Source organism: Oppia nitens, unplaced genomic scaffold (genome assembly GCF_028296485.1).
Source record: "Oppia nitens isolate AA-2021 unplaced genomic scaffold, nextdenovo-longstitch-racon4-pilon3 scaffold8_pilon_pilon_pilon, whole genome shotgun sequence".
Classification (NCBI taxonomy): domain Eukaryota; kingdom Metazoa; phylum Arthropoda; class Arachnida; order Sarcoptiformes; family Oppiidae; genus Oppia; species Oppia nitens.
This window is the reverse complement of record NW_026533252.1, coordinates 2,042,220-2,176,542: the sequence shown is the minus strand read 5'-3', so window position 1 is coordinate 2,176,542 and position 134,323 is coordinate 2,042,220. Positions and strand designations below refer to the sequence as shown.

The window sequence follows — 134,323 nt, the reverse complement described above, 5'->3', positions numbered from 1 at the left end:
ATTACCATTTTTACTATCCATAGCTTGATATCTGTCATAAAAATAGCCAATTTTTTATAAACAGATATTCAATAGGAAAAAACGTCAGAAATAGAAACACAGATTACATAATACTGTATATAAAACAATTGACTTAAATTACATTTCAGTGTTCAGACATTTTTTAAGGGGTCAAACATGAAAATATTTGACATATATTATAGCATATAGTTTTATATCAATACGATATATAAAAAAAGTTAAATAAAATTTTATATTTTGTATATGAAATCTGTATTTTTATTTCAATCACCCACCTACTCACTCACTTACTTACTCACTCACTCACTCACTCACTCACTCACTCACTCACTCACTCACTCACTCACTCACTCACTCACTCACTCACTCACTCACTCACTCACTCACTCACTCACTCACTCACTCACTCACTCACTCACTCACTCACTCACTCACTCACTCACTCACTCACTCACTCACTCACTCACTCACTCACTCACTCACTCACTCACTCACTCACTCACTAACTTATGTGAAAATATATACTTTCTGTATTATTATTATATATATATAACAAGTATATTGTATATACTGTACTTAGAGAGTAATCCTTAAACATTACAATAGTTTTCTATTACAAAAAAGCATTGAACCAAATATGATAAGTATTATAAATAAAAAAAGTTCACAAACACCACTACAACATTATAACAACTCCTAACTTAATATAATCATATATTATATAATCACCACTCAGTCACAAATCATTGGTACAGAATATTCTGTGTCTGTGTGTATGTATTATCAATATTTTCTCGCTTTTGTCATTACATATCTATGTATTAAGACCTATGTGTGTATATTTATGTTAGATATATTGATGATATATGTCATACTATGCACACAAATATAAGTAAAATGGTTATTATTATTATTAATTAAGTAAAAGCGTAATCCATTAAAGCTGTAGACAAACAACAGTTTATTAAAAATAAGTGATAAAAAAATCAATTATAAAAATAATTTGTAAAATGTGAGCAACACATCAAAATTATTGATTCATGTAAATTTAGATATTTACTAAATCTAACATTATTAAATATTTTTATTATAAAGTTATTTTTTCTAAATAATCTAATAATTAATAATTTAATAGTGCAACATGTTAAAGGTCATATAGAAAATTAATTTAATCACTGAAACTTTTATTATTATTAAATCATATTAATAATAATATATAATAATAAAGTAGAGAACATATTGTGTTTGCTTTAGTATTGGTACTATAAAAGTACATTAATTTTATATGACTTTTCATTTAAAAAAAAGGGATGTCAAGTGCATATGTATAAGCATATAAACATAAACACACACACACACACACACACACACACACACACACACACACACATACATACATACACACACACAACCACTTACTCACTAACACACACTCACTCACTAGATTACAGATCTCTCTCTCTCTCTCTCTCTCTCTCTCTCTCTCTCTCTCTCTCTCTCTGAGTGTGTGTGTTATAATATTATCAAACAAAATATTATAGTTATTATTATTTTGTTTAACTTTTATTTTTATCTATAGTTAATGTTAAAAGAAGATTCCATATTATCAGATATGCTATTAAACAAAACAAAAAATATTTTAATTAAAAACCTTTCCAACGTTATTAGCTAAATATAATAAGACAGTTATTGTGGCAGAAATATATAGTATATAATAGTAATAAATGATGGATAAAAAATACACGTCAGTTATAAACTAAATGTATCATTTTATACTGTATTTATAAATGATTTTTATTTTTGTAATAAAATATTTTTGCACTAAAATAAAATAAATGTCTAAAACATAAGTCTTACTTAATATACTTATGGTTTATAAAAATAATTTAATTATTAGTCTATTGTTTATCGATTCATTTCGCTATTAATTTGTGTTAAACTTTATGATTATATAACACACTTTAAATTTAAAATAAAATTTATATACAGTACTATAGTAATTATAATTTTTATTATCTAAAATTAGGCCAATGTTTGAACAAAATATATATAATATATTATATATATAAATCTACATTTATATGTAATTTTATCATCTGGTTATGACATGTGGAAAATAATTTAAATTGACAAAAACATATACAACTATAATAACATAATAATTATATACTTTTAACAAATAGTTATACAACTACGACAGTACATGTATTCAATTATAATAAAATAATAGGTTATTAAACATTAGATTACTTAATCATAAATTGTTTTCAATTTGGTTGGTTTTTGAGTTAAAATTTCCGGTTTTAAATTAATTTTTTATTTGATTGAAAATGTTAAGTTTTAGATTTATAATAATTTTAATCCTAAAATACTAATAATATTATTTATAAAATAAAAAAATTAATAAAATGTCCAATGAAAATTATTGTTTTAAATCTTAAATTTCGGTTTGGATTTTTATAGATTACCCGATTTCTATCTCTATTACTCATAAACACAAATATATAGTTAGACTAAATTGACAGTAATATACAAATTGTATAAAAGTATAGTTTGTATAACATATACAGTATCTTTAATTTTTAAGTCAGTTAAAGCTTTTTAAAGTTTATTTTATTTTTTCAAGAGATAGTAACTGTTAAATAAAGCATTAATATTGTAAATATATTATCTACTCATATATTTATAACAATTTATGGTTTATATTATATTTTTATATAAATTGTTTATAAGAATAATAATAATAAAAATATATAAAATTGCAATCATTTGGCAGTTGTAATATTTGACAATAAATTTTATCACACATTTAAGTAAAATATATTTAAAACTCATTTTTAGCTGTCAGTCAATGACAATGAATATTATTATTTGACAACAAATGTACTGTACTTTAATTTCTATGTATTATATGTTATGTGTATTTCAAAAAATGCATTATCAATGAAAATGTTTGAAATAAAAATTGACATTCATGACAATATTATACATTAAAATTAACATTATTTAGGAAAATGTTACAAAATATTACAATAACAACAACAAAAACAACATATTATTATTAATAATAATTTAGATTAATAATTCAATTAATATTATAATAAAATATTTAAAATAAATACAAACAAGAAATATATTTATAATTCGTAAATACTGTATTTATATTCATCTAATTGACAAATATATAACAAAAATATAAATAAATTATATAAATAAATATATATATATTAGTATAATATAAGCCTTACTGTAACCATAATTATACTGTACATGTTTTTAATAAAATATACAAAATAAATAATATGTTTATAGCAATGAGGAAAAAATGTTATCATTATATATCCTAACAAAATCTAAAATAATAGTATTATAATAAAAATGCAGCTGTTTATAGTTATATAATAGCAAATTTAAAAATAAAATATGTAATGATTTTTTTTGTGTCTTATATAATATAATATTAGAATAACAATAAAATAATAATAAAATAATAATTATTTTTCAATACTCATATTTCTTATTACAAAAATAATAACTTTTGCTTAGAAATTGGTTTAATAACGAAATTATTTAATAATAAATATATAAGAAAAAAATGAAATTTTCATTTTAACAATAATTATTTTATCAATTATCATGAATTTATTGAAACAATATACGGACTAATAATTAACAATTTATAATAATATATTGTAATATAAATAAATATTAATTAAACAAAATAAGACTTTTATTAAGCAATACAATACATATTAAAATTATTTAGTAATTTTATAAATTATAAAATTACTAAAATTAGTTGTTATATTAACTCAATTTTAAATTTTCTGTTATATAAAATTATAAATTATATTAAAACTAACCATAATTATTGATAATCAATAATATTAAAGTCTAATAGTTTACACTATTGATATTTACTAATGATGCGCTATTAGCTTATAAACCATATATGAAATGTCTATAATTTTGTACTGTATATTATCATATATATATGTAGTACAATATGTGTTTAAGTTTATTATACAAGTAAAAGCCAGTGTTAAATAAAAGTGGATATAAGGATATAAATATAAAATCAATAAAATATCACTGCATTAAAGCATGGATATAAAGTGTATATGTGTTATGTAATATAAATTTGACATTAAAGTTGACTGCCATTTAAGTATTGTTTGGTATATATATATTTTTTAGACAACAATTCACTTAACAGTTTACCCATTATATCTTATATACTGTATATATACCGTATATGTATGATAGCAAGCTTTCAAAATATTTTTAATTAACATTTTCATCCATAAAAACTCATAAAAAATAAAATCACACAATTTATTTATAAATCATAGATAGTATAAAAGCTCTTTTCCCAGTTTAATTTAATCTATCAAATATAATGTACTTATTATATACACTATGATTAATAAATATATGCATATTTGGTTTCAAATTATTTGTATTATCATAAATATTAATGTATTATTATTATTAAAAGTAGTTGTAGTAATAGTAGTAGTATTATAGTACTAACTTAAACGGATTATTACATAATAATATATGTATTACTAAAATAAAATTAATTTATTTTGATTCCATAAATATACACAAAAAATACATTCATAAAAATGGTATTAATATTGTCCACAATAACTATAAAAATTTTAAATAAATAAAGTTTATATTTATTATTATATATAATTTATATTGAATATTTATAACAATATTGTAAAATATCATATAATTTTTTTAAAAAATAATACAGTATGAGTTTATACAATATATTTATTATTAAATAAATAAACATTTTTCATGGGAAAATTCAATGATTAATTTTTAGAAAAATTTCATAAATTAAAAGCAAAATTAAATGTAGCGGTAAGTATTATTTACACAATAATACTATGGTATTATATACAGTAATAGTTATACAAACAAAAAATATACCTTAATATAAATTATTAACAAAATGTTATAAAAGTGTATCATAAACGTCATGAATATCATAAAATTAATGTATGATATTATTTATTACTTTATAATTTTTATGTAATATAACTTTATGTATGAATTATATCATTAATACATTATAATATGCATTTACAAAGTATTATTATATTTCGATTTAATTTATTAGACACTAATTTTTATAAACATATAGTAAGTTATTTTAATAATCAAATACAGTGCATAGTTTTGAGTGAGTTTATAATTTTTGAACACAAAATAGTTTACTAATCTTACAAATTTTATAATATTATATTATATCATTAATATATATATATATTTGAAAGTTATTTCTAAAAATTTACTAAAATAGTTTTAAAAGTATTTTATTTTTATTTTTAGATTTAAAAAGATAACATTATTTGTATAAGATTATTAATAATGTGTATAATTATATAGTATATGTATTTGCATAAATTTTAGTTTACTTAAAATGCTTATCATTATAACAAAACAATATACTGTATAACACAGTTGATTGACGCTAATACCAAATTTAAAATAATATGATAGTATTTTTTTAATCAAAAGATTTTAATATTAAATATATGAAAACAATAAAAATGATGTTTAAAACTTAGTATTGTTATACATAGTGGGATATTAACATATTTTATGTGCATCTATGATATGTGTAATAATTATAATTATAGGAAATTTTTATTTATACAGTAGATAACAATAATGAAATATTTATTATTATAAATTCAATCCATTATAATAAAAATATTGTAAATATCACTTTTTAATATATATAAATACATAAAATACAATACGTGTTTATATATTGTTTTAAATAGTGTCTTCAACTGATTTAATAATAATATAGACTAATATATGAAATTTATAATATAGTAATGTTTTACTTAAATATTAATAATAATAATTTGAAATTTAAAGTTAAATCAATATAAAATTAATTTTTAATTAATTTATTAAGTTTTTTGTAGTTATCAACAATCATTTTAAGTTAAATATAAGTTTTGTTTGTGACCAATAAAGTAAGCAAAACTTACATTTAATATAATTTTTTATTTCATTTTCATTAATACATTAATCTATTGAAACTATTGTACCAATATTTTATATATTGTGAAAATAATTTAACAAAATCGTTGTATTTTAAATCCCAAAAGAAAATCTTTATTTGTACAAAAAATATTTATGTGAATCCTATTTAATTAAATAACTTTTGAAATATGTTTTCAAATATTTAACGATTTATCTCAATTTATTTATAAAATAATATATACACTATATAAGGTTTATATATATATATATATCAGGGTTAAGTAAGGGGGGGGGGGGGGGGGGGTAAGGCCAAAATACCCCCCCTAAGATCGAGAAATTGGGATTTTACCCCCCCCAGACTTTTTGACCAAATTGAAAAAATTGTCGCTTAAAAACGAGGAGAAATGACCCCCCCCTAAATTTTCGGCGCCGAAGGCGCCGAAAATTTTTTTGAAATTTAAAAAAATTTTAATTTTAGTTGATACTATTTTAGTAAGTGTTTTTATGTTTTTAATATTTATAAAAATCTAATTATTGATTAAAAATAGTTAAAATAACGTTAAGTCATCAAAAAATAACATTATTTTAATTAAAATAAACTAAAAAATTAAAAATTACCTATTTGTTGAAAAGAGTAATCATATTACAATTTAAATATAAGTTTAAGAAGTTAATAAAACAATAAATACTTATGTTTTTATTAATAATTTTTAAATTTTAAATAAAAAATTTAAAAATATTTTCAATTTTGTACTTAATATAATTAAACTTTAACGAAATTTGAGTTAAATAAGTAGTATTCAGTCAGTATTTGTATAAAAATAAAAATATATAACAAACTATAAACATTAAGTATTGTTTAAAAAATTAATTATGTTAAAAGTTAAAAATTATTAAAATACTAAAAATAACTCATAGTGTATCATTAATGCTTTTATCAACTATTTTTAAATCTTAAATACATTATTTTATTTTTTTTGTTAAAATTTAAGTTTTTATTAATTTTAAAAAAATTTTTTAAAAAATATTTATTTTTTGTTAAAATTTAAATTTTTGTTAATTTTTAAGTTTTTTAAGTTTTTTTTTATATTTTTGGAAATTTTACCTATTTTCCCGGGAATTTATACGGGAACTTTATTGAATTTACATGGGAATATTCGGGAACTTAAGGAATTTTTAGGGAATTTTCTCTAGACCCCCCCCCCCTTGATTTTGGATTTTTGAAAAAATTGCCGTTTAAAAATGCAATAAAAATCTTACCCCACCCAATACCCCCCCCAAGATTTTTTGAGAATTTTCTAAATTTTACCGCGGTCCCCCCCCTAAAATCCAAAACCTTGCTTAACCCTGATATATATATATATCATATTAATATACTATATTTTTACTGTTTACATAATATAGAATATTATATCAAAAAATATTAAATTTTATATTTATATAAGATTTTTTTAATAATAAACAAAAAAAACTATTGCTATAAATTTATTTTATTTTTATTAGTCTATTAAATATTATAAGTAGAAATATAATACTCATAGAAATAGTCAATATTATTATTTTTGATAATCAACGTATATTACTGTAAAATAAATATTTAAACATAACTTTAGAGACAATATAATATTACCCCTTTGGTACTATTAGTTGCAAAAATAAAATTAGTTTATCCACAATCATATGTCTAGAAAATAATTTTTTTTAATAATAGATACACAATTTCTATGGCTTTTAATTAGAATATAAAAATAATTATTAATATTACTTGTATTTTTTATACTATTCATAAATAAAATAGTAATATTTGGTTATATATATATATATTATTCGTATATATATTGTACTATTTGTTTTTATAAAAAATAAATATAATGATAATAAATAATTATTGGTTTTGTCTAAATTTATATGTTTTCCAACACATAATTTTTTCTTTGAACAATTACTTTATCTAATACAATATATTAATGTTAACTATTATGAGATATATATATTATACTGTATTTGCCTTTTTATATACAGTATATACAATACAATACATTGTAGTATATTGTGAATGAAATATTCATTTGTGAATATAAAATACTAGAAAATAAAATAGAAAAAAGTAATTGATTTTTGTTAAGTTTAATTTATTTTGTAATCATTTAAATTAAATGTGACTTTTAATAGTATTATTTTTAGGGCTTAAAATATTGTATTATAATACTCTCTCTCTCTCTCTCTCTCTCTCTCTCTCTCTCTCTCTCTCTCTCTCTCTCTCTCTCTCTCTCTCTCTCTCTATGTGTGTGTGTGTTGTGAAGTGATTCAAACATTAAGAGATTGGATTCAGACATTAGTTTCATTCACTTGTAATTTAGCTAATCCTAAGATACAAATGCAATACACAGTCCAACAAAACACACAAAAATAATATCATCAGTTTGTTTGCAATTTTCATTTCATCTTATAATTCAAACAATAAGTATTATCATAGAATAGTTGTAATAATAATAATAATAATAATAATAATAATAATAATAATAATAAAAACACAATAAATAGATCTTTCATTTTGTTGAGAAATAAAACAAACAAATGATAAGATAAAGAAATTACAAAAATTATTGATATTTTTGTTGTTGTTTTGTATTCATTTGGCTTAATCTAAATAATTGAGACAATTGTGTATACAATTTGATAATTAAAAAAAACTAGTAATTATTTTTATGGTCATTTAATTAATTAAATTATATAAAATTAGCATTTATTACTATTTTGTTCATTAATAATTTATAGAAATTGACAATATTTTAAAAACTTTTCTAAGCGATCATCATCTAAATATAGTACAATATATATATTTAATATAATAAACAAATATAATAATGTTATTTTCTTGATTAAATTTTTATTATATAATAAATTATTTAAATTATGTGCATTAAAAGTTTTTATTCATCCATATATATTCATAAAAGACATTTATCTCATTATTATTGTATCATAAAAATACCAATTATTTGCATTATCAGTATTATTTGAAAATATAGAAATAGAAAAAATATTTTACAATAAACTTATCTATTATTAATATAACATTTGTTTCATATGTTAAAGCAAAAAAAAAGAGGTATCGATATAATCTTAAATATTTTTCGGTTATTATAAGCATATTTTTTACTTAAATAAAACTTATAATAATATTTTTACTTATTTTTTTCATAATTTTTTTTCAAACATTATATTTTAAACTACAAATGATATTGAACTAATAATATACTGTATTTTCTAATTTTTATGTTAATTATAAATCGTTTTAATGATTTTCAATATTATTAATTACTTGACATTAATTTCTGATTAAACACAACATACAAATTGCTTTAATAATTAGTAATATTAAGTAACAGTTTATAATTAATTACGTGAACGACATATCAGTTGTTGTTGTCATTTGTATTGAAGAGATAATCTGAGAAACGGCTCATTACTGGTCTTCAAAACGTTTTTCATATAATATCTTAATTTTAGTGTCAATTGTCGGCACAGTCTTAGCCAGCAGTCTATGAGACCCTTATTTTGCCAGTAATTGCAACTTAAAACTGATTTAATTGGAGTCGGCATAAGGTTTAGGTCTTCCCAAAAACCCAACAGCGCTACTAATCATTATCAACACATACAGTACACCAACAAAAATATCTTAGTAATCATTATTATTGTCTAGAGTTCGAACAACTTTCCCAGAGAGGGAAGTTCCCAAATATAATCCCTCCAAATTTATCTGAAAATATTTTTTTCCCCTTTCTTTATAGTTTGAAAATAAAAATATATTTTATATTATTATTATTACAAGAGATAACAAAAAAACTTAAATATTTTGCAAAAAAATATATTGAAAAATTTCAAATTAATAGACTTAGTGATAGTATTTATAAATATCACTCAAAAATAAAGTTTAAAATAATATTTGTTTTTCAAATATTGGTAATAAAATGTGTTGTTTAGGATTCAATAGGTGGTAGTACAAGGAAATAGATTCCCTGGGAATTCCCAGGGAAACATAAGGAAAATAAGGAACTTTTGGTTATAAAACAAGGGAAGGAATTTGATCGAACTCTACTGTATTATGACTTCAAATATTATATTATAACAAATGACATCAAATATCATATATTATATATACTGTATAACTGTTTGATGTCTAATATTAAAGATCGTACTGTAGTTTACATATAGATTTTATAATACTGTATACATTGTATATAAAATATTCAAATATAATCAATATTAATTAATTCATAAATTTTAATAAATAACAAAAATTGATTTTGTTTTATACAGTATATAAATTATTTTTTGAGAAATACTAGAATTTTTAGTATTAATATACAGTATATCTAAAATATAGTAAAAATTACTATTTATTTATATGCTTGTATTAATTTTTCAAATAAAATAATATTTTTATAATTATTTAATTTGACATTTAATGTCTACACTGGAAAAGTAGAAATAAAATATTTATGAAATTAACTCTTGTTTTACATTAGCTTTAATTACATTTGAATCGATGTGTTGTTAATCAATAATTAATTATAGACTCATATCATTTAATTAACTTTATTAAGACAAACACTAAAAACATAATTAGTTTAAATATTTTAATAAAAGTTAAATAAAAATATAGAAATTGTTATTAGTAGTCATATACTATTATAAAAAGATAACGTAAATAAATATTATTATAAACTATAATAAAATTAACGATTAAATATGTTTTAAAATTTATGTATTAGATTATAAAATTAAAATTTATAATATTATTATATTATAATAAATATTCATACACCATTTAGTAATTAATATGTTATTAAAAAAAATATTTTCTATAATTTAAAATAATATTATAATATGACTGTTGACTTGACAGTGAAAACTTATTTTTGAAACAGGATTTTATTTTACAATCAATTGGTTTTCAAGACATAAAAAACAACTTTTAAAACTATATAATTTAATTTGATGTCCAATTTTTTTTCAAGCATCACTTGAGTTTTGATATTATCAAACAATTTGCTTTTACTAAAATTGAATACAACGTAATAATGCAATACTGTATCTACACAAACACACACTCAAACATAGAGAGAGAGAGAGAGAGAGAGAGAGAGAGAGAGAGAGAGATTTCTATCAATATTATGATTTATTTACTTAAATAAATATTAAATATAATATTATTTTGCAAATACAGATCTTATAGCAAAACAAATACATAATAGATGTAATAATATTATGATTCATTTACGTAAATAAAGTTATTTTTAAATTATCTTTATAAATATTTTTCAAAAATGTTTCTTGTAAAAATTTTTTTATTAATAAATTTAAAATTAATAATAAAAGATATTATTTTTTATAGCATTTACAATAAAATTGATGCGAAGTAAACTAATGATATCCATGTTATTTATAATTAATAATATAAAAAATAATTTATTTTCTAATATAGTATTTTATTAATAATAAATATATGTTATGATGCTATAGTCAACAAATACACAAATATAATAGTAAACAACACAATAGTAATATATTATTAATAAATAATTAAAAGTTTTATAGAAGATAAAAGTAATAAATGTTGTTTTTCAATTGAATTTTGGTATTATTAAATAAACTGGCTGTATTTTTATTTGTATTATTATTATTATTATTGCAGTTTTTTTTCAACAAAATTGATTTTATCTGTTTTCACTTAATGTAATGGTTAGATGTTTGGTAACAATTTTCTTGTTATTTAAAAAAAATTATATATAAAGTTTATGATAAAACTCGAAATAAAAACTAAAAAAATAATAATAGACTTTAAAATATAATAAAGATATACTACTACTTAACAATTGACTAAATCAATAAAACAAATTTTAATATATAAAAAAAATTTAAACACAAACACATACACACTTAGACATTGACAGAAAATAAAAGATTATAGTAATAATAAAAACATGAAATAGTATTTGTCATCTGATAATAAAATAAGTAAAACTTTGTATTTATAATAATCTCAATACATATACTCGTTGTTTATAATGTCAATGATTGAAGTGTTGCTGTTTGTTGTTGTCTCAGTCAATGTTTATTTAAGAGTAGAGTTTATATACATATTATATTATATATAGTGTAATACTATACTAAACACAAACACTAACTAACATTTTATTTTATTTTCACTTGACTTTCCTCAAGAATTTTTAGACGGAATTTGAGATTAATTTCTTAAGTCATTCATTAGGAATGGTTGTCATCAGTTGTCTTCACGTTTGCCTTAAAGGTAAGACAAATGAAAAATAAAATAAAAATTTGTCATTACATCTGTGTTATGATATTATCGATGCAGTTATATATATAGGCCTTAGGAATCAAAGATATATTAAATGGTAAATCACTGAACAAAACTTATAAACTATAATAATAATAATCTTTATTTAGCAAAATTGCAATAAATACATAACAAAGTTGTATTTATAATAAAATTATAAATTGTTAATAAATTTTTTATAATTATAATTATAAATTTATACAATAATTAAAATAAAAATTATCAAACATTTCAATTCTCTTATTATGTTTTCTAATATATAAACCATTTCGAGAAGTTTCATAAAATTCAAAATAACTAAACCAATGGTTTGGTATAGTTTTACATTTTGTGTTACAAATATAATATAAGATACAGTACTTATTCCTTACAACAACAAAATATAATTTAATGACAATTATTTACTTTTCTTAAGTTAAACATTTATTAATTTACCAATTGTTAAAAATAAATAAATATTAATTTTTAATTGAAATATATATAACAAAACTAAAGTTTCAAAATCAAAAGCATATTTATTATAACATTTTTTTGTAAATTTATTGACAAATATAAATATGGCATAAAAATTATTAGTCTTCAAAATAGTATAAGTTTCTTTTATTAAATGCTAAAAATAATATATATATATAATTTTGTAACTTAGTAAATAGCAATAAGTAAATATAAAATAAAAATAAATTGATTAATTTAAATTGCCATTGACATAATAATAATAGACAACAATAATTGATAACAAGCATGTAATTGTAATTCATTGTTAAAAATAAATGTAAATAAATTGCAGTGATTATCCATATCTGGAAAATACAATAAACTAAATTATAGAAAATAAGTCAATAAAATAAAAGTCAGTGAAATTTCCTCTCAATAGTCATTAACTGTTTAATTGTCTCATTTAAAATATAATAACCGTTTTATTGAATCACCCGATTATAGTTTTATTTGGACTTTCATTTTGCTTTAACCCATAATAATACGAATGACTGGTTGATATAAAAATTATATAAATAAATATTATATACCGTATATAATACAGTATAGTGTATATAAATTATATACTATAACTTACATTATATGACATAGAAAAAGATAGAGCACTGGTATATAATGTTTTGACAATTTCTATGCTTATGTAGACTCATAACTCCCGATGCAATCCATTTCCTCAGTTATCTCTCTAATATCATTCACATACAGTAGTTATGTATAGGAAAAATGCACTTTTGTTTGTATAGAAATTAGACGAATAAAACAATTGAAATAATCAGGAGATGAAAAACAATTATTTATTATTATTATTATTAAATTTAGTATTAATAATGATTACAAATATAAAGTATGTTATAGTTTCTAAAAACAAAAGCATACAAACAATCTCTAATAAACAATAAAATGTAAATCAATAATTTTAATATTATAAAAAAAATTGTAGTTCAAGTTATATGTTATCTGACATATCATACAAATTAGTATAATTTTATTTATTTTTTTATAAGTGATTGCATGAAATGAAGGCAATTATTATTAATCTATTGCCAATAGGCTATGGGGTATAAATACAATACAAATATCATGTTTTGATTTATTTAAGGGAAAATTAAATTTATGTTATTGATATATCTTTAGGCCATTTTTTGTTATAAACAATTATTTTGTAAACACTATAATTGGGTCATAATTTATTAAAAATTTGTTAAAAATTAATAGTAGATATTTAAAATTTATACAGTATATATATATATATATTTAATTCAAAATATTGTAAAAAGTTGAAATTTCTAAATAAAATTTCTCATTGAACATGATAAAATATAGAGCATAAATATCATTAAGATAGAGCATGGTGATTTAAGTAAATGTCGGATACATCTAAGATTATTGAGCCATTAGATAATAAAACAAAGTCCAAGATAAACGAGCCTTAATATAATATATATAACTCCTATATTATATAATATTCACACTTATATATATACTGTATATTGTATTATATATATATATAATTTGTGTGACACTCACTTAATTATAATCTCAAATTACAAACACTCCATTGTATGACAAAACCTATCATTACTTTTATTATTATTGTTATTATAATAAATAAAGGAAAGACTTATCTTTCTTACAGTGAAACGAGTGATTCATTAGCTGTTTATTTCATTACATTAGATTGTCTTATAATTTTTAATTGATAAACAAAACTATAGTTTAAATTTTCTAACTTACTATTCATTAATAATTTTGTTAATTAAAAACTAAATATACTTTCTGTTCAAAACATGCATAAAATTTACAAAAATATATAACCAATACTAATGATATGTTAATAAAAATTTATGTAACTATTTTTAATTTAATTTAATATGAAAATATAATTTATTGTGTATCTAAAATATTTAATTTCCAAAGTGTAGTGCAAAAGAGTTATCATAACTATCTACTGTATAATAACATTTAAAATATAAATATAATAATAATAATATAAAATTAATTATTTTGCAAAAATTCAAATCATTTTTAATTTCAAGATTTTTTTATATATTCATATTTGATGAAAATAACATTTTTTAAATATATTAATATACATACATTACAGTATCTGACATAAACTGTAAAAATATTTTATCATTTTATTATTTCTTTTACTAAAAATAACAAAAAAAAATCTAAACTTATGTTTAATACATAGAATTAATTTTTAACTTTGAACACACACACACTACACAATACATACATAAATACATACATAAATACATTCACACACACACATACTGTACATACATACATATTTAAATGTATTGAAAATGTTTGCGACAGCAAAAATAATATGAGAAAAAATTTCATTTATTTTTATAGATATTATCTTTTATTTATTAAAGTATTTTATTGTATATTATAAAATTTTAATATAAAATACATGAATAAAATAAACATTAGATGTTATTAGAAATGTTTTGATCCTAATTTAAATTAAACTCATTTTCAGTGAATATATTATTATTTCTAATGAAACACTAAGAGGAGTGGTAGACAAATATACTGTACTTATCCAACAAGACATTGAAGTTTCAATAAAATATTTAGTCATAATATAAAATAAATTTAACGTATTTGTGATTTTACTGTATAAGTTATATATCTATATAAATTCAAAATGAATATATCTATATTTATATAAAAAAAGTATTAAAAATTCAAATTTTTTGTCAATTTCAGCACTCACTCCAAATGTTTGTAAATTTATTTTGAATTTAATAAGTTTTTTGTGTTGACTTTTATATTTAATAATAATAGATAGAAAGTGTATTGAATGAATACATCTATTTCTACATTTTTTACTGTATATGAAAAATATCATATTTATGTTTTTTTTCTTTATATATATATATATATATAAAGATATATTTTATAATAAATTTTCTTTATTAAATATTATAGGAAAATAAATAAATAAATATATATATATATATTTCATTTGCAAAGAATTGAGTTAAATTTTTAAATATTTTTGTCAATGACTTTACTAGTAATAGATATCAATTTATTATATTTATATACTCACTATATTAGAGTAAATAATAGCATAAATTTTTATGACTTTACTATTGCCACCAAAATGAATATGTTATTCACCACTGACTTGACTATCCATTTCACTGTTTGGTATCCAATATATCTAAAGCTTATAAACCATACAATATTTTTGATTAAATAAATGATTTAATACCATAAATACATGAAATACCATTAAATATTGAATTAAAAATATGGTTTTTTTGTGTTGTATTGCTATTTGTCTACAAAAAAATCTCAAACATCCATCTCTTAGTGTAATAAAAAATATTTTTATAATATTTTATAATATATTATACAGTTTATAGTATATATAAATTTATGTTGAATATAAAGAAACCATTACATTATAGAGTCATTCATTTCATTTAATCAACAAAATATACTTTTGGGCGACTAATCATTAAAATTAGTCTTTTTATTTATATTATATGTAAAAAATGTTTTATAGTTATACATAAAATTACCATATTATAGCACTATTATTATTTTAAATCTTAATGTAATGTCTATTTCTATCCTATGTAATAATTTGTATTAATTTTATATATTTTAACAAATTATAATAGACAATAGTAAAATTTTACCAAATTTATTAAAAAAATAAAAGAAGTTATAAATTATTATTTTGTTCATTACATATAAGATAAAGTGCATATTTATTAGGTTTTAAATTATTCATATATCAATTAAGTTTAATAATATTTTGACTTAATTTTTCTTATTGTTAAATATATATATTAAATGTAAGGCATATTTTTCAAATGGAGTTGCAATCATTTATTATATTATATTATATATATATATATATATTTATAAATATCTACGGTATATAAAAATATATAATATAATTCGTAAAACTATGCTTTTATAGTGTTTTTTAAAAAGCACTTCAATCTAAGTGATTGCAAATATAAATAAATAAATAAAAAATTGGGTAAAAGAAAATTTGTTTAGTACAGTATTTTTCACTTTCTAATCTAAAAAAATATAAAATACTTTAGTAAACAAAAACAAAACAAAATTCAGTAAAAAATAAAAGATTATTTCCATGAAATTCAAAAGCGGAACCAAATTTTAATGTATTATATAATTTATAAACAGTATATACTGTATTTTTTATACTATTATATACAGTATATATCAATACCGGTATATAATAGAAATCAGATTAATAACTAAATATTTACCTCTAAATACTATTATTTATTAATGATTGCACTTAATTTTTGTTTTGTTATAAAAATATTAAACATAAATCAATTAATATATATATTTATTTATTTGTAAGAGTTATTTCTTAATAATTATATAATAATGAATAAAGATTTATATATAGTGTAGACATATAATTTATATATTATGATATATTTAATAACTACTTCAAAGTTTACATATAATATTTACCAAAAATATTCAGAAAAATAACATTTTGAGTACCAATATCTTGGATAAAAATATATAATCAATTATTTTTATAAAATACTAACCTTTTATTTAGTATTAAGTACTTGTTGTGTATGTGAATGAATTGATATATTTCTATGCATTCAATAATGTACTCAAAAATATTGTAAACCATTATTATATTGAATTAGTTGAATATGTGTTTCATATATGTCTACAACAATCCTACTTAAGATAAACTTTTAGTAAAATGAAAATTTTATTTTATTTATAAATATAATATATATATATATATATATATATATATATATATATATATATATATATATATATATATATATATATATATATATATTTAAGTAATTTATAATAGAATAATCCATTCATTTACCAGAAATGATTTCAAGTGTTTTTATGTACTGAATATATGTTTGTAATGTATTGTATGTAGAGTTGACAAAAAAGGAGAAATAATAGATAAATTTCTAGAAAGTTTGTAAAATAAATTTCTGCCCCTATGTGATCCCATGTTAATTGTGTTATTTCCATATTTTCTAACAATATTTTAAAATTTAAAAATAATAACTAAATATTATTATTAGTATTTTAATTAATTTTTAAAATTATAATAAATCTATTTAAATACATTAAACATAAATATAATTGAATAATCAATAAAATTTTACAAATCTAATTATAATTAGATAACTATATTAATTTTATATACAGGTATACAGAGATAGCATTTTTTTTATTGTAGTGTAGTGTATACTATACAATGTATAGTATTCCTTGTATTATAATAGGTATAGATATTGAGATCCCATAGTATAATAATAAAGTAAAATTTCTATATAAATTTATTATTGATAAGTTTACTAGAAATATTCTGGCAAAAATTTATTAGAAATTTCTATTTGCCTCTAAATCTCTAATTGTATGTTATTGTTTGTGTGTGTGTTTAATACTGTGTAACTATTTTTGATATGACTTATATATGTTTACTAGAACTACAATATATTATATATATTTATCTTTATATATATTTGGCTTACAATATATTTAATGTACAAATAGAGAGAAACATTTTTAATGTGAATCTTATTTTCTAAATATAAATACAATAGTGAATTAAAATAAAAAAAAGTTCAGTAAATAGAGTTATATTGATATTTATCTTTTTAAAGTAAAAATTTATCTGAGCTAATATTTTTTACAGTTAAAACAATTAAATAAATAGTCAATAATTATTAATGAACAAAAATAAATTTCAACTCCTTTTATACTCTATTACTGTATTTGATTTATTATTGTCAGATATATATCTCATCAAATTTATTGTGTGTAATGTTTGTATACCTTTTGATAGTTAACACTAAAATATAGTACAAAATTTAATGATTTTCTTTTGTTATTATTTTTGTTAGTTGTTTGCGATTATCAGCAAATAAATATTATCTCATATATCATATATAACTTTTTCTTATTTTTTATTTAATGATTATATATCATCAATAATAATAATCATAATAAAATTTTGACGATGATATAATATCTGTAATTTATATATTTTTTAAGCGATTACAAGCAATAATTTTTTTTGTTTAGAAAATCATATTTTTAAATAATAAAAATTTACACCATTTTTTAATTAATTAATTTATTTATTTGACTTGATTTAATTTAATTAAATTTTAATTAAACATTATTTAACAATATCTTGTTGATTAAAAATTTTACTGTTTAATTAAATTAATAAATGTTTATTATGATTATGTATTTTCTCTTTAAAATGCCAATTTTTCAAATATTAATCTATATTTAATACATAAAAATTTAACTTTTTTTTTATTTAATAAATATTAACTCAAAAAGTTTAATATTAAAATAAAATTATAATAATAATATATGTAATGATATTTATTAAACTTATAAAAACAATATTAACTTATGGCAAAGTTGTGATAAAATATAGAAAAATAATATTTATTTATTTATATAAAAAAAAAGTTTTTGTTGCATAAGATGTACTTTTATTCACCAATGTTTTGCATTTAATTAAATTAAATACTCCCAAAAAAACGCTTAATTTTATTATAGAAAAGTCAAAACATGGTTTATTAATAAAATGTTTTATAAAACCATTAGATATCGTATGGTATAAATTTAAAAAACCAAACTAAACTCAAATATAATAAAATAGAGTATTTTATTATAAATCTATTGAATTAATGGATGAATGGTTTAGTAATATTAAAAGAATAATTAATTTTTTAAAAACAAAATTTTTATTTAAATTCTTTGTCAAACCAATTGATTGAATCAAATGAGAAATGTCTTTAAATCTTTAATAACACACCTGTTTTCATATTAGATATATTTTTTATATAATGTTATCAATTCAATTAGTTTTTATGTGATGTGAATATTGAAGCACTTATACATCAAACATATTATTTATAAAATGTAGTCAACTATACTATAAACATAATATTATTTTATACATAAAATTCTTGTAATAAATTGTAAATAAAGTCAACTGTAAATTTATTTTTTCTTATTTTAGTATTATATATAAATTTATATATAAGGTAAGATATGAAATATTTTTAACAGTTTACTGTATTAAAAAAATAAATTATTATAAATTAATTTTATTTTATAACTCTCTCTCTCTCTCTATATATATATATATATATATATATATATATATATATATCTCAATCTATCTATCTAATTATCTATCTATATTTTTTTTCTCTCTTTCACATACACACACATACATACCTGTTCATACACATTCAAAATATACCATAAAAGGAAATCAGTAGATAAATTGAAAATATTTTTATATAATAATTATATACAATTTTATTTTATTATAGATTTATATAAAATTGAAAACACATTTTGCCTCTAAACCACAATTTTACAATCCAAATGGCAGAGAAATATGTATGTATTGTATACAAAAAATATAGATTTTTCTATTTTGTAATTTATTTCACTACTATAAAGTAAATATATATATATATAAAGTATTAGAAATATATTTATTGTTGATTTCACATCTCCTTTTATATATATATATAAAGTATATTCAATATATAGGAAATCCTCGCTAAATAATAATACAGTATATAAACATTATCTAGATTTTTGCCAGACATTACTGTAAATTTATACATAAATTATTTAATATACAGTATATACAGATATGTTATTTATATATTGTTTATAAATTTACAAATAATTATAAAGTGATTTTTGTTTAACTTTTAACATTTGTTATTTACATTGTGTTCATTAATCTCTTAATGTATTATAATGTTCTGTATATTCTATATATTATACCTTTTGGCAAATCAGTAGAAATGTATACAAAATATATATGTAAATTATAATTAGTTATAGTATAGTATATTATAATAGTCATATATCGGTATAATACATACATATTGAAATATATGCTTATACTCTATGAATTTATTTACAACTCAGCTCAGGATACAAATTTGAGGCCCAATTGATGTTTATTTTAATCAATATTATAATTATTATTTAGTTATTATACTGTAATATAATGTAAGTGTTTACAACTATCTCATTATTAATGAAAGTACAGTACAATGATTTAGTCCAATCAATAGACATAAATATTCAAATAAAATACTGTATAATATTAACAAAAAATTACAATACATTGACAATTAGTGCAAAATAAGATTCCGGGTTCACGATATACCATGTTTTATGCACTTTCATTTGCACTTACGTGTGTGTGTTTGTGTGTGAGTATATGTATGTGTGTGTATGTGTGAGTGTGAGTGTGTGTGTGTGTGAGTGTGTGTGAGTGTGTGTGTGTGTGTTTTGTGCAGACAATTCAAATGGGAATATGACAGCAAAGTTAAGTATCTCTTATATGTGTTTATATTATATTCTTTCAACAAAAACCCAAACTCTCAAATCATCTGAAGAATGTCTTTGCAAATGTTTTTCTTCAAAAAACATACAACTCTTATATATATTATGTATATATATATATATATATATATATATATATATATCTCACTCTAACTTATATATATAAATACATCAATATATGTATAAAAGCAATAGTTTATTCATTATTTGATCCCAACAAAGAAAACCTTCTTATTATATATTCAATTGTTTTTTCATTGTTTGCAATTTCTTATAATAAACTTTTTATTTTTGGATTTTTTATTTATAAAGTTTTGTATTTCTGTAAATGTAAAAAAAATGAAAAATATATCTTACAATTACTTGAGAGCAAAATTTCAATAAATATATTTATATCTGTTGTGTCATATTTACGTAAATGTGTTAATAATTTCTATTATTGACATAAAAAATGATTATTTTCTAAACCTATTATTATTAAAATAATAATATAATTCAACAAAGTAAAGCAAATTTAGTTAAAATTATAAATAATATAATAAAATATAATTTGCTAATAGTAATGAATTTTTAAAAAATTACTTACTTAACAATGAGTTTAATTTGAATTGATGCTTTAATTAATAATAAATATAATTTACAATGAGATATTGTAAATATATATTATGATGTAATTTAATAATTATTATAATATTAAAAGTAAATTTGTATAATAAGACATTACAAATCACACAAAATAAATCAGTTTATATTCAATGACTATTTCAATAATATTTTATTTAATAAATCTCTATATTAATATGCAACACATACACACACACACATACAATTTATTTAAATTTATAAATTTTATAAAAAATTTATATTTATTAAAATTTCAAAAACTAAGATTTTATTTCACACACAAATTAAGAATCGGTAATATTTTTAATAATTATTTTACAATAATATTTTAGTCAAAAAATATCATAAAAAGCCACAATACAAAAGCCACTTATAAGTTATTGTTCAAACATTGACTTTTTGATAAAACATAAACCACTAAAACATTAGAAAACAATTTTTTCTTATATATCGATATATAGTTAACTTATTATTTTTTTTGTGGATAATATATTACTTTAAACATAAGTGTGTGTATATGTGTTAAAGTCAAAGATATTGATGGACACACCGTTAGCTTATATGTGTGCCACAAGTAGTTGCAAAATATATACTATCAATAAATATAAGAGTATATACAGTGAAAGTGTGATGTGTTGTACTGAACAGTATGTTTGGCCACAACCACCACAAAGAGTTGTGTTCTGTTATTGAGCGATGATATAACCCAACAATACTAAGAACTACCGGTGCTCTTACATAACATACAACACTCGACTCGACAACACAGAGCACATACCATACAAACCAGTGCTCCAAATGTCAGTTCACTGTCTATCGAAAAGTTTTATACTGTTGTTGTTTTTCACTACTGTTTTCCACTCATGTATTCACTGGCAGTCAGTGTTAATACATATGATATAAAGTTATAAACAGTACAGAGAGTGCAGACACATACAGACATACTCTCTAAAAGCAATGAGAAATTTTTTGGTCGATTGTATCGATCGACGAACACATGGATGATATACTTATGAATGTAATGTATGTGTGTGTGAGTGAGTGAGTGAGTGAGTGAGTGAGTGAGTGAGTGAGTGAGTGAGTGAGAGAGAGAGAGAGAGAGAGAGAGAGAGAGAGAGAGAGAGAGAGAGATTGTATTCAATATAAATATACTGTATATTTATATGTGTTATATTGTATATACAACGTACACATATACAGCGATTCTGTTCAGCAATGCTTTCAAATTAATCATAACTGTATAGTCGTGTCTCTCACTTTTATATATATATATAATAAATTTCATATTAATTTATATCACTTTAAAGCAGATATTTAGCCATCATTTATTACACATTTGGTTTTACACATACATAAGCTTTATATAGTATAGCAATATTCCCTTATATGTAAAATAATAAATATGTATAATATGCATTGCATTATCTACAGTTGATGTATTTTCAATTTTTCAAAAATAACTAAACTTTGTGTACAATATTAAATTTTATTGAATTTTAATTTGACTTCACTATAATTTGCATTCACAGCTATAGTAATATTTGCATCATTAAAACTTATAATTTATAATGTTAGTTTACTTATGTCTAACAAGTTAATAATAATTTTTTGAGATGTGTATATTTATATTTTTAAAAATATGTAAATATATGATTGTATATTTTATTTAAAAAAAAATGTTTTTAAATTATATCTAGTTATTATGCAAATTTTGATATTATTTTGAATAAAAATATTATTATAATATATAAAAGATAAATTTAAAAAAAACGATATTGTTGTGAAATTTTATTTAACATTATTTTTTTACATATCGTATATAACTTTACAATATATATTTAAAAATGTATGAGTTTTGCGAACTATTGTGAATATTTTTGCAAAATTATTATATGAGCTAAAAATTTGTGCGCATTTTTGTTTATATTTAAATGAATGTTTATAGATTTTATATAAATTATATTTAAACATAAATAACATTTTAGGTATATTAAAACATACTATAAAATATACAACAAATTTATAATATATACAGTATTATTGTCTACTTCTTTATTTAAAATAAAAACAAATATACAGTGAATGCAAATTTTAGTTTACATTAAAAATTAAATTAAAAAAATATTTTGCAAAATAAGTAAAATATTTATTACATAAAAATATATTTATTTCTATATATATTATATATACATATTTTAATAATTATTTAATTATTTGCTATTAATCTGTAAAAAAGTTTTTTTTAGTTTTTTTTAATTATCAAACATTTTGAAAATATTTTTCCAGACAATTTACTAATTAGTTTTAGATTTTAATTGTATATAATATATAAATATATAGCTTTGTTGTACATAATAACAATATATTAGTGTTTAGATGTAAACAAAAATTTTAAATTTTAAACAATGGATGTAATAAACTAATAAAAAGTACAATTAAATTAATATATGAATTTTTGGAAATTAAAAAAATATTATAAAATATTATTATTTAAATAAATTAATATTATTTTGTTATTTTTTGTCATTTACATTAATAAAAAATTAGGTTTTAAACAGTAATTTTCTTAATTTATTTATTGACAAAAAGCATAACAAGTTTTGTTTGGCAAATAACAATAATTTACATTTATTTAAGTTTCTTATTTAATTAAATTATTATATACTAAAAGTATTTTGTTTTTATATGTTTTTTATGAATTCATTTTTATGTGTAGTGTCTTAATATAGGAAACATTATTTTTGATTTGTCCTTAATTTGTATTTTTTTATATCTATAACTTATATAATATAAGACACAAATCTTTATCTAATTTTATAGACATTTTGACCGCTGATTTGTTTTTTGAGATACAACACAACACACACACAACAAACATTTTATTTGAAACAAACAAAACAACAAAAACCATTAGTTAGTAAAACAAACAAATAATGAAATGTTATCAAAAACTGTTATTTTGTTGTCAAAGACAGTCATATAAAGTATAAACTATTTATATCATAGATTACAATAGAAAAAAAAGAAAAAAAGTTCAAAAAATTTAATCATAACTTTTATTATAGCTTTTTCTCTTATATTTTTATCATAAGTATTGATGATGTTATACCTTATATGAAATAATCTAACTCTTATATATGTCGCTATAATTTTTTTTGTACAATATATATATATATATACAGTATATTGTATATTAAATTTATAAATCATATATATATTTGCTTCTGTATGCGTGTAATCCACACACGAAAAAACAATTGCATTACTGGTTGTCGTGTCTGACATTAACCAACACATTGCTTATGACACATATGATGGACATTATGTTGTTGTCACTAATGGGTGTAACTAATGCTCTAATTAATGATTAATCCAAATATAGTTTTATTTAATATGTTTATCACTTTTTTATTTAAATTATGAACACTGTTGTCAAATATTATATATAAAAAAGGTGTTAACCTTAAATTTTTTTATATAATTTATATTTACTAACAAATTATTTCATTAAAGATAATTTAATATTACATTTTCAAAATTACTATATAAATTATAACATATAAATACAACCCTTTAATAAAAAATTAAATTGTTGTTTAATTTGTTTATATCATTGGTAATGTATATATGTAAATTAAATAATTAAATTAGCTAACCATTATTATTTTATTAGTTTTTACTATTAAAAGTTATTAGTTAATAAAAATATTAATATTATTAAAATATATTTTCTTGTAAACTAATAAAATAAATTATTTTGATTACCTTGACTTCATTACTAGTAATTTATTTTATAATAATAACAATAATAATAAAGATTTAGAAATAAGTTAAAATATATTCAAAAAAAAATTAATTAAATTTTTAATTGAAGATAAATAATGTTATTAAATTATTATCAAAATAATAAACATAATAGAAATTATTATTATGCTTATATTAATTATACAAATTGTAATCTTATAATAGAAATGTTACAAAATTTTGAATATTTAAATATTATTTAAATAATTATTATGTAAAAGTGACCAGGTTTCATCAATTTATCATGTTTTATATTAAAAATTGATAAAATGTCAGATTTTTATATACCAGTAACAATATCTAATACACTAAACTGACAATACTAAACTATTAATAATAATTCAAAAATATGTTACATTTGATTAATTTATAAAATAGTTTGAAATAATTATAATTCATTTTAACTTTATATATTTAAATTAGAGAATAAAACATAAATTGTACTTGATAAATGGATAATCTAAAAAAGTACCAAAAATTCTCATTATAGTGTATTAGACAGTTATATAATATATATTGTAGACCAGTGGTTATCCAAATAGAATTTAATTAATATACGACCCATAATTATAATGCAACAAAAATGTTATATTTTACTTATTTTAAAACTATATACAGTATTATAAAAATAACTGTTTGTTTGTAATTATTTTTAAAAATAATTTTTAATTAAAATAAATAATCTACTTTTTATTATTTGATATGTTATTAATGTATGTTTTTTTAGTTATTTGACTTACAATTTATATAAGTATGTAATTATATTTAAGTTTACAAAACAGCATACTATTAATATATGCATTATTGTATATAAATTAATATAAACACCAATATTTATAATAAAACTTTTTCGATAATTTTTAATAATTATCAAAACTTTAATCAAAACTTGTGTTGTGATTATTATTATTATGTTAGGTTGTGACAACAAAATTGTTATATAAATATTATAGTTTTATTATTATTTGTTTTTAAATTTAAACAATTTATTATTTATTTAAACATTTATTTGATAATTAAATTATGAGAGAAAAACATTACAAAGTTTACAGTAGTATATATATATTATTTATTTAAGTATTATAATTAAATGCTAAACCTTATTTTATAGAAAAATCACTTTTACAAATATTTTACATTTAATGAAAATATTTTTTTATATTTACAATACAAATACTGTGAATTATTATATTATTGACTAAATATTTTATAATACAGTTATTACATAATATACTACTTTATAAATGTTTGTAAATTTATATCTATTATATACAACAACAGCTATTGCATAAAATTTAATTTAATTAGACAAACAATTAATTATTTACTTATTTAAATCAATAATAATTGTTATATACAGTATTTACATTAAGTAGTACCACATATACTGTATTAATATATACACTTATAAATATGAATTTTACTAATAAAATGTTTTATAAAATTGATATAAATTATCAATTTAATAAAAATATAATTTATTTAAATTTTAATGTTTAGACTGTAATGTACTTTAAAAACAACAAACTATTAATTTGTGTTGTCTATAATTAATCTATTAAAATTATTTATTTATTTTTTATTATAGTACTGTACTATATATATATAATATAGTATCTAATTCGTGAAATTAAGTTAGCAAAAAATAGTTTATTAATAATCATTTTTTTGCATTAATAATTTAATTAATTAATGTTAAAATGCATGATAATCAAAATTGTGCTCTCATTAAAAATGATTGCGGACCAATGCATTTATTGTTAACCAAACAATATTGTGTTTGATTGAGTGCACCACAAAGTTATAGATTAATTTATGTGTGTTTGTATGGGTGGGTGAGAGAGAGAGAGAGAGAGAGAGAGAGAGAGAGAGAGAGAGAGAGAGAGAGAGAGTAGGTATTTATTGAATGGGTCTAACAATGTGTATACCCGCGTATTAGACATTTGCGATCTTTGAATGATTGATCAATTTTTTCCTCTCATTCTTCACTTATATATATACCGTATATTGTTTTTTGACATCAACTTTATCTGCTGGCAATAGACCCAGTGTTGCAATAATTATAAACACATTATAACTTATGATAAATGTTATTATAATATATAATAAACACTTTGATAAACATTTATTTATTTATTTATTTCAACTAAGAACCATTAATATTAAGACAAACGTAATATTAATATCCAATCGATTAATTAAAATACATTTTTGACATAAATGTAACCACAAAAATGTATATAATTTATTGGACACATTTTACGTCAATTTTAGTTATAGTATCTGTAATTTTTGTATAACTTGACAACAAAAAATTGAATTGAATGTTAGATTTTATGCCATCAGATTTATTTCGGATCAATTTATATACTATAATATATAGTATATATCACTGATATAGTTAGATACGGTATACTGTAATGTTTGAGTATAATCAATGTATAACTCAAATAGATATTTTAAACAACAAAAAAATGTGTACAAAACTTTTACAATTGATATGAAGCAAATATTATAGATATACAGTATATATACCGGTATATAATATGCTATATATATATATATATATATTAAACAAGATTTTACTGTATATCAAAAATACTTTTTTTATTGGCTTTGATTTCAATGTAGTCTGTGTTGTTGGAGCTAACAAATTGATATGTGCAAGGTAGATTTTTAACATTATTATGCTTTTAATTTTCATAATATATAATAATAAAATAAACAAATTAAAATAAATGGTAAGAAATCTTTATAAGAGTAATTGAATTATTTTTATGTATATTTTTTGTAATTATGTTACTAAATATGTAATAATTTATTTTAAAAATCTAAAATATTGGAACCTTGAATATAAATTTTTTTATTTCATTTTGAAAAAGCAAATATCATTAAAATTTAACAAAATTGATAAAAATATATATATATAAATCGAAAACAATGTTTAATAATCATTAAAAGCAAAATAAAATTTATACGAATCACTCACTATTTACACAATTCATAAATTATTATTAGGTTTATTAAAATTTTTATTTTTTAAAATAGAAATTCAAATAAAAGTATTTTACTTAAAATATAATATTATTAATATTAGTATATACGATATTTTATTTTAAATAGTTTATAATATCTATTTAATAACATTATAAATAATATATATATTTGAGTATAAGTACTTATGTAATAGTGTAAGTAATAATGTATTTAATAATTAGTATCAAATATTTTAGTTACTGCATTTTTACGATTTATTTTTGCTAAAATAAGTATACATGTAAAAACATACAAAAATTAAATATTCATATTGATAACAAATATTATAGCAAAATACTGGTACAGATCTATAGTACTAAAAAAATTTATAAATAATAATAAATGTCGAAAAAGATATCAAATGATAAACTCTAAAGTGATAAATAAATTTTTATTTGTCATTTACAATATATTTTGTTTCAATAGTAATGTTAAAATAAATCAATTTGTCTCAATAAAGTATTGATATATTGATAAAATATAATAAAGATATGTAGACTACAGTATATTATTGTAAAAACTTATAGATTCAGTAAATTCAGTTATTATGCTATCTTTACATTAAATTAGATAAAATAAAATAATATTTTTTTATGATATTTTTATCTACTGTACAATAATATTCTTAAAATATTTTGTTGTTGTAAAAATATATAATTAATTAATTTGTGATTTATTTTAATCTCTATTTAAATTACAAATCATAATAATGTAATATTTTAAATTAATATCATCAAGATTTTAAAAATAATGTAAATATATAAATACATTTTTAATTTTGTATTTTTAACTCAACTAATATAACTGAATAAAATAATTAATTTAATTTCATAATGTTTAACACAAACATATTTTTTTTACAGATTTACATATTATTTATATCAATTTTCATATTATTGTTTTATCTGTATATTTACTGTTTGTTAAAAGCTATGCATAATATAAATTAAATTTACAGCTTTATTTTATTATATTTACTAAAATCTCAAAATATTTAATTAAATATTTTTTATTTATTTATTTATCAAAATATGTATTATATTTAATTAAATATTTTTATTTATTTACTATTCAGTATTCATTACTCTTATTGCAATCATACAACAATAATATATACAGTTATATTTTATCTACATTATATTTACTTAAATGTCAAATATATATATATATAATTTTGAGACTTTTATTGTATTAACTATTTAATAATGTAACAAAATGCTAATATATTATACATACATACATACATACATACATACATACATACATACATACATACATACATACATACATACATACATACATACATACATACATACATACATACATACATACATACATACATACATACATACATACATACATACATACATACATACATACATACATACATACATACATACATACATACATACATACATACATACATACATACATACATACATACATACATACATACATACATACATACATACATACATACATACATACATACATACATACATACATACATACATACATACATACATACATACATACATACATACATACATACATACATACATACATACATACATACATACATACATACATACATACATACATACATACATACATACATACATACATACATACATACATATTAAATAATTTACTAGTTTTGTAATATAGACAAGTAATTAAAGTATTTAATTTTAACAATTTTAATTTAAATAAATAATTTTATTTCAGATCTTTGATAAAAATATATTACATAATAACCTTATATTTTATTTGTAAATATAAAAAGTATTTTCGTAGAAATTTAATTACTATATTCAATAGCAAAACATTGAATTAATTATAAATATATATTTATTTTATTTACAATTATTTCTTATAAATAAATAATTAAGTAATTAATATTTAATATTTATCTGTTTTAATAATATTAGATATTTATAATATTATAAATATAACATATTTGTTAAGTAATTAAATATAAACTATTATTAAAATATTATAACATTAAATATCTATTGTTTTTTTGCAAATATCAATAATATAATAAATATTTTAAATATTTAAACTTTTGTTTATATAAAGTGTCATAAATGTTATTTATTCACATAATTTTGCTTTAAATATCTCCTAACTGTTTAAAAATAATACATTAAACTTATGCTAAGTGTTTAAATTGTTGGCCAGCGGTAATTCGCGCGCATTCATCAGCCAATCAAAATTGATTTCTAATTTCATTGTTATATTAATTAAGTACAGTATGTGCCAAATATATAAACAAATTTCACTTATAAATATATTTATTAATAATATTTATTATAAAGTTATTTGAAATATTATTTAATTAAAGAAAATGTATAAATTATATTTAAAACAATAAGTAATTTACATAATAGTTACATACGAGTTATATTACACATACAGTAATATTTAAATATAATATTGGATAATAAAAAAAAATAATTACAAATATAAATTATCATATTAAGAATATTAAATTTTAATAATTAAAAGTATTAAATAATATTTATATAATTATTAAAATATAATAAAAATCTATTATTTTTTACTATAATATAATTAAGTTATAATCAAATAAAACTTAAAATTAATAAAAAAATTACATTTAATAAAAAAGTAAAAGTATAAATTATTAGTATTACACACAAAAAAGTCTACAAATAATATAAATGTATTAAACAAAAAATGTTATTTAAAAACAATATTTAAACAAAAATTATAATACAATTAAATATAAAGAACAAATAAACACGAAAATCAAGTTTAAAATATACATTTTAAAAACATTTTAATTATTAAATCAATATAATTAATAATTAATTAATTAAAATCAGTCATACAAAGCATTTGAGAAAATCCAATCATAAAGTTGAATAATTTTTATTTTAAAAATATATATTGTTATGGTATCAAAACTATCGCATAATGATATAAATGCCATTTATATAATCTCAACAATATATTTTTTTCAAAATAAAAATTCACAAACTGACCCTTATATATTTTGCATTAATATGAGGTGATGTCTCAAATGAACTGTATCTTTGATTAAAATATCAACAAAATTTGATATATTAAATATTTAATTAAGCAATTATTTTATATCCAAGATGTTTTTGGAAACATGACAGTGATTTGTCCATCGTCTTTGCACATAATGGTTTTTTGCAACTTTCACACATAAATGATGTTTGCTTACGTGGTTTTTGATCTTTGAAACAAATATAACAATCCATAACATTTGATCTGCTGGTAGATTTAATTGATACGAGTTTTGAGTTAACACAACTATTACGAAATACATTGTGATGGATATGTTCAGTATTATTGATTAAACGAATAGCGATTTGCTTTTTGAAAGCTTCTGATGGCATTGGTTTAATAGTTGATGATTTGTAAATAACATAACAGTTATTCATCGACACATTTGTAATTAAATGCCAAACTACTTGGGGCCAAAATGCTACTCGATGGCTACTAGATTTTTATAATCATTATAATTAGTGGGAATATCTATATAAATTTTTGGAAATGATGGGACAATTAACTCAAATTTTTTAAATTTTGTGAAATTTTTTGGATTATTTTTCTGATATTTTTTAAATGTTTTAATATAGTTAAATTTATGATTATTTAAACTATAACATATTGTAAAAAAATTTAATGCTTTTTTTGGGTTTTTATTAATATTTATAGCAAATGATTCTGGGGTATATTTAGACAATCGCTTATATTTATTATTAATTAAAATATGAGCTGTTGTCATAATTTTGAAAAAATTATATTTAAATATTTTTATTTTAAAAATAAATATTGTTATAGTAATAAAACTATTTTATCGCTTTAAATTTAGATCTCAACAATATATTTTTTTCAAAATAAAAATACCCAAACTGAACCTTATAGATATTTAGCACTAATATGAGTCTCAAACATGAATTAAATGCACTGACACACTATGGAAGTTAGCAATGCTATGCAGTAAAGTCATAACAATAGGCGCTGCAACTATTATACATATAAAGTCAATTTGCATGTATAAGTTAGAGGAAATCTATCGGTGCTTATATGTTTGATGTATGGTCTCAAATGTACTGTATATTTTGTGAAACTGTAACTTTTTTTTAAAAATGTTATAAAATTAATATATATAGCGTATCGTACAAACAAAATTTTAAATTTTTTTTATAACTTGGCATTAAAGCCTAATCCATGAAAATATCTTAAATAGTTAAACAATTTTTACAAAATAAACCTTAAATATAATTAAATCGACAGAATATTTGACAAACAATACGGGTGTAATGTCATCCAGTGTTAGTGTCAATGATTGCAATGATTTCGGTAAAACATACGACTTATAGGCAGTTAATATATCAGTCAATTGGATATTAAAATCATAACTATCAGTGATGTTCAATGTCTTTAAGTTTGGCAAACTAGCGATAATGGGTATAATCGGTTTAGTGAACCGCTGGTCACTACTAATTGATCACCGTATGTGAACAAACAATTCACTGATTATTGTCTGAATTTTGTTAATTGTATAAAACAGTCGTTCAATTGTCAATATTGATGTCCGCTTTGATGAATTGTGTCTTCACATGTAATGAAAGTTTCGGTCAGTTGTTTGAAATAAATCGCCGGTAAAATCAGTATCAAAATTAGTTGACAAAATAATATTCAATTGTCTCAATTGTTTCATTTGTTCAAAACCTGTGATTAATGGCTGATAATTATTATTATCGTCAATAGTTATTTATAAATAAGTCCAATGATGTCAATTGATGGCCTTAAGTATCTTCAAACACGACAAACAGTGCGGCCGTAATGTTGTCCAGTGTTAGTGTCAATGATTGCAATGATTTCGGTAAAACATACGACTTATCGGCAGTTAATATATCAGACAATTGGATATTAAAATAGTAACTATCAGTGATGTTCAATGTCTAAGTTTGACAAACTCGGCAATCCGTACAATCGGTTTAGCAAACCGCTGGTGAGTACTAACTTATCGCTGTATGCGAGCAAACAATCCACTGATTATTGCATCAATTGTGGACACAGTCTCTTAAGAAGTTTACTATCAAATACCAGATGTGTTTCAGTATTGAATATCAATGACTGCCACTGATTGTAGACTTAGTCTGTTATCAATTGCCTGATGTGATGGCCGCCACTGTTCAATGTTTGGCTGAAGACACTGATAACACATAAATACAGTAATCAAGTGATTATACAATCAGTCATACAATTGGGTTATTAGTGTATTTTGATAACAAATACAAATATATATAAACAACAAATAAATTGCAAAAATAGTTTTTAGTCAACAAATGAGTCCATCGAGTGATCGGTTAATAGTTTGGCGTTAAATATGCAGTAAAGGTGTCGACAATTGCCATAACAAACACATATAACATATATTTACTGTAAATTTCACTTCAATGCGATTGTGAGTCCAATACACTAAATCACTGATACATTGCATTCAATAGACAACAACAACACTGTCTATAGGTTTCTCATTCAAGTCAATGTAAAAAATTTAATTATATAAAACTATATTAGCAATAATGTGTTTTACTGTACTAAAAATTTAAGCGCTAAAAATATGATTGATTTTGATTGGTCCAAAAGCTTAAAATTAGATCACGTGGTTTTGTGAAAAATTCACAGAATAATCAGTTAGCGATATATGATTTTTTGTGAATTTTTCACAAATACTATCTCACGAGATATAGATTTCGTTTAAACAAATAATATTAAATTTTATGATTTATTTTAAGTTGAAGGTTACTCGTGATTATAAATAAATATTTATTATTTCATGTAAACAACGTTATATAATGTCTAACATTCAAATAAAAAGTAACTAACCTTGGACATTAAAAATTTATTAAATATATTGTATATTATTTTATATTCAAGTTTACTCCCAGACTTAAGTTATCCTCATTACCATCTCTATCAAGTTTTTTATATAACATATTTTTTGTGTATTAGAAATATAAAATACAGGTATACTATATATTGTACTAAATATAAAAAATTTAAATGATAACATTTTATATATTTCATAATTTTTAAGTTTCAATTTTACTATACTCACTCACTCTCTCTCTCTCTCTCTCTCTCTCTCTCTCTCTCTCTCTCTAATTATCTAAATAAGTGAATGTCATACACTTGTTGAGGTCAACAATAATATTATAAAATTTAATATTTTGTAAATATATACAGTATATACGCTATATAACTTTATATAGTGTATGCTATTTTATTACTTTAAAACTAAATTTATAAGATTTTTTTGTTTGTTTTTTAATTTGCTCTCTCTCTCTCTCTCTCTCTCTCTAATTATCTATCTATCTTTTTTATGAGATAAAGAAATAAAGTCCTTAAAAATAAATTTATGTAATTGTGTTTCTTATATAACATTATTGTTATTTATATAAATATATAATATAAATTGTAAATTAATATACAGTATTAATATATTTTATATATAAATTTGTATATTTACTGAACCGTATTGTATGGTAAAATCAATGAGTATTTTTTCAATGTTCACAAAATTAAGATAATTGTATTTGGAGGCGATTTCTTATGTAATTTACTTTAAACATATTTTTTTAAAATAAAGTTTTTTTTCCACTGATTTAAAAAAAAGTTAATTAATGATTCATTTGAATTTTATATAATGAATTGAAATAATCATATTTGTATAGCACTTGAGTTAATCTTTAATTTTGTTGTTGTGTTTGTTATACAAGTTTTACATATTTTTGTTATTATTGTATAAAGTGAAAGAAGTAAAATACATAACAATAATAATAATAATAACAATAAAACAATGAATTTCTTGTTATTATTTATCTCAAGAAATTTATTTTATATAATAAGCAAAATTCATGTAATACTTGTCTGTATCTTATTGTTAGTATTGTTGTATCATATGTTACGAACTCTACATAATTATGAATGTCTGAGAAGAGTCACAACTCTAATACCGGGAATCAATTGCCAGAACCCAGTGCTCGGAAACTTAGATATTATTACCTGTGGTATCAATAAAGATGCCGGAGTTGATGCTTATCAGGGTATGTATGCTTACTGTGTTTAATATATTAGTAGTATATATAATGTAATACAATGTATATATAATAACTATGAAAAAAAAGTATATCATTAAGTTAATCATATTATAAATTGTTACATATGTTTGTATGAAAAAATAATTAGATTTTAGTATACTATTTTATACAGTATATTAGATCATTTATTTTACGTGCTACTTGTTTTAGTTTTGTATTTTTTTTTTGTTAGTAATTTATTTTGTTGTTTTATATTTTAGTTAAATATATAAATATATATCATGTTAATAAAATAAGCAAATATAATAATTGTAAATGAATTAAAATAGGTTTAATATTTAATAATGTTGTATTTACCATAGAGTATAACTGTATAATATTCTTAAGTAGTATTATTTATTAACATAATATTACATAATAAATGAAATATTTAAATTAAACAAAACCATTATATAATTAGTTAACTATAATATTATACAATATATGTAATAGATATAAATATTACAAATATAAAACAAGAAACAAAAATTGAAATAAAATTTTTATTTTTATGTAAGTCAGTTGCAGTAATTATAATATGCAAAAAATTTTATTGATTAATTTAAGACCAATTAAAACATTTTGTGAAATTTATAATAATAATAACAATCATAACATTAGTAAAAAAATCAGTCATTTCCCTAATTATTTTATTTTATATTTGACACAATTAACAAATAATTTTTTAATTAATGAATTCAAAATAATATATATATATATTTTTTAATTATTCAGCCTTTTTTCAAGCACTTTGCGGTTTATGTAAAATATTTGAAAAACAAAGAATATTTCGCTTTTGGATGGCTTTTGAACCAATTGTTGTATTTTATAAGCCGGAGACCGTTGAGGTTAGTCTCAAAAATATAAATATTTATAACAGAATATTCTATAAAAAAATAGTAAATTAATTCATTGTTTAGAAAAAATACTAAATCATGAAAAACTAAATAAATTGGATCCTAAAATTTACTATTATTTTAAGACTATTATAAGATAATTACACCTTAAAGTGCTTTATCAACAAATAAACAATAGATTTAATTTAGTAATTTGTTTTATTTTTATTTCATCAAACATAACAATAAACTTTTTTTAAAGACAGAGAGAAAAAAAAACAATTTATAACATTTATTTGGAAAATGTTGTAATAATAAAATTAGTAACAACAGCAACATAATCATCAACAATAACAAAGTCACTGCAATATAATGATAATATTGTAAAAATTTAAATACAATGACTTTTTAATAAAAAGCCAAAGGTTTTTTTTTCATTTAGAAAACCTATTGAAGTGAATATAATATTATCTCTAAGTTTGTTAAAAGTTTTTTCATTTTAATACTTGCTTTTAATAGCATTTTATCTTTTGATTATTTATTATTATCAAAATAGTATACAATAGATATTAAAAAAGATTTTTGTATTTTATCCTTCAATTACATTCTTATGCAAAGTTAATATATTTATAATAAAATTTTGAGTTAACTTAAGCATTAATAAGCAATATATATTGCAATATACTTTTTTTAAATTACTGTATATATATATATATATATATGTTTAATATATTTTACAATTTTTTAGGTTATATAAAAAATATAATTGAATGTCTATACAGTAATTGTTCACTGTTGTATAATAAATTTTAGCATTTTTATTTGTTGAAAAATTTAATTATCAATAATGTTAATCTTGTTAAAAATTAATTTTAAAAATATTTACGACTTTATTTTTATTATTATTGTTATTATTTTTTTCAGACAATATTATCAAGTAATACAGTTTTAACAAAAGCTCGTCAATATGATTTATTATCACCATGGCTTGGATATGGATTATTAACAAGGTAAATTATATAAATAACTAAAATTTAATATAAAGTATTAAATTAATAAAGCATATTAAGTTTACAACTTGTTTAAAATCAGTTAAAATTTTGTAATTAAAAAATTTTTTACAATCAATTAATTTTATTTCTAATTTTTAAGAACTTCTAAACCAAAAAACATATTTTTATTAAATTTTAATTATTATAGTAATGAAAATCGATATACAGTACCATATATTAAGGTATAATTTACATTAGTTTATGTATTAATTACTTACTATGTTGTGTGGCTGAGTGTTAATGGATATTACATGTTAGTAAAACAAGAAAAAATTTAAAAGTGCAATATTTTTTTAGTATTATCAAAATTAATGTATGATTATAAATTACAATAATATACGACTACAAAAATATTAAGTAAAATAAGTTGTTTGGTTAATCATAGCAGTCAATAACACGAGTAAACTTAAAAATATAATTTATAGATTTTTGTTTGTTTTGGTAATATATTATATTATAAAAACAAATTAATTTCTATATATCATATTATGTTAATTTTAATTTATTACTAGAAATATTATTTATGAATAATTATTGGCAACTTAAATTACATTTTATAATATTTTTTTAGTGTTTATATATAAATACTGGAAATAACTTTAATTTTATCTAAGACACTGTAAAATTGATTCAATTATAACAAACTAAAAATTTACAATTGAAGCAATTTTTTTAAATTTTAATTATTTTTACATATAAGATATAACAACAATATACTTACAAACTTAATATATTCAATAATTTTATGTATCTTTAAAAACAATATTTTAAAATCATTACATAATAAGAAATTTTAATTCAATAAAAAAGACAATCAAAGAGATATTTTCTACTAATTAAATAAAATGATCAAATATTTACTGTCCAAACAAAACCAGTGGCGGAAATAAGTGGCGATTGCGTCGGAAACTACTGACGCCATCATTTCATTTCCGCATTTTGGAGGACTTTCTGCCGATAATGAGTGAACATCTCATCGTATTTGTTGATCTGATGCGGAAACAGACTCTCGTCAACAATGGTATTGTCGACGACATCACTCCATACATCACCAGATGTGCACTCGATATCATTTGCGGTCAGTTATTACATATTAACAAATATTTTATACTTATATACTATACTAGTATTGATAATAAAATAGTATATATATATATATATAATACTCCTTTATATCAAATTATATTTTTTATATATATCAATATATAGCATTGTATATATATCAATATATAGCATTGTATATATATTACTGATATGATATACTTTATATTTGTATTTTTGTTATCATTGTTTAGTTTAGTTATTTTTTATTATCTCAAAATTTATTTTCACTATCATTGATATCACATCACATTTATCGTTATGTCAACTATACAGTAGTAATAAAATACGATAAGCTTTTCAAATCAAAAATATCAAATTTAAAGTTTTATTTCAATATTGATTTTTTGACTATTTGTTCAAAAATTGTACACAATTTAATGTAAATGTTTAGACCATTAGTAAAATGCGAGTTGTCTATTTTTATCAAAATAAATATTAATATTACTTATGTTATATATATATACTATAAATAAACGTTATATTGTATGTATATACTATCAGTGATGTTAAGTTTAGTTTAATTTATTTTTAAGTTGAACTTTATCATAAATATAAATTATTAAAAATTCTGATATTAAATAAATAAGTTTAGAATAATAAAATTAATAGTAACTAAAAAAGTTATATAAAATTTTGATAAAAATACAGTATAATTAGTTGTTTACTATTTAAATATAACTTATTTATTAATACGATATAAGTATACGATTTAAAAGTAATTTTAAAATTGACACAACTGTATGCAATCCTACAGTTTGTTCATTTAACTTATTAGTAAATTATTGTCATATTGAGTACTAATTTTCAGGCACTTTACAACCTTAATTTTTTTTATAAATTTACAACTTTGACAAATATACATTATTTAATAACAGTGTATATATTTATTAATATGTTATTTTCATATACAGTACTGTAACTGTAGTATGCATTCATGGAAATGATATAAACATATTATTGTTTATTTTAGGAGATACTCTCTCTCTCTCTCTCTCTCTCTCTCTCTCTCTCTCACACACACACACACACACACACACACACCGACATATCAAATATGATTTTAATATTAAATAAACAAAAATATTCATTAATATGATTATAGAGACTGCAATGGGAATCAAAATGGATTCACAAATTCATTTGGACAGCCCTTATGTAAAAGCCATTCATCAGTGAGTATATATATACACAGTATTCTTACAGTTAAATCAAATTTATACAGATCTCTATGTGTTTGCCATTATAAATAAATCACATTAAATCAATATGATTTTTTTGTATGGCTTGAAGTGTATATTTCATAAACAATTATTTAGATAATTTTCTACATGATTTAACCTATTTATATTTTTGTTTGACATCTACGAAAAAAACTTATTTTTTATATACTGTATATAATATAACTTTTTTTTTCGTTATAAAATAGCTAAACAAATTATATTGACAATTGTAAATAATAATTTTTTTCTAGGTTTAGATTTATCTGGCTACAATTTAGTATAGAAATAAATAAATAAATATATATATATATATATATATATAGGGCAACAAAATACTGTAGATTAAAAATAAATGAGTAAAAAATTACTAACAAATTAAGCGAAACAGTAATTGTATCTTACGTTTTATTTATATAGTTATACTTAAGATTATTGCAATCAAACAAATTGTTTAATAAAATGTTTTATTAATAAAACAATTGACCAAAATTTTATATTAAATTGAATTATAAAACAATTATAATTTTTATTTAGATTAATTTATCATCAAATTTATCAAATATGAGTTAATATTTTATTTGTGAATTTTAGTTTTATAAACAACAGTAATACAGTATATACAATATATTCATTAAATGATATTAAATTAAAATACTGTATATTAGATATTGTATAATTCATCAAATCTAATAATATTAACAAAAGTTAACTATGAAAATAAAAAGAGATCATCAATAATTATAATTAAAAAATAAAATTATCTAAATGTTTGTTTGTTTCATTTAAATAATTGGTAGTTATAATACAAATAATACAAATTAATAAGTTATTTATTTTTAAAAAACATTTGAAAGTATTACATATTACTAATAAGTATTTTATATTTATAGCTGAATAATAAATTGTTATAATAATCTGGATTTATATATAAAACAGTATTAATATTACATTTAGTAATTTATCAACATTTGACTAAAATATAGAAATAAAAATGATCAATCTTAATTTTCTATATATTACTCCTTTTATATCAATCAAATTCAATTTACATTTGATAAAACACAGTCAATGTATAAACAAATGTAATATCAAATATGATTTTATGATTTGTTTGTAGTATAATACTACATAAGTAAATAGCATTTTCATATTTTTCATTCATTATATTTGAAATATAGAATATTTAAAACAAATAATTTTAGTAATATTTTTAAAAATAAATATTGTATATTAACTTGAAGAAACTATGTTAATATACTGTATATAATCTTATATATATATATATATATATATATATATATATTGAATATAGTTATAATTTATACAGTTATTTAAGTTTCATGACAAGCACGAGATATGGATTTAGAGATGGGCAAATAAAAAGTTTCTAATAAATTCCCCTGAGAAAGTTTCTAGAAAATTTCTCATGATTAAATTTCTATAGAAATTTAACTTTAGTGTCATACTATAGGATCCCCATATCTATAGATATTGTAATACTGTATTAATGAAACATAATACTATACATATACTATTATTCTACACTACTATACAAAATTGGATACCTATATATAAAATTATTATTGTTATTTGATAATCAGTTTTGTAAAATATATATCATAGTTTAATATAATTAAATTAATTATTTTTTACTTTAATTAATAATTAAAATACTAATACTAATATTTAATTATTACCTGTAAAAATAATGTTTTTTACAAGATAAAAATATAGAGAAAACAAAATTAACATCGGGATCGCATAGATAATTTTTTTTAGAAACTTTCTAAAAATTTCTCTTTTTTGTCAACACTATGTGCATTAAATAAATTATTTTTACTAATAATATATCGTATTATTATAGAATATGCTATTATTGTGATGTTTGGTAAAGTTATTAGTTTTTATATCATCATATTATTTATTGACATTTATATTTTAAAATATAATTATATACTCTAGATACTTTACTTTACTTTATTTAGTTTTAATATATTTAATGTAAAAGGTCTTATGTTTTACATACCTGTGCTATCATACACTCGAATTGTTTTATATGTTTTTTAAGTATATTTAACTTTCAATTTTTACTTGACTTACTGTATACCACTGTCTTATTATGTTTTAGTTAAACCCAAGTTATATAATATACAGTACTTGTATATATAAAACATATACAGTATATATTGATTTAGTTTTTGACTTTATTTTAGTTTTTTTTAAATAAAAGTCATTTCTATTGAAGTATATATTATTATATTTTTAGACAATGTTTATCCACTGAAAACATTTATACTGTGTATGTTAAAACAAAATAATACAGGATTTAAACATTTTATATATTTATTTATTTATTTTTTACTTTTTCTATATTTAAACAAATGTTTTGCTTTCTGGGAATTAATTACAAGAGTTAAAAGAGTTTTTCTTAAAAAAATACAATCTTTATATCAAACAGTTATTGTTTGTTTAGATGTGTGTGTAATGTGAATATAATTAAAGACATTTTCTCAGAATATTAATTTTTTCAATTAATTTTTAGACTTAATTTCGAAAACAAAATATTTACTAATCTTTTAAAACTTATATAAATATTAATTGTGTTTTTTTAAAGTATTACAGTACATACAGTATAGCTACTGTATGTGTATTACATTGTTATTTATTAAAAAATGTTAGCATAAGTAATGTTATTGTTATAGATGACAATAAAACATGACAATTTAAATTAATGGAAATTTAAACTTTATATAATATATTGTATTAATTTATAATTTAATAGAAGATAAATAAATAAAAATAAATTTAACACAAATTTTCTTTAAAAAAAATTATTATATTGATAAAATTATTTTAATTATAAAATTAAAATTAAACAATAAAGTTTTTATTACATTAAGCAAACACTATATAATTAAGTTATTAATTATTTATAAATTAATATACTGTATGTAAAAATAATGATAATAATTCTAATAATAAGATATTCATGAATCTTGGTTTTAAAGTACTTATGTATATAATTAATCAATTATTAATATAAGTTGTTTATATTATATGTTAATAAATATAAATCTTATTTATTGTTATCTTATTTTTGCAGAACCGGAGAGCTATTCCTCTTAAGAATGTTAAGGCCATGGCTTTGGAATGACTTCATATACAGACAGACACCAAACGGCAAGAAATTCTTCAATAATATGGATATTCTTCACGGATTTACTGATAATGTATGCAAAACTTGTTTAAACAAAAACTAATAATTATTTAAAACCTTTTCTAATTTTTTTTAATTTAATTAATTTTTTTCAAACTAATAAATTGTGTAAATCGTGTTATAATTATTAACAAATATCACACAATAGGTTATTAAAGAAAGAAAGAGAGAACTTCTCGACGAAATTAACAGAAATGACAAATGTTTCATAACTAATAACGAGACAAATAGTGATCACAGACGTCGTCAAGCATTCCTCGACAGTCTTCTCAGCGAACACTTTAGAAATCCCGAGTTTACCGAAGAGGATATTCGTGAAGAAGTGGACACTTTTATGTTTGAAGGACACGATACAACATCAATGGCCATTAGTTGGACATTGCATCTGATTGGTCGCGACCAGAGTGTACAGGACAAGTGTCATCAGGAATTGGATACAATATTTGATGGTACGGACGGCGATCGGCGGCCATTAACTATGAATGACTTGCGGGAAATGAAATATCTGGAGGCGTGTATTAAGGAGGCGTTGCGTCTATTTCCGTCCGTACCGTTTATTGGTCGTCAACTTAACGAAGACATCAATATCAACGGTCATTCAGTGCCAAAAGGTGTCACTTGTCTCCTATTCCTATATCAGTTGCACAGAGACCCGGAGTGTTTCCCGCAGCCTGAGGTCTACCGGCCCGACAGATTTTTGGACAGAGAAAATATGACCAGACATCCATTTGCTTATGTACCATTTTCGGCCGGTCCCAGAAACTGTATTGGCCAGAAGTTTGCTCTGTTAGAGGAAAAGGCATTGTTGGCAACCATATTGAGAAACTTTAGGATCAGATCACTGGACACGAGAGATGTTATCAAAGTAGCGCCAGAAATGGTTATCCGTCCGAAAACACCGATTCGTATGGAATTTGTTTCGCGGAAATTATAATATATATATAAATATAAATTTATATCATATAATACTGTATAATATAGTAATATCGCTGACATTAGGATATTGTACTATAATTTATATAATTATTTTGTATTTAATGCATATTATAAATATTTCATAAATATTATATATTATTATTATTTTGTACTGTATCTTAAAATGTCTATTTCATATTTGTAATTAGTTTGACATAATTTTATTAATATAAAAAAATATTCATTAAAAAGTTAAATATTTTTGTTTACACCCAAAATTTTTATGATTAATTTGTAATAATCTCATACTTCATACTTCATTATTAATTATTTTTGAAATCAATTAAATAATTATTTTTATTATTAATAAATTTACAGTATTGAACTTATTAATAATACAAAATGATATACTGTATATTATATCAGTATATTATCTTATAATAGATTGAAAATACAATTATTTAAAATTAATTTATTATATCAAAATATATTAATGTATGCTAATTTATATTTTTAAAAAATTAAAAATATTATTTCAAAAAATTATAATAAAATATAACATTAAACTTTATTAAACAATAACAATAATATTATTTTATTTATATATAGGACACTCTATTATATTACAATAATGTACAATAAATACTCTTTATAAAATATTATTAAATAATAATAGATAATTTAGCATACAAAATGTAAATATAATTGTCATAAAAATTGTCGCACAAGTAGTTTATACATAATTATGGGCATAATATTGTTGTTACATAACTAAATGGTAACGCTATTGAAAAAATACATACAATATTTCCTCTATAAAATAGATAAATAATGTACTTTATAATGAGTTTTAAAAAAAGTTCATAAATCTTACATTAAAAATCATATATAGTATAGACTATAGTATAGGCTAGTATAGACTAGCATTGAAACAAAACGATTAGTATATTTTAATTTAAAATTTATTCAAAATTATTATTGAAATCAAATTTTGGAAAAAAATTTTATTACTAATACAGTAACTATTTGTACTGATTTTTATAGTATTTTTTAATGTAAAAGTTCAATAAATCAAATAAATTTATTTTAAAAAAAAAACTTTTGTAGGTATCTTACCAATGATTTTATTAATGACTTCAAGGACTAGTACTACTACTACAACAACAGTATAGTAGAGCAATAATATGATAATAACAACAGTAAGAGAAAGTTAATTATTATTAAACATATATATAAACACTAGTAATAATAAATAATATATAATTTTTGTTTTTTAAAAATATATAGATATATTTCTGGGCTATTTGTCATTCCGGTAAAAAGTCATTGTAGCGGAATGCCTTCAAAACAACAACAAAAAAAAAGGTATAGACATTGCCGACATAATACACGTACACACAATTTCTAGACATTCCTGAGGACAGTAAGGATTTTTATTATTATTATTATATATTTTTTGAGTGAAATACAATCTTTAGCTTTTCAATATTATTAGGCAAAAAAATATTTAATTAAATTTTTGTGGTGAATGCTATTTTATATATATATATAGTGCATAGTGTATGGTATATGGAAAATATTTTTAATATATAATTTTTATTATTAATATTATGAAAAATGAATAAATAGTTGTTTGTGTCTGTGTTTGAGGAATACCCTAAATAGTATCATAAGATTGTCGACAAATAGAAAAAATGTCTGTAATCGGCAGCAAAATAGCCGGACTAATACAGGGACTATCGTCGAGAGTGTCGACTAATTTAACGACAACAACACTGGTCCGGGCGTTCATTGTTTTGGCCATTATCTGGTTTGTCACTAAACGGCTCATACCATGGCTGAGGCTAATCAAAAGCAAGTGCCATACCATAGACCAGATGCCGGGACCCAAATGTTTTAATGCAATTATGGGTAACGTTCCTCTGGCTATACTCAAGAATATGATGAGCGAGTCAGAGGAATCCAAGAATCTATTAGTAAGTAAGTGAATAACCATTTCTTTATTATATAACTAATTTATAACTCAAACTTTTTTTTGTTGATGTTGTTGTTGTTATGCCTTATTATTGTTATGTTATGTACAGTATTTAGTTAATATTATTTAGTATTTATTTATAGATTATTTTTGTTTCTTATTTTCGTTCATTTATATAACAATATATTTATATACTGTATATAATTCTATTCTTTACCGTTAATACTATTTTTATTAGTTTTATTTTACCTTTTTTTATATATAAAATTATATTGAGTGCAATTTATTTCTCGACTAATCACACAATAAATATAGACACACGTTATACACATTGACTAAAATAATAATATTTTATAAAGACAACAATTTCCCATTAAATGTCGTTTTTATATATAGTAATTGAATTTTAATGCTTTGTGTTTATTTACGATTTTTATGTTTCATTAACTAAATTATAAAAAAATTATATGTCATAATTTAATTGACGATTTTGTTTTTACATACAAAATATAATAAAAAAATTAAAAAAAAGTTACTAATGAGTTATATTTAAAATTGTATTAATTAATAAGATAAATATAATACATCATATATATACAGTATATAACTTTAATTGTCTGAATTAGCTATGAAGTAGTCTTATAAAAAATCAATTATTATTAAGTTAAAAATTAATTGTCTATTTTTTAAATAAAAATCATTGGATGTATGCAATGATAAAAAATTATCTCTTGTAAAATAAAAAATTATCAAAAAAATATTTTTAAATTTAAATTTCATTTCATTTAAATGCCTAATTAGTAAAAGAATATTATTATTAAATTTTTAAAAATTTTATTTAATTAATTAATAACAAACTTAATAGATCTGATGCAAGCGGTTAGCGGTTATACCATAGTTTACGCCAAAGAGAAGATATTTCGCATTTGGCTTTCATGGGAACCGATGGTCTTTCTCTGGAATCCCGAAACTGTTGAGTCTGTATTGTCTAACAATTTTTTACTGGAAAAGTCAACACAATATAAGTTTTTGCATCCCTGGTTGGGCACGGGATTACTCACATCGACCGGTCAAAAGTGGCGATCACGGCGTAAGCTATTGGTGCCGGCCTTTCATTTCAAAATATTGCACGACTTCGTCCCGGTTTTCAATGAACAGTCGGTTATATTGATCAACAAATTACAGCAAATTGCTCGCAGAAAATGTCACAATTGTACTGTCGTTGATATCGTGCCAGTGATTACTGCCTGTACTTTGGACATCATTTGCCGTATGTTATTATTATTATCAATCAATTATATATAATAAACCTAACCCTACTTGACCTATACTTACAAATAATTACTTGTCTGTGTGTGTGTATGTGCTCTCAGAGCAACTGTATGTCATACAACTCGACATCATTTGCCGATTAATGTATCGCACAGTTCATTAAAATCCCATAATTTTTTGATATCGTGTTCATTATATTATGACAATTGCCATATATTGTAATAATAATAATAAGGGATGCAATTTGTGAGACAATTATAAATATAATATATATATACTGTTTAAGAGTAATATTGTTGCCCGGGATAGTACACTATATAATAAACACTAATACTGTTTTAATTAACCGATTTTTCCATTGTTATATTTGTTTTGATTTTTTTGTTTGTTTGCTTCATATAATAATTTACCGGTATATAATAGGTTAAATAATTAAAAGCAACTAATAATATGTGTATTATTATTATTATAATTAAATAGTTATATTATTAATGAATAATTTTAGTTTTATTAGTTAATACAGCAAACTACAGTAATAATAATAGTCTCATATAATGCTAAAAATAATTTATTTTGACATTAAATTTCAATTAGTTTATTAATTTGTTGACTATATTCCTCAAAATTACTACTTATTAGTTTTAATTTATTTTTAGTGTAAATCACAATTTTAAGGATATATTTACAAATAGGTTTTAATGCTAATTATTATATAAATAATATATTATTTTGTCATTTGATCATATTATCGTAAATAACATAAATAATTAACAAAAATTAGTATTATTTATTTAGAATATTTATTTAGAAATTATTTTTTATTACTTAAAATACAAATATAAATATTTTTTAAAACTATACGATTATATAAAATAAAAACTTACTTTAAATATTATTTAGCATTGTATGATAATTTATTCAATTAACAATTTTATATAATTTTTAATTTAATTTAAAACAATTAAATAATGTAACAAATGATTTACCGATTGATAATCATATTGTCATTTACTGTATGGATAGAAACAATAATGGGTGTATCGATCGGAGCTCAGGGCAACAATAGGAACGGCTACTGTCGGTCTGTTACTGAGTAAGTCTATAACAAATAAATTGTCATTTTTTCACTTATTATTGTATTATATATTAAGTTAAGTCGTCGTCGTCTTTGACTTTTTCTTCTTATTCTTCTCTAAGGATTAATTCTTGGCATTCATTCATCCTTTTCTTCATTGCTATCATTTTTATTTAATAACTGATCCATCGATAAAATCCTACTTTTATTATTGTATTATACATATTATATACCGGTATATATACTGTATATATATACAGTATATACATTATATATGTGTGTTATACTGTATATACCGTTCCCTAACCTAACCTTTTGTTCTCTGTGTTTATATATTGATTTTAGGAGTGAAAGCGCTTTCCAAATCCATTATACCTATTAAATGCTTTAATAATCACAAACAAAGTTATCAATGAAAGAGAGAGAGAGAGAGAAAGAGAGAGAGAGAGAGAGAGAGAGAGAGAGAGAGAGAAAGAAAGAAAGAAAGAGAGAAAGAAAGAGAGAGAGAGAGAGAGAGAGAAAGAAAGAAAGAGAGAAAGAAAGAGAGAAAGAAAGAAAGAGAGAGAGAGAGAGAGAGAAAGAAAGAAAGAAAGAAAGAGAGAAAGAAAGAAAGAGAGAGAGAGAGAGAGAGATTTCAATTAGATTATAAAATATGAATAAAATACATAATATAGTGTTTCAATATTTTTTTATTAAAAATAAATTGAATTAATTTTTAATCAGCAAACATTATAAACAATTGAATAGATTATTGAAAATTTGAAAACAAATTTCTATAGAAATATTATTATTAAACAACACTTTTATTAACAATATAGTAATTTAAAAATATTAATTAAAACAAAATATTAATTATTAATTATTATTAAACATTTTTGAAAACAATTTCTATAGGGTTGGCGAATGCTTTTTGGAGCGTCTATTACAGCCCACGTATTGGTCGGATCAGGTCTACTATCGATCGGAAAAGGGCTACCGATTCTCGGAAAATCTGATAAAATTACACGCATTCACGCGTAAAGTGATTCGCGACCGAAAGGCCGATATCTTAAACAATTCGTTCAATATCTATAAGACAAACGGTGGCGACGATGGCGGTGAAGAACACCGAAGAAAAGCGTTTCTCGATCTACTTCTTGACCATCACATCACTGGCGGTGAAATGAGCGAAGAGGACATCAGAGAAGAAGTGGACACTTTTATGTTTGAAGGTATGGACACATATTTTTTTAACAATATATGGCAACAAATGTATGTCATTTTGTTTGTGCGGTTTTTTAAGTGTGGGATTTATAGTCCAATAGTTAAATGCAAACCCAATGTAAATATATATTTAATAATACTTTCCATTCATTCATTCAGCCATACATTGCATTGAATTCAGTATTCATTGTAAACAAGTTTTTCAGTACTATTTTTCGTTAATTATATATGCATTTAAATCCTTTTTATTTGCCTAATTATAGCCAAACAACAGACAAAATTCATTTCCTATTATTTTGTTTTGTTGTTGTTATTGTTGTTGTTGTTGTTGAACATGTATTGTATCGTATTTTTATAGGAAAATAGTAAAATCTTGTAATACATTATAAAAATAAAATAAAAGTTTTTATCTGTAATCTGTATAATTGAGTCACACTTTAATGGATTTTTTTGTTCATTCAATGATTAATTACTTAAAAACTAAAGATTTCTAATGAATTACTGAATCAAATAGATTTATAATATGCAGTATTTATTTAAAAATATATTAGTTATATAAAGAACATATTAAATTAATATTAATATTACTGAATTAAAAAATATATATTTAATTATAATTAACAAACTTATATATTTCAATTAATAAAAATTATTTTTAATAATATATTAATTATTATACTTTAAAAAATTATGATTACTACTAATTTTTAATAATAATAATATTATTATTTTAAACAAATAACTCAGAATTTTTAATATAAGAAATAAGAATTCAGTATTTTTTTAACTAAAATTATTACTCATAAATAATAAATGATTGAATATTTTTAAATATTTTTTTGTTGCTACTGTATTATTAGCTCTTATTTGTAAAATGAATAAATAAATAATGCAAAATTAAATTTTCTATTACTTATTAATAGCTAATATATATGGTTTGTTTATCTATCTTTTTGTTTGGTTTTTTATACAAATTTTTAACCAAATTGGTTAATATTTTTTTTGCAATTATTTTAAATATTAAATGATATTTACATTATTAATATAATCAAATAAAAAAATATTATTATTTCTCAACAAACATTACAAACATATAACATAAACATATTATTATTATAGCGATAACAGATATACAGTATAAGTTTAATTAGATTTTTAAATATTTTATGTATTCCTATAGAAAATAAATTTATGCTAAATTATATACGATATATAATTTAAATTACAGAATATCATTTAAAAAATCAATAAATATTTGATTAAATTAAGTTTATAAGATTATACAGTATTTAAAAAAAAATTAAGTTAAAGGATTATTAAACAGACAAAAACACATTAAATCCTACTTTAATTCAAATTTATAATTGTATTGTCTTTTTTTGTTGTATCCATTTTTTTTGACGACAGGTCACGACACAACAGCAATGGCTCTTTCGTGGATAATCTTCCTATTGGGTCACAGTCCCGAAATCCAGGCCCGAGCCGCTTCCGAAGTGGACACCATTTTTGAGGAGACGGAGGACATGGCCGAGAAAAATGCCGAAAAGTTTTTGCTATCATTGGATAAACTCAAAGAACTCAAATACCTGGAGTGTTGTATTAAGGAAGGGCTGCGACTGTGTCCGTCCGTACCGTTTATCGGGCGTCGGCTTCACGATGACATGAAAATCAATGGCTATACGATACCCGAGGGTACCATCATATTTGTCTACATTTATATGTTGCACAGGGATCCAAAAGTGTGGACCAATCCGGAACAATTTGACCCGGATCGATTTCTACCGGAAAACTCTGTGGGCAGACACCCGTTTGCATTTGTACCGTTTTCGGCCGGTCCGCGTAACTGTATTGGCCAGAGATTTGCTATATCGGAGCTCAAAGTAGTGCTGGCATTCCTGTTGCGGAACTTCCGTTTCGAGTCGTTAGAGCACCGGGATAAAATTACTACACAAATGGAAATGGTGTTTAGACCCAAAGTTCCCATTAAAGTTAGAATCTATGAGAGAAGTAAAAATTAATGACAACTATTAATAATAAATTACATTTAAAATCATTTTTAAATTATTATTGATTAACATATTTTTTTAATGAATTTAATTAAATACTACTGACCCTGGTTTATTTTATTATATTGACTAATTTTATTATAATTAAGTTTTAATGTTAACTTTTTTTGTAAATTAGTTAAAATATAGAAAAATTAATTAATAGGATAATTATTTTTAACAAATTTTTGATTTATTTTAGATATGATAAAAATATAATCTTATTCTAGATTATATAATATTTATCAATGAAATAAAATTTTAAAATAACTAAATAAATAAATAAAATACAAAAATATACATATATTAATTATTGCATATTTTATTCGTAACAATATGCCATTTAAATAAATTAATATATTTTACAGTTACTTTATATTTCATATATTATAAAACAATAAATTTTTTATAACATTTAAAATCAATAAAAATTATTTTCTATAATATATAAATTTAAATTAACTTTATAGTCATAAAAATTGTTATAAAATAATGTCATTGACTCAAATTAATTATATTTGAATAATTTATTAAAGTTATAAACCATTAAAAGACATTAAAAGACATTAAAAATATTATAAAAACTTAATTTTTATTTTCTGATTGTTTGTCAAAATAAAAATATGATTGAAAATACAGATTAATTATATTGAAGGTCCTCCAGGAGCTCGAGGACAGGCAATGAGTTATCTATACATATACACAGTATTACATAAGTTTATATACTCTATTGAAACTTACAAACATTTTCAGTGCTATTTAGTACTACTACTACTACTCTGTAGTAAAACAAAACAAAAATAACTGTATTAATTTCACAATGTATACTAGTATACAATATACGTACTGAATATTAATTTTAAAAAATAAATAGACCAAAATTTATATATAATACATTAACCAAAATTTCAAAAATTAAAAAAAAAATAAAAAGGTAATGTATAAGCAAAAAAATAACCATTGACCCGGACGTGATTTGAACACGCAACCTTCTGATCTGGAGTCAGACGCGCTACCGTTGCGCCACCGAGCCGTACATACATAGCTTAGTATTGAATAATTATTTATAATGTATACTAATTTCTAAGCCTAAGCTCAAGCAAACAATTTAATAACAATTATTAAGTTAAAGTTTTAATAATGTTATCATCAATCAATAAATTCAATAATTATATGTAGTTCAAAAAATAAATTACAATTTGTTATATATCTAAATAATAGTAATACATGTATTACACATGTATTATTTCAATGGCAATTGTGTCTAAAAAATACTATTTAGGCACACATTTATAATACAATGTTTTCCCTTTAATCGATTGATAATAATTGTAAATAGATGGCGCTTATGTTATCAATATTACTCTACCATATATTAATTAATAGCACAAGTTTTTATAATGTATACAAATTAATTAATTATCATAATTTTATTTAACATATTTTATAGTATAAGTTTTTTTTAAAATTTTGGTTATATTATTAATCTGATAAATCAAACTTTTTTATATATAAATAAATGCTATTATTTTATTTATCATAGATTATAATATATATATATAATTTATATATATATACAGTAGTAGTGAATGTTATTGCATTTAAAAAAGTTAAAGCATTATAAATTATTTATCATTATAACATTATAAATTATAAGTATTAATTTAAACTATATATTTAATATAATATAGTAGAGATTATAGTAAGACATGTTTTATATTTAGTAATTTATTTTTTAAATCGATTTGATATAATATTTTATTTATTAAAAAATTATATTTATAATTTTTTAATAAATGTAGAGATTATATAAATTTTAATGAAATATATTGTTTTTTAGTTTCCAAAAAATTGATTTTTTAAATAAACAATTACATCAATGAATCTAATGAATTACTTACTCTTATTTAATATTTAATATAAACTTCACTATACTTTCATTTTAACTAATCCTTCAAACACTTGATTGGGTATTGTTTGGCAAACAGTCTGTTTCAGTACTGATAAAAATATGTACAAAAATTTTATTTTTAATTTACAAAAAAATAATAAAAGCAAATATAAGACCACATATCATATAAAACATTAATATTATAGTACTGTAAGGTATAGTAGTGTTTTAATAAGACTTTAGTGGTTTTATATCGCATTTGATATAAAAATTTTGTGGTAAAAGAATTTATTATTTGAAACACTAGACTATCAAAAATCTTGTTTATTATAAAATTATTTTTCTGATCACATAATAATAACAATAATATGTTATACAGAGTATAAGCGGCAGAGGATAGACTAAAAAAACTTTTTATATATTATGCAATATGTTTGCAATTATGTTAAGAAATTTACATAATATGAATAATTTAAGTAAACTATTTGAATGTTTTCAATGTACGCCCAGATATTCAATAATCTTAATATATTTGGCTATACTTATAGATAACCTGTTGCTAACATCGGTGGGTAAGTCAAAGATTAAATATATTTTTGATTAACATATTTATATTAAATATATATAATTTAAAACATTTTGATGACTTACAAAATCCAAGTGCCAGTAATTCCCGACTATTTGAACAAATTAATGGACAATTCAAGCGATACAATAACATTATCGATGCCATTGTTTCGTAATATAATTGATACAAATCTAACGAAAAATGAAAATCTGAGTCTTATTTATCAAAATATAATATCAATGCATTCAAACACTGTGTTTGACGACGAAAACGGAAGATTGGGTTTTCTATTGTCGACCAAAGCGTTCGTCCAATTCTTCTGCAACTTCTTTGTCAGTCCTTTAATCAATCGATTTGGTTATGAAGTCATTCAGATTACCGGATCTGTTATCCTATTGCTGTCATCGTTGAGTAAGTCAATAGATAAGACAATTTTTAGTTTGAAATAATATATTTAATTAATTTAATTAAAATTATTTTTTCAGTGTATTTGATGGGCGAGTCGTTTATTATGCTATTAATTCCCCGTTGTATTCAAGGCATCGCTTCGGCATTTATAACTGTTTCCGGTTATAATTAAATTTTTACTTTAGATATCAATTTATTAACACTAATCCTAATTGATCTCTAATTTGTTTTAAATTAACTTTAAACTATTAGGTATGGCAATGATTGCCAATATGTATCCCAAACAGGAGACCCGATCGGCAGTCATGGGCTTTGCACTGGGAGGTATGGCTGTCGGTGTTTTAATTGGCTATCCATTTGGCGGATTTCTTTATGAGTTTATGGGAAAATCGGCTCCGTTTGCTATCATAGCATTGTTGACAGTTTTACTAATTGGTATATTTGTATTAATAATAATAATAATTATGATTATTATTTATAAATTATCGATTAAAAATTTATAAATAGTTGCACAGTTGACAACCTTTAATTGGTCAGTAAGATATGGAAGCTTTCTGTATGATATACCTGTTTTGAACATTATATCTGATAAATACATTATAGTATCAATAGGTAAAACAACTGCTATTAGTAATTATATAACATGTCTAGAATTATAACAAAATTTAATTATTTATTACAATAGGTATGATTGCTGTGTCGACAACATCGATGTCTATACTGGAGTCATGTTTGCCTCTATGGCTCATTGAGACAATGGATCCCAAACCTAAAAAATGGCAATTAGGTTTATAAATATGATTTATTTAAGCATATTTTAATTTTATATTTAATTTATAATTATATTTTTATCAATTTAATAGGAACTGTATTTATTCCTGACAGCATTGGCTATCTAATTGGTACTAATTTTTTAATATCATGTTTTGCATACAAATGCAAAAGGTATTTATTATAGTCTAGAAAAATAAATTAATCATTTTTTAATATAAATAATTAAAACTAATTAAATATTCAATTGCATTATATTATTATTATATCAATATTTAATTATTATAAAAGATGGATTACAGCTATGATCTCATTAGCACTGGTAGGCCTAAGCGCACTGACCATACCATTAGCATCAAATATGAATCACTTAATTATTCCTCATTTTGGTTTAGGATTAGGGATTGGTAGCTATTAAATTAGTACTTATAAGTAAAGCTATTTATATAATTAATGAATTAATTTCAGGTACCATAGATGCGGCAATTATGCCATTTTTGGCTAATATAGTGGACACCAAATATTTTACACTTTACGGCAGTGTCTATGCCATCGCACAGACAGCCGTGTGTTTGGCCTATTCATTGGGGCCACTCATCAGTGGACAACTCATTCAATTAGGTGTTGACTTTTCAACGCTGATCCGTGCAGTGGGTCTCATGAATCTCATGTATTGTCCGTTATGTCTAATTTTAAGACATTTTGAAAACTATGAATACGATAGCGAAAAGGTTAGTATGAAAGTACAAAAAAATTTAAAGTAATGACAAAAAAACGAATGATTCAATTTTATTTGTATATTATTTTATAAACTAATATCAAATAATAATAATTATTATACTATTAATTATAGCAAACCATTTGCGAGAGTAATATCAATCAAAATGATTATTCATCAATAACTGATGCAACGGTTACACAATTTATACCATTTATTAATGAAGACTAATATGTTATATATTCTGTATATTAATAATTAATCAAATATTACTGTTTTATTTTAAACAAAACTATACACTATTTAATTGTTGTATTATCTGTACTTAAATTAATTGACCTTTATGAATTTTATGACTTTGATAAATTATTGATAATGATTACTAAATAATCATAAAATATTATACTAGTAATCTATCAAAACTAACTAATGTATGAAAGTAAAACAATATATAATTTAACATTAAAATATTATTTATTGAATATAAATTATAATATAAATAAAATAAAATTATAATTATATTTTGAAATATGAACCAAAATCAGTGTATTGTTCAATTAAAGTTTCAAAATTGATGACATTATAATAATAATATTATTATTAATAGTAAACAAGTTGTTTGACCACTAGTTGGTGACCTATTGTCGGAGTTACACACATACAGTATAATTAGTACTACTTGTATGACAATATAGTATGTGAAGGACAGTCAGGTAACCGATAACATCAATGTATTGATTAGATAGCAAAAAACGGTGGGTATCTTCAAGAGGTACATAACTATAGCATTATTGCCTTTAAACAAAAACTTTGTATTGTGTTTTGCATATACTGTACAACAAAATCCGTTAATCAGATTAACAAAAACATTGTTTTGTTTGTTTGACAATCAGTGAAAAACTATAGTACAGTATAAGAAAATAGACAATTGTTTAACATCTAATTGTATTATTAAAATAAATATTTTTTTAAATGATTTATTTTAGTTTTGTTATATAAAATACACTTAAATAACTTATAGGTAAAATCATATCCTGAACAACATTTTATGGGATTTTAATTTATTACCGGTATTGTAATTGTCTTTAAAAATATGATTATATAATTTTTTCAATCATATGCCAAAATGTTTATATATTTATCTATCATTTATGATATGATTTGTCTAATAGTAAGTCACATGAAATGACTGTCTTTTTTTCATAAATTTGTTTTCAAAATAAAATTATTTTTATATATAAAAAATCAAACTTATATTATGTATTAAAAAATGCTTATAAAGTTATTAATAATTAATTTAGTATTAATTAAATCAATTGTCTTAATTAAACTTAAACAAACTGAAACATTTACCGATTGGCGTATTGGCTCCAGCACTGGCAAGTCTAGTACTACCTCTCGATCTAACGGTGCTTACGCCGAAAGTAAGTCAATATATAATTATTTTAAAATTGTTTATAATTAAAAGTAATCAATCTTATAATATTTTAAAAAATAAAATAAAATGTAAATAAAGACATTAAATGCAATAAAGACATCGATGAAGAGTATTTCAATGCCATCGTAACACTGCCGACCGGTTTCGGTACGGTTCCCGTCTTTAATGAGGCCTCTAATGTCAACCCGAGTATATCGGATCAATGTGTCATCAAACAGACGTCAATCGGAAGCAACAAGTTTTTGGTTAAAATACAGGATTTAGAGTCTTGTGGTGTCCAAACACAGAAGGCAGCCGATGGTGCCGTTTGGATGTCAGTTTCGCTCAGATTTCCATTGATTGGATCCCTCAGAACAGCTGAAGATGAAGTGTAAGTATTAATTTTTCATTGATATCATAAATCACATTATTTAGTGATAAATCAGAATTGAAAATATGACATATCTTTTTTAAAAAATAGTATTACACTAATGTGTAGACCACGAGAAAGGATTATTGTCAGAAACCATGTCCTCGACATTAAAAGTCAAATGTAAGACAATTATTGATAGACAAGACATTTAATGATTGAATAAAATAATTTTTGTTGTTTTTAGTCAAAATCCATTGCGGACTGTATTCAGTAGTTCTCCTCTTGACTTTGACTGCAATCTGGATGTATATCTCAAATCAGATAACGAAAACTCGTTTAGTCGTATGATTCCCACTGAAGATGTCATTGAAGTCGGACAAGAAGTACAGTTGAGAGCTACCATTAGATCCGGAGACGGTATTTATATTTTATATTAAAAGTCTATTTTATAAAAAACATTAATTATCTTCTAATCTTTAAGGTTGGAAATATGCTATGATAAAGGATGTGACCATTCATAAAATGATACCACAGTCACCCTCCGGAGGGTTGTCCTCTTTTTCTACGTTATCCTCGTTAAGACAAACCTCATCCACAGCCGCCAATGAAAGAGACTCAACTGATAGCAACGTTAACAGGTTTTTTACAAACGCTTTGAATATAAGAAAACCCGCGCCTTCGAGGTTCAGCAAAACCACTGATGACAGCAATAATCGGACAATTCGTCAAAAGCGTCAAATACCAGACGCGGCTTTTCTCGTGTTAAGCGATGGCTGCCGTAATCCAGTTTATCGGTCGATAGCATCGACACATCCGGTTCAAGAGTCAAACGACAATTTGGTCGTCAGTTTCAACTTCAAGGCATTCATGTTTCAAGATATGGATGAAAGTGGAACCATTCGGATCACTGCCAAAGTGATAGCCTGTGTCGAGGAGGAAGACTGTCAACCAGTATTTATATATAATACTCAGTTAATCGTTAATAAGTTAAAAATGACTGATTATTGTTAATTTAGATGAGATGTATAGATGACGACCAAATTGGTTACGGACGACGACGAAGACGACGCAAACGATCACTTAATATGACAACAACTGACAATATCTTAGAGTCAATCGACAACAATAACAGTTCGCAGACCAGCGACTACTCCAAAGAATTACAATTAAAAATAGTTATGCCATCAGTAAAAACAGGTAATTATTTTTTTAGTCAAAACTTTAATTATATTAATTTAATATAACTTAAACAGAGTTATAATATTATATATATCTGTTAAATGCAAATTTATGTTATATTCATATAAACTATTGTATTATATTTATTATTAAAAATGTTATTTTATGAAATTTTTTATATCGAAATGTATGATATATTTATTAAATTTTGATAAAACAATCAAATAGTTTCTAATGATATTATTATTTGTTTGTCATAAGCTGTGGTCAATTCTGATGTCCAATCGGTGCTCAATGAATGGTTTGGTCAGACCGACGGTCGCCAGGATTGTCGTTATGTCGTCTACTTTATGGGAACACTGGCACTGGTATTCTGTTTGACCATAACTATGGCCTCGTCGGTAGTGATTATAAAATCAAAACAAACAAAATATTGATTGAGTGGAAAAAAATGTCACATAAATTAATATAAAATATTTTATTTATTTATTTATCCAAATAATAATCAATTATTATTAGTATGACAACAAAATAATTATTTATTTTAAAAAATGTTATATAATTGTGCATTTAATAAAAAATAATGTTATATTTGCTTACACTGTATGAAACTTTAATCAGTATTTATGATTTTACAATAATTAATTATTACATGAAACATATTTTAATAAGTGATTTGTTTTTAAAAGCAACAAAATCAAAATTGCAGTTATGGTTATGAATATAAACATTTTTTAAAAAGATAATTAATGTGCAAACAGTTATGTTATTATTATTTTTCAAAACCTGACCTCATCGGCATCCTTATAGCGCGGTTCGTTGGCCACAAAAAAGTCGTCAAAATAATTATATAAATATTCAAATGTAGGTCTCTTATCAGGGTCTCGATGCCAACACTCCAACATAATCTGATATATAGTATTAGGACAGTCACCATGCGTGGGTTGGGGCATCCTATAGCCCCTGTCGACTTGCTCTAACACATCCTTGTGAGTCATCCCTTAATAAAACAATAAACAATAAATAACAAATAATTGCAATTAAATTATTGACATTTACAAATAACATAATCCATTATATATGTATAAATTATTACATATCAATATACATAATAAATCTCAAATGTATTTATTATAGAAATGTCTAAAAAATAAACATTAAGTATTGTGATTAAGCACCTGGATATGGTATGCCTCCTTTGGTCATCAGTTCGTAGAGCAATATGCCGAACGACCAGACATCGGACTTACTCGTAAACCTTCCCTTATTGGCCGCTTCGGGTGACGTCCATTTAATTGGAAATTTTGCGCCTATTGTTGCAATATATTCGTCCTCATCAATAATTCGGGCCAAACCAAAGTCGGCCACTTTTACTTCTTTGTTTTTACCGACCTTTTTTTGATTATCCATTAATAAAAATTAATAAAATACCACTTTTTTGTATAACAACAAAATAAATCAATTACCAAAACATTTCTGGCGGCCAAATCTCTGTGAATTACTTTAATGCTCTCTAGATATGCCATTCCCGATGCTATCTGTGCCGCCATATCTATCAGATCGATGACAGTACATGACTCGCCTTCAGAACTATTACGAAGATAGTCGAGTAGTGATCCGTTGCACATGTATTCAGTGATGATAAGCAACGGCTGTTCCAGTGAACAGACGCCGTAAAGAGGAACCAGTTTGTCGTGTCTGTACTTTCGCATAATAGTCGCCTCCTGTAGAAAAGCTTTGGGAGACATAGAACCCGGTTTCAGTGTTTTGATGGCCACCTCTGTCTCGCCCCGGAATAGTCCGTAGTATACTTTGCCAAAATTTCCGGCTCCCAACTCACGGATCAATTGCAGATCTCTTCTATATATCTCTTGATGACAGTTAAGACCGGGACCTTTGGGTCCTTTTGGAGGCGACTTATCTAAACGACAGCACAGGCCGTTAGATGACTGTGAATAGTGGGCCACCAGATCCTGTAGTTTGATAAATGAGCGCCGAGAGGTTATATAGTATTGTCCATCCATTTTCTCTTTGATCTTATAATGTTTGACGTGATCCAGTTTCATGGCATCAAAGTCACGTATGGATAGTGAAAAAGCCCCTTTAGGGTCATATAGAGTATTGTTTATCTATAATAATATTATTTTATAAATATAATACCTGATCCCTGTTCACTGTTTCTGATGAGGAATGTGCCCCTCGGATAGTCGTCCAATAAAAGTAGTTTTTCCGCCTCTCGTCGCGATGTTTTCGGAAAAAACCAACTTTTATTTGAAAAATAAATACAAATATATATATATATATATATTATTTTTTCAGATTATAATCTGAATCTTAATTGTTTTAATATATATATACTCTTCGGTTTCGATGATATTTTCGACGACAAAATTCATGGGTATATAACCGCTGTGTTCACTGGTCATCCTCTTTGCGAGCCACCAGTCCGGTTCCTTATCGTTAAGGATTATCAGTTTTTCGCCCTTTTCAAAGCTCAACTCTCCCTCATCCCGGCCCTCATACGAGTACAATGCGATCACTATTTTGCGTTTTTTGGCGTTTGAAATGGTAGTTACGTAGGGCTTGGATAGCGATGAGGACCGCGAATTTGAGCCATTTTTGTTGCCATAATTACACTGAGCGTAGTCTCCATTTGCCGATTCACAGGGAACGGGTGGTAAGCCTCGAATTGGTCGCTTCGAGTTTGTATGAATACAGTTACCCATTGTGTCAACACAAACACATTATTATTATTAAATTTATATTTATATATATATATATATAGATAATTTTCAAGTTATCAATATATTCGACTATTTTATAATATTATATTTAAAAAAACAATAATAATCATTATTAATATTATTTTTTTTTGTTATCATATATAGAAATTACACTAAAATAAAAATTTGGTTATTTTTATTATAAATTCTTTTTTTTGTGAAAATTATTTTATTTCGATAATTTCATTAAATATCCAATTTTAACAATAATAAATAAAATATATTTTTTATTTTCATTCATAATCAATTTGTTATTTGTGTTATAAAATAACAACTTTAGAGTCGCGGATGCTCAACAAATAAATAATTAAATATATCAATATATAGAGTCTATAAAAAAATAGTTTTTAATTTTATAATATTATATATATATATGGGAAGCACTGTTTCCTTTCAAAGTCAAACAATTAATGTGAAAACCAAACGACTGATCCGACAATTTGTTTTGATAGTCAATCAAAAATGTATGTATAGATATGATTAGACAATATTACAGTATATTACAGTATTATACTGTACAGTAATAATAATAAATACAATAATAATAAATCATCCGTCAAAAAAACATTTCTTACTATAATATTTGATATAATATTGTATTAGTAAAAATAAAAATAAAAAATTAGTTTAATTATTTTGTGCATAAATTGCGAAATCAATTAATATTTTAAATTAAAATAATTTAAAATATTATTTGATATTTAGTTTATTTCTTAAATATCACATATTTAAAATAATATAAATACATTTATTATTATTTATTATATTAAAATTAACTTATTATACATATATTTGAATTAAAATATTCAATATTTATAATTGTTACTTAATAATTCATAATTAATTGCTATTTGTAGATAATAATATTAAAAAATATTTTACACTATATTTTTCAATATATAAATATATTTATGATATTTTTAAAATTTGCAAATATTAAGTCTTGTTTTCAGACAATAGTATCGTCACCCCAGCCGTGATCAACGTCATCGACAGTTAGATTCCGATTAGTGTCCACATCGGGTGCAGGAATTGTGTTAACAGTGGTCACATACACCGAGTTGGTCAGCGCCGAAGCAAACGAGTTGTCGCTCATTTGTTGTTGTTGTTGAGGTGGCTCTTCATAATCTTCATAGGTATCATCAGTGGACTGCATCTGAACCTGTTCCACCTCTTCGCTGTCCACACTATCACCAAACTGACCAAATGAAAAGCAGATCAATGATAATAAAATAAACAATTTTAAGTTAATATACATTATTAGAACAAATAACTAAATGAAATAAAACTTTTAATTGAATAAAAATGATTTTGTCTTATCTAAGATTTTATAAAAATTAAATTAGATTTGATTTTTTTTTAATTTTTCATTTATATAGTCAACATAGTTTAATATTATATTATTTGTTGATTGTACTAAAAATTAAAAGTTTACACTTTAATGCTTTAATAATTTGTGATTAATATTAGTAGTATTTTATGTTATTAGTAATAAATTAATAAAATAACATTTTAATAGCACTACATTATCTTAAATAAAATTTTTAATAAAATATTATTAAATAAATAACATTATTTTTTGAAGTGAAAAAGGAAATTAAGTTTTATTTAATTATTAGCAAACTTTTATATAACAACATAACTTTAAATGGGATTTACTATTTCAACTAGACTTTGAGTGACCACAAAAAAGTTGACATATTTAATGGTTTTTTTTTATTAAATAATTGTTATAATAAATAGCAATTATTTAATAGTTAATTAATGAATAAATTTATCAATTGTTGTAAATTACGAGATAAATTGTTGTCGAGTTTTACTTTTAATTAAAATTTACTTTTTTTGAAAAAAATGTTTGAAATTCAAATGCGTTAAAACATAAAAACGATTAAAAAATGTGGAATTGGTTTTCTGGAAGAACTGGAAGTCAGAATAGGAGAGCTATTCCACCGCAGAGGACAACAACAAAAACGGGACAATTTCCTAGCAATGGAAAGAATAGAAGATTAAAGACAAGACGAGAAATGGAACAATTGAAAGGACAACTTCCTGAAGACTTTCGCAACATATCTGAGGGAACGTTCGCCGAAATGTCCAAAATTACTAACGACTTGTATTTGACAGGAATTTTTGGACTAACAAAAGAAAACTTTGAACAAAACAATATAACAAATGTAATTAATGCCACTTACGAGGCGCCAGACATTGTTATTAAAGGTATTTCTTACATACGAGTGCTCGTCGACGACGATCCCGAAGAGGACATCACACCGTATTTTGATTACATAGCCGATAATATCGAGTCAATGGCCCGCAGACATCGCCACACATGCATACACTGTGTGGCCGGTGTGTCCCGATCGGCGGCACTGGCCATAGCCTATCTGATAAAATATAAGAATATGACACTAAAAGCTGCTTTTAATCATATAATCCGTCGCCGACAGTGTGTTAAACCGATTACCGGTTTTATTCAACAGCTCATGGATTATGAGCTGAAAATTCGCGGCTCAAACTCGTGTCAACTGATTGTTTATAAGACACGTGAGGGCGACGTTCAGGTGACTGTCCCTGACTTCTGGATCAGAGAACATCCGTTGATTATGAATCTGGAGATCGAAACCGAAAGGAAACGAAATCGAGAGGAAGGACTTAACGCAGCCTCGAGTTTCAGTCACGTGTCGACCAAAAGGTCTAAATACGGCGATATCTCACAAATTCATTGATTAGTTTTTTATTTAAATATCATTTATGATTATAGTCTCTCGTTTTATATATAGATTATAAAACTGATGATAAAATTAATGTTTAAAAAGTAATATTTATTTATTCTTAAATTATTGAGAAATATTGTAATTTAGTTAACAAATTCAAAATTCTATACAATATTTTAACTTTAATATAATGATATAAATATATTACAGTATAATATAAAATAATTTTTTGTTTTTGCTCTATACTTAAAAATTAATTTTATAAGTATTTGTTTGCTATATAAGTTATAAATAAATTAATATTTTTAAAAAATAATCTTATAAAATATTTTAAGTGTTCAATAATTTTTAACAAAATTAATTTTTACAATAAATATTATGTGTACTTTTGGATATAAACTTTTTTTTTATATCATACCTTTTTTAGACCTTTATAAGTACTAAAGTTTAAAATTTTTATATCTTAAAAAAACAATTTCAAAATATTTTGTACTATTTTATAAATTTTGAGTAAATTATATATATATACTGGTATTTACTATACGACTATTGTAGTGACAAATAAAAATGTATTACTTGATAGGCTTAAACTAAACTAACATATTATATATCAAAATAATATCAGGTATTAATAAAAATAAATGAAAATGTTTGAAAAATAAATAAAATATAACGACAATTGTAAATAAGATTTTTTTACAATAAAAAATATAATAATAATAACTCATTTGAGTATTACTATACATAAATAGCAGCCTATTTGGTCAAACAATTGATTATATTTAACTTATACAATATAGCAACAACAAAAAATAACTAAAATTAAATATGTACTTTAAATATAACATATTTAAGAAGTTAACATAATATTTAAAAATAAATTACAAATAATATTATTAATAATCATAATTATTATATAAAAAATATTAAACTTAACAAAAATGAAAAATAATGTGAAAAAGTAATATCAATAATAATTTTTTTATAAAAATAAAATACCGGTCTCAGGATTAACTCATTTTGAATATTAATTTGTTGTATTGTTGGGAACAGTTAGCCACCAATCAAATACCTGACGCCGATTAGCCAATCTTGGAGCTGGTCTGCGGATTCAATTGTATCATCATTACGCTGAATGTGGCCAAAGTACAGATGAACGACAAGAAGAACTGGCTGTCGAGTGTGACCACATTGTTGAGCGTCGGTCTCATCCGCGGATAATACGACGGAGTTATTATCAATCGTCTGATCCGTTCATTATCGCGACACAACTCCTTCATATTCAGCTTCAACTTCTTGGACTCGAGCGACACACGCGACGCATAGTGTGACACAATAAAGTGTGGTAACCATAGGATGATCATCGAAACAAACTCGATGAGTGACCAAACCTGGAACCACTCGGAACCGGCACTCCAGGCCAGGAAAAAGATGTCAATACAGGAAACAACAAACAGTGTTGAAAACCAGACAAAGTTTATGGGACCGAAACAGTGCTCGATCTCAATGTGCATCTTATACACCAAATTGAACTGTCTTTTGAATAACTCGATGTCGAATCCATTGTCCCGATCACTAGTAATTTGGTCCTCTAATTGTTCGTTCATTTGTCCGACACATTTGGACAACAGTATCGATAGTAGACAGTAGGCGCACATCACCGCAAACCGCGAACCATAAGTGTACATTCGGTACACAAACGAGTCCAGTGTTGCAATCAAATGTACTAATACTTCGGGCAATCGATCGCCTGTACAGTTGACCACTAGTAACCATTTGCGGTACTGGTCTATGGACAGTGTGGACAACCAAAACTGTGAGGCCGCCCAATGAATGAATGCCACACTAATCATGAATATCGTCCACTTGAAGGCCAACTTCTTGAGTGTTTTTGTGTGATCTGTTTGGACAAAGCTATTGATGATCATATATGTCATCTCTGAGCGCCGTTTTCGATGAATAAACCAGAGATCGACGGCAAAAGCCATCGTCAGTTTGAGTACCAGAGACCTGATATCGTTGAGCAGATCATAGAAGCGTTTGCTCGAAAGGCCCTTAACTGTGGTCACGATGTGAATCATTGTCTGCAAATTGATGAAACAGATGGCTATATAAAGCAAAAATCTTGTGATAGAATTGCGCCAAAAGAAACGTTTTCCAGAGTTTTCCTGATATCGATTGAAGCAAAGGTCGAAACCAAAGAAACGAAGTGACAGTAGAAATGGATCGATGTCTTCGGCCGAACCCGAAAGGAAACGATCGATTGTGGCCACAGACTTCTTCGGTGGGTAAGAGTTGAGAGGAATGCTAACCATTGTCTCCAACTTAAGGACTATTTAATTATTAGTTAAGAAAAAATGATTTAAAAAAATAATTTAAGTGTTAATTGCGGTAATATTTTTATTCAAACATTTTCTTTTGCTTACATTCAAGTCGTGCAAACTTTTTTTACGTCCAATGATTTAATGAATAATACAAATAATAAGTGAAAAAATAAATTATATATCATTAGATAATCGATTTTACAATTTAAAAAATATAACATTTTATAATAATAGTAATAATATGTTTTACATAAAATATTAAAATTTATTTTTTATGCTTTCAATAAATAATACAATACCGGAATGTCTATTGATATTAGTTTAAGCATTAGAATAGTATATAAATTTATTTAAATAATTAAATAAATATATAACACTTGTGCTAACACATAGGGCTTAATTTATTATTAAAAATATATGTAAAAAACTTAATAATACTGTAAATACATTTAAATGTATTGTTATTAATTTAATTTATTATTATTTGTAATATATAATATATTACCAGTAAATAATATTTTATCATTGTTAACGATAAATTATTTTATATACTATTAGTATTAGTAGTATTAAACAATTTATTTTTATCAATAGAATAATATAGAGATTATGTTTTTTCACTAAATATCAAATATAATTATTACTAAATAATATTTTATATAATAGTTAGCTGTTTTAGTAGTAAACAACCCAAACAAATAATCATTTATTTTACGATTTCATTAAATATATATTTATTAAAGTATAAGATATAATTGTCATAAACTCTCTGATCACGTCTTTATTAGTCTATAAGATATACACAAAAAAAACTGTTGAACACTACAGATATAACAGTATATAGAGTATAAACCCATTTATTTTAGGCTTTAATTTGTATAAATATTTTTATGTCTCAATTCTGGTGTCTAATTCTGTTAGCACTACTAATACAATATTGTATTATATATAATGCTTACAATACTGTAATATATATATACTATATATGCTTTTTATGTGCTTAACATAAAATCATTCAAATATTTAGTTTTCAGTCACAAAGAAAAATCAATACAAACTATTTGTTGGCCAAACACTTGTACGCAACGGTATTCAGTCAGTTAGTTACACAACAAATCTTTAAACAAAAATCTTAAATAAAAAATCATATTTAGTATTGATTTTAATTATTTTTTGTTTTTGAATAAATGTATTATTAATTTTTGTTTTAAATTTAACACTACTTATAAAATAGCATATAATTAAATAAAAATATTTTCAAGAATATAATAAAAGTATTTTAGGAATTTTTTATATAAAACTTTATTTTTATAAGATGTTTCATGTCTTAAACAATTGTAATTTAATATAATAATAATAATAATAATAATAATAGTCTGAATAATGTCTCTGAATATGACATTTGTTTCAAAATAGTGTTCATTGAATTGAAAACAAAATTATTAAATCATTTATTATTCAATGAATCCGTGAATAAAAAAGCACTGTCTATCGTGTATATATATATATATATATATATATATATATATATATATATATATATATATATATAGATGTTTACTATATAAAAATTAACTTATTTATAAATATTTTATATAAACACACCAACAAACAATTAAATATATATAGTATAGTTTAATAATAATAAATATCAAATAATCAAATGAATAAAATCAAATATTGTTTTTTTTGTCTATTTGTTTGATTGTAATTTTAAGTGTAAGTTTACAAAACAAACTGCACTATAAAAAGTAATTATATTTATTTTTTGTTAAGTTTGCGCAAACAATAAATAGGCAAATTGTTTATTAGATAACAAATAGAGCAAAAAGAAAGATAAATTTATTTAAAACATATAATATAAGATATATTATACATATATAGTAAATATATATAAGGAATATCTATTTATTTACAAATAAGTTATACTAAGAATAAAATAAAATTAATGAAAATGTTTATATGATTATCTAATTTAATAAAAGAAATTACATTTATATTATATAAAATTTGTTTTTTGGAGTAATCTTTTGTCTAGAAATATAGTGACTTATAATTCACTTATTGTTTAATCAAATTGTCGGCAAATAAGTATTTCAATATCAATTCGGTTTAGAAACAAATTTTAAAAATATGAAAAATATGAGACAATTGCTAATAATTATTTCATTAAAGAAATAATAATTTGTCTATAAATGATAAAAATTTAAATGTTTATTAATCCAAATTAAATAAATATATAATTATTTGTTTAATTTGTAAATACCGGTATATATTATTAATAATTATTATTATGAATAAAGATTATATATTAATTCTTTATTTAATTTTATATAATGCATCTTAAATATACTCTATTGATTTAGTTAATCAAATTCATAAAACACTAGAATTGTATTATCTGTATTAAAATTTTTAATTTAAAATACATTAAAATAATACAAGTATTTAAATGATCTGAATATCTTGTATATGAATATAACATTCATATTAAGACATAGTGTTTATTGAATCAAAAAATTGAATTTATTTATTGTTCACTGACTGTCTGAAACAAAACTTTCTTTTATTGAATAAATTATATAATATATATAAAAAAAACTTTGAAAAAGTTTTATTTACTGAAATCTTTACGAGCCTTTTGTGTGTCTGTCTGTAGCATTTTTTTTGCAAATTTTGAAATTCTGACTTCAGATTCAGTTAGAGGACTACTAATAATGTATTGAAAAGTTGCATTAAAATTTTGATATCTCTTCGGGAACATTGAGAAAATGGCGGCCAAAGATAAAAATTCTTAGATAAAATTTCATAAGTATAGATTTGAAACATTGAGCATCAAAAACAAACATAAGAAATATGCATTAAAATTTTGATCTTTTAAGGGAACTTAGATAAAATGGCTGCCAAAGTAAAAAATTTAGGTAAAAATTTTAGCGTTTAAAATTGTATACAGCATGAAAAATAATATATAATAGATAAAACTTATTTTATTTTTTTCAAAAATGGCGGCAAAAGTATGATTTTAGATGTTTATTTTGTTATACCAAATTATTTGATATTCTACATGACTATAGTTGAGTATATTTTGTCATACCGAGTCATTTGATACCCTACATGTCTATAGTTTAGTTTATTTTGTCATACCTAGTCTTTTGACTATATGACTAAAACCAACTGACAATAAATTTGCGAACATAATATTTTTTATGTCAAAGTTTTTTTTCTGATAATGCTTTCTAACATACTTAACTGGTTTTATTTAAAATTAACATAAAAAACAAAATAATAAAAAAATATTACATATTTTTAATTAAATAATATTATGAATTATTTTATACTATAATGTAATTAAAATTTGTAATTACATAATAACGTAAAAAGCAAAGTAATTTATTTATGAAAAGTAATAACAAATAATTCAATAGTTATATTAATTTTTTTATTTATAGTATCATAACTTAACTATAAATATAATATTACAACTAAAGTAGATGTTTGCGGACAATAAAATGATTGATATTATCTTAATTTATCATGATCATTATTAAAATATATAAAACAAATATTTAAAATATTATATAATAATTAAGAGAAATTACTTAATATTTAATCAAAATTCATACAATAGATTGAGTATTTTGAATGAATCTAATGAAATAAAAGTAATTTTATAGTTATTGAAAAATATTAATTAAATTTTTATATAATTAAATTTACCATAAGTTTTTTATTAAATTCAAACGTGATTTTTGATAACCATTTAATAATTTCCGGCTTTTTTTGTTGATATTTATGTAATAGTATAGAGAATATAATAATTATTATTCTTAGGAAATCATTAAATATTTATATAAAAAAAATCATAAATTATTACAATTATATAACAATATAAAGACTAGTATAATAATTTATCATTTAGTTTATATTTTAAATAAATTATCAATAAAAATGTCTAATAATTTCGGTGTCATCGACTATACGGTGTTCATAATAATGCTAATGATATCATCGGTTATTGGGTTTTATTACGCGTGGAAAGACCGCAATAATACTAATGAGGATGAGTTCTTGAGAGGGTATTAATGCAAATAAAACTATATTTGTTTGTTATTTACCCAAACATTTCTTTAGAGGTAAACACATGTCTGTAATACCGGTGTGCCTATCAATTATGGCCAGTTTTTTGCCCAGTACTTCAGTTATTGGTTTTCCAGTTACCGTTTACTTCACGGGCAGTATGTTCTGGTTTGCAGTCATACCGTCCATTTTGGCGGCTGTGTTGGCCTGCGAAGTGTTTCTCCCGGTTTATTATAATATGAATCTAACATCGGTTAATGAATACCTACACAAACGTTTTAAATCACATAAATTACAAATTTTGGGTAATATATCAGCACTTTTATCATTGGTAATATTATTGATAAATATTTTTTAATTTATTTTTCTTATTTCATTAGATATTAATACTTAATTGAATATAAATTTTATTTGTTTAGATACCTTTCTTTGGAGTTGAACTGTAAGATCTCATAAAACAAAAATTTCATTTCATTTAAATTTTATTTAATTAATGCACCGATAGTTTTGCGCCGTCTATTGCACTGTCAATAGTTACAGATATATCTATAAACTCAAGTATTTTGTTGATCGGCCTAATTGTCACATTATATACATCACTCGGTGGTCTCAAAGGTGTCATTTGGACGGATGTCTTCCAGTTTTCTATCATCTTATTTGGTCTATTGGCTATTGCTATCAGAGTTTGTATTATAATATACAGTAATCAATATTTGATAAAAATAAAAATAATAATTTATACGGTAATATCAATTGATTTGTTAATATAAAAGGGCGCCAACATATCGGGAGGAATGGCCAGTGCCTTCCAAAGAGCTCATACCGGCGGTCGCATTGAATTCTGGAAGTAATATATAATTTAAGATACATTTGAAATAATTAATTTTTCTAACATACCAGTGCTTATATTTGTATTATAGCATGGAATTCGACATTTACAGTGTCAACTCATTTTGGGTATACATATTGGGCTTCGCAGTGTTGTGGAGCGGTACGTTCAGCACATCCCAACTACAGGTGCAACGAGCCGTATGTATGCCATCCATGCGATCGGCCAAACGGGCTCTGTACACCGCAATTCCCGGATTTATTTTCATGCTATCGCTTATGGTGATCATCGGTATTGTTATGTATGCCCGATATTACAACTGTGATCCTATGGCTACAGGTCAGGTTACCCGTCCCGATCAATTATTGCCATTTTTCGTGTTAGACATTTTTGGTGACGACTATCCTGGTCTACCAGGAATGTTTGTGGCCTGCATTTTTTGTGGCTCTCTTAGCACTCTATCATCGGGTCTGAACGCATTGGCCTCAATCATTTGGGACGACTATGGCAAACAAGTCTGTTCCCGATGGCTACGTCCAAGTTATGGCATATACGCGACCAAAGTTTTGGCCATTTTAATTGGCATCGCATCCATATGTTTCGCATTCGCTGTTAAAAAGACTGATAATATAGTCGAGGCTGCGGTTATGTTGTATGGCTCATCCAATGGCCCGATATTTGGACTTTTTTGTTTGGGTCTATTCTTCCCGTGGGCTAATGCCTACGGCGGTGCGGCCGCTCTTATTGTCGGCCAAATCATGAGCTTTTGGATCACAATTGGCTACGTTTCTGACAGAAGAAGTCCCCAAACATTGGCGTTAGGAGTGAGTACTGATGGCTGTCCCGAACTTAACAATAGGACTGCACCACTAAGCTATTTAACCAATTATAAGATACCCCAATATTATCCAACAGGTATTAAGAACTAGAAGAATGTTACCATTTTTTTTTATAAAAAAAGACAATTAACACACAATCCATGTGAATATTCATAGGTTTCGATAGACTTCATCACATCAGTCCATTTTTTGTTCCGGTAATCGGCTTTTTAGTCAGTCTCGTAGTCGGTAATGTGGTCAGTTTGGTCACTCTTGGCAACAAAAATCGGGATATAGACAAAAATCTGGTTTGCAATCAAGTTTGCTATTATATGGAAAAATTGTTACCAAAAAGTTGGCGCAAATTGACTGAAGATCAGGTGACGCCACCGAATGAGTACAATGTCGTACAAACCAATATAATTCGGTCATTACATTCGGTTAAAAGGGATAATAACACCGAAGCCGATGATGAAGTACCGCACGACGAGTCAGTCAATAATCAATTTAGAAATTCCGGCGACAAAACTACAAAAATATAATTCTTGTGAACCAAAACATCAACGACAACAACAACTTATAAAATATCAATTGCTATCCAAACACACATATTGTCACTGATCTCATACTAAAAGTCTGTGTCAGACCATAATGTCATCAATAAAACAATTCTTAATTAATAACAACAAAAAATATTGAATAATCTTTATTTTGTCAATTAGTGTCCATTTGTTTGGTTTTGTTGCGACCGGTTATCTGTCTTTCATACGTATAGTTTCCGTGTCCGGCGGCTCTTTCGGCTTCCTCTTGACTGTACGGCTCGTCTTCCAATAGTTTTACTCTTTTCTTATGTGTTTTACTTTTTGTGTGATCCGTAAGCGACTTGTCGTCAATAAAATAGCGACTAAAGGAAAGAGAGAACAAATACAGACAAATAAAAATGTTATCATTAATTGATGTCTTAATTAATAACTAATTTAAATGATTTTATATCTTTTAAACCAAGAGTTGGTTAAAAATGATATCAACAAAAAATGGGTAAACAAATCAATGTCCAAACATACTGGCAATGTTTGCAAAAAAACTGTCCATTTGCTGGTAAATCGTTGTCAATGTCTTCTACATCATTACCACCGATGATGGCATCAGTCTTGACACTAACGTCTTGTATATCGACGGCATTCATGAGTCCGAGTTTGATGGCATCCAAGTCTTTCTTATATCTCTTCGTCTTCAGTCCTCTCTTACCGATCCGTCTGTTGGGAGCATTGTTACCCTTTTTACGTGAATATCGGGTCATAATGTCGGGACAGTCTGTGTATGTGTGTGTCTGACTAACTGATCCCTAATAATGATGACAACTATGTGTTGATTGTGTGATCAAAACTGTTTGTATTGTCAATGATATTACAAACACAAACACACTGTACTGTACTAAACATGTGCTATCATTAGGGTTGCAATAATACAATACAATACATAAAATGTAAAATCAATTATAAATTAATGTATAAATTAATTTTAATTTCTATACATATTATTTCAATATTTAATTCATAGACTTAATAACAATATATATATATATTTAATTGTTATTTTAGATAATAATATTTTGTGAAATAAAATCAATTGATAATTTTTAAAAAAAAAATTAAAATTTATATATAAGTTTGTGTATTTTGACAACACTAATAACAATACTTGTTTGATAGATAACATAGAGTACGTTTAAAATACAACTTAATAAAACTCATTTAATTATTGATAACTATTATTAAATTATATAATTTATAATTAAATATAATTATATCTTATTTTATTTATTTAAATAAATACAACCTTATATCATTATTTTATTAGTATTTTTTTAAAATTAATTTATAATTATTATAATATTGTATATTTACAATTTATTAATTTTCTATATACAAAATACAATGTTAACATTAAATAGTTTTTTTAATAAAATAAAATATTTAATTCAATAAATAACTGAATTTACAAATACTTTTTGGCCAATAATAACAAAAATGTCAAAATTGTCGCCAAATACTGTGATATGAGACCCGATGATCGGATTTGACCGGAAAAAGTGGTCAATTCTGTAATAAACAATAGTGTCATCGACACGGAATATATCACCAATAATAATGGCAATTCATGTAATACTGATAACAGTCCCACAAATGCTAAACAACAGTGAATTAATAGCAAAACCAGAAGCGATGTCCTGATCTTTGAGCACTTGTCTAACATTAGTACCGTTTGTCGACGCACTGGACTACTGTACCGATGATGATAGATATCGTCAACAATGTTGCGATTAATGGCCGTCCAGATGGCCATCACGTGTGTTACCAATGAAACACCGATTGTGGCAATCAGTGTCACCGTTAATGTCAAAAGCATAGACTCGCTATCATATAGTGTTTCCATTGAGTTGTTATAAACTTTTGAAATGTATTTTTAGTGCCAATTCTTGGCATAACTTTTTTTTGTTATATTTATATATAACTTATAGTTTAATACATCGTATAATTAAATTTTATTTTACACTCATTTTACACTCAGTGTAAATTTTGGTAGCAATAATAGTAAATGCAATGATTAGAGCAAAATAATCATTAACTAAATAACAGTAAAAATAGTTTATCAAATTATTAACAACTGATTGTAAATTTATATTAACCAAACTTTAATATTAATAACTTGAAAACATTGTAGTATTTTTGTTTAATTACTTTATAAAATATCCAAATGTTATACACGTTTTGTTTTAGATAAAATAAATGTTTTTCAAAAAACAAAAAAAAAATAAGTTTCAATACTTTATTTAATAACAACCAGTATGTACTGTATGTACTAAACTAATGATTAATAATCAAATAATCAATAATTTGAAATAACGTTAGTTTTAATATATTAATTAAATGATTCATATAAAGTACAGTATATTCAATGCAATATAAATACTGTACGATATATATAATTTACATCACAGTAATAGTCATATCCGTCTAAAAATATGGGTATAAATTTTATACTTAACAATACAATATAAAGTTTATACAGTATTATAAACTTATATAATGAATGCATTATTAAATTTAATGTAGTAAAATAAAGATGTATTTTATTAAATTATCATATTTATATAGAAAACTGATTTGCAAATTATAATTGACTAAATGTATTATTATTTTTTTCAGTTATGGTTACAACATTTACTCAATGATTTTAAATTGAGATTTGTTTGAAAATAAAATAAAAATTGAATTAAGGCATTATATTTTTATTTAATTTTTTTGTTGGTTCAAATCATTTAATTATGTTTTATAATATTTATATATGTTTTTTAATAAATAGCATTAAAAAACTGGGCATAGCCCACGCATTTGATGATTGTTTTTATAATAATTTTTATTGTTTTAAAATAATAATAATTTAGTTTAGTTTAGTTTAGTTCCCTAAATTAAAAAAATAACTATTTTTCTTTGTAGATCAAATTATTAAAATATTTGTCTAATATATAAAGCACTTAATAAAAAACAATATAACTTCAAATCAATAATACTGTATATTTTGAATGTTAAATAAATAATAAAAACTACTTGAAATATTTATATAAATTTTATATATAATGCAAACTAATATGTTTGACCATAATTATTAAACTTGATTATTAACAGCAATGTTTCTAAATTTTTATTTGTAGTTTTTAAACTTGAAATTTAAGTAATTTATGTGTTGGTGTGTTTTATTACTGATAAAAAAAATTAACTCATAAGTGGTTGACATTCAAATAGTATTAATTTTTACGATACTCTTTATATTACTGTATATACCGGTATAATATACTGTATAACTATAGCTATATTGATATTTACTATTAACACTCTTATCATTGACAAACAGAGAGGAGGAATATATTTATAATGTATATAATTTGCAAATTAAATGTTTTATTTTGTTTTTTTTTTAATAAAATCCTATTATGGTTTGCAAAATTTATTGCAAACCCATATTTAGATTTATAAAAAAAAACAGTAAAAAAAACTTTGTGTTTTTTCAAAATGTGATCTAAACATAGCATAAACCATAAAAAAAAGTTGTCTACAAAAATATATTTTATATAGCATTTGAAGTTCACAAACACAACTATAACACAGCAAATAGCAAAAAATATTACTGTAATATAGCAATGATTTCATTTTTTATCAGCACTTGTAGTTCAAAGTACTCTTTCCTATGAAAAAATTATATGAATTTATTTATGTTTTGAAGATATAAATTATATATATATATATATATATATATATATATATATATATATATATATATACCATGTATTGTATTTAATATTATGTTAGTTTATCTCAATCACATATTGACTTCCATATAATTATATGAATTGTGTGCCATTTCCTACAATCAATACAATTATTTAGTGTTTTTTAATAATAATAAAAACTATTGAATTCAGTATATTGTTTATATGAATATATATTTTTATAAAATATGTTTTACTTATATTGAAATGATAAAAGATATTAGTTATTTATTTAAATAATTTCTAGTAATATTTTAGTTTATTAAAAATGTGTGATAAATATATATTGCATTCAAAACCTGAACTTAATATCAAAGAATATAAAAATTGTTATAAATATTTATCTGAATACCTGATTATTCATAAAGATATTGATTTAATTGTAAGTTTTAAAAAATATAAATATTTAACTATTAAATAATATATTCTAAATAATATCTAAAATTATATTTTAATTTAGACTTAAACTAAAAATATTTTAATAAATATTTGTATTTTTTCTTAATTTTTTTTATAACTTTCATTAATAATTTTTAAATCTAAATTTACAGATAGACTATACAAATGATAAATTATTTAGTGGACAAAAGATACTTGATTTAACTAATTTAATATCAAATTCATTAGTTAATAAATATAATTTAAAAATTGGTGATACCGTATGTTTTATATCATCTAATGATTATCTTAAGTCAATTGCATTTATATCACTATTAAATATCGGAGCCATCAGTATATTTCTAGACGAAAGGATAACATATGGTAAGTGACTATAAATTACATATAAATAATATAAATAATATTTATTTCCTAATATTATATTAGATAAGTTGGATAATGTACTTAATAAAACCAAATTTAAATATATATTTTGCGGAAATGCCAGCAAAATAATTGTTGATAAGTTGGTGAATAACTATTCAGAAATTACTGTAAGTTTTATCTATGAATTTATTTTTTGAAATACAATCTTAGAGTAGATCTTTAAAAATGTTATTTTAATTAACAAATTTCTAATAATATTAATAATTGTTTATTAATAGAAAGTATTCATTGAATGCAATGATGACTATGAATTGGACAATAAGTTTATTAATGTTACTCAACTATTTAGTGATGATATCAAATGTGAAAACAATTTTGATGTCAACCAATCGGATATAGCGGTGATTGAGTGGACCGGAGGTACAAATGATGGCACACCGAAACCAGTGGCCAAAACGCACGGCAATCTTATCAATGGATTACAGCAAATGTTAAGCGACAATGTCTTGAGCAACAACAGCGATGACATTATAATATCGATGCCATTTGACCACTTGTTTGGCATATATTTTCATTTAATATCACTTATCAGTGGATCCAAAACGGTGTTAATCAGAGAAACGTTTGCTACAAATACTTATATATATTTGCAATGTATTGAAAATTTGAATGTAACAAAACTGATACTGTTTTCATCGGACATCAATTTGATGGTCAAAAATGAAGTGAATCTCATGTATAATGTCAGTAGTGTTAAAGAGATAATATATATCGGTGTTTTTGATGATAACAATATTATCCGTCAAAGTGTGGACAGTATGTTTAAGTGCCGATATTTTAGATCAGGTATTTTTTATTACAATTATTATTTTTTGAAAAAATATATTTATTAATTAAAAATATTTATAATAATAATATAGTTTACGGAACCACTGAATCAGGAGTCATAGCATGTCTGCAAAAAAGTAAATGCTATGAACGGAACAATTATTCGACGGGACAGTTGATATCGGGAACAGTACTACAGGTGCTTGACTTGAAAACTGGTGAATCGCTGCCAGCTTACAGTGTGGGCGAGATTTGCGTAAAAAGTGGACAATTGGGTCACTCTTACGGCACTGATAACAGCGACAGATTTACTAATGATGGCTATTTAAGATCCAACGACGCCGGCTATTATGATAATGAAGGCAATGTCTACATTGAATGCAAGATATCTGATATTATATATGTTGACAATCAGATGCTGATACCAAACGATCTTAAAATCCTATTGTTATCGCATCCCAATGTCATCGATGTCTCGGTTATCGGTATTTATTGCAATTATAGTGACTCTGAGTCCGACTCTGACACTAATGAAACAAATAATATAATTTATAAACAATTAAATAATACGTTTAAGATATTTGTTGTATTGCGCGCCGGTAGTAACGAAACTGATCTCGACTTAATCAACTTTATTAACGATAAGGTAGAACCCATCAAACAGGTTGACTTCAATTTGTATGTCATGGATATATTGCCTCGAAATAGTTTGGGTGATATTCAAAGAGGTTCACTAATAAAATATTAAAATAAATTGGTTTTATTTAATAATTGTAAACTTTTTTATATACTTAAAAAACTCTATATGTAACTAATTTTTTAATTTTTTTAAATATATCTATTTTAAATAAACAATTTGTAAATTATAATTTACAATATATTCAAATAACAATATACTTATTGATAGTAAGTGTCGAAAACAATGTCTTATATTTAAACCACAAAAACCTGAAGAACAAAGTGAAAGACTGTTTCCAATGGATATCCAACACAAATGCTCACAAAAAATGCAAAAATAAATAATTTATTTATTTATTTATTATTATTTATCACAATTTTGACAGAATTATTATTCATTGTTATGAATAAATAAACAGTTATTAAATTTTAATGATTTAAAGAAAAATTATTTATAAATTATTGACAATTATATAACTTTTTAAGACTACTAGCGTCTGAATCAGTCATCTTTGTCTTATCGTACGGTTCTTTAAGCTTAAAGTGCTTATCCTTGGGAACCATAGTCATGTGTCCGTCCTTTGAGAAAGCAGTGGACGAGTAGATCATAATAGAGTTGTAATCAAATTTTGCAAACAACCGGTTCATCGACGAAGGATTCTTCTCAAAGTTATTGTTCATTCCTGGCATCACATGATTCAAATGGATAGTCAAAAATGAGTCCCGATCTGAGCGCATGTGTTCGTGATAGAAGCCAAGCGCGTGTAGTAACTCGTGTACGACTGTCCCTCGATATAGACATCCTCTGCCTAATGATACGTCTTGTGAACCACCGATTCGACCCACATATGAATAACATCTAAAATATGTTAAATTTAATAACAATTAATTCAAATATATATATATATATATATATATATAAATCAATTGATACCCATTGGCTTTGATTATATTAATAAAATCTCTTTCATTGTTTCGTTTCTTAAAGTGAATACACGACACATCTTCAATGTCTTTCATTGCCGACTCTATGAATGCAATCTCTTTTTCTGTAAAAAAAATTCAATTAATAATTTGTTATTAATTATTATTATTATTATTATGTTTTGTCTGACCCGAAAAGGTATTGGCAAACTTATAGTGGATGACACCATTGGGCCACTGTTTATGTTTAGATGACGATGCCTTTCTCATTGCACCCTAATTTCAAATTATAAAACTTATTTTTCTTTTCAAAAAATATAATTGAAAATAAATGATAATTGAAATTGAATTCATAGAAACCTTTTGTTTGGGCACAAGACCTAACATATCTCCTCCATATCGCTCCCGGTTCTCAATAAGACGTTTATTGGGATGAATGTCATCCGATTCTAAACTATCTTCACCTGAAAAACAAATGAAACTATAAATTGTGAAAAAAATGTATGAAATTTATTTCACTTTTTTTAAAAATACCGTTCAATAATTTTAGATAAATGAACATAAAATTTATCAAATTAAATAAAAGATAATTAAATATCATTTTTTCACATATTTAAAATAATTAAAATTATAATACCGAAATAAAAAATATAATAAAATGTTTAAATAATAAATTTTTAACTATTTATGTTTTTTGTATCATTTTTTATTAAAATAAAACAAATGATTAAACACAGCTATTGTTAATTAATTGTTAGTTCATTAAAAATAATCTATTGTTTATTTTGAAATATAGTATATTGCGAAAAACTTTAGTTTTACAAATCAAATCACATGAATAAAATGATTTTCAAACATTAGAAAAACATATTTTCAATAAATAAATAATTAATTTTTTGATTAAAATAACACAATTAGTTATCAATATTAGCGTAAAGTAATGATATAAAAACTACTGTACTATTTTGTACCGTAGTATGCATACAGTATTTTGTTAATAATTATCGTAATAAAATAAAAATAATTAAATATAAAGAAAATTAAATATATTAAATAAGTTGAAAGTACTGTAAATGATATTATGAATTGACAATAACAGGTAATATAAATTAAATCAGAATAAAATCAATAAAAATAATATAATTGAAAAATAGCAATATTAATGATGTTAATGATGTTAATGATGTAATTGATAATAATAATAATAAAACCAAATTAAACCTATATATCATATATATATATATATATATATAAGTGTTGAAACCAAATCTCTTTCTGCTGCTGTGATCTCTTCGCGTAATCCATCTATTGATTCATCAGATTCTTCAATAAATTTTTTGATCAAATCCATAGTAATTGATCCAATATGACTAATCTTTTATCAGCAAAAAAAAATAAAACTAATAAAATATAATAAAATCAAAGCAACAATATTAGACAAAATTATGGTAAAAGTAAAAAGAAAATATGTTTAACTCTATTTCTGAATCGTATCTCAAAAGCGTTATTCTGTTAAATGAAAACATTTTTAAACAATTTATTAGCAAATACTACTAAAAATAGTTTTTCGAAAAAACACATCAAATTCAGAATATTTGACTTTTTAAAAAAAAATCAATTGATTTAAGTCAATGAAAGTGAACTTTTCGGACATTTTCTGAGTGTTTAACTTCTTTTTAAATTTCTTTTTATAATATCTGATTCAATACATTTGTAATTTCGACAAACGCCATAAGTAACCGCTGTTTATGGCTTTCATTGATAAGTTGTCCGATAAGTTCAGATAAGATAAGTTTATTGGCCGCCAATCCCTTGAACTCATCGCTTAAGACAAACTGAATGGCATTCAATTGATTACTTTTACCGCAACTGTTACAACAAATTACCGAAATGACCGAAAACCGGATAATTAAACTATACTTATGTCGCGTGTATTATATGCTATTATATTACAAAATTCACAAATGTTTTAACGAAACCAAATGAGATAATGTCTCGCATCTTATATCTCGAGTCATATATTTGTTAAAACAATCAAATATCTAATTATTTGCTATATTGTAATCAAATTTAATTTTTTATGATTAGTGAACCTATAATTCAAAATACTTTATTTTTAAAAAAACAAATGACATCAATAGTGAAGATGAAACAGCCGTACAAAGTATTGATTGACATCTGGGGTGTCATTACTTCGTGGACTTTTCGAACTGATCTTAAAACTTATATCAAAGAAAATTTGAAGAATTTCTTGAGCCAACACTGGACACAACAACTGATCAGTGATTTTGTTCATCGCTTACGAGATATGAACGCTAAAGACAGAGAAATTCATTCAGATTTACCACAGATTGAGGAGTCGACCGATGATAATAAGGACACTGTTATTGAATCGGTTGTTAAAAATATTGAGTGGAGAAAAAAACATAAACTCAATACATTTGACAACGATATCCAAGAACTGTATCAAACCATATGGTTGGACGGCTATCGCAATAAACGGCTCAAAGTTCACACTTTTGTTGACGTTATGCCATCGTTTCAGAGATGGACTGACGAAGAATTGACAATAAAGATCTATACGTTCGCTTCCGGTCCGTCACAAAATCAAAAACTATTTCTTAATCACACCACTTGTGGTGATGTTAGTTGGTATGTCGTCGGCGGCATCAATAGCTATCATAAATACAAACACGACTCCAATCGGTTTAAACAAGTTTTCATTGCCCTTCAAGAAAGTCCACAAAATATTCTGTATATAACCGACAGTCCGAACAAAGCCCGGGCGGCTATTGCTTCGGGAATGAGAGCTATAGTTGTTTTAAGAGACGGGAATAAGAGATATTCAGACCAAGAACTCGATGGCATACAAACAGTCACTTCATTACAAGAGTTAGATTTTATACCCGACTATAATCCTAATTGTTGTTAGATTTTTAAAAACTTTTCAAATTCTTTAGACTAAATTACAGTATTTTATTAAAATGATAAATCTATTTGCAATTAATTTAGTATTAATTTCTTAATTAATTATACTGTATAATTGTATAGATATACAATAATAATAAATAATTAAATAATGCAATTAAAAAATTGAGTTAATTAGTTTTAATCAAATAATATCATTTTTTCATATAATCTTTATAATAACTATTTTTACTTTGGTTATTAATAATAACAAAAAATATTAGTTTCCAATTGTATACAATATAATAGTTTTTATTAATTAATTATTATTCTAGAAAATAAATTAAATTAGCTATTTTATTATAAAAAAAATTACATATTAAATATGTTATTACAACAAAGTATTTACAATTTAATCAACTTTTGCCATAATAATAATAATAATAATTATAAATTATTTAGCGAGATTATGAACAATTAAATTAAGTAACAAATAAAATTCATTATTATATTTGAATTTGAAATTATTTACTAAATTAACACAAAGCAAAACAAAAACAGTTTTGTGTAAAATAAATAGTAATTTATTTTTTTGTTAAACCTTTTACATACAGAATAGTTTGTATTGAAATCTAAATTATATTTTGAAAACAATGGCTAAAACTTATTGTTTGCGAAAACGTTGGAAAAATAATGTATTTTTTGACAACGATTTTCACCAGTCTTTCAGGACATTTGTTTTGCAAACTTCGGCACCAATTGCTTATCAAAATGATAAAAATGATGTCAAAAACAAATCACAAAAATTATCACAAAACAAATGTAAGAAAAAATCAAATAAAATGACGAAACAAATGAATAAATTACAGAAAAATAAAACAAAACATAAGTCAAACTCAAAACTAAAGAAAACCAAAAATGTTGCCAAAAATGTCAATAAAATAAAGTCACGAGTCCTGAGAGGACAGGGATGTGGACAACAACCGAAACAAAATAATGTTAAGTCAGATATTACAGTTGAAGTCAATAATGACAATGAAATTGAGGATCAGTTGACTGATTGCGAAGTTATGTCACTCATGGAGGCGATGCCTGATTTCAATGATATCTACGACGATATTAAAGATATATTTGACGTTGTTTTCAACGATATAGAAAATATAGTCATATAAATTATTTTTGTTTTTTTAATAAATTAATAAATTAATTAATTTAATTTTTCTCAAAATTATTTTGTTTTATGATTTAAATTTTAAGTAAACATTATAAATCTTTTTAAATGATATATGACAATTTACTCATTATCTTAAACTTAAAATAAAAAAATTACTTTTTTCTAGAGTGGTTTTATTTATTTACTACATTTTTTAAAATATGATTATTTTTTATTAAAAATAATTTATTATTACGTTTTATTAATTTTTAAGTAGCAATAACTATTGATATCACTATATGATACAGTAATTTTTGTATAAATAAATGTTAAATTATAAAATGAATAAATAAATTTTTAAAAATTTTATTACAGTAAAAGAAAAAGTAAAGTAAATTAAAATTTTGGATTTAATTAATAAATTATTTTTATTTTTAATTCATAAGATTTAATGATTTATAATTAGTTTTGTTAGTTATAAAAACTAGGCAAATGTAATAAAATACTAACAATACAATATTTAATTAATTTTTATCATTAATTAATCAAATTTTATCAGATTTTGCATTTAATCCTATTATTTACAATGTGTTATAAGTACAGTAAATTTAACACATAATTTAAACTACTTGTCCTCAAATATTAGCAAATGTCATTGCATTGATTATTTAAGTTTTTATTTTAATTAAAATTAATTTGTCACACAAAATGTCTTATTACAACATTAATTACTTTTTAATAGATTACTCTATATATTTTATTATTTTAGTTTTTTATTTATAAATAAATTATTTATTATATTTATATTTATTATTCTAGTATTTTACTGAATTTATTTACGGTATTCAGTTTTATATAAATTATATAAATTATTTGTGTTTAATATGTTTTATTCAAAATTATGTAATAATTGGGACAATTTATTTTTAGATATACTAATTTAAACACCCAATTAATTTATATATAAAAAATATTTTTTGTAGTGAAAACCTTTAATAATTGATTGATATTACAGGTGCTACAAAATAAACATTAACTTGTAATTCAAAGTTATAAACTAAAATGTTTACATACAGTACAAAAAATATATTAGAAGTTATACTGTAAAATACATATAATATTTTTATATTTAAATATAAAAAATATAGTTTGAGAGATTATTTAAAAAGATAATTTAATTTATTATGTTTGTACGATATTTTTAAAAACATTTTGTATTATTTGTGTTAATTTAAAACTAATTTAATGATAAAATCAAAATTAGTGTAAGTTTTTTTGTATATTTAATTAAGATACTGTTATAATCAATATTTATTATATACTTTTAAAGTTTATCAATAAAATATTTAAATATATTTTTGTTATTTTAAGATAATATACTATACTATATACAAATTGTTAAAAGTGAAAATATTAAATTAAATTGTTTATAAACAAAAAAATGATTTATCAGATAAATGATTCACAATATCATCATTTGGAAAATTTTAATGAAATATTATACTAATTGTTTTTATTTTCAGGCAATTCATGTCTAAAATATGTAAATTAATTTTTAATTGCAATTTTTAGTAATATATTTTAGTAAAATTTTTAAACATGCATAAAATAAATACTGGTATTATTATATTCAATATTTATCATTAAAATACTGTGTCCAGTGTTTAAATAAATGTTGTTTATTAAAAATTTATATATTATCTAATTTAAATCTGTTAATAATTTTGCTTTCAAATAGCTATAACATTAAAATTGAAAAATAACATATTTATTGCATATTATTATTATTAGTATTAGTATTATAAACCGCTAACATTTTATGAGACAACTGTGCAAATAATGTTACAGTAAAACAGTTTTTTCACTTCACATTAATTTCACTGTAAAAATCAAGTGATTAAATAAAAAGTGAAAACCACATCAAACATACAAAATTGAAAGTTGATTTGAAAATTAGATAAAAACTTATTTATAATTAAAGAGTGGCGTTTAGTTTTTCAATTTATATACCGTTTTATATATGACTACATAAAATATTTTCGGATAAAACTAGTCATACATGTCGTTATTTGGGGGATTGAAAGAGAGAGAGAGAAAAAAAAGGTTACAAATAAGATATTGAGAGCTAACTGAGCAAAATTTGTGACCGATTTCCTGATCACAGACTCAAACAACACACACAACCAACTGAACCAAACTATGCCTGAAGTGTCACAAACACGTCTACCAACACGAGTCCAGTCTTGGATACAAAAGATTAACTTCAAACTAGTGCTCAAATGGACAACACTGTCGTTACTCATAGGGATTATAGGGAGAGTGGTGTGGAGTTTGGTGGATGAGTTGACGACAGTCAGCAAAATCGAAAAAGAGATCGAAGAGAAAGACAGGGATGAAATTGTTGAATACCAGGTGTCCATCTGGTCTAACCATGTGCTCTACTTTTCCTATATATTGTTAGCCATCTATGCGACCATCAAAGAAAACTACCGGCTATTACTGGCCTTTTCAGTCGTTGATCTCATACTTGACTTCATCTATATCTGGGATTTCGATGGGATTTTAATATTTATGTTAGAAATTAGTGTAACATTTATTTGCTTTATAACAGCCGTTACATTCAAATACCAGCAAAACATACCATGGAATCCATTCTAAGTATTTTAATATTAAATAGTTTTGTATTGTATTTAAATTAAATATAATTATTGTATTATTATATAAATATTAATATAAATATTATAATTTAATTTTTGTATTTGTAATAGATTATTCTAAAAAAATATTAAAAATATAATATTTTTATTTTTTTAAATGTAAATTAGATTAATATAATAATAACGATTTTATCTAAATAAAAATATATGTTAATTATTTTCGACATGAAATTTGCTTATATTTTGTTTAAATATTTTTATCATTATTTATTAATGAATTTTAAATTACACAAAATACTGTATTTTTCTATTAATCATTTAAGGTAAGTAAATATTATATTATATTTAATTGAAAATTGTACGTGTATAAATAATTATTTAAAAATATTAACTTAAATAAATATTTATAACAAAATTGCAACACTTATCATATTTAATATTTATCAATATATAAAGTTTATATAAAAACAAAAATAAGGTTACAGTATTTTGTTTATATTTATTATACCGGTATATATTCAAAAATAATAAATTATGTAATAATTATATATATAACAACTTAAGATAGTTTAAGTACAAAAATGTCTATAAATAGTACAATTTTTTGTACAAAATTGACTGATTGATTATAAATAGTAACAATAAAATGAAAAAATTAATCATTCAATTTTTTTTCAATATAATATATACTGTATTTACATTAATCATTTAGTGAATTGATTTTCTACGAAAGTGTCTAAACTTTATTTTATTACCTAATCATCTAATCAAGGACATTGATATATATTACTATACTGTATGTACTGAAACCAGTTATATAATATTGATAAATTAAAAATATATTAACTAATATATTATAGTACTTATAATTTATATACAGTAGTATATATACTAATTTATATATATACTGTATATGATAATATATTAGTTATAGTATTAATACTGTATTAAAAATATTTTTTTCATTCAAATCTTTCATAATTATAATTATAACTTATTAATACAATTGTGTGTCCAATTCAGTACTTTAGCACTTTTAAGTTTCAAACATTTTTTTATGTTGTTTTGTTTTTATTTGTTTTTATAGTTCAAATAAACATTAACTTAATCATATTGTAAATATTTAAAATGCAATTTAATTTTATTTGTACATTATTTTGTCTATAAAATGTTAATATAATTTATTTATCCTTGAATATTGAAAACAATTTTTAGTAAATTATAATATTACTAAACAATTGATTATTTGGTGATTCATAAGATTTTGTATGTTATAATAACAAATAGTAAAATTACATTTTAGACTGTGATGTATTTCACTCAAAAGTTTTTTAATTTTAATAATATTGCTTTTACTTTATTACATTATAGTTTAAGTATAATAAAGTTTTTATTATATTTGTTAATACAATTGTTAGCTTAAAATATACTGTATTTAGTGTATATTTATTAGTTTTTTTTATTCATCACTGTCTATAACTATTGTATTTTAGTATTACAGGATAAGTGTGTATAATAACATATGAAAATAAAATATTGTAATATCTTATAATTTTTTATTAATGCTAATAACTTTTAGATAAAATAATTGCATTGTTTGATTGTACTGTAATTTTAATATTCATTGAATTTCTTTTTGAAAAATTAAAAAAAAATATTCAAATTATCAATTACTATTATACACTACAAAACATCGATTTTTAATAATATAGCTAAATAGTAAAAATTGTTGAAAGTTGTTGTTAATATTTTTTAATATTTCAACATTTTCAAATTATATTTTATTAAATTGATAATTAAATAATATATATAACATTTGAATAAATTATTAATCATATGTTTTTAACAATCAATTATTTGTATGTCATTATATTACGTAACACTAGATATGATATGTAAATTCATGTCTTAAATATAGTGCCTATTATATCGTCAAAATCATCAAATTGAGATTAACAATGGGGTGTTAGGTATCGGGAGTATTGGACTGGTATTTAGGGTATATCTAATCAGTCTAACAAGCCCTCCTAGTCGACCTACTTGTCCTAGTTGATAAAAGCATTAAATTACTTTTTTTTTATTACAAAAAATAATACATTTAAAAATTTTATAGCTAATAACAAAAGTTGCTACTTTCAAATAAAAAATATATTTTTTACAAAATTAGTGATAGGCTTATTAGGACTTTTACTCTCTCACACACACACACACACACACACACACACACACACACACACACACACACACACACACACACACACACACACACACATGCAAACATATATATGATATATTAAGGGAAAATTTGAGTGACGTTTTGTTTGGGACTGTCTGTACACTTGTACTCCAATGGTGTACACCAGTACTGACTGCCTATTAAACCAGTTCCCAATATTATACTTTACTTTGATATATAAAGTACTCAATGACCAGGGAATTCCTGTATGTATTATACATTTTTGCCCATTTACCAAGTATTTTATGATATATAATATTAAAAGCTTTATTAGTTACTGTAATGATATAAATACATTTTTAAAATATATAAAATTACACACTAAATAATATTTAATATACATGTATTTACTGTATATACTTTAGTTATATATTATATATATTATAAATACTTGTTTTATTGATATGCAATAATATTAATGATACATATTATTCATATCTAATTTATATCAAATATTAATGTTATTTTTATAATTAAAAAAAGCTTTAATAAACAAATTTTTATCGGCAATAACTAAAATAACAACAAAAAGCAATAATAATTAATAAAACTTGAAAAATTAGGACAAATTATTAGCTGTGTATCATATTTGTCCATTTTATCGTAAATAAATATTGTAAAATATATTTAATAATTATCAAATACAGCATATACTTTATATATTGTGCAATATTACACTATTTGTTGTAAAGGTTATTCCCATCACAACAACAATAAAATTAAAACTAATACACAGATAGACAAAAAAAATTTGGGCACAAAAAAATTTTTTGTTATCTAATGTTATACATATTTTTTACATAAAAATATTCCTCATTTCTATCCCATAATAAAGTCACGAAAAGGAAGTTTTGTTTTTTTTTTGTTGAAAAAAAAGATATTATATTACAAATAAGTAATCACTTTTACTGATTATTATATGAATTGGGAAACCCCTGGTGTGAAAAGTTAACTGCAATTCAAGTACTAAAGTATTTATTAAATAATAATATTATTTAAGTGCTGATAGGATTTACATGTATATATCGCATGTCTACTACTGTACTGTAAAAAAACTTTTAAGTATTTTTATTAGTACTTGAATGTGAAATCTCTATAAATACTAAAGTTTGAGATGATTTTTTGAAACTTATGGGACTTTAAGTTTTATTTTTAAAAAACTACTTCTAAATCATAAAAATTTTAATTTGTTTTTATATCTACCGTTTAAATCATCTTAAATATTATATTCAATTAAAAGTTTAATTTTGTTTGATTTGATTGAACAAAATGATGAAATATCTGTTATTTGGTTTATTATTTGTTGCCTTATTGTTAATGTTGGTTATATCGTATAAACATTCATTGGGTGATGAAATTGAAGACATTGTCGATAAAACTGAAGACATGATTGTCAAAAGTGAAGGACAACTGACGGAATATTTTTCAGCACTTATTAAAAAATAATTTACTAATTATTTTTAAATTTTTTTATAAATCTAGTGATTAATTCAAAATATTAATGAAAAAAAAAATATTTTGAAATATTGATATCATTTTCTTGTAAATAATTTATTTATCTAATTATAATTTATTTATAAATTAAACGTATTTATTATTGTAAATAATATTTTTTATAAACAATTTTTATATTTTACGCTAATTTTGATCCATTTATTGAAATAATAAACTAAATTGAAAAATAAATTTTGAGTTTATGTTATTTAAACATTTTTTTATTTAATTTGTTTATTTTAAAAAATGTATTTTGTATGCTATTTATTTTTCCACGACATATTAATAATATTGATATAATATACAAAATCAATATTTAAAATAAAACCACCTTGTATAAATTTTAAAAACTAACTTTAAGTATAAAATTTTAATAATCAAATTAAATTAAACTACAAATATTTGTAATTAAAATCCGTTATTTGATGAAAACTATATAATTAAATAGTTAAACCCATTGAAGTAATTTGACATTTGTTTTTTAGACACTTCATTACAAACAGAAAATATTTATCCAGACATTTGTTTAAATATAAAAATCCTGGAAATAATATATATTTTTTAAAAACTTTTCACGACTAGTATCTAATGCAATGACCAGAAATATATGGTATATAAATGTCAAAATTCATTGCATTTAACAAATTATTATATTTTATTACTATTAAACTAATTAGTTAAAAAAGTTTTTGTGAACAAAATTATTGTTACATAACTGCTAGTAATTCATTGATAAGATATTATTAAATAATATATATTGAAAAAAATAGTTATATTAGTTAATATTTATACGAAAAAAAAGATTTTGAATCAAAATGAGTGACAAATTCAATGATAATCCCGTGAGTTATGATCCAAACACAGACCCGGCGGCAAAACAGTTGGAAATGTTTAAGAAAACTGCCGGAGGTTTCAATCACAAGGTTTGTACTAATAATTTAATTAATAATTTAAATACTATTAAATAATCTAAAAAAGACTTATAAAAAAAATTATAATCATTTTTATAGACCGATAACATGACAACAGTATTTGGTGTTCCCGTCGGTGACCGGACTAATATGATAACTGCTGGCCCACGGGGGCCGGTACTACTTCAAGACGTAGTATACCAGGATGAAATGGCACATTTCGATAGAGAACGACCACCCGAACGGGTTGTCCACGCCAAGGGTGCCGGTGCTTTCGGATATTTTGAGGTAATTAGGAAAATGTTAATTTTTAAGTATAGAAAATAATAGATCTAAAATTGCCAATTAGGTGACCAGTACCGAAATCACTAATTACTGTAGAGCCGCGCTCTTCAATATGGTCGGTAAGCGGACACCGGTTGCCGCCCGCTTTTCGACAGTAGTTCGTGAGCGTGGATCGGCCGATACGGTCAGAGATCCGCGCGGGTTTGCCGTCAAGTTTTACACCGAAGAGGGCAATTGGGATCTGGTTGGCAACAATACGCCCATATTCTTCATACGAGACGCCTTCCAGTTCATGACATTCATTCACTCACAGAAACGCAATCCACAGACAAATCTTATTGATTATAACATGCGATGGGATTTCTATACGTTAAGACACGAATGTTTGCATCAATTGACGTTTCTGTTTGGCGATAGAGGCATACCTGATGGTCACCGGCATATGGATGGATGGGGTTCTAGTACTTATAAATTAGTCAATAGTGATAACAAACCTATTTATAATAAGTTCTACTGGAAGACCAATCAGGGCGTCAAAAATTTGGACGTCGAAACCGCAAATCGATTGGCCTGTAATTATTATTATTAGTCTAAAAAAATTATAACATCAACATATAGTGGTTTTTAATTTAATTAAAAATATCTATATTTTTTTAATAAATTTTTGCCAAAAAATAGCTAAAGATCCCGATTATTCTGTTCACGACATGTTTGATGCCATCGCCCGTAAAGACTATCCGTCGTGGACTCTATACATACAAGTGATGACATACGAACAGGCAGCTAATTGGGAATTCAACCCATTCGACATAACCAAGGTTATATCTAAATTAATAATAGTTTATAAAAATTATTATCACTTTTTTTACGATCGTTTAATAACAATTAATTTTTATTAAAAGACATGGCCTGAGGACGAGTATCCACTTATAGAAGTAGGTCGTATGGTTTTGGACAGAAATCCGACCAATTATTTTGCAGAAGTGGAACAATTATCATTCTGTCCGGCGAGTAGAGTACCCGGCGTTGAGTTCAGTCCCGATAAGTTACTTCAGGGACGGTTGTTTGCCTATCAGGACACGGCTAGACATAGGTTTGTGTTGTTTTGTTCTCCCTATCAGTTCTTTTGATAATAAAAATAATTTAAATTAAACTTCACCACAGAATTGGCACTAATTTCCACTTAATACCAGTCAATCGGCCCATTTCGGCTTCGGTCTATCCGACCCAACGTGACGGCCAGATGACTGTCGATAGTAATCAGGGAAATGCACCCAATTATTACCCGAATTCATTCCAAAATGTTGGCCAAAACCCGAAACGATATAATGAATTCCGTTTTCAATTGCCGACCGCCGATGTAGACCGCTATGAGTCCAAAGACGAAGACAATTACACTCAGACGAGACGATTCTATCTGAGCCATACTCCCGAAGAAAGGCAGAGACTATTCAGTAACATCGCTACAGAGTTATCGTTAGTTTATAGTAATATCCAACAAAAAGCTTACGATATGTTCAATAAAGTCGACCCGAGTTATGGTGCGGGTGTCAGAATGGCCGTAGAAATGGCCAGTAAAAAGTAGGCCTTACTATAAGTTTCAGTATTATAATAATACATAATTACAATGATTATATAAAAAATTAATAATTTATTATAATTTAAAAATAATTTGGTTATGGGTTTTTATCAACATTTTTCCAAAATCTACTTTTAACTAATTTAAATTAATTTTTACAAATAAATAATAATATATCAAACAAAATATAAATATTATTATTATTATTATTTATCAATGTTATTAAAAATGATATATATATAATTTACATAATTTAAAATTTTTTTCTATACATGCACCATTTTGATTTGTAAAAATAAACTTTTTATTGCTAACACTAAAAAATCTCAATTATAAAAAAATAATATTTTAAAATTAAGTTATAAAAAGTCATGAGATGTGTAAAAGAAATAAAAAGTTATGATTTATGAACTGAAAACTAATAATAAAATTATGAGTATCCAAGTCTTGCATCATTTTTCATTGGTATCCAATAAATTCAAATCCAATCGACAAATACGTAATCTCTTCGTTGGCTTAATCTTTGGCCTATTTTCTTCTGCAAAGATCTTTGTGTCCGAAAAATTCTTTCTCTTTAATGACATTTTTGAAGATATTTGTTTTGCTAATCTAATTGTCGGATTAATTCCTACTAATAAAAACAAAACAAAAATTATTACTATAACTATTGGGATATAATTTTTTTTTATAAAGTTTACCTCAAGAGATATAATAATATTATAGCTATGACTTGAGTTAACAAATTAAATATCATATATTTGAAAACAGTTTGACAGACATAAAGTGTGGACAACCGATACTATTAGTGATAAAAAAAAGTTAAACACAAAAACCCAGTTAATGAAAATCACTTGTTAAACATACTGTATTACTGTTAGATAAATTAATAGTTAACTTAAGTAATAGCAAAAAATAGTTAAAGTGAAAAACATTTACCAGAAAAAATAAACACAAAATAAATTATAAAATTTAACAATAAATTACCATTTGATTGATTCACATTCAAATCACAGTCAGATTGATTATCACAGCTATGATCATCACCAATGGGTTGTCTACACAATGGACACAAATAACATCTGGTAATCGATAGCCGAACAAATGGATTACAATGAAGATTCAATAGTCTGGACTTCCAATCGATTCCGGTATCAAATCGTCGCAATCGGTCGAGTCGTTGACGTTTAGTGAACGAGTATTGATGGGAACCAATCACCTGATTCTTGTGTGTCAACTCCATTATAGTACATCTCTTCTCCAAATCATCACTTTTCCATCGGTTATACTTATTGTCAATTAAACCGATTCTATGTCTATATCTTGTAGTACACGACGCCTCATATTTCTTCACATATGCCTCCAGTTTAGTTTTGCCTGGAGTCTGACACTTAAAGGCAAGACATACCCGACTGCCCATCGGTGAGGATAACGGAAAGATAGACAAACATCTCAGGTATTGACTTCTCCATTGATTGACAATTAACTGCTTTTGTCTCTCTATTATCCGGTATTTCTCTTTAATTTTATTCACAATCCTTTTGCGTCTTTTTATGTTATTTAGTATTACATTTGCATTTGTATTGTTATCGGCGTCAATAAGCTTAGGCTATAAATTACAAACAAATAAAAATAGTTTAATTATTAAATGTTAAAAAAAGACATAAGATATATCAATATATAAAGTACTAAATAATATACTGTATTAAAATTATAAACAATAATTTTTTAATATTAACAACTGATATGATATTATAAAAATTTCAAACTATAATAAATAATAGTAAGAGTGGTTACAGTATTTGATAAAAGTTTGATAAACACTAAACATTTATTTTTTTAAATAATGATTTAAATTTTAAAAAAATCAAATACAGTTTATAGATATTATTATACAATCATTTTGTTAATCAATATAAAAATCAAATGAAACAAACCTTTAATTGTTGACTCAAACTATTCACTAAAATCTGATCGCAATTATCGGCAAAATAGTGGTCACATTTGGCGATATCTCTTAAGGCAAACGAATTCATCACTTGTTTGTCGTCCAAACGGTTCACATGTTTGACACTAATTAAATTGAGATAACGGTTGTACTCAGAGCTGGACATCAGTGAGTTCTCCCTTTCCTCACATTTGGTCCAATGTTTTAAGTCGTTTGAATGCGATCTTAAGGTCCGATAATTACTAGATTGTTGTCTTAAATGTTGGTCAGGATTACTACTACTGGCAGTATTGTTGACCCAAAGACGCATACGTTTGGGACTACTATTGACAGCATTGTTAGTCGCGGCGGCGGCGGTGACACTGTTATCTACTTCGCGGTTATTTGCGATCGACAATCGGGTCAATGGTTGACCAAATTGTTGTGAATTTTTAATAAACTTATTTAACATCTTCTGGTACTTTGTAAATGTCTTCTGTTTAATGAAATACTTATAGTATTTCCTATACGAGTGTCGATCGTACTGTTTGATCACTTTTGGCGACAATCGGTGCAAATCAACGCTTTGATTGGCGAACAGCTTCGGGTCTCTCAACATATCTTTGGTAATCTTAAGTCGTTTGCCGCCACCGTTGTTGTCGCCAATTGATCGCTGCGATCGCAGCCGCCGCTGTTGGTCACAGTCATCGCTGACTTCGGCCGAACTCATTGTGGCCACCTGTTCTTTTACCGACACATACGAGAGTCGGTCAATGCTCTGACCAAACCATTTGGTGTCCGAAAAACATTTCAAAACATAATAATTATATAATATTTGTGTTTATAATAACACTATTATTGTATTCATATTATTATTATTATATGAATGAGTATTGCTATCAATATTTAGCACACAATTACTGCTCACTATTTTGTCTCAAAATAACATTTTTAAACCCCATTTACAAAAGGCCCAAATTTACGGTAGTTTTAAAAATATTAAACTTATTAATAAATAACTAAAAAAAATTAATTTATTATTATTATTACTTTTAAAAATATGACTATTTTTGTTAATCACTAAATTATATTCATTTAATTATTTGCTAAAATATATAAAAGTAATAGAAATTAATAATAATTTTTTCAAATTGTTTAACAATTAATACTATTTGTGTTATGAATTTGAATGAAATCTACAGTATTATTGGTAATTGGAATTTAGTGATGAAACTGTAGAATCGATACTTTTTATTACTATAGAAGCTATTGGTTAATGTGTTAGTAAAAAGACCTTTAAAAACTTAATGTTATTACAAACTTATTACATGAATAAATGCGCAAATTTTTTGTTGGTTTATAATTAGCGCCAATCAATAGATAACATTATTACCATGATCATTTCAATAATATTTCAAATTATTTCCAATTTGTTCTAATGATACTTGGGTAATTTATTTAAAAAAAACTAAATTTCATTATAATATTCAATCATATATAAGAATTATTTATTTCAAAAAAAAATAATTTTTACATTATATTTAATATACAAAAATAATCATTTTATAAATTATAAATATTACATAAATTATTTATTTAATAACAACCTGTAAATTATTAATATAAATTAAATCGTTAATCAAATATATGTTTAATTCATTAATTCAAGTAATTGTTTGACAAATAAAAAACACTGAGAATTCAATTTTGAGGGAAAATTGAAAACTAAATCATTTTTTTTTATAAAATTAATGACAAAATTCATAATACGATTATAAAATTATACTGATATTTATAACTTATAAACTAATTGTCCATGTTAATATAATTTATTAAATTATCACCAGGTGTCATTTGTGAATACATCAATTTTGTAAATTTTTATCTTTAACAATTAGAATACATGTATAATATATATTATTTACTATACCTTATTTATACATGCTCAAACTTTACATATTGTTAATATACACTATTAAATTACATATCCATGAAAAAATGGACTCTTATATTAACCTAGATAATTTATATAAATAGATATAAAATGTTATATTATTTATAGTTTCATACATAATATATTGATAATATAAGTATCAATAGATTATAAAAATGAAATATAAGCAAAGCCGTAAAATTTATGATAAACTAAATTATGATATCAATTGAAAAAACAAATAAATGATAATTTCAATGATTGTCGCGGATAAATGTCATACTAGTTATAGACCATTCAAATCAACTAAATGTATACAATATATAAGCTCTTTATATGGAAAGTGTATTAAAAATTTGCATAAAATGTGTGACACAAGTCTTAACTATAAATATAAAGTGTTAGTGATTTTTGGTAATACAAAAATGTGCCGCTTATACAATAAATCCAATAATATAATACATTTATTATAATAAATACTGTTTGTTGTCAATACTATTTGTATTTAAATACAGTACAAGTATAGGTTAAGTATATTAGACAATACATTAAATAAATTTAAGCATACTCATTTATTAAATTAAATTATTTATGGTAATCTTAATGTTTGTTGTTATTGTTGTTGCAACAAAATAACAGTATAATACAAATAAGTTTTTTAAAACTTTATTAAATATACTTTGTATATAAAAACTAATTTATTTTATTTTATTAGATTTTACTATATATTATTATTATTATTTTATTTTTTGATTACTAAGATTAGTTTATTTAAGAGATACAAAAGTTTCACAAATGTTTAATTTTCATTAAATATTACAATTAAAATACAAACTTACAACACATTGAAATATTGTAAATTGTTTTATTAAGTTTCAATATATATTTGTTTGAAGTATTTAATATTGATAATTAATTAATTTTTTATATCTTTTAAAAACTTTATAATGTATCTCAATGTATCTATTAATGTTTTCTTGTATACATTTAATATAAGAAATTATTAAAATATCAAGTTTTTACTCTTAAATAATCTTAGATTATAAAGTAGAAAACAGATATATTGTTTAATATGAATATTTTTGAAGACAAATTTAATTAAGACAGAAAAAATCAGTTATATTAATAATTGATAAAATACTATTATATTAAAATTCATAAAATACTTTTTAAAATAAACTATATTTTAAAATAAAGGAAGGATTCAAATGGAGTAACGATCAAAACAGTAAAAAAAAACATCGGTTTATTAGATTGTTATTGTTATTAATATTAGAGAACAGATGCAATGATTCTCTACAATTGAATCATCTCTCTCTCTCTCTCTCTCTCTCTCTCTCTCTCTCTCTCTCTAAACTAGAGGACACACATACAGACATTACATCCCGATCCCTATAACCCACTATTTTACAGCTCATCTGCCGTTTATATATAACTTATATTTTACAATATATATCCTCACATATCAAATGCTTTTTCCAGTTTTCTCCCCTCAGAAATTCATACTCTAATACTACTGTATATAATAATACGTGCCTTTTGTTAAAAATATTATCATTTATTTTATTTGTTATTGTATGGCATACAGTCTATAAGTTACTACAGTGTCCTTTTATAGACATAACTATAGATATCGATGTACATAATGTATATAAAAATAAATTTCATAAAACAATTAGATCTATTGATTATTGATCATCAAAATGATTGATTTTAATAAATGGGTTTATGATTATTAAACAATATATCTATGGTTTATCATAACATTAGTTTAACAATATTTACTGTATATATATAGTTAGCTAAATATTTTGATCGCATAATATATAGGGATATTTTGGCTATAAAAACAATATACCACTACTTATTGTATATGTCATCATATGATTTATTTTACATTATAATGAGTGAGAGACTGAGTGAGTGAGAGTTAGTGAGTGTGTGAGTGAGTAACTGAGTGAATAAATTCATGAGAAATAGATAGTCATTTAAAAATAAATGGGTTATATTATAGCTGATAATAGGAGATGTCTAGTACTCTGTATTTATTGTATATAATATAATATAAAACTTATTATAAAAGACTTGGCGGTTGAATATAAACGGAAAGATATTTTAGGGAAAGATTTTAAAATCATTAATTAGTTTTTACTTTTTTTTTTGCTTTGTTTTTCCAATATATTAACAAAAATATGGTTACGAAGAAAAATAAGTTTTAGAGATAGATAGATAGATAGATAGATAGATAGATAGATAGATAGATAGATAGATAGAGAGAGAGAGAGAGAGAGAGAGAGAGAGAGAGAGAGAGAATAGCAATCACAATGACATCGTTGATGAAGACTGATGACCAGTCGGTGCCGACACTACATGAATACCCAAAGACATGACATTACAGTCAAAGCCTAAACACTATATAGGATTTGACTCTACAGTACAATACAGAACTTAATCCTTGATTTCTTTTTTTTTGTCGACAACGACAACACACCCGATACTAACACTTCTTTAATGGCTATAAGATATAAGATTTGGTCCAAAAAATTATTTATTATTAAAGAGAATAAATAGATTGATAGATAGATTGTGTGCTTTTTTGTTTGTCTGGCTTAATATCAAAACATATATTACTATAGTTGATAATATTTAAGTCATAGATACAAAATGACATTAATTTATACATTAGTTTTTAGCTTTTAATAGTAGTATTTATTTGTCATCATTGGATAAAAAATTGTTTGCATATATTATTATTGTAAGTCATTGTTTTGTTATAATTACATATCATGGTCTTTACTTTAATATTTATACTATACTTTTTTTTATTATAAATTTAAATAAATATCATTATCGTTAATAACATAAGTTATATAACTTTTTATAATAATAAATAACAATAATAATGTTATTTATAAGTTATGCACATATTTTTGTTATTTGATTTAATGTGTGAATGAAATAATTATTGTATTTAGAGTTGGGGCAATTTTTCAAGGGATAAAAATTCCCTAATAAAATCCCTCCAATTTTTACTGAAAATATTTTATTTTCCATCCCTAATTCGTTAGATATGAAATTTATATTTTATATTTCTACAATAATTAATACCAAAACTTATTATTTTTTTTGCATAAAATTTCATTGAAATATTTAAAAATAAATTTGAAAATTCAATGAATTTAGTGATAGTATTTAATAATAAAACATAAAATACATTTTAATACAACATATTTGTTATTCAAATCTTATAATAAAATTTGTTTCAATAGATAGTAGCACAAGGAAATGGATTTCCTGAGAATTCCCGGGGAGCAGGAAATATAGGGAACTTTTGGAAATAAAAAACAAGGTAAACAATTTGCCCGAACCCTAATTGTAATACTAATATTAAAATATTTATACATAGATATTAATATTTTGTAAACATTTATTACACAAATATTTGTTATATAAATAATGCAACAAATTTTTAAAATATAGTTTTAAGTTTTAGTAAATATTAAATATTGTATAATAAAACATATTATTTCCTCTCTAAGTGATTCATACTTTGAAATTACTTTACAATTCACATGATTTATAATATTTTAATTAATAATTTGTTTAAAAAATAACAATTTATCAAATTTAATAGTCTATGTTTATTAATATAAAATTTCTATTATTATAAATTTTTCTAAACTGCTACAAGTGTTATCAAAAACAAGGCTTAAAACTTAGTATTAAAAAAAACAGTGACATTTTTTTAAGTACAAGTATATTATATAAGCATTTAAATATACACCTTATAAATTAATTTAACAATAATAACAACTGTTGCAAAAATAATTTTGTATTACACATATAGTTAATGATGAAAAATTGGCCAAAACTTGACAGTTATATAAACAAAAATAAATCAATCTTTTAAAAAATGTTGTTTTTTGATAATCTTTATATACTGTATATGAGAAAAGTGGAAGTTTGTTGTCAGTATTAAACTATTGTCAACTAATCTGTGTATATATTTTTGTTTTGTCAAACCAGTGCCGCAACAACTATAAGAAACAAACAAAAAAAATATCATAAATCAGAATTTGACTGTTCATTAAATCAACAATCAATTTAATGGATAGACAACAACAATAACAAATAACAATAGCATATATCAACTACTATTCTAGTTATTCACTATATAATAATAATGTTTAACAAAACACTAGTGTGTTAGCTTATATATAATATATATAAATTATATACAGTATATATATATATATATATTTAGCTAACCGTTCACAACAATCGACGGTCTCTCACTCACTCATTTACTCACCCACTCAGACCTAACGGTACCTAATGTTACTATCACTAGTTTAGTGATACAAAACTATTGGCAACAACTCCTGTCTGTATTGTTATTCAAACCAATTACTAGCGAACAAGTGATTTATATAGAAATCTATTGAATAGAAAGTCAATTTAATATCAATTGTGTCGACACACCGGCGGCTCATCCTATTGTGAGAAACCGGTACCCGAAAAAAAGGTCGGATAGTAGTAGTAGTATTCACACAAAAGTCATTCAATTGTTTGACACAATTGTTGTTCACAATTATCATAAACAGAGATTTATTATCACAAATGGTGTGACACTGTCTTTGATAAAGAATTATTGCTTTCAAACAAAAAAATCAGTTTATTTTCATTTTGATGTTTCGTTTGAAGTTTTATTTTCTGTTATTTTTGTATTTGTTATAAATTAAAATTTATTGAAATTTTGCCTTTATTTGTCAAATTAATTTTAATTTATATTAAATTCATATGAATGAATATTATATATTATATATCAATATGTTATAAATTGTATATATATTAAATAGAAACATTTTATTCAACAAAACTAATAAAAAACTACACATATTGTATTTTAATTTAATAATTATATATAAAACGATTACATAATGACTTTGTTATCGTATCTGATTTCAAATGATAAAAATTGATGACAATAGGAGTGTGAGTGATATAAAAATAGAGTACACAAAAAACTAACAAATTTAATACTCATATTAAGTACAGTATTATCAATGTATTATATATATATAACTTTATGTTAGCTTTTTTTGGTGAGCACCGGGAGATATACTGTAGATAAAGCAAGAGATAGAGAGAGGGCTTGAAAACAGGCGATGAAAAGTACAAGCGCTCAGTACGCCATTCACACTGTCTGTCAATGTATGCCTGTTATGCACGTGCGAACACTAACACGTGTGAAATTGTTTCCCCCCCTCCGAAAGTAAAAAAAACCGTACGGCCTTCACATCCAATTTGTATCATTATTTTGTGTACAAAAAAAAACAGAAAATTACAAACAAAAAGTTATTTAAGTTATAGATTTAATATTGATTTAGTGGACTCTCATCTGTTCACTGCTTTTTTCTTAAACTCAATCTCCTATCAACTAATTTACAACCAAATTAAGTGTATTTTGTTTTTATGTTTTTGAGGCAATAATTTTTTTTTTTAAAGACTACTAATAATAATCTTTTAAAACTAATAAATATGTCAAACAAGAAACACATCTCAACTAATCGTTTGCATATATCGTTTGTCAGTAATTTTGGTTTTTTGCTGCAAAAACTAAAAACAGAAAAATGTTAAGAATAAAGAAGTAGTTCTGGGATTCATGTCTCGAGTGTCTTCTCAAAGCAATTAATGGATTAAAATACAAACAGACAGACAGTTATAGTTAAGATTTGTATGGCTGTCCTTCAAATGATGATATGACTCACACAATATCTCACAAAACAGTCAGTTTAGTAGTGAATAATATGTTTTAACCTAATTTCTCTCTATGTGTTAATTGCCCACTAATTTAATGACTAAATTTATCACTTATTTTTCATAAATTTACAACTTTTCCTTAAAGTATTTAATATCAACTCTAAGGAAATTGAGTGTTATATGTCTAAAAATATATAAAAAATTTTCTCATACTTTTTAAACAAAAAATAAAATAAATACAATTAGTCATTTTAAAGATATTTTTTAATTAGTCTAAAATATTTAATATTAATATTCCACTAAATAATTGTAATGTATTTAATATTTATTTAATTACCGATATATTAATAACAAATGTTGCAATTAATAAAAATAAATGAAAAATATATAAATATATAAAATAATAAATTTAGCATTTTAAATGATAACAAATTTACACTATTATAAATATGAATCAAATTATATTAACTATTATTGACTTTATATTAAATATCATATCATATTATATCATATAAAATACTGAAACATTATTAAATAATAAATAAATTATACAAAAATATTAAATATAATATTACAATTCTTGAACTGTATAAAAATTATTGATATTTAATATTATACCTGTATATTTCCTAATATCTGTTAATATCAGTATACTTTTTTAAGCATAATTCTAGATATAATTATATATAATATTAACTTAAATATTTGAAATATTAAACCAAAATATTGTAATTTCAAAATAGAGTACTTTGTATTTAGATTTGCGTAAAAACTTAAAAGTTGTACACAAAAAATACTGTATATGTATTGTATGTTATAACTTATAATTAAATTAAAATGCTTAATCATTAAACTGTTAATATAAAAAATATTTATATACCGGTATTCACATCTATTTATACAATTAATTGTTTTGTTTATGTAAAATATTGTGGCACACAAATTACTTGAAACTATTATACAGTAATATAAAAGTCTATTAAATTTATAGTATTCATGTGAATTACTTCTATGATATATTTATACAGCAATATAATATTGCCAATATTATTAAATTTATATCAATATTATATTTACCATCTATTGAACAGTTGTTTTTTAAAAAATTATTGAGCTAATCTACAGTTTCAATATAATAGTGATCATTAGTTTGAAATGCAAATGTTAAATTAATAATGATAAATAAATAATGATATATATAAATAAAATTTTCAATTATTATTATTATTCAATAGTCATTTTATTATGTAATAGAATATACTGAATATATTTATAATTTGATATTTTAATATATTTGTTTGTATATATATATATATATCATAGTATATAGATATTATATATATAAAATAACAGTTGAGCAAATACTGTACATTAAAATAGCATATTTTATAAGTTTTATAAGTTATAACAATATTGTTAAATAAAATTAAAATGTAATTTATAAATTTATTTTTTGTAACATTGATGTTATTTTTCCGCATTATTTATATCATATCATTTACAATATAAATAACAAAATATTTTTAATAAAATTTTAATATCAAATATAAGTTTCATAATAAATGTTGTAGATTATAAAATTTAATGTATATTTATTAGGTTTTTATATTTATTTAAGACAAGAATTAAAAACAATGAATTACTTAAGGTAAGTGATATTATTTAATAATAATTACTTAAAATATATAAATTATACAATTTATATTATTTATTATTTAAAAACTTTAAATTTACAATTAATAAATGTTTAAAAGTTTAAATTAAATATGCAATTATTAGGTAATTAACTTTACACACACACATACATACATTTGTAAGTTGAATGTTACTTAAAATTAATACTTTTAGTGTAATATACATATAAAAGTTAAACTTAAAAAACAACAAACAATTTTTGAAAACAATTTACTTCCTCTTCACTTTAAATGAGACGATATTTAGCAATAAAAATAATGTTGGATTTGATTGAGTAATCTTTTATATAAAAATTTCATTGTTATGGGATTTTTCCTTTTTTTATTTTTTTAGATGAAAAAAAGACACGTTTGCTAAACAATATTATATTTATATAATAGTATATAAATATATTTTTATGTTCATCTGAAAAACTTTCAAACATTTAAATATACTGTTATAAGTTATTTATATGATTCATAAAAAGTAATATTTTTTATAGTCTTTGTGTTAATAATATTGTCAATTGATATCTTATTGCTTTATAGTTATGTTTTGTTTTGTATGTGTTATTTAGGAATTAATTTTATAGTTTATTGCTTTAGTTTTGTGTGATTATTAGAAAAAATATATCCACAAAAATAGCATTATTTATTTTATTTGACAAATTATTTTTTTTTTGTGATAATAAACGGTATGTTTTATATAATTTTTGTTTGTATGATTTCAATGTACACTATAATGTATAATGCAATAGATAAAAATTTAATATTAAAAAAATTAATATTTGTAATTTTCATAAAAAACATAGCTACAATAATTTAACTATAAATATAATTTAAATTTAAATAAATATATTTATATTTTAATTAATTAAACATACAACTATACTAATGGAAGTAAAATGTTTTTTATATGTTAGGCTCTCTCTCTCTCTCTCTCTCTCTCTCTCTTATAAAAATAATTTGTGGTACAAAAAAGTTTTAGTCGAAAATTAATGAGAAAAAGGATTTACTAAAAGAAAATCTAAGCGAAAAAAAAAATTTAAGAGACAATAGATATGTTAGGCTTGAAATCTAAGGCAATGTTTGTGTCACTAATGTCTACAAAATTTATCACATTTTTCCTAATGTGAAAACATTTTTTTTCATTCTAACAGCTTATGCAATAAAATTAGATTAGTTTTGATTAAACAAATTGTATTTTTTATAAATTTATTTTTTACTTCAATGATAGAATATTCAACTAAACATTTATAAATAAATAAATAATAAATTTAGTATATAATCATAAATAAATTATAATAATTGATAATTAATTTTTTTTTATTATAGTATAACAAATAAACAAAATGGTAACCAAAACATCGTGGATATGTAAGAATATAATTGTATTATAACATCGAAATATTTTAATTATTCTATAAATATTGTTATCTAATAAAACAAATTTTTGTTAGTTTTTAACTATTGATAAATATAACTATGCTTTTTCTATTAAACCATAATGCAATATTTATTTTTAATCAATTTATAGTGAAATAATAAAATTATATATTTTATATACTGTATATAAAATATTTATTTTATCAAAATCGTATATCAAATCTATTATATTTATAAGTGTTTTTATTTAACTAAAATTATTCACATAGTTATTATGTTATATATTGTTTTTGAACATAGATATTAATGATTATCATTGATAAATTTTGTCGCATAATTAGTTTATTATTTTATATTCGCTTTATTTGATTGGCATTTAGATCTTTGTAACTAAATATTTATAATATCAAAATTAATTATTTATATAATACTATATTTAAATTTTACTAATTAATTATTTTTAATATTCTAAAAATTTATTTATTGTAAAAAAATTATTATTATTAATTTATAATTAGTTGATTTGATTGTTGAATAGGAAAAAATTATTTTATGTACATAACTAAGTAATAATAATATTTATAATAAAATATTAGTAATTTTATTATCAATAATATTATATTTACAATACTAAGTGGAACTAATCATATAATTATTAATTTATAATATATAATACTATACTATTATGTATAGACACTTAATTTGTTTACTATAACTTATAAATTAATAAATAGTCGAATAATTAGTCATTTTAATAATATTTTAAAAACGTTTTTATATTAGATAATAATTATATAACATAATAATAAAGGTATAATAAACAAATAATTTGTAATTATTTCTTAATAAATAAAAAATATATTTTTAATAATACAGTATATATACAAAGCAAAGAATTGCAATTATAATCATTCACTTGAGATTAGTTTTAAGAGAAAAAATTGTCTTTAATTTCATATATTTGTTTGAGATTTAGCTGAAGACAACAACCATTGCCTCGAAGTAATCCCAGACTTCAATAATTGTAAGAAGCGTTCAAAAAGTGAAAGAAACGGTCGAAACAAGAGAAGACTAATGGCTAACAATAGCGACAATAATGAGGATCTGCTTATAATTGAAGACTTAATGGCGACAAACAGACACAGCATTGAGAAACTGTTCAATGAATTGCTCCATAAAGTCAATACTGATCCTAAATTCACTGATTTTAGGGACAGCCTTAATATTAATGGTAAGCTAAGAGATGAGTGGTTTAATGTTTATTATCCTTTAAAAAAATCTTTTAAACATATTATATAATCTCTACTAATATATTAGACATAAGATATTGTATACTTTATACTTAAATATTGTCTATCAAATACTTGTTTTGTGATATTTAATTTGCGACACCAGTTAATTAAAGTAATTTTTTTATTTGTTTACATTTAAAGATAATTATTTCATAAATAAAAACGAGTTTAAGGATAGTTTGTTACCGAAACTGTTGAAGTTGGCCACCGATGGCTCGCAAAAGGCCACTGCGTTGGCTGTGCTGTCGGTAATCCTATTTAATGACTGGAAATCGCAAAAATCAAAACTAAGCGAAAAGGCTCTCAAGGCTTCACTAATACCGCAATTAATTTCAATTTATTGTTCAACTAATGAGACAGAAATCCATGAATTGATTTTTAATTTGTATTTACTTTTATTGTTAATCATTGCTAACACTAGTAAACGCGTTATGGCATTACTATTACTTCCAGATAACCTATTGATCAATGATATTATTGGGTATATTATTTTGTTATATTATATTTAATATACACAGTATATACTGTATATATATATATATATATATATATATATATATATATTATTAATTAATTTTATTATTGATTATTGAAAAATAGGGTAATCAATGAGTCAAATGATGTAAATTTAGTAACTTTATCGTTAAAATCGATGCAATTTTATTTGTATTACTGCCGCAAATTTGATACGATATCAGCCGTATTACCGGTGCTGACAAAACTGTTGAATCAAACAAATATGATAATAGTCGCTGAGGTCTGTAATACGATTTATATATTTACACAAATGTTTCAAAGCTCAAGAAAAGCAGTGATAGCATCACAGGTTTGCCATAAACTATTGGATCTGTGGTCAGACACGACCGATGAGGCCATAATTAAACCCATATATAGTATATTTGTGGCCATTGTTAGCCGTTTTAATGAATACAAGAATAGTATGCTCGGCCCAGACTTGAATGTCTTAAAAATTATACCCCAATTGATTTCATCGACCGATTTGAATAAGTTATGTGCTATTAATTTGATCAAATGTTTGGCAATGAAACCGATTTGTGCCAAACATTATTTACCTCAACAGCAAATACAACAAATTATTGATAGCAAAACAATTTGTTTAATAAATGATTTAATTGAAAACAATGACAACAACTCAGATATATTGAAGTCAAGTGCCGTCAATGCGATCTTCGTTATGGCATATAATGCATCAATAGATCAGTTGAAGTATATGGCAGATCAAGGTTTGTGTACATAAAGTGATATAAAATAAAAATATTTTCATATAGAAATTAATTAGCAATTTATTATTTCAACTCATATATTAATTTTAATGATATATTAATATTTGCAAATAACAGTGCTTTGTATGCAAATTTAAATGAATTATATTTTAATGAAATATTTTTATTCAAAAAAAAAAAATTAAAGGATGTCTGAAAGCCCTGTGCTCTCTACTTGACACACAATCAGAGCAATCATATCAGAAATATACACTATTAGCCATCACTGTCTTCTTGTACGAAGAATTCAAAGACCAATTAAAGTCAAACAAAGCACTTCCCGATCCCAGCAAACAATTGTCATCGTTTGCAACAATCATCCGCAATGTCGGTGGTCTTCAAAAGTTGAATCAATTGAACCAACAGAGTGAAGATGATGTCAAACAATATGTCGAAGAGATATTAGTTAACGGGTTTGGTATCGAAACGCGTCCAAACAAACGACAGCCGTCTATGAAAGTAATGGAAACCAGATTATCATTGATCGCATGTATGGATTGTAAGGCCGATTCGGCCAACACTGTTATATACCAGTGTAAACACGTACACATTTGCCGAAAATGTGCGGCCAGTGCTCTCAATAAAATTTATACGGGAGAGAGACAGAAAAAATGTTTGATTAAAGATTGCGGTGCATTAATCAAAACAGATGACTGTCCCTGGTTTCGGATTAAAGGAAAATTATATAAATTGGTATATATATCACTAATTGTTGTTTAGATTGTTTTTATATAAAAAAATTAATTATTAATTGTTTGTTTGTTAGTATATATTACTTGAGGACCAACTCGAGCGCAAACTGGAAGTGAAAATATTGAAATAAATTTGGATTTTGAAATTGCATCAAATATAACAACAAACTTATTTGTCATATGTTTTATAACACTATTTTTCATTTATATTGGTTTTTATGGTTATGTTATGCAATGAGTATTATTAAGAAAATTGATTTGAAAATTAAATTACACTAATATTTATTTATTTTATTTAATATAAATATATCATTTTTACTGATCATCTCTATTTATACTATTATTATTAATATTTAAATTTTATTTATATAATCAATAATTTTTACTATCAATAAGTTTTTAATTACAAACTATTGATATTATAGTTTATATTAAAAATTATTTATATTTTATCCAATAGTATATATAGTATTATATTAAAATATATTGTTAAAATTATTTTGAGTTATAAATGTATATAAAATTCAAACAATAAATAACAAAATGAGTGGTTTTCTGTAGTAATAATGGTTTTTGAATGGGATGTCAATTATAAATATATTTATAAATGAATGCAATCATTGTTTGCCAGATCTCTTGGGGTATAACTTCCAGAGAGTAGTGAAGTGATGGAGAGGTGATAGACATATCGTCGGCTTCTCCATGAGTTCATAGGCCAGTGATTTGTGTGCCTCCAAAGTGTTTGCCATCGGTTTTCATAAATGCTTTACCAGTGATGGCATTAATAGGGTCTGACATTCAAAACTACTAGTATATGACATATCGCCGTTTGACACCAACTTTTTGGCACTTTCTCTCTCTCTCTCTCTCTCTCTCTCTCTCTCTCTCTCTCTCTCTCTCTCTCTCTCTCTCTCTCTCTCTCTCTCTTTGCTCTTATTGTCGGTGCTCTCAATGCACACATACAATGTATGAGTGTGTGTGTGTGTGTGTGTGTATGTGGAGTCTCAAGAGATTGCCATTGTATGGATGAAGAAGTATATTGTGAAGTATAATATGACATATCCGATGATTTTACCTCACATTTGCATCCATTTTTGTGATCACTGATGCATTACAATAATTGTTGACTTGCCATACATTATAATCATTGTACTGTACTGTACTGTATATCACTATTTTTATAATCATGAATAACATGCACTCCTTTCATCGTTAGTTACCAAAAGGTTAACAAATAATTGAAACTTGAAAAACATTTTTATATACTGTACTTACAATGTATATCATAATATAATATATAAATATGCAGATACAGTAATTTATTGAAGTTATAATATACAGTACTGTATAAAAGATTGACTTTCTAAATATAACTTAAAATATAATTTTTATGTATACTATGCAAACAATTATTTAAAAATAGTTAGCAAACATGTATTAATACTCAAAAGTATTATGACTTTATGTTTATATTGATATATAGGTTTATATTGACCTCAAAAATGTATTTCATTTAAGAATCGATATCTCTTTTTTCTAGACTAAAAAAAACAACAACAATAAAAACAAATGATTTGTTTTTAAACTATGCTCTCCTAATGTTTTATTAGTTAAACAGTATAGTATTGGACAGTCGTATTTGTCGGTCTGTTTTTTTATTAATACTTAAATTTTATGCTTACCTTTTCTTAAAGTATATTACAAACAATTTGTATTACTTAAAGGATTTAAAATCACTTTTAGTTTTTTTGTTGTTCGTTGACTAAAGAGATGAAAATATACGAAGAAATGTCTTTTGATATACAAGTCTTGACTCTGATTTCAGTCACTATTTTTTGTGTTCAAATGGAAAATCCTTTGCCTTTATTTATAAAATGCTTTTTTTCGTCCTTTCCTTCTCATCGCATAACATGTCTCTCCACTGTCTTTACCACAAAACGAATAACCTTTAAGTCTTTTCACAAATGATACCAAATAATGTCCATTCAGTAGTCAGTCAAAGACATGAAGAGAGAGAGAGAGAGAGAGAGAGAGAGAGAGAGAGAGAGAGAGAGACCATAAGAGCAAAAATCACGTGAGTTTCTAAATAACAGTCCTTACAGTCACTTGGTTTTCATATTTTTCATTCATAGCTCTCTCTCTCTCTCTCTCTCTCTCTCTCACACACACACACACACACACAGACTTTTCTCTCTTTCTTTCTGTAGTTGTTTTTATATTATTATTGGTGTTATGTTTGTGTAGTCGTTGTTGTGTTTGTTTTTTTCATGAAAAATCTCTGATGTCTTTGCCATTCATTCACCAATTCTTCTTCTTTCTCATTGCACTAACAAATACAATGAGAGAGGATTTACTGAGATTCAGAGGACAGCCCTATTGAGCCTCTAATGTATTATACCATTACTTTAGACTATGTGAACAATAAAACTTTTGAGGCGCTCTCCAAAACATATAGAGATAAATAGTTAGATAGATATATACATAATATATTTACTTATATTGTGTGTATTTCTATTATTAATGAAAACATTATTTTATAATTATCTATATTTATTTTTCAAGATAAAACAAAATTATTTATTAAATATATACTAATATTATTACTGTTTAGAAATTTTAAATAATATTTTTTCAATGGAATTTTACGAAATATTAAAATTTTGAATATATTTGTTTAAAAGTCAACTTTAATTTTTTTTTAATAATTATTTCTAATTAAGTCTTATATAATAAAATTATTTTATTGCTAAATATAATGTCTTCAAAAAAAAGATGAGTTTTTCAGTAACTCTCAGATATATTGAAAGGCAACGACACAAACCGTTCCTATAATAGTATCGATCCATATATAGCACACAAACACACAACTAGTCTCTGGCATAATATCTCTCATAAAATGGTCGGCTCTTTCTTTCTTTCTCTCTCTCTCTCTCTCTCTCTCTTATATATATATATATATATATATATATATATATATATATATATATATATATATATGTCTATCATTTAGGGCCTTAAAAGTGCAACTCTGATAGGTATTGAAATGACATCTCATATAATAGTTCAGTGAATCGTATGAACAGATTGTTTGTCTAATATATTGAGAGTACTGTGTTATTCAAAATTACTGATTCATTCACTCGTATGTCTTATTAGTTTTAAAACTCATTTATTATTATTATTACTATTGTATTATAATTCACTGATTATGATCATCACTAATGAGATAATACTGTAAAATGTTAGTTAACATTATTTGACAAATAATTATTTTAAGTAAATATAAATAAAACTAAATGTTTAATCTAATAATTTAGGAAAATAGTTATATTTACTATAACTTAGTATAATATTTGTAATTTATATAGTTAAAATATATAGTTAAAAACTAGCTTGATTACTATATATTTTTCAACAATAAAATAAGTTATGTTTCTCATGATTACAAGTCAATTAATAATAAGCATAATAAAGTTTTTAATAAATCATTTATTATTAGTTCAATTGTCATTTTACAAAAAAAAGTCATACTCTCTGTATGTTTTGATGATATATTTTTTTAAATTATATTAAATTCAATGATTGCACAAATATTTTTTTTCATTCAAATATCTTATATATGTATAGCTTTATGGTAATTATCATAATTGTGTATTTATATATATTTTAAAAAATAAATGAATATTTCAATGTATTGTTTAATTAAAAATTAATTTGCACTGTAAAATTAAATTGAACTAATTTTTTCCAATAATATCTATATGCTATCATCAAAATATTAATGTTTTACACATTTAATGTAATAAAGTATTTATATAGCAATTTGTATACATTGTACGACATTGTATTTGTTTGTTTGTTAATAATACCCTATTTTTGTTTAGCTATTAGTAATAGTCAGCAAAATTGTATATTTATTGAAAGTTAATTATTTTTCACTTACTATTCACAAAATTAGTTTAACTTTAGTAATATAAAAATTTTTGAAACAAACAATACTAATTAAACTAAAATTTAGTACTAAAACATAAATGTTAATCAATATAATTTTAAGTAAAGTAAAATAATAAAATTAAGTAATTAAGTAATAGAATAAATAGTTTTCTTAATTAAAATAATAAAAATGCTAGAATTTAAACTAAAAAATGCTAAATAATATGATATATAATTAACTAATGATTAACAAAATTAAATGATTTAAAATGAAATGTTATTTTAGTTAAGGAACTATTAATAATTATTATAATAATAATAATAAATTTGTTGTTTCTTTATAATTATGACTATTTATACATTAAGTAAATTAATAATATACTGTAATAATATTAAACAAAGACCTATATTTATTTATATATATAGATATACTGTATATATATATATAAATCAATTTAGTCAATATATTTACAAATATAATGCAAAAAATATTTATAATTTACAAAATGAATGTTTATAGTAGCCATTAGAAAAAAATTAAAAACTAAATTAAAATGAAAATTATTTTTTTTCTTTCTATACTAAAATACTAATGAATTTTTACAATTATTTATGTAATTTTTTCTTTAATAAACTTACTTTATATTTAATATATAACTATATTATGTTTGTGTGTGTGTGTGTGTGTGTGTATGTGTGTGTGTGTATGTGTACTGTAATTGAAATAAAATTTAAGTTTAAAATAACATTTACACGGAAGTCCTGTCCGAGTTGTTTGTGTTGTTGTTGTTGTTGTTGATGTTATTGATAGGTGTGACCCCGTATTGACAGGGATTGAGACCAGTATTGGACTGTCGGGGAGACATCGGTGAGTATGACGACATCGTACCGAAAGGTGTGACCGAATGTTGTTTGGCTTTCAGTCTAAGTGTTGCTATACTGGAGGCAGACATAGCATTAGAGCACTGGTCAGTCGCGGTTCGGTATGCGGTTACGTATGGAGAGGTGGCGGCGGTGGTACCCGCGTAGGGACACGCATTGGACACGTTCTGGAGGCCAGCGTTGACGTTAGGCATTGTGGTACTCGTGTTGAAGCACGACATCGCCGATTGGGTGGCCGCCAGAGGATTGACGTTGACCGAGTTGAGACTTGGCCACGGAAACGATTTGGCGCCCAACGGCGACGGCACTTTGGACGCCCAGTTGTTGTATGTGCCGTAACCAGAGTACAGGGCAGTCGTGTCGTCAAACGGTGATTGCATGAGACCATTGAATTGAGACCCAAACCCGTTCTTCAGCTCAGCCGCCGCATTGCGCTCTCGTTTACGCCATTTTGCCCGACGGTTCTTAAACCATACCTACAAACACACAACAGTTCATCAATTTTGTTGTTGAATATATATAAATACAAACTTTTAACTAAAATTAATTATATTTATCACCAAAAATATTAAATACTAAGTTTAATAATTAAAATCAAACAAAAGTTTCTTTAACTTTAAAACAGTAATAATAACCTAATGTAATGTAAAATAATGATAGAAATTATTATTTTTTGTTAATAATATTGATATTCTTTTATTATGCCTAATGTACTAATGAAATGAAAATTTATAGCACTCGAGGGTAATATAGATTCAACTTATTATATGTTATTTTTATATAATATATGTATATATGCGGAGATGAGTTGGTTATTAACAGACATATCAAATAAAATATTCATTTTTACTATAATTGCTTTCACGTAAAAAAATGTTAATAAAATGTTAATATATATAAATTTATATATATAACTACGAGACACAATTTCTATAATAATAATGAGAAACTACTACTATATCATGCAAATTATAAAAAATAAAAAAGTGCTTTTTATTGTGATTTTAAAAAATAAGCCAAATTTTTATATTAAGATTATAACAGCACTAGAATTAATGCAATATAATTGACTTTATTTTTACTATAATATATTAAAATTAAGACTAAAAAACATAAAAATCTAAAACTATTACATAAATTATTTATAAGTTGGCAAAAATTGTCAAAATAAACATTTAATTATAAATTATTGTTATTATTATGATATGCATATTAAAATTATTATTATTACGATTATTCAAAACTATATACAATATAGTGTATACTATAAATTTACAATTTTTATAGTATTAATCAATTATAATGATTTTGTTTATAATCTTTAAAATCGTATATAAATTTCTAGACTGAGTTCGTGAGTTAAGGCATACACTGAGGCGTCTGAAATAAAACATTGGTTTTATCGCCAAAAAACATTACGTGATTTGCAATGACATTATTATGTGATCACAATATATATATATATTATATATATATATTTATATTGATTGACATTTAAAATCATAACAACAAGAATATGTGTATAGTTAATGAAATGTGTTTGAAATTGCGATCATAATTGCAAAGATAATAAAATCAATTAAATAATATTTAAAATATAATTTTTACTTATATTAAAGGTAATGTAAACAATAAAAACCTATATATCTGTAAATTTGTATATATAACTGATTTTATTTAACAAATAAATTAATAGCTAAAGAAATTAGACATAAGCTTAAGCTTTAAAAAACAATTTGTAAATTTAAGTAATAATTAAATTAACTTAAAATTTTTAAAAATCTAATAAAGTGTAAATATTTATAAAAATATATATATTTGTAATTAAAGACATTAAAAAAATGAAACATAATACTTGTGAAACTATTGTCAATTACTGTATATAAAATAATATAAATAATATTCCGACAATTTTATAAAAATAAATATAAATATATTGTCGGGAATTGACTTCACAACTCCCAGTCTCTCTCCCATACAATCGCTGATTATTGAGCCATAAATAATGTTAATAATGGTTTAGTTGAAGCAATTTAATGATCACCATTGAGGCGAACCATAACAAAATTATATATATATATCACTTACTCTCTCACCCGCTCTCTTTAGCCTATAATATAAAATACTAATATATATAAATCTTTTTTGTGCACATATATTGTATAAAGTGCTGTATATATATAGTATATACTGTGTATAAATATTCCCCATTTTTTAGGGCCAACAATGTTCCCTTATATATATATGAATATAAGTTACTTTATATAAATAACTATAAAATATAAAACAATTTCTAATGTTTGCAATGTTAGTCTCTATTAAAACCTTAAAATTTTAATATAATATTCATATGCAGTATTATAACTTACATAATAACATATTAATGGTGTAACACTATTTTTTTAAATGTTTGATTTTTATTAGTAATACTAAATTTACATGCTTCAATAATAGAAAAATTTGAATGTATATAAATAAAAAAAACATTTATACTTTTCTTTAAATATTAGATATTTGAATAATAATAAAAGTTACAACAAATTAAAACTATAAGGATATAAAAAAATCTAAAAATGTCAATTTTTATAGTATAAAAATTGTCACTGAATTGTAATGTCAAATGAGAGAGAGAGAGAGAGAGAGAGAGAGAGAGAGAGAGAGAGAGAGAGAGAGAGAGAGATATGAGCAAAAATATCTCATGAGTATAAAATACTCCGGGGAAATGTATGGCACACATAAAAATGAGACACACTGTGTGTGTTGTCATATAATAAACAAGAGGATAGACCAGTGTTTGTGTATGTGTGAGGACAGAAAAGCTCAGGGATGCAAACGAGTGACACTTTTGCCGTTTAAAACAGGGAGTCGGGCATAAAGTGAACATTTTGGGTCCCAATCTATATATATTGACTCTCTCTGTCTATTCATCTATCTGTCTATCTTTCTGTTTAAAAGCAATGAACAGCATATATCGTCACAAATGTAATGGACTCACAAATTCATTATTTATAATTTAAGTTAACATTTTTGGCAAACAAAGTGACACACAATCTGTTCAAATGAGAGTTTCATTTTGGTTGAGACCAATACACCAGAACTACTCATTTATATTTAGTGTATAACATCAATAGTAACACTATTTGGCGGTCTAATCGTTACTATCAATGTGTCTAACATTCCCGCATAGATAAAGAGGTTCGGTATATACAGTATATACTGTATAAATATATTATACAGTATATGTACTGTATATGACATACTATATGTGTTAACATGTTTGCTATCATTTATCATTTTTTTGGTTAATTTTCAAAAAATATCTCTACATATTATATATAAAATATTCAATATAAAGAATATTGATATTTAAAAGGTAAACTATATTTGTAAAATATCATATAGTTTAGTAAAAATAAATTATATAGCTTACAGTTAACAAATAGTTAAGTATAGTATTATTATTAATTAGATAAATATTAACAAATAGCGATAGTCTAAGTAATTTTACAATATTAGTGGAAACTAATCAAAACTTCATTAAGCAATTGTATGATTTTAATAAAATATTGAGTCATCTAAATAAAGATAACCCTATTTTCATTAAATATTTATTATAAATGGTTAGCCAGTTATTGGTAATACTGTAACCCTTTTTATATACTCTTCCCCAACCTATTCATAAGGGTTTCCCTGTTTACTAAATGATGAATTGGTTTACTTGACGTACAAAACTAAATAATAATATTAAATAAAATGTTTGCTTATATATATATTTGATATACAATACTTAATTACAATTTTATAAATAAACAGGATAAAATTATATGATATAATGCATTTTTTCTAAAATTAAAAAAAATATGAAAAAATAACACTAAGATAAGCACATTAGTGAGAAAAACGGTCCTAAAATTGCAGGGAAAACACGATTTATATTTTTGATAAAATTCAGTGATAATAATAATAGTAATAATAATAATAAATAAATAATAACTGTTTTTGAATTGATTTATAAGTCAGATATGAGACTCAACACATTTAACTGGATTAAGGACAGGGAGGAGAGGCACTGGCATTGTGTGTGCGACCAACAAAAATAGGAAACAACGACTCGACAAACATTATGCCTAATGTCACTAATAATAACAAAATTCAATAATATTGTCAAATATGATATAATGTAATAAATATATTGAATTGATTTGATTGAATGATTTAGTATATTGTATACATAAATATGTATATAATTATTATCTAATAATATTCACTGCAATAAATGGTCATAAATGGGGTACCGGTATATACAGTATGTTTGACAATATTATAATGTAATGAATGCAATATTAAAGCATTAGAGTAGTTGTTCCCAAATATACCACTATTTCCAGGCTTTAACTAAACTCCTGGTGACTACCCGTCAAGTTTGGGCATTGATTTCAAGCATATTGTATTTCAGCTGTTGATTGATTGGAGTCATAACTTTATATTAATTTTTGTACATATTTTAGGCTATATCTAAATATATTTTAACGCAACTGTATATTGTATAGTATACTGTATAATATACAATATAATTGATGAGTTGCTAATGAATTATGAGGTCTAGAGATATAATTTTTTATTGTTGATTATAATTATAAATATACTGTATATAAATATAATATAAACTATGTGTGTGTTTGGCATTATAACTCACACTCATTTTATTTTTATTATGCTGTAATTATTAGGCAATAAAAATGTTTATGACTTCCAATAAAGTATGAGTTAAGATAAATACTAACTACTGTATATAAAAGTAATAATATAATAACAACTAAAAAATAATTTATTGTTTGTTATTTAATTAAATAAATTGATTAATAGTCGCCAATAAAAATATGTCAAAAATGTTATTTCTTATATTTACTGTCAATTAGAATAAGAAGTTATAAATAAATAAAAAGTATTATAAATTTCAAAATATTTATTATAAAAACTTTGAAAATCATTAAGACTTATGATTTCAGTTATAATAATAATAATAATATTTAAATACATAAATAGGCAAAAGTGTGGGCAATGATGTAAATCCTGTTACAAAATCTTAAAAAATTCATATCATTTATTAGAAATAATCAATACATTAATGTAAATATTGAATAACTATTTAATATTAGCTGCTAATCACACCAAATAAGTCACAAGTGATAAAAACAATTGTTTTCAGGCGCCTATCGTTTTTATTTATTATACAAATACTGTATTAGCTTTTAGTCAAAAAAAAAGTAAAAATATATCTAACAAACTAATGATTTAGTCGATTATAAACCATTCAATTTTTTCAACCATTCAACCGACAATTTAACCAAATTTGATACAATTATTACAATATTTCATATTATTTATTTACTAAAGCTTTTTTATTTAGTATTTAGCTGATTATTCAACAGATATTTGCAATTTTATCATTAAACTATATCGTAATACTAATAATAAGTTTTCTAATAACTATATACATGTATTGTAAGTATTATACGATTATACCGGTATATACAGTATAATGCAGGTATATATATATATGATATAGACAGTAATACTGAAGTTTGCTGATTAACAAACAAACAAAACACACACAAAAAACAGTAGTTATGTATTACAGTACAGCAGATATGTATAGTAGTATTAGTAAAAATACAAGTATTTTTTAAATATATTGTGGACGACTTGGCGTCGAGATGTCCCAAAAAAGTAGTGATCATATCTTTACAGTAAATAATTGTTGCAATTTATCAATCAATTATTAGCACAAAAAACTATACTCTCTCTCTCTCTCTCTCTCTCTCTCTCTCTCTCTCTCTCTCTCTCTCTCTCTATTTTTTTATCAAAATGCTTCTGAAATTCTTTGCCTTTTTATTTTTGTTGATAAAACCACTCTTCAACTGAACAATAGGTTTGTATATGAAATTCTTGTTCACTTTGAAGAGCACTTCATTCATATCATATAATATAATGAATAATATAATATAAATAATATAAAAGATTTTTCAATTTCAACGATAAATTTATTAGTCAAACAATTGTATAGTTAAATAACATTTCTTTTTTATATCTAATATTAATCATATCAATAACCAGGATTGTGTTTATACTAATTAATATTACCTGTGTATAAATCAGTGCATTTTATAAAATATTGATTTTGTAATACATATATATTATTAATAACAAGTTAATAGTGTCATATGTTATATTTTTGTATATTTTTATTTTAAAAATTGATATATTTTTAACAATTAAGTTACTAATCAATTGTGACTCTCAAGTGTTAAAAGCATTATTTACTGTATATTTTCTTGTTATAAATAAATATAGATATTTTATATATAATATTTGCATTGTATAGACTATATTAGAGTATTATTATCTCAATTTTATATGATTTATGAGTCCCAATGTTTAAGTAATGTTTTATTATATGTGTTAAACACATATATCATTTAGCAAACATAACTGTGCTTTTATGTACAATACACTACAACTTATATGCACACACATAACAACTACCTAAACGTCAAATAAATATATAAATATTTTTCTCAAATTTTGTGATAAATTATGGCCATCACATGTATATGGTATAACACCTCCGCTACAGTATATTGTTAGCATAAATAATAAATGAATGTATTATTAAATATTTGAACAATGAATTTGCTAACTGAGCTCTCTCTCTCTCTCTCTCTCTCTCTCTCTCTCTCTCTCTTTGTTAAAAACTAAACTCAAAGAACTACCAGTGTTTCCTTATATTTATGATCTGCAGAGCATTGTTATCTAATATCATTACCCCATACTCGTACAGTACGCAGTGTAATACATATATACATACATACATACTATATAGCCGTCACTCATACAACTAGTAGTAGAAGCAATAATACCGTATTTTATCTATACAAGGCTTGGCCGAGGCTTATACCTACTAAAGCTATGTTTTAACACACATAATGTACTGTAAATACAGAGAGTTAGACATTTGAAGAAAAATATTAGATTATAAAAACTTTTTCAACAATAGTTTTCTCTATACATATATACTGTCTTTTAATAAGACACTACTTATAGATATACAGTATATATATATATATATATTTATATATATATTTATAAGTGTTTATCTCAATTTGTTTGAGTATTTATAGGGATCAACAATAATCGATTCAACTAATGCTTAATAAAGGCTAGTAATTGAACGCTAAAATCACTATAAAAAACTTATTTATGAATCTCTTGTATTTTTATTAGACTTTTCTTGAGATTAAAACCAAATTATGTTTTCATTTTTATTTCATTTAAACATTTTCTTCACATTTAACTCTCTTTTAAATGTCGATTACTGTGATGTTTGGCATTACTTCACATTAAGATTAGCATTAAGTCATATAAAAAATCAATCTCTTTTGACAGCAAATGTGAAATAAACAAATAAAATATTAAAAAAAGTATTGTAAAGGAATTTTTAACACATTTTTTCACTATTACACTGTATGTTGTTATAATATAAACTTAATTTATTATACAGTATTTAATTAATAAAAATATCATTTATGGTGCATATTATACTAATTTTGTTTGTTAAATAAACATTTTTATCACAACAACACTTGTGATTGTTATGAGAGTTATCTTTTATTTTTATCAATTGATAGCTAATTTAAATATTTTAATTTTTTTTATTTAATAATTTTTAGTTATTTGATGATTATTTGATTATATTGACATAAATAAATAATACTATTAATTTATTCAATTATTTACTACAAATATTGAAATATTTTTTAAAATAAAGCATTTAAAACTTGGCGTCTGAGTATAGATAAGACATTCACTCATTTATATATTGGATAAATAATTAATTAATATACAACTATTGATCTCATATCTCATAAATCTCATTAAAAACTAAACTACAATTAAATTAATTTTTATAAAAATGTGTTAAAAATATTTTCTCATACACTTACCCTAACCCTGGCCTCCGTTAGGTTAGTCCACATAGCGATCTCTTCTCTCGTAGACATATCCGGGTATCGGTTCCTCTGGAAAGTTGCCTCCAATTCCTGCAACTGTTGGCTCGTAAAGTGTGTCCTCTGTCTGCGCTGTCTTTTCTTCTTTTTCGGGTCGTCCACATCACTCCCATCCGCCTGACTGTCCGCTGCGGCTCCGCTTTGCGATGGCTTCTCCACCGATGCCGTCACTGCATCTATTTATCAGTTTTTTTGTTTGTAAAATATTAGTATTTTCAAAATAAAAACTACTGTATTAATCTATTAATTGTCAAAATATATTATATTTTTGTAATTTATAGATTATTTATTAATATATAAACAAACATATTTTACTTATAATTTTTAAAAAATAATATATATATTAAACACTTTGTATGTAAATTAGTTTGGATTTTTGGCTCTATATTATCAATATATGTTATTAAAATAATTTATATATATATCTTAATCGATATACAGTCTAGTTTAATAATATTGATAATTAAATAAAATTAAATTTAAACATATTTAAATAATTATAATTAAAAATAAAATATAAATGTACAAAATTTAAAAAAAATTTTTTTTATCAATGTGTGGGTCAATAGTATTGTTGAAACAAGATTTTTGTAATACATATGGATTTTCATATAACCCTTAAAGCTGTGGGTCTTATCATTAGAAAGTTATAGAGAATTCTCAGTTTAGTGAAGAAACAAATTTCAAAACAAAAACAACAAAATATGGGCTCAAATATATGGTCAACAAAATATTGTAGTTTATATATCTATGGGAATGGTGTCATAAAACACTCACTCATACAGACACAAACACAACATATCAGATACCAGATTATAATAAACAATATATAAATGATTTTAAGTAAAAAAATAATTTTATTATAAATAAAAAATAATTTTTTACCATAAAATTAACAACACTTTAAAATTAGTACAATATATACATTTTTCACACAATTTAAGGGATAGTATATCTCAAATTACTTAAACCATGTAAACACACAGAAAATTCCTATAATACTTTATGTGGTTCAATATTACTTTTTTTATATTATATAAATAAAAAATGAGCCTGTTATTTTATTTGCAATGGTAACAACAAAACGAGCATGATGATTTAATATTGTTTATATTGTCATTGAGAGGGCAAGTGTTAAATGAAAATGTCTTTTTAAATAAACATATATTTTGTTGATATATATATACTGTATATATATATATATATATATATACTGTATGTATGGTATTGATCGAGATATGGGTATTAAAGCATTTGCCGAAAGACATTCAAGAGTTTGCATTTCATAACAACTTTAGTCAATAAAATTAATCGTTTGATACAAAACATGGGTTATATAGCCTTTAAAACTAATCGCCACAAAAATATTTCAACTAATAGTGTATTTTATTTCGTTTTTAACACATATTTTTAATGTTTTGATGTCTTATTTTTCTTAGAATGCGATCCCAAATGAAATCCAAAATTTATTTTAATTAATCAGTTGTTAAAAACAAGTTTTTTAACAGTTAAGAGTCAGTGGTCAACAAAAAAACCATTAAATTAATGAAAGACTTTTGTATTTTCCGAGAAAACAAATTCAATGGTTTTTAGAAAGATATGTCTGTTATGTTATGTTTACAAACCTATTGAATGACAGAGAAAATAACAAAATAACTGAACATTTCATTTGACACCTCATTAGTAATTATTGGGAGGTTTTTGACACACACACACACACACACACACACASAGAGAGAGAGAGAGAGAGAGAGAGAGAGAGAGAGAGAGAGAGCTACTATTGATTGTACAGTAATTTGCTTTTTAGTATTAATGACTGTCCTTATCATTAGGTGGTTAGTGAGGACTGGGAGACGGGTCAGAGGCGCTCATATGACCGAACAAAGTGTAATGTCTGGTCTTAATTAGGCGCGTAAGACATAAGACAAGTGTCATATATATATATAAAGACAAGTGTGTGTCAGTGTCTGTCCCTTTTTTGTAAAAGAGAGGTCTATAATATGTCTGACTTTATGTGAATACTAGGAAAGCCATCGAAATGAACAGGGATTTGTCGTAATATATTTAATGAGTTGGCATTAGGCCTCACAATATTAAAAGAGTGTCCGAAAAAATTAAGCCGAAAATTCAAGTCTATTTTTTTGTATGAAACGGATGGTCATAAATTTGGACTTAACTGTTGAGTCAAAATTTAAAACAAAAAAAATTAAGTCAAATGTAAACCGAGAGTCTATCACAAGGACAGGACTTCAACAAAAAAAAACAAATCAATTGAAATAATGTGTTCATATACTGTATATACTGTCTAAACCCGAGGTATAACTACAGTACATAACTGTTTTGCCATTAATTAGTCAATACTAAGAGCGGGCATTACTTTTTCATGAGTGTGTTTAGCCGTCAATTTTATAGGGAAATGTTAGTGTCATTTGGACACATAATTTACATGTAATGTCATTATAGGAGATCAGAGATCATAGTATTTTATACTGTAGTGTGTAATGCAATTCACTTGAAAAATGTTAATTATATATTATATATCAAAATTAATTTGCCAGAAATTGCTGTTTTGAAAGGCATTAATTAACACCACAGCAATAATTATTTCAATTTATATTCAATACAATAATAATAATAATTATTATTATTTCATTATACAGACACTTGAACAATATTTTTGATTTCAAATAATAATCTAATACTAATGTGTTTATAAATTACTTATTATACTATAATATAAATGCCTATAATTTTTTAGTGTTTGCCATTTATTATAACTAATGAAAAATTGATTTTAATTTAAAAATTATGTTTTTCTTATTTTAATATGAAATCTAATTCAATTTGATTTGTATTTTGAGTCATACAATGTGTAAAAAATAAATAAAAGTTAATTTTATACAAACACATACTTTTGCTAATGTTTGTATTATAATTAATATCTATTATTTTATAATTATATACATAGATTTAGTTATATAAGATTAACTATTATTAAACACGGATTATAGTTATTATAGTAACAACACATAACATAGCTTATAGTTTCTTAATAACTTAAGTTAAGACTTTAACTTAATAACTCAACATAAAATATAAATAAAAGACTCAATAAATCTATTACTTTACTAAATAAATATATCAAAAAATTAAATATTAAATAAATATCTAAACAATATATTATATTCTTTATAATATCTTAATTAATAATACATACAAAAAATCACTGATAGATATATTAATGAAAACAATAGAAGTACTTATGTTTGTAATATCTCTATACAGAATAACTTGTATTTTATTATTTATTTGTATGACTTTTTATCTATCAAATATAAAAATGCTTTTTTGAGATTACATTTTGGATGAAAACACAAATACATGTATATATATATATATTTGTGAGAAAATAATGATTAATACTAATATTATTGAAGTATTTTTTGTATTTGTATTAAAAATAAAAGTAAATGACTTATAAATATATAATATTTATATATTTAATAGAAAGAGTTTGAAAGAGACGTGACTCTAATCACTGAAAACTACTTAAAAAAAACTTTGAATAGAGTCGGTGTCGACATTGTCTTCAACAACAACAACATTGAAGACATGTTTGAGACATCATTATCGGTGCTTAAGTGGGAAATACCTCTCTTATGTTTGTTATTGTCCTGTATGGAAGTGGTAGAACACGGCAGATCCGAACCATTGGTGGTCAATAAGCCAGTTCTGGCCATTTGGTTGGCCGACGTCATGGCGTGATTCAGGTGATGCAGATGATGGTGATGTGTGCTCATCGATGACATGCTCGGCGGAGGCAGTAGTGTAGTCACGTGATGGTGTGGCGATGAAAATGACGGAGCCGTCAGTGCCGACACCGGGCTATTGTTGTGCGGCTGTACGGCACCTGACGATTGCATATGAGTTGTCGTGTCGGGTATCTGTACGTTATGGTGATGTTGATGGTGTGTCTGATGGGGCTGATTATGGTGATGATGGGATGTGACACTGGCGGCGGCCACCAAGTCTTGAAGACTAAACTGATCCGTCAATGTGTCCATCATTTTCATTTGATAAGCAATTGTTATTTGGTTTTGTTATTACACTTTATTCTTATAATATATGATATACCGATTCAATAGATTTTTTGGTCACAAATTAAAAAAAAATATTTATTTTTCTTTATATAACAAACAATTGTATTTATGAATGAATTATTGAGACCTCTTTAGGAGCACATAATGAGAGAATCTGACAGTCAATTGGATTTTTGTAATACAATTTATATCATTTATGATATCATCAACTTTTATTAATCGTCAAAATTAAAATTATTTGTCAACTCTATATATATTTGTTATTACAGTATATAATATACACATAAATAATATATAATACAATATTTATAAAATAAAAGTAAACTTTTTTATATTGTAATTAAAAAAAAAATACTTTTCATTTGACGCAAAACTCGAAAATTGAGCGCAAATATGGTATAACTTAGAGATTATGATTAGACAGTAAAAAGAGAGTCGATATGTGATGTACGTGTGGTTTGCTTATGTGCTACAAGTCATGCAATAGAGTATTATTGTTAGAGATTGTGGGGATAGGCATGTCTCTGGCTTAGGGTGGTTTGAGAACCGCCTACCACTCCATTGGAAACATTGACATTCATAATCAATTCTCCAATACAATCAAATGCTGGGTGGAGTCGTATGAGTTTATGGGCGCTGTTTTGAGCACCGGTACTACAATCAGTATCATCATCACTATCCAAAAGAAGAAGAAACAAATACTTAAGACAAACACTACTACCGGTGCTCATCAACACCGGGAGAGACCATTTGCACAGAGAGAAAGTTGTGTGTTGTGTGTGTGTGTGTGTGTGTGTGTGTGTGTGTGTGTGTGTGTGTGTGTGTGTGTGTGCACTGGAAATGGGTTTTAAACCAAACATTTAACTTAGAAATACAAATATCCACATAAATACAAATATACAAATATATATGTTTTTTCTCCAGTCTTTCTCTCCATTATCTTCTCTTCTCATCGTTTTTTTGCTACGAGTTTGACGATCAATATATACATACATACAGTATATGACTGGCTTTCACTACACTATATGTTTGAGTTTTTTATGATGACTACACTATACATATAATTTTTAGATATATATATATTTTATAAATACAGCACAATATTTATTATTATTTTGATATATACTGTAATTATATATATATGTTTATATAATTATATTTTAGATATATTTTTTAAAAATTGTTTTTTAAAAGCAAGCAAATAGTTTTACAGAACAATAACAAATAGTTAGGTTTTTTAGACGATTTCACGACTCAATCCCTGAGCCAGTGTAGCGTCGAAACTGAGACAAACATTACTACTATATGATACACAAGTAAACCAATAATATACACACAGTTATGTGTCTACAAGTTTGCCATTGAAATAGAGACGGCAAATGTATGTGTCATTTGGTCGGTTAATCCGCCGGTGAGCCACTTGAGAACTGGGCTCAAAATGACCTTCCCTTACAACAAGCACAGGCCTTACTAGTCCTATCATAGGACTTACGAGGCCTTAATCCGTAATCCTATTTTCAAATGCAAGTCAAACGCAATGTAAAGCCTTCAAAAAAAAGTGCGACCAATACTCATAACTTAATAGCTTTACTTATATATACTGTATTATACAGTCTTATATCATATATATATACACCATTCAAGTGTTACATAATACTATACTACTGTATATATATATATACTAATGATATAATATGTAATTTTGTTTTTTAAATTAATTAAATTCAATATTCATAAGTGACTATTTATAATATTATTTATAATGGAATATAATTTATATATTAATAGATAAATATATAAACATTTCTACAAAATCAATAATTTATTCAATATTATATAAAACAATTTTTAAACAATTTTTTTTAATTAAAAATTTAAAAACGTAGATTTAGTTTTATATCTTTATAAACTAATTTTAGAATTATTTTTATTAATTTTGGTATAAAATAAATATGATAAATAAATTATATTGATTTTATTGTAATCTTTATAAATAAAACAAACAAATGATTTGAAGCTCTATAATGAGGGAATAGTTATTATAGTTTCTCGGTATTGGTTTGCAATTTATAAGACATATTCATTGGGAAGCACTGAGGGATGATATGGACCGACACTATCAGTATCGCTATCATATCAAATGATGAGCGCCTTAACCGTCATTTGAGTACAACATCTGAGCCCATAAATGGCACACAAATTGTATGCATTTGTTGGTCGAAAAACACTATCTCTTGTATTATACGTCAAAATGTCTTCCTCTCAATACAACAAATGATTGTTACGACGACGAAAAGGACAGGGATGTAGTGTATAGTAGATGCGGTAGTAATGCAATGAATCAAATCATGCGAGAGATATATTGAAGTAAAATATACATAAAACTGATAGATAGGAGACAAACACAACACTCATATACTGTATATACTGTGTATATGTGTTTAGAAAGTAAATACCAAAATGAGAGACACTCTCAGAAAAATATATATATATACTGTATATTCTGTAGTATAGATGCTTAATATATAAGTATATGCTGTATATATATATATATATATATATATATATATATATATTTGGATATATATATAGCCATTCCCTAACCGTTAGGGAAGTGGGATTAAGTAACCCTCCAGATGAGGATAATATAAGTTTGATATATATTTATATAAAGTTACATATATTATATATTATACTGCATTTTATACTGTTATTCAGTTGTGTTATAATTTATTTAGTCTAATGCTAAAAATAATTACCAAATAATTATTAAAATTATTTTTTTTACATAAAAAGACTGATAGAAAATATTATTTGTTATATTATATGAATATATTTTTATTTATTTATATTTATAGTATTATCATTAATTTATAACTATTAGTACTAATTTATAAAATATATTATAAAAATTATAATAAAATACTAATAATAATTTTAGTAAATATATCACCAAATAATAGTATATTTTTTCATTAAAAGCATCAATAGTTTAGTAATATATGTAAATTAAGAGACAAATAAAAAACAAGTGAATCGTTTGACTTGGAGATTGAGTCGCTAAGGCAGTGACTATAATGGTGTCGATGCTATACTATCTGTGCTCATAAACTGGTCGATTACTATCATCAACTCTATAGCTCTTCTGTAATGATTAGTATTGTATTGAACTGAACATTAAGTTTACCAAAAATAGTGGCTAACTGTGCCCATCAAATGCACACACAAAACAATACAAGACTAATATACAAAATGTTTGCTACAATTTTATAGATCAGTAGTGTCTCTCACTCTGTATTAGTTTTAATAGTGTAGTTCAGTAATGTTGTCGGTGTTGTGCATCACATTATGTGCACATTAATCCCGGTGTTTCAATGCAGACAAAAATACTAAGAGAGACTGTTTGGGCATTAAAGACGATTAGCATAATCAAAGTGACACACAGGGGGCAATTGGGGGCACTGGGAGGCTATTCGGATGTTATGCGCTCCTGTGTTAAAACCAGCATTCATAATCGGATTAGTGCACCCATACATCTATATATCCATAAACAGTTACAATAACTTTATAAGTGATACCAGTGTTTTATATAAATAAATTTGAAAATGTCATCCGAATCAATGGCAGATATCACCAAAATTGGTGCCCATCTGTTTGTATATATTAGACATTCACTGCCCGACCAATACATCCCTTTTTTCCTATTCAAACATCTCTTCATTATTTCGCTAACTATACCTAACTATTTATGGACATTAAACACAACCAACTATTTGAGAGTCAATTTAAATGCATATTAAAAAATCTCACAACAATTTATTGTCACATTTATTGGGAGGTTTGTTGTACAGAATAATATGTACAGTATGTATGTGTGTGTGTTTTGTTTGAATTACACATAAAATATATATTATATAAATAAATGATATAAATACAGATTTATTATATAAATTTTATTTTGAGTGGTATTAGTGTATCACTTGTATTATGCATTGATATTCTTTTAGCTAAAGAATTACATATTTCCTCAATTGTTTGCACACATTATATAAATTTATATAAAGAATATATACATCAAAACTAGTAATAATAATATTGTCTTTTATAATATAAATATATATCTTTTTTTTTGTCTTTCCTTATGGTATAGCATACACACCACTCGATCACGAAATGCAAATATAACTAAATGTTTAGATACTCTTTATATTTATCTAAACTTTTTTTCATATTTCCACATATAGTATAGTATATAGTTTTTTATATACAGTATATGTAATATATATATATATAATGTGTGTGTGTTTGTCTGTATCTGAAAACCCCTCACTTATTGTTTGCCTAACACTTGGAATTCATTTCATGTAATTCTCGATGTTTTACACAATTTATTCACACAAAGAAAAATACATCAAATAATAATAAAAATACATAAAATATGAGATTTGTATCTTTTAAACTGTAAATCTCAGTTGTTTTTTATGTTGTTGATTGTATATCAAGTATATAAATTTATTTAGTTTTTTATTTAACTATCGATTATATTGAACACATTCAATAAATAAATATTAATAAAATAAAATTTTGTGTATAAATCATTTATATTTATTGGTTAAATAAAATAATGATAAATGTTATGCAAAAATGCTATTTATTGAAATATATGTATTGTTATATACAGTACGTATATCTATAACTAAATGTTTACATTAAGTATACTTAAGGATTTGTGAAAATATGCACCTGTCCTCTTCCTTCTCCCTTTCCTCCCTTCCCTATACTACCCGTGCATTTTATATTTCACTTAAAAGTTTTTATTCTATTTTTGTAATTCATTTATACAATATATATATATATATAATCATTATATAAAATATTTTACATTATAATACAGTAATATATGCAATGATTTAATAAATATCCAAAACTTCTATATAAACTCTATAATATTATTTATTTATTTTTTACCCACATATATAAATTTATACAATATATAAAAACACGTTTTAATTTATATAATACTAACACTATTTTTTTGTAATTCAAATTAAATCAAATATAAGTTTTAGAAATATATTAAATTGTTATATTGTATAAACTAATTAACTAATTATCGATAATTGGCAAATATAACAATTTCCATTATTAAACATTAAAATATATATTTTTATCTATTTTAATATTAATATCGTATTATTTCTAAATAATCGACAATATAACTGTCAAAACTAAGATTAAATCTGCACTTTATGTCATTCAATAGCACATTAAACATAAAAAAGGTAATAATGTTATACTTTTAGTTGATTAGATTTGTCGATTGTGTCAAAATATCATTGGATTAGTATTATCATTGATAGTATTTTTTTTTAATAATAAATACTGTTTTCAAAGATCAGATTAAAATAGGCATCTATTTTGAGTCATCTAATAGTTTGACATAAATGTTATTTAATGTTAATCTAATTGAAAGTTAACTATTATATTGGGATTTGTAAAATACAAATACTTTAGTTGTTATGTTAGTTAAGTATAGAGTATTTCTGAAAAATTATTATTAATTAATTTTTTTACATTATAACTATTGTTAGGTTTCAGATAAGTGTCTAGATTTTAAAAACTATTTATTAATCACTAAATACATCATATTTTACTTTTAATGTAATAAAAATACCCTTTATAATAATAAAAACCCTCTTAAAATTTTAAAAAAATATTAGTATGTTTTTAATATTTTAAAATTAATATATATATATAGAAACTATCGAAAGAAAGCATAACCTTAATATAATTAATTGATTACAAATTCATTAAATTTCATATAATAATTCATTAAACATTTCCATTATTTGATATTATAACTAAATGTTTATAATAAATAAATTAGTATTTAAAAACAAAAATATTATTTACAAACAAAAAGTACTACAAAAAATCAAATGTTTGTTTTCTTAAACATTTTATTTATTTTTTTTAGTTTCAGTTTATTTAAAATAAAAATTTTGTAAAATTATTAAATAGAAATAACATTTTTAAAATTAAATTCAATTTTATGTGATCCAATAATCTATAAATATATATAATAATAATTGTTAGAAAATAAGATATAGAGTTAGTAAGTTATGTGAGAACTAGAAAAAAATAGCAACAAAAATGTTTGAATAAAGCAATTGGTTTATAACCTTATAATGTCTATTATATAAAAATCTTCGAGAAGTGAGAATTGGTATTAAAGCAAAGTCTTCAGGATTTTAGTGGATATGAGTCTCGAAGAAAGTGCTATTTTCTCAGCAGCTCTGGTACTACAAAAACAATACCTACTGGCCCTTTGCTATACTGTAATATAGCAGTACTAAAATAGTATCAGAATATATATATATAATATACTGTTTTATACAGTATATATATATATGTAGTAATAAGACTAGCAGTGAACTTAATTATATTGAATCCCTGGTATATATTATATCTATATAAGCAAAAGCTAATTAAAGGATTGTCTCAACAGAGACTCACAACTAACTCAAACCAAACCTATGGCTTTAAAAGCATTACTTTCCACAATATAGTTGCCGATAGTATTATATCTGTATATTCCGGTGTTAGTATAGTGTAAGTGCACTCTATATAAAGTATTTGCAGTCTATATAAATATATTTAAACAGATATTTGTTTCCTAAATTTTGTTATCAAATATATTATATACAAATCTAACATTTATTAGTTTATTTTGTTATATCTGTATATTTAACAATATAGAGTATAAAAATAAAAACAATTAAAAAAATTCTTAAAATATAAAACTTTTAATATTATATTATATAAACTTAAATATTTTTAATTTATAATGTAACTTTTTTAAAAAAAAACTCAAAATAAGGAAAAAATAAAATCAAAATATATTATAAATAAAATATATAGATATATATATTAAAGATATTATACTAAATTTAAATCAAAATTTTACTAAATATTATCAGCAATGATTTATGAGTGCAAAAAAACAAAATTTATTAAATTAAAATATATTATAAATCACAATACATTTGTAAAATATATAATAGTATAATATTATAAGAATATTTTAAAACCTATATATTTATTATTTAAAATATATTTTAGAATAACATTTATTTTAAAAAATGTTTGATTTTAAGAATATATCTATAAAATGGATAAATAACAAAAACACATGAATAATGAAACCAACATTATTTAAAATTTTATCATTTAGTATATTATAGTGTTACAAACAAACAAAAAGCAAATAAAATAAAATGTATTGCTAAATGTATAAAAACAATGAGATAAAAATTTATATTCAGACCTTTCATTTTAAATGATTTATTATTTGTATATAAGTTTCGTTTGAACACACAAAAGGAGATAAAGTAAAAAAAATTTAAGAAAACAAAATAAATAGTGAAAGTGAGAGATAAAAATAATGTAAGTAATGTATTTTATATCCTTTTAGGAAAAATTACATAAAAGTAAACATTATATATATTTTGCATTTTTTAAGAGTGAGAGAGAGAGAGAGAGAGAGAGAGAGAGAGAGAGAGAGAGAGATTCTCAAATGTCATATGTTTAAGTATTTTAGGACTATTTTAATATTTAAAACAATGATTTTGAAAATAGAGTTTTGAACTCAATTTTTCACAACTTTCCTGTTAAGCGCCTAAAACAGTGAATTTATATTAAAGTTTTGAGTTTTCTCTCTTTCCTTTTTATATATCGTATAACCAAAAGATATTTATTATATTTAGAGTGAAACAATATAAACTAAGAAAAAAATACAGTACTAAAAGAAAGTAGATTTAAATCTATAGTAATATTTATAAACAATGTCAACATTTTTACTATTAAGTTAAATCATATCGTAATCTCTAAAGTACTTGAATTCTCAAGTCATCCCTTTATTTAAATAAACTTCTCATCCG

General features: G+C 23.2%; 14 protein-coding genes and 1 non-coding gene across 16 annotated transcripts; 9 read left to right on the top strand and 6 right to left on the bottom strand.

The window, feature by feature from the left end:
- The first annotated feature begins 35,747 nt into the window (after positions 1–35,747).
- LOC128964160 (cytochrome P450 4c3-like) lies at positions 35,748–44,288 on the top strand. The gene is made up of 7 exons (XM_054310720.1): positions 35,748–35,892; positions 36,661–36,773; positions 37,686–37,771; positions 38,692–38,891; positions 40,020–40,089; positions 43,241–43,367; positions 43,503–44,288. The coding sequence occupies exons 1-7, from the start codon at positions 35,748–35,750 to the stop codon at positions 44,286–44,288; spliced, it is 1,527 nt and encodes a 508-aa protein (XP_054166695.1).
- Positions 44,289–45,963: 1,675 nt separating this feature from the next.
- Positions 45,964–51,812, top strand: LOC128964159 (cytochrome P450 4c3-like). Its single transcript, XM_054310719.1, has 5 exons — positions 45,964–46,249; positions 47,110–47,514; positions 48,540–48,609; positions 49,486–49,802; positions 51,202–51,812. The coding sequence occupies exons 1-5, from the start codon at positions 45,964–45,966 to the stop codon at positions 51,810–51,812; spliced, it is 1,689 nt and encodes a 562-aa protein (XP_054166694.1).
- Positions 51,813–52,800: 988 nt separating this feature from the next.
- Positions 52,801–52,872, bottom strand: Trnaw-cca (transfer RNA tryptophan (anticodon CCA)). The gene has a single exon. It is a non-coding gene; the product is annotated as a tRNA-Trp (tRNA).
- A 1,321-nt stretch (positions 52,873–54,193) lies between these two features.
- On the top strand, positions 54,194–59,601 carry LOC128964158 (uncharacterized). The gene is made up of 17 exons (XM_054310718.1): positions 54,194–54,302; positions 54,392–54,444; positions 54,562–54,709; positions 54,784–54,867; positions 54,959–55,141; positions 55,214–55,318; positions 55,392–55,493; positions 55,570–55,651; positions 55,769–55,884; positions 55,946–56,237; positions 57,570–57,619; positions 57,712–58,003; positions 58,094–58,165; positions 58,230–58,402; positions 58,467–58,936; positions 59,002–59,182; positions 59,426–59,601. The coding sequence occupies exons 1-17, from the start codon at positions 54,194–54,196 to the stop codon at positions 59,599–59,601; spliced, it is 2,688 nt and encodes an 895-aa protein (XP_054166693.1).
- Positions 59,602–59,943: 342 nt separating this feature from the next.
- On the bottom strand, positions 59,944–61,890 carry LOC128964157 (tyrosine-protein kinase fyna-like). The gene is made up of 5 exons (XM_054310717.1): positions 61,523–61,890; positions 61,325–61,428; positions 60,631–61,265; positions 60,343–60,556; positions 59,944–60,164 (listed from the first exon to the last, which is right to left on the bottom strand). Exons 1-5 carry the CDS (start codon positions 61,888–61,890, stop codon positions 59,944–59,946), a joined length of 1,542 nt encoding a protein of 513 aa, XP_054166692.1.
- Positions 61,891–63,788: 1,898 nt separating this feature from the next.
- On the top strand, positions 63,789–64,702 carry LOC128963969 (dual specificity protein phosphatase 14-like). Its single transcript, XM_054310522.1, has one exon. It carries the CDS (start codon positions 63,843–63,845, stop codon positions 64,671–64,673), a length of 831 nt encoding a protein of 276 aa, XP_054166497.1. The 5' UTR covers positions 63,789–63,842; the 3' UTR covers positions 64,674–64,702.
- A 6,109-nt stretch (positions 64,703–70,811) lies between these two features.
- On the top strand, positions 70,812–73,393 carry LOC128963838 (sodium-coupled monocarboxylate transporter 2-like). Its single transcript, XM_054310362.1, has 7 exons — positions 70,812–71,061; positions 71,117–71,393; positions 71,482–71,504; positions 71,568–71,745; positions 71,836–71,909; positions 71,983–72,806; positions 72,887–73,393. The coding sequence occupies exons 1-7, from the start codon at positions 70,934–70,936 to the stop codon at positions 73,249–73,251; spliced, it is 1,869 nt and encodes a 622-aa protein (XP_054166337.1). The 5' UTR covers positions 70,812–70,933; the 3' UTR covers positions 73,252–73,393.
- Positions 73,394–73,402: 9 nt separating this feature from the next.
- On the bottom strand, positions 73,403–74,156 carry LOC128963839 (zinc finger protein 593-like). Its single transcript, XM_054310363.1, has 2 exons — positions 73,774–74,156; positions 73,403–73,613 (listed from the first exon to the last, which is right to left on the bottom strand). The coding sequence occupies exons 1-2, from the start codon at positions 74,007–74,009 to the stop codon at positions 73,424–73,426; spliced, it is 426 nt and encodes a 141-aa protein (XP_054166338.1). The 5' UTR covers positions 74,010–74,156; the 3' UTR covers positions 73,403–73,423.
- A 3,530-nt stretch (positions 74,157–77,686) lies between these two features.
- On the top strand, positions 77,687–79,380 carry LOC128964155 (uncharacterized; the record flags this gene model as incomplete). The annotated part of the gene is made up of 4 exons (XM_054310715.1): positions 77,687–77,801; positions 77,865–77,971; positions 78,083–78,650; positions 78,725–79,380. Coding segments are annotated over 4 exons (1,446 nt in total), but the record flags the coding sequence as incomplete, so codon positions are not given.
- A 389-nt stretch (positions 79,381–79,769) lies between these two features.
- Positions 79,770–80,786, bottom strand: LOC128964154 (zinc metalloproteinase nas-6-like). The gene is made up of 5 exons (XM_054310713.1): positions 80,769–80,786; positions 80,595–80,698; positions 80,426–80,510; positions 80,245–80,359; positions 79,770–80,169 (listed from the first exon to the last, which is right to left on the bottom strand). The coding sequence occupies exons 2-5, from the start codon at positions 80,619–80,621 to the stop codon at positions 79,770–79,772; spliced, it is 627 nt and encodes a 208-aa protein (XP_054166688.1). The 5' UTR covers positions 80,622–80,698; positions 80,769–80,786.
- Positions 80,787–82,362: 1,576 nt separating this feature from the next.
- On the top strand, positions 82,363–83,166 carry LOC128964153 (enolase-phosphatase E1-like). The gene has a single exon (XM_054310712.1). The coding sequence runs from the start codon at positions 82,363–82,365 to the stop codon at positions 83,164–83,166; it is 804 nt and encodes a 267-aa protein (XP_054166687.1).
- An 8,531-nt stretch (positions 83,167–91,697) lies between these two features.
- On the top strand, positions 91,698–93,462 carry LOC128964152 (catalase-like). Its single transcript, XM_054310711.1, has 5 exons — positions 91,698–91,880; positions 91,942–92,449; positions 92,556–92,695; positions 92,780–92,970; positions 93,042–93,462. The coding sequence occupies exons 1-5, from the start codon at positions 91,701–91,703 to the stop codon at positions 93,460–93,462; spliced, it is 1,440 nt and encodes a 479-aa protein (XP_054166686.1). The 5' UTR covers positions 91,698–91,700.
- Positions 93,463–93,835: 373 nt separating this feature from the next.
- On the bottom strand, positions 93,836–96,229 carry LOC128963940 (uncharacterized). Its single transcript, XM_054310487.1, has 3 exons — positions 95,391–96,229; positions 94,441–95,062; positions 93,836–94,087 (listed from the first exon to the last, which is right to left on the bottom strand). Exons 1-3 carry the CDS (start codon positions 96,108–96,110, stop codon positions 93,909–93,911), a joined length of 1,521 nt encoding a protein of 506 aa, XP_054166462.1. The 5' UTR covers positions 96,111–96,229; the 3' UTR covers positions 93,836–93,908.
- A 9,865-nt stretch (positions 96,230–106,094) lies between these two features.
- Positions 106,095–109,533, top strand: LOC128964150 (uncharacterized). Its single transcript, XM_054310710.1, has 6 exons — positions 106,095–106,126; positions 107,112–107,366; positions 107,569–107,908; positions 108,028–108,671; positions 108,859–109,403; positions 109,477–109,533. The coding sequence occupies exons 1-6, from the start codon at positions 106,102–106,104 to the stop codon at positions 109,531–109,533; spliced, it is 1,866 nt and encodes a 621-aa protein (XP_054166685.1). The 5' UTR covers positions 106,095–106,101.
- Positions 109,534–114,024: 4,491 nt separating this feature from the next.
- On the bottom strand, positions 114,025–126,371 carry LOC128964229 (pituitary homeobox 2-like). 2 transcript variants are annotated; one of them, XM_054310793.1, is made up of 3 exons: positions 125,936–126,371; positions 122,215–122,459; positions 114,025–114,693 (listed from the first exon to the last, which is right to left on the bottom strand). In XM_054310793.1, the coding sequence occupies exons 1-3, from the start codon at positions 126,354–126,356 to the stop codon at positions 114,085–114,087; spliced, it is 1,275 nt and encodes a 424-aa protein (XP_054166768.1). In that variant the 5' UTR covers positions 126,357–126,371; the 3' UTR covers positions 114,025–114,084. The 2 variants fall into 2 exon arrangements, with proteins under 2 accessions (XP_054166768.1, XP_054166769.1); XM_054310794.1 differs by having other exon boundaries at positions 122,221–122,459.
- Positions 126,372–134,323: the final 7,952 nt, after the last annotated feature.

Bases quoted from the DNA above. Each gene is read 5' to 3' on its own strand.
- LOC128963838 (XM_054310362.1), top strand. From the start codon at position 70,934: ATGTCTAATAATTTCGGTGTCATCGACTATACGGTGTTCATAATAATG. The intron at 71,394-71,481 runs GTAATATTATTG...TTATTTGTTTAG, and splicing joins TATCAGCACTTTTATCATTG to ATACCTTTCTTTGGAGTTGA. The intron at 71,505-71,567 runs GTAAGATCTCAT...ATGCACCGATAG, and splicing joins CCTTTCTTTGGAGTTGAACT to TTTTGCGCCGTCTATTGCAC.
- LOC128963969 (XM_054310522.1), top strand. From the start codon at position 63,843: ATGTGGAATTGGTTTTCTGGAAGAACTGGAAGTCAGAATAGGAGAGCT.
- LOC128964229 (XM_054310793.1), bottom strand. From the start codon at position 126,356: ATGAAAATGATGGACACATTGACGGATCAGTTTAGTCTTCAAGACTTG. The intron at 122,460-125,935 runs GTATTTCCCACT...ACTGATAAATAG, and splicing joins CAATAACAAACATAAGAGAG to ATGCAGTGACGGCATCGGTG. The intron at 114,694-122,214 runs GTATGAGAAAAT...GTGTGTTTGTAG, and splicing joins AGGCCAGGGTTAGGGTAAGT to GTATGGTTTAAGAACCGTCG.
- LOC128964160 (XM_054310720.1), top strand. From the start codon at position 35,748: ATGTTACGAACTCTACATAATTATGAATGTCTGAGAAGAGTCACAACT. The intron at 38,892-40,019 runs GTCAGTTATTAC...ATATGATTATAG, and splicing joins TGCACTCGATATCATTTGCG to AGACTGCAATGGGAATCAAA. The intron at 40,090-43,240 runs GTGAGTATATAT...TTATTTTTGCAG, and splicing joins TATGTAAAAGCCATTCATCA to AACCGGAGAGCTATTCCTCT.
- LOC128964159 (XM_054310719.1), top strand. From the start codon at position 45,964: ATGTCTGTAATCGGCAGCAAAATAGCCGGACTAATACAGGGACTATCG. The intron at 47,515-48,539 runs GTATGTTATTAT...CTGTATGGATAG, and splicing joins TACTTTGGACATCATTTGCC to AAACAATAATGGGTGTATCG. The intron at 48,610-49,485 runs GTAAGTCTATAA...CAATTTCTATAG, and splicing joins TACTGTCGGTCTGTTACTGA to GGTTGGCGAATGCTTTTTGG.
- LOC128964153 (XM_054310712.1), top strand. From the start codon at position 82,363: ATGACATCAATAGTGAAGATGAAACAGCCGTACAAAGTATTGATTGAC.
- LOC128963940 (XM_054310487.1), bottom strand. From the start codon at position 96,110: ATGAGTTCGGCCGAAGTCAGCGATGACTGTGACCAACAGCGGCGGCTG. The intron at 95,063-95,390 runs GTTTGTTTCATT...TGTAATTTATAG, and splicing joins GTTTGAGTCAACAATTAAAG to CCTAAGCTTATTGACGCCGA. The intron at 94,088-94,440 runs GTAATTTATTGT...TGTTTTTATTAG, and splicing joins GAATGTGAATCAATCAAATG to TAGGAATTAATCCGACAATT.
- LOC128964154 (XM_054310713.1), bottom strand. From the start codon at position 80,621: ATGTTAGGTCTTGTGCCCAAACAAAAG. The intron at 80,360-80,425 runs GTCAGACAAAAC...TTTTTTTTACAG, and splicing joins GTTTGCCAATACCTTTTCGG to AAAAAGAGATTGCATTCATA. The intron at 80,170-80,244 runs GTATCAATTGAT...AACATATTTTAG, and splicing joins AATATAATCAAAGCCAATGG to ATGTTATTCATATGTGGGTC.
- LOC128964158 (XM_054310718.1), top strand. From the start codon at position 54,194: ATGAATAATTTAAGTAAACTATTTGAATGTTTTCAATGTACGCCCAGA. The intron at 55,142-55,213 runs GTATATTTGTAT...ATTTATAAATAG, and splicing joins GTTGACAGTTTTACTAATTG to TTGCACAGTTGACAACCTTT. The intron at 58,403-58,466 runs GTATTTATATTT...CTAATCTTTAAG, and splicing joins TACCATTAGATCCGGAGACG to GTTGGAAATATGCTATGATA.
- LOC128963839 (XM_054310363.1), bottom strand. From the start codon at position 74,009: ATGACCCGATATTCACGTAAAAAGGGTAACAATGCTCCCAACAGACGG. The intron at 73,614-73,773 runs GTATGTTTGGAC...TCTTTCCTTTAG, and splicing joins TTTTTTTGCAAACATTGCCA to TCGCTATTTTATTGACGACA.
- LOC128964152 (XM_054310711.1), top strand. From the start codon at position 91,701: ATGACAACAGTATTTGGTGTTCCCGTCGGTGACCGGACTAATATGATA. The intron at 92,450-92,555 runs GTAATTATTATT...GCCAAAAAATAG, and splicing joins AACCGCAAATCGATTGGCCT to CTAAAGATCCCGATTATTCT. The intron at 92,696-92,779 runs GTTATATCTAAA...TTTTATTAAAAG, and splicing joins ACCCATTCGACATAACCAAG to ACATGGCCTGAGGACGAGTA.
- LOC128964150 (XM_054310710.1), top strand. From the start codon at position 106,102: ATGGTAACCAAAACATCGTGGATAT. The intron at 106,127-107,111 runs GTAAGAATATAA...TTTGAGATTTAG, and splicing joins AACCAAAACATCGTGGATAT to CTGAAGACAACAACCATTGC. The intron at 108,672-108,858 runs GTTTGTGTACAT...AAAAAATTAAAG, and splicing joins GAAGTATATGGCAGATCAAG to GATGTCTGAAAGCCCTGTGC.
- LOC128964157 (XM_054310717.1), bottom strand. From the start codon at position 61,890: ATGGGTAACTGTATTCATACAAACTCGAAGCGACCAATTCGAGGCTTA. The intron at 61,429-61,522 runs GTATATATATAT...TTCAAATAAAAG, and splicing joins AATATCATCGAAACCGAAGA to TTGGTTTTTTCCGAAAACAT. The intron at 61,266-61,324 runs GTATTATATTTA...ATGACCCTAAAG, and splicing joins AAACAGTGAACAGGGATCAG to GGGCTTTTTCACTATCCATA.